This window comes from Lemur catta, chromosome 11 (assembly GCF_020740605.2).
Source record: "Lemur catta isolate mLemCat1 chromosome 11, mLemCat1.pri, whole genome shotgun sequence".
In the NCBI taxonomy this organism is placed as follows: domain Eukaryota; kingdom Metazoa; phylum Chordata; class Mammalia; order Primates; family Lemuridae; genus Lemur; species Lemur catta.
The window spans coordinates 49,123,578-49,244,719 of NC_059138.1; the positions used below are offsets into that span (position 1 = coordinate 49,123,578).

The 121,142-nt window shown below is 38.2% G+C and overlaps 1 protein-coding gene across 2 annotated transcripts; it reads right to left on the reverse strand.

The window, feature by feature from the left end:
* Positions 1 to 2,907: 2,907 nt before the first annotated feature.
* ABCB1 (ATP binding cassette subfamily B member 1) lies at positions 2,908 to 91,328 on the reverse strand. Of its 2 annotated transcripts, XM_045565471.1 has the most exons (28): positions 91,201 to 91,328; positions 90,570 to 90,643; positions 86,380 to 86,437; positions 74,522 to 74,690; positions 60,910 to 60,961; positions 58,714 to 58,905; positions 57,957 to 58,128; positions 50,945 to 51,069; positions 46,423 to 46,594; positions 44,193 to 44,306; positions 43,934 to 44,044; positions 43,626 to 43,751; positions 43,309 to 43,512; positions 42,794 to 42,964; positions 40,275 to 40,436; positions 39,211 to 39,387; positions 38,490 to 38,636; positions 36,051 to 36,158; positions 35,503 to 35,580; positions 32,742 to 32,825; positions 26,078 to 26,281; positions 18,434 to 18,534; positions 16,957 to 17,097; positions 14,416 to 14,572; positions 13,715 to 13,912; positions 7,156 to 7,362; positions 4,341 to 4,487; positions 2,908 to 3,509 (listed from the first exon to the last, which is right to left on the reverse strand). In XM_045565471.1, exons 2-28 carry the CDS (start codon positions 90,635 to 90,637, stop codon positions 3,306 to 3,308), a joined length of 3,849 nt encoding a protein of 1,282 aa, XP_045421427.1. In that variant the 5' UTR covers positions 90,638 to 90,643; positions 91,201 to 91,328; the 3' UTR covers positions 2,908 to 3,305. The 2 variants fall into 2 exon arrangements, with proteins under 2 accessions (XP_045421427.1, XP_045421428.1); XM_045565472.1 differs by lacking the exon at positions 91,201 to 91,328 and having other exon boundaries at positions 90,570 to 90,689.
* Positions 91,329 to 121,142: the final 29,814 nt, after the last annotated feature.

Here is a 121,142-nt window from a genome sequence, read left to right on the forward strand (position 1 = left end):
CCCCTGCCTAACTATTGTTCACTTTTCACAGTTTAGCCTAAATTATTATCCCTTCCAAAGCAGGAAATCTTTTTTTTCTTTTTTTTTTTTAAAGACAGTTCTCACTCTGTTGCTTGGGCTAGAGTGTAGCGTCATCATCATAGCTTACTGCAACCTCCAATTCCTGGGCTCAAGCAATCCTCCTGCCTCAGCCTCCCAAGTAGCTGGGACTTCAGGCACACATCAACTCACCTGGCTAATTTAAAAAAAAAATGTTTTTAGAGAGGGGGTCTTGCTATGTTGTCCTGGCTGGTCTTGAACTCCTGGCCTCAAGTCATCCTCCTGCCTTGGTCTACCAACGTGCTGAGATTACAGGTGTGAGCCATGTTGCCTGTCCTAAAAGCAGCAAATCTTTAAAGTTTAACTATCTGTTCTCCCATTTCTTTTTCTTGACTTTATTTTGAAATAATTATAGACTCACAGAAGGTTGCAAAAATCTTAGAGTGCTGTGCACCCATCATCTGGCTTCTCCCAATGATGACATATGGTGGCTATAATTAAAATTAAACCCAGGACATTGACATTGGTACAATACTGTTACCAGACTACTACAACTCCCTCCCACAAAATAACAAAAACATATAAAAGATTTTCTTTTACAAAATTCTGGACACAATTTGTGTAAGGTTTTTCCCTTTTATTCTGTATAGTGGGTAAGGCTGGGTCCCAGGTCTCATGATAATGATGGGCTCCCCTCCCCATCTTTCTTGTAAAATTATATGGGTTTAGAAAATAATCTTCGTAATATATTTTACATTAACAGAAGACTTTTTAGATATTCATTTGTGATAAACCAAAACTGACCCAGAGAAAAGTACACATTAGAACAGAAATTTGTTCTAATCGAGCCTTTGCTGTATGCCAAGGACTTTGCCAAACACAGGAACACAGTGATGCAAAGACACAGTCCTCAAAGGGTTCACCAACTGGTAGCATGCGTGAGATGTAAGAAAAACGAATTTGAAAAAAAAAGACTTCTTATTGAAAGCTGTGGACAAATGACTGCTTTGTGTGTCAGGAAACAGACTGAAGCACATTTTGGCGTAAAACAGTAGTTGATTCTAGTGAACCAAAAAGAAGCGCCATCATTGCTAAGAGTCAGACATCACTGGATAATCTCGTGGGGGTACTAGGGAAATAAAGAAGCCTGGCTAGAAAAGGATCGAACTCAAGCAAATGGCACAGGCTGGGCCCCATCTGTGTTTCTTCTGCTTGCCGAAGGCCACACCTCAAACACCTTCTGCTTTGATGACATCTCCAAGCCATATGAATAAATTCTCCTCCTTCTAAAAGAGTTCCTTATCTCCAGCAGTGTCACAGCATTTTCCCAGCCAACGTCTGTCATCCCTCCACCTCTCATATCTAGTATATGAATGTTTCTCATCACCACCGGTCCTCTGTTCTCCCCAGCCCAACACAGAGCCTCAGCTGGGACTTCAGGCACGCACCATCTCTCTGGCTAATTAAAAAAAAATTTTTTTTAGAGACAGGGGTCTTGCTATGTTGCCCAGGCTGGTCTTGAATTCCTGGGCTTAAGCAATCCTCCTGCCTCAGCCTCCCAAAGTGCTGGGATTATAGGCATGCTACCGTCTTATAGCTTCACTATTGTATTCATGTTTTAATTGTGTCCCCAAAGAAAACGTTTCTTAAACTTCAGGAATCCTCTTTCTCTTAAGCTATAGTTTGGATGTTTGTCCTCCAAACGTGGTATTGTCATCCTGCCCCTCAGGAGATTGCCTTCCCCGTCAGTTTGAGGCTACTGAGCTTTATGTTTTAGGCGACACTTCCTTGCAATGAATGATGTAACTGACAATAACTGGAGGAGTAGACTAGCTACGTTGAGAGGCACTTCAAAACATAGGATCTAAAAGGACTTAAGAGAGGGTGAGATTCCGCTATCTAACTTCCCCGGAGGAATTCAGAGGACACCCACAGGGTAACAGCCCAGGGAGCCCTGGGGAAGATTTCAACAATCAACCCCATAAACGAAGGTTGGGGCCCATGAAATGTACAATAATGAGAGATTACGTGACACTTTTTTTTTTAATTCATCAAGTTAATAGGCAATACAAGGGTGTTTTTTAAAATTTGCATTCTTTGATTATTGAAATTGTACATTTTTCTCATGCATTTCTTCTTTGGAAATTATCTGATCATTTCCTTTGCCCGTTTTTTTCTTGGAGGTGATGGCTTTTTTTTAAAAAAACATTCTTTATATATTAAAGATAGCAATTGTTTATAATAAATATGGCACCCCAGCTTGTGACTTTCAATCTTGTTTAAAATGCTTTTTGGCTAATTTTTAAAATTTCTACTCAAAGTACCAGTCTTCATGATAATTTATTCTCTTCTTTTTTCATCATGTTTGCATTATGATGTATTAAACTTATACATTTTAATCTGCAAATCAGAAGGATCAACTTTGGAAGAGACTGATTCTAGGAAAAGAGATTCATTATCATGACAGAGAAAGAGTAATTGTATTCTTAAAAGTACAAAAATATGAAAACCCTTGAAGAACCCTTAATAAGAGCATTGTAAAATATTTCATGTATATCTGAATAATATATACTTCATAATTGCATCTCACCCCACCTCCCAAAATCTTGTATTGATCTGTGTGACTGGTTTGAAAGGCATCATCATATGGAAATGCAAGAATCAGCAAGGTCAAGTACAAGAAGAATGAAGCCAGATGGTTCCATAAAACCCAAAGTGAAAAGACATATAGAATGGAATTTAAACTGTTTAACCATTTGCACAATAATGAATGGATGTTTTTAAAGAAACGTTTTTTTTAAAGTGGAAATTATCTACAATATTCCAACTGGAAGAAGATACATTCACAGGCATTTTGGACAAGATGACGTCAGTCACATGGAAGTTTATTATAGGCACTTCATGCAAGTATTTAAATACTTTTTGCTATTTCTATGATCTCTTAGCAAGGCAGTTACAGTCCAAATGAAAAAATATAAACAACATTACACACTTTATTTAAAAAGTCTACTTAAAATTCTTTTATAAGTTTTATGATACAATTAAAGCTATTATTTCCTCCCATTTGATGATATTTCTCTTTCTGGTTCCTTAATTATGAAGTCTCTGAAGCCACTGACCTTGATGGAATGATCTTCAGTTGCAGCAGGAAACGTTAAACAGATAACTTCACCATCCAATAAGTGCTTGCTCTTTAACTTTGGTTAAATGCCACATTTAAAAACAAATATTAAAAAATACTTAACATCTCATGCGGTCACGGTTTACTAGCGCTTTGCTCCAGCCTGGACACTGACCATTGAGAAATAGATGCCTTTCTGTGCCAGCAGCTGCTGGTGCGTGCCATGCTCCTTCACTTTGCCGTTCTGAACCACCACGATCATGTCTGCGCTCTGGATGGTGGACAGGCGGTGGGCGATCACGACGCAGGTGCGGCCTTCTCTGGCTTTGTCCAGGGCTTCTTGGACAACCTGTTCCATGGTCACATAAATTGATTCTGTTAATGATAGTCCTTTCCCTTTAATTCTTCCTCCATGAGAGGTCCCACAATTAATTTCTCTAGCAATAGGTCCTTCTTTAACAATGGTGTCAGTGAACTATAACACAGATTTTAGAAAGCAAAGGATTTGTCATGTCAGAAGAGAACTGAATCCTAGTTTGGATTGGTTCTGAGGCAGGAGTTACCTATTCTTAAAGTCAGGGCAGTAAATACTGTCCATCAAATCATTTAAAAACATTGGCTCATGTGTCTAGCCACACAACATCCTTAAAAGCACACCTCAAATTCAGCTCCATAGCAAATCCAGGAAGCCTGAGCAAAGACCAAACACTGACTCCTTGAATTTTAGTCATTTTTAAGAGAGGCAACATCTCATAATGAGTTTGTCTTCCAGGTATCTGAATTCTTAACCTTTTGTCAAATTGAAAATGTTTGCTAATGTTTTTCTTCGGTTCGGCCAGACTTTGACACCGTCTCACCCTCTCCCTTTTTCACATGGCTTCTGAGGCGATGCTGCCAGTGCAAGTGGGAAATACGCCTCCGGATTGCAGCTTCTTAGGTCAATGCAAAGTGATCCAGGGCTGGTTTTTGGAGTATATGTGCTATAAGACCCATCTAGCCTTGTTATTTTAGCTCTCATGAATAACAGCTACAGAAAGTGTTTAAGTGACACTGAAAGGTGACAAGTAGCAATCAACAATCTGGCTCAATTTTGTTCTCTACTATGGAAGATAAAAGCACATATTTAAACCTTTGCAGGACGACTGATTGAAGTATGAATGAGTCCAATTGAAATTCTTACCTTTTCACTTTCTGTATCCAGAGCTGATGTAGCTTCATCCAAAAGCAAAATATGAGGCTGTCTGACAAGGGCACGAGCTATGGCAATGCGTTGTTTTTGCCCACCAGAGAGCTGAGTTCCTTTGTCTCCTACTCTGGTGTTATATTTCTGTAAACAGGAGTTTGTTATTATGAAAGTAGAACTGATAATAAAATTCTAACAAACAGTTTGCTTACAGAAAATAGGATAAACACTTCCATATTTAGGAACCACCAAAAATTTAGGAACAGAAGCTAAGGATGGGTTCATAGAGAGTTAAATACAGAATAAAAATTGCTCCATATGGCAAGTTTAATCCTTCTTTTTGAAAATAGACATTTGGGCCTTAAGATGATGTGTTTTAGTATAAACAAGCCAGCATTTTTTTTTTTTTTAGGAAGACTACTGTTGCTATGTTAGTATCTTCCATCTTCTGATTTCATTATATTTGGGACAAAGATTGGCAGCAGAACAGAAATTTAATTTGAACAGGCTATCCATAATAAAATAATTGAAGCTCATCTTATTTATAACCACCAGGTGATGCTCTCTGCATGATTTTAAAGTGAGGAAAGAGAAAGTTCTTGGGATGTTAGACTTTTGGTGTCTGTTTTTATGAAACTATCTTCAACACTTAGTTTTTGTGGATGCTAAGGAATTCTATTTTGGTATCTAATTTTAAAAACTAAAATCTCCTTTTAAAATCTTTTGTTTTTAGAGTTCTTCCAAAATTCTTGCCATATTGTTCATCACAGTAGGTAACTGTCACCAACTGTTCACTATGATGTTAGGGACAGGAGTTAGAGGTATGCAGAGCAGGACAGAAACTGGATGTGACAGCACGTGTGACCTAGAGAACACCACCATCTTGTTATTTTCAGGCCCTTGCCAGGCTGAAATTTTAGTTGAACTTTGGGCTTTGATTCTGACACCCAGAGTTTGGCTACGAAATTTGTGTTCTAATCAGGGTTGCCTATTTTTATTTGCTGCATCTGGCCATGCTAGTTCTACGGCACTCAGACTGGGGACTCTCACTACTGATGGAGAGAGAAGACCCCAGGTGAGGTTTTGGCAGGTGCCTGGCACTGGCCCTACCCCAGAGCTGTGGCTGCCTCAGAAGGCAGGAACACCATGCAGGGGTGGCCAGGTTGCACTGATAACGTACTGAGCCTGCTGAGGCAGATGAAGGCAGCATTGTCTATACCCCTGTGGGAAGGAGGTAACTAAACCAGCCACCTGCTGGGTAAAGTAAATCCTGTTACTAATCACTCAGGAAAAGAAGTGGATCCTCAGACAGGTAACAGGACTTAGAAGGTTTTGCCTTCTCTCTCCTGGTCTAGGCACTAGGGAAGAGCACCATGATGTCTACAGGTGTGCTCTGTGTGACAGATAGTGACCAGGAGTCCAGAAAGGTGGGGTCCCTGTGGCAGACAAATGCCAGAGGGGCAAGACATGTTTAAGTTACTCTCTGTGTTTGTGTTTTGTTAAGCCCTAGCCCAGTGCCTCTCCAGATTTAGCCTGGATCAGGGTCATCTGGGCTATTAAAATGCAGATTGCTGGACCCTACCTCCAAAGTTTCTGATTCAGCAGGTCTAGGGTGGAGCCTAAAAATCTGCATCTCGAACAAGCTCCCAGGTGATGCTGATCTGTGCCCAGACTTGAGAACCACTGACGTCTCATTAGTAAGGGGGGCTGGAGCTTTGTGTTTAAATGAATCTTGAGAAGGGTCAATTACCCACAGGTGGCCTAGACTTTTTAAAGGCAAGGTGAGGACAAGGCCTCCTCCCTGGGGCCTAATGAGGTTGGTGTCAGTAGTTACCTGAAGAACAGCCTAAGGAAAAGGGAGACCTTGGGACAGAGTTAGAGCCACCTGGCATTGTCATCCTGCCCCTGAGATTTCCCTTCCCTGCCAGTTTGAGGCCACTGAGCTTTATGTTTTAGGGCGCACTTGCTTGCAATGAAGAACGTAACTCGTGATAACTGGAGAGGTAGATTAGCTAGGTTGAGAGGCATTCAAAATATAGAACCTAAAAGACTTAAGAGTGGGTGAGATTCCACTATCTAACTTCCCAGGAGGAATTCACAAGACACCCACAGGATAACAGCCCAGGGAGCCCTGGGGAAGATTTCAACAATCGACTCCATAGACAAAGCTTGCGGCCCATGAAATGTACCATGACGAGAGATTGCATGATACCATGGTTACGCCAGTGACTCAGCTCTCTTTCTGGTATGGATCCAGCCCTCTGGCCTGGCCTGACTTGGCAGAGTGAGGTTTGAGGCTTCGGAGCGGGGAGCTGCAGGAAGGCAGAAGGGAGAGAAGTGGGGGAGCACGTGGGAAGGGCTGGTCACGCTGCTTCCTCAGCAGGCAGAGGAGAGCGTGTCCACGGGTGGAGACACAGACACTGCCCGTGGCCCTGCATGTGGACCGGGAGAGAAAGGCCTCTCAGACATAACGCTCATGCCCAGGCCTGAAGGAGGTGGAGCCTCCAGCCTAAAAGCTTTGGATCTAGAGACTTGTTCCAGTTATCCTACCCCTAGGAAGTTCCTCTCTCCTAAATCTGAATCGGTCTAACACTTTCATCCCTTCCTCACGAGGACAGTCAGGTGATGGGGTAAGCATAACATCTAACTGGGATAGGAAGTGCGGCTGAATGCCTGTGTACGGGTGGGAGTGTGTTGTGTTTCCTAATTTCTCCTCATCTCTGGGAAACCAGCTCTTTAGAGATCACACACTATAGGCCAGGGAGGCTGCCACATGCTCCTGGGCCCTTAACTTCGAGAGAGAGAGACTTACGTCAGGCAGCGACTCAATGAACTGGTGTATGTTGGCCTCCTTGGCCGCCCTCACGATCTCCTCCTGTGACACCTCCCGGCTGTTGTCTCCGTAGGCGATGTTCTCGCCAATGCTGCAGTCAAACAGGATGGGCTCCTGGGATACGATGCCCAGGTGTGCTCGGAGCCACTGGACATTCAGTTGCTTTATTTCTTTGTCATCAATTAGCTGAAAACAAAGTTCACAGATCAACTTCAGGGCTAACATATTTTGAACTTAGCAAAGTTAACACTGTTATCTCATACATTGAAACTGCCAAATTAACTATGAGATTAAGGCAGTTTTTTTTTTTAATTTGCATTGTCAAGGTTAATCCAACAAGGCCATAATTGTATGCTTTGAGGAACTGTCATTTTTAACCCTGGTTTCTGATGTGTGCATGCAGTAAAATAATACCCCCTTCTTCCCAAGGTATCCATTTCTTAATCCCTGGAACCTATGAATATGTTACATGGCAAGGAACGATTGAAGTAGCAGATAGAATTAAGGTTGCTAATCAGATGACCTTAAAATAAGAAGATTATCTTGGTGGCATAATGTAATTTTAAGGGTTCTTAACTGTGGAAGAGACGCCAGAGAGTGAGTATCAGAGCAGTACGATATAGAAAGACATGACCTGTCATTGCTGGCTCTGAAGATGGAGGAAGGGACTGCAAGCCAGAAAAGGCAAGAAAATGGACTGTCCCTTGGAGCTTCCAGAAAGAACACAGCCCTCCTGACCCTTGATTTTAGCCTGGTGAGACCTCTCTTGGACTTCTGACCTCCAGAAGTATAAGATAGTAAATGTGTTTTGTTTTAAGCCACTTAATTTGTGGTAATTGATTATAGCTGCCCCAGGAAACTAACTAATACAATGTCTAATATTTCTGGGATATATCCTGACATCCTTACTCTTACATCTCAGTTTTTCAGAGAAAAAGAGGCCAGGATTAGAGTAGAAATAAATAACAACTATGACCACATAATAGGTTTGTAGTTCAGGTTTCTGATCTAAACTGAGTTTAAGAAATCAGATATAATGAAGTGGAATAGAAGCAAGCATGGGAGGGCAGCTGCTGTATATCTCAGTAATTGTTGACCTTGAGAAAGTGAATTTATTTCTCTTAGTTTCTTCATCAATAAAATGGGAATGATGATAACTCCTAAACTCACAGAATTAAGGATTAAATACTATGTACGGACCCCACTTAGCACAGTGCTGAGCAGAGAGTAAATGTTCAAGGGCTGTCAGCAGTTTGTAACTCTGTGTATGTGATGTATGGGAACTACAGGGGTGGACAGGTGGACAGGTATATGAAAGGATAGACAGACATCTTCAATTCTGAGCCAAAGGAGTAGGAACAGAGAGAGCTGCCCTGTCTCTGTGATCTGCTTCCCTAGATTATCATGCAAAAGCCTTACAAGGGCCTCTTACAGCCTTGCTGATAAAAAGCCTTACTCTGATGCAGATATGTCTGCCAAATAGATCTGTTTTGCAAAAGAATTTTCTGGTATTCAAGTGGGAGAGCTGTTCATCCCCTCTGAGGAAGACACCAGTCCCTCAGATTTGAGCTTTTCTAATAGTGGTGACGAGTAGGTACTGAGCCATATATACTCTCTGTGTCCCACGTGCCTGACTGGGTGGCTCTGGGAGACGGCTGGCCAGGGGTGGTGTGCAAGGTTTGCTGCGGGAACATGGCTTCTGCTTGTGAAGCTGGCGGGTGCCGGGATGAAAAGCACTGCTATGATCTCATTAGTACCAAGCCCAGTTGCCATGGAGACCGTTCAGCGCATCTATGCTCCAGGCCTCGTCACAGAGTTAATAGATGAAGGTGGGAAGCAGAAGGTGGAGACAGGCAGTGGAAACCACACGAGGCTGGGCTAAACAGCACATCTTGTCACATGGAACACTGTACTTGAGAAATGGAAATCTGAGGAAAGGAAAAGTTTGTTTTGTTTTGTTTTTTAATTTCCATGTTTATACCCCTGGGAGGAAAACAGACACTGCCTAACTAATATAATAATAGACAAATCTGAATGATCCCAGTTTAATGAGTTTCCTCATTATACTGGATATGGTAACACTCTTTAGGCCTCCCCATCCTCACACAATACACTAGACCTGGAAACTATTTAAAACCTGTGCTAGCTGGAGTCCTTTTTTAAGGAAAACATGTATAGAAGCCCAGAGTGTAAGAAAGAACAAAGCAGAGCTTGTTTGGCTGAGGCATGGTGGTGGTCTGAGGGATGACCAAGGAACTCTGGGGAATGTAACAAAACTGTTCAAAGAATCCTGGCCTAAATAAAAACATAACTAGGAGAGTAAACATATTGGTAAGAAATATCGTAAAGCCAAATTAAAATGACTAGCTCTCTCTACTGTAGATTGTAAAACTGATCACTTGCTTTTATTAGCACACATAATCAAATGTTAAATATGTATTTTTCAATGTGTATTTACTCTGAAATAATAATAGATTAAAAAGATCAAGCACTGACAATATTGCAGGTTCTGTGATAAGCATGTCTATACATAATCTCATTTAGTTTTATTTAAACTCTTATGAGGTTGCTGTGATTTTAATCTCCATTTTACAGATAAGGAAATGAGCAAAGTTAAGTAATTTATACCAAGTCACACAGGAAGCAATTGGGGAAACCAGGACTAGATCTAAACACTGTAGGCTGGGTTTTGATAACACAAGCATCTCACAACTGAAAGATATTTTCTGTGGTCCCTTAAAAGGGGAGTATCCCCATCTTGGCCCAGGCACCAGACAATGACAAGCGGTTTCTAGCTGTACCCTAAAGGGGATGGAGGGTTCTCACTATGGTATACAGGATGGACCAGAGAGGAGAGGAGAGGAAAGGTCAAGGGAAGTCTCAAACCAGAGGTGATTTAACAGTGAAGCTGATGAAGGATTAGGTTTCCGTGTCCTCAATTTCATGTAAATTCTGAAAGCTAAACGGTGTTCCAGTTGGGAGGGAGGCAAGGCTACAGTCAGGAAGCTCTTCCATGTAAGCATGGATGATAAATTGCCTAAGAAAGGAAAGGGACCCGAGTCTTTAAGGTTCCCTATGTTGTTCTGACTTTTTTCATTTTAAGTAAATATTCACATTTGTACCTAATTTTGCATTCAACACTTTGTCTTCTTTTAAGTAGAATCCCTAAAATTTTATAACCTTCAGGTCCCACAAAACTTGAATTCTCCCCTCTTCACAATTCTGTAGCTTAATTTTTCAAGACTCTCCACAGTTTAATCTAAACCTTCCTTCAAATTTACTAGTTCAATAGATCTCAAATGATGGTTAGCATTAGAATCACCTGGGAAAATTGTAGAACTAAAAGGCGAGGCCCCAGCCTACAATAATCCAGGGTGGCCGTGTTCTTCATTCGCTCTAAGCCATTCCAAGACACACCAAAGTTTGAGAACCACCACACCAGTTCAAAGTTTCTCACAGTGTGATTCAAAGCCCACTGACGAGTCATGAGAATTTCTTGACTTCAGGGTGGTCCTCAGGGTCAAGTCCTTTCTTCAGTTCTTATGCTCAAATCCACAGACTCATTTTTACATGGCAATAAGAACTAATTACTAGTAATTTGCTAACTGAGTTATTTAAGGTTACTAATTGATATTCATAAACAAAACTTGAGACATTTACTAGAGTTTACTGTGGACACCTCTGCTAAGAAGTCTGGCTGCTGTGCACTACCAGGCAGTATTTATTTAAAGTTCTGGGGCAAATGCACAGGAGCAGATAATGGATATTGCTGCAGTAAATGAGGACACTTTGTGTTTGGAGCATTATCAGTGTTATCTTGGGATGGTTACTGTCCCATGAGCTTATAATTCACTTTTGTATCCTTGTGTGCCTGCCCTTTCATATATCAAGGGACTTTGAAGGCTAAAAACAATTTCCCAGGCTCTCTCGGTTCTGGAAATAACTAGGGTCTATGAGGGAGACGCGCAGTTTAAAATCCGGGAGGCAGACACCAATTCTCCTTTAGTAGCCATAGTAAGCTAGCATACGTGTTTGACAGACAGGACTTTTTGCAACAGCCAGACTCTGGTCTTCAGGTTTGGAACAGCTGCAACATTGGCATAATTTTCTGCAGGTTCCTGGTCATAGGATCAATCTGGGAGCAAAGCAGCCTCCTTTACTTTGACTCTTCCAGCCCTTCCCAAGATTTTGTAAACACCTCATTCCCTTTATTAAATACTTATCTACCTGACATACCTAGAGCAGTTTCTGTTTCCTACCCTGAACTATAACTGATACTGTCTATGCTTTCAATTATGCTCTGCTTATATTTATGTCCTTGTAGAATAATCACTAATTATTTTGTTCTGGTGTAATTATTGTACTGTTTACCATTGTTGTTGTTTCAACTCCAGCACTTTGTCATTACCAAGTATTTTTTTCCTATTGCAAAGTGACTATGAGTGCATTGGGGGTTGTGAGATTATTTTATCTTTCCTACATGCGTTGTTATCAGAAAAGTTTAAGAACTACTACTCTAACTAAATTCTCTATTTCAGCCAAACTGGACTATTTGCTGCATTGGGAACAAATCACTTATTGCCCACAGCTCACATTATCTCTTACACCGAATGCCCTCCCTATTGATAACCCACGTGCACGTCCTACTTTAAAAACCAGCTCTAGGCCTATCTCCATCTTTACTCTCATTCCTGAAAGTATACGCCCTGTCTCCTCAGTTAAAGTCTTTTAGGGCAGACACGGTGCCCCACAACTTGTTTTATAGCACAACATTTAGCCCACTGCTTAATAAACGTCTGTTGAGGCGCCATAATCAGTGTCTGGTAGCTAATGTTTCCTCCTCTAAGTGCTTCGACTGTCAGTGTGGTCTTCATTTAGAGTCCTATATTCAAACTTTAACCACAAACTTGAAGCATAAAATCAGAGTTCACAGAAAATATGATACAAAGGAATAAAAACAGGGAACAAAGCTTATGTAACTAGTAAATAATTGACTGACTGAAGGCCTAATTGTCTTGGAATATAATAAAAAATGTTTATGAGTAAGAGTGATTGCTGTGGGGAAGTAAAAAGAGCCCTGGACCACAGGTTGAATATTCTCTGTTCATTTCAGTCACCAGTGCAGCTAGGGTCCACACGGAGCTGGTGGCCTCAGTCTTGCTGTGTCGGCAGGCGTCTGTTCCGATCGGTCAGTACTCATGCTGTTCAACATCACCTCTGAGTGCAACTAATAACTAAATGCCTATGTAATGAAAATTTCGTGCTCTAAATTCTATCCCTTCCTAGTTTGATTCTTTTCCTATCCTTCATTATAGTCATTTAAATTCACTAATCCCTTTAAGACTCCCATCTCATCTGCAGCACCTAAGACATTCCCTGATACATTTTAGTTTAGAAGACAAGGCATTCCTCTCTCTCTCTCTCTCTCTCTCTCTCTATATATATATATATGTATATATATATATATATTTTTTTTTTTTTTTTTTTTTTTTGAGACAGAGTCTTGCTTTGTTACCCTGGATAGAGTGAAGTGGAGTCACTGTAGCTCACAGCAACCTCAAACTCCTGGGCTCCAGCGATCCTCCTGCCTCAGCCACCCAAGTAGCTGGGACTACAGGTGCCAGCCCACAACACCCAGCTAATTTTTCTATTTTTAGTAGAGATAGGGTCTCACTCTTGCTCAGGCTGGTCTTGAACCTCTGGGCTCAAGCAATCCTCCGTCCTTGGCCTCCCAGAATGCCACTGCACCCAGCTGACATTCCTTTATATTATTTACTCACTTCTCAACTTTGTTGATCTTCCTTTTTTTTCCTCAGATGATATTTCAATGCCCTCCCTTCATCAGTGTCTTTGTCTCATCCTCAGCCATACAAATGCTCAAGATTCCTCCTCCTAAACGTTTTCCCTGGACTCTGCCCTGCCCGCTCAAGCTGTTCTTATCTGCCTTTCTTTCACCTTCCATCTTCTTGAAAAACTACACTTACTTAAATCTCCACTTCCCCTCCAAAACATCCTTCAGCCACACTCAGCTATTTTCTACCATTCCACCTTCGCTAAGAATACTTTAAAATGTCAGAAATTGCCCATTAATTGCCAGATCCTACCACGTCTTCTCAGTCTTCACCTTACCCAGTCTCCCCATAGCACCCGTCATTGCTGACCACCTTTTGAAACACTCCCCATCCTTGCCTTCCATCTCACTTGCCTCTAATAGCACCCCACCTCCATCTTTCTGGCTACTGCTATTCGTGCTGGCTCTTCTCCTGTTACCTGAAACCTAAGCACGCAAGGGAGATGGGGGGTTAAACAGGCTGCTCGTGAGGGAGGGAGGGCAGGGGGCAGTGCTGAGGGAGAGGCTGGAGAAGTTGGCTGCGGCAGGTGACACAGCTTGGAGATTGCATCTAGGCTGTCAGACTTGATCTATGTGGGCTGTTGTTTAAAGGTTTGAGAAACCTTGGTTTACAGCTGAGAATTAAACACATCAGAACATTTAGAGGATGAAAAACCTGAACTGAGCTGAATAGGAAGGTGTGCTCACCACCGTCCCAGCCAAGGGGTCGTAGAACCGCTCCAGGAGCTGGACCACCGTGCTCTTCCCACAGCCACTGCTGCCCACCAGGGCCAGCGTCTGGCCCTTCTTCACCTCCAGGCTCAGCCCCTGAAGCACTGGGATGTCTGGCCGGGTGGGATAATTGAACACGACTTCCTTATATGTCACATTTCCTTCCAACCTGTCCTGCAGTGAGAACAATAACAGCAAATTTAATTTCTGCAATACTGACAACACAGTGTCTAGCTAATAACCCTCTCTACCACCAGGTCAGAAGGTAGTGAACTTGTATTGCAATTAAGCTTCACTTCAAACTGCTAGAATTTAATAAATAAGATCTAAAAGGGTCCACGCTTTTATAGCACGTATTGTTAAGACAATACACATGTACAACACAGATGTGATAACTCAGATCTATTGCCCAAGAAAGAGTAACCTATGTATAATAAAATCTGATTAATAGGATTTGCATACAAAGTGGGCAATATTCCTATCTCCCTGTAACTTTGCTGTGTAAAAGTAGTGACCGTAAATATGTTATTAGCATTTATCAAAAGGAATTTATGATCTAGAAAATCTTATTTTATCATCAGCATATGAAAAAGAACAAATTTTATTAAGTTTCCTGTTAGAAGACTTTCACTCAGGAGTTAGGAGTTCGGAGTAGTAAGTCAAAACATCTAACTTACCGGCTTCAAGCCTTCTGTGCTATAGCTGTCAATCAGAGGGACTTTTTCAATGATCCTGATGATGTGGGAGGCTGACACTTTGGCTTTGGCATAGTCAGGAGCAAGTGAACTGACCTGCCCAACTGCCATGGCACCAAAGACAATAGCCGAAAATACCCTGGAAAACACAAAGAAAAAAACATGTGTACAGAATTGTAACTACAATGCTAGAAAGCTGACGCTTCTACAACCAGGGAGTATTGCCTTGCATAATTACAAAAGAGATGTTAAAAAGGAAAACAAACACTTTTCCTTATAGGTTCATGTCAGTGTGACAGACTGATTAAAAATGGCCCATTTTTCACCAGTGCGTGTCAGTGTGATTGATTGCAAAATGGCCCTGTTTTTCACCTCTCTCTGTATCCTCACCTTCTTGCAATGGGACCTTTCAGCACTTCCATTTAAGAAGCGGAGTGAGTTTTCCTACCCTTTGAATATGGGATGGGCTTGTGACTTGCACTGGCCAACAGGATGTGGTGGAAGTCACTGTTCCCAGTTCCAAGCCTATGACCCCAGGGGCCCTGTATGCTTTGTGTGCATGCTCACTAGCTCACTCGCTCTCAGAACACTGTCACCTCCAGGAGCCCAGGCTAGCCGGCTAGAAGATGAGGCACCTACAGAGGAGAGCGGTGTCGGTACCAGCCAACTACCCTGTAGCTCACCACAGACCTTTGATTTAGCGCAGTTGAGATCAACTATGCCCAACCCAGATCAGTGGAACTTCACAGCTAACCCACAGCCTCGTGGGTAAAAATAAATGTTTATCATTGTATGTCCCTGAGGTTTCCTGGCTGGTTGTTACACAGCATTACTGTGGCAACCAACAACGGTTACAGTCAGTGATGCTGGAATCACATCAGACACTATGAACTGTGCAAGAAAGAGTTTCTTACAGACCCAGCTACCATGCTGCTCTCAGCATGCATCAACATTCTTATCTGTGATGTGGGAATCGAGCAGCTTGAAGCTGGAAAGGACCTTACGGGTATCAAGTCCAGCTCTCAATGTGCCTGGACAGGTCCCCTAAATTGGTTTCCACTCTGTTTTAAAAAGTGGCATGTTAGATTAAGTCTATTGTTAAAAAGTTCTTTTTCAAACTGAAGAAAAATCTACTTCCTTTTTACATAAGACAGCCCTTCAAGTATTGGAATATTGTTAAAAAGATCCTCTGCTTCTTTGATAACTCCTTTTCACTGCCCTACTCTGGACACATTTATCAAGGTGCTTTTTAAAACAGTAATCCTGGAACTGACAATACTTGGGAACCCTCTCAGAATACTGACAATCCATCACTTTCTTTCCTCTGGACTCTACACATATGTTAACATAGCACACTGTGTCAACCCAGCACATGGTGTCATTAGCTGTTGTTTTTAACTAGTGCTAAATAAATCACACAGATGGTTAATCTTGGCTTTATTATCATTTAAACCTGTGGGACTTTTTCAAATGGATTGCTCTTCAGACAGGTCTCCCCTTTCCTTTACATGCAAGATTGATTTTGCAAACCTAAATGCCCCAGTGTCAGTAACTTTCATCAATTCAATTCCTTGGAGTAAAGCAAAATATCAAGTAATTATTTAATCAAAGCCCCAGTGATGCCTGGTTGTGATCTTTGGGTCATAATCACAAATAGCACCTGCATAGCATTTGTCAGACATACATATTAATTAGAAATTTAAATTTTTCTGTCAAGATCATCCTGAACAAACTATAATTCACAAACAAGTTAATGTCTAAAAAATGACAGAAACACTGTACTAACACACTGTATTGCCAGGCTTACATGATTCTGGTTTAAATGTAAACTGTATTGCTATTGATTATGTTATATCATCAAAGGGCAGAATCTTACCCGTCACCAATCTAGAAGCTCAGAAAGATTACACTTTTGACTACTAAACTGCATATTTGGGGACTTTAGTGTTATAACTATGTTCAGGCTTGTCTATCCCTGACTGAGGTACAATTTTCTACATTCATAACAATGTAGCAGAAAAATCCCAATCTAGCTTTTCCTTTGTCACTTCTGGATTTCTCCCACCGCTCACTTTCCAACTGTTCTCTTATCAAGGAAAAATAAATTTATCTTGGAATCTCCTAGGCCTTGCAGAACTTAGTACTTCACCTGCTCGGTTAGAAAGTCCTTTCAAAGGAGCCAGTTAGACTTCTTGCTCAGGGTTAGGCTTCTTCCCAAAAGCCTAAGTTTTCTGGAGACCTCTGAATTGAATCGCCCCACCCAGCCACAGCTGTGGAAAGGTCAGGTATGTGTGAGTCAGCACTAGGGAGAGGAGAGACTGGTCCTCCAAATGAAGCAAGACACTGTGGAGACTCAGAAGCAAAAGTGGTAACACATGGAGACTCAGAGGCAAAAATGCCATTTTCTGAATCACCAAAATCTAACCATGAGGCTTCACAGCAGGGTTTTCTATCCAGACATGAATCATGTTCATCCCAGTTTTGTTTTTGGAGTTTAATTGTAAATAAAGACCCAATACTTACAACAGAACATTCTCAAAGGTCATGAACTGACGTGCCACCAAGTAGGCACCAAACCGGAAGCAGCCAGCATAGGAAAAATACATCATTGCCTGGGTGAAGGCAAACGTGATCCCAAAGATATGTGCTTTCTTCAAAGAGTTTCTGAAAAGAAGGCACGTAAAAACTTACTCTACTTTCACTTCTTAGTCCGTAATATGCAACTTTTGCTAGTTTGGCAGTGGGGCACAGAGGTATGCCAGACAAAATCAGGCTGAGTTTCCAGAGAACTAAGTTTGGTCCCCATTTGACCACTTACCAGTTGTGCAAATTTAGGAAACTGCCTAATCTCTGAGACTCAGTGTCTTCATCTTTAATGTATGATAAACTACACCTCAAAGTACTGGTATAAAGATAAAATAAGGCAATGAATGGAAAGAGCCTCTTAGGGATTAATAATTCAGTTCCCTCCCTTTCTCCCCACTTTTGGACATGTGACACTAACTACTCTACAGTAAACACTCATTCTACACTTCCACACGCAGTTACCCAACACCCACAAGCTGCAGGGACCATGCTGAGTGACACAGAGCAGTCAGGCATGTTCTTGCCCTTGGGGACCCAGGAGTTGAGTTGGACTGTTATTTACGCAATGGAGGTACCTTATGAACAACCTATGATGGAAAGAAAGGAAGAATTTAACTTTCTTGGGGAGTTAGAGCAGACTTTACAAAGGAGTTAACATTCTGGGATTTTCTGAGCAACACAGAATGCAGCAATGTGGAGGTGTGGGCAGGAGCAGGTCGGCGGGCGGGCAGCCCCCTGTTCTTCCGCTCCTACTTCAACCAGATCAACTCTGCTTTTATCTTTGTCATCCATCAGGATTTCAAATCAAAATTTTTTTTCAGGAAAAAAGGCTCTACTATTGTTTAAAAAGAAGTTTGAAAACCTATCAATAAGGTCCAGCTCTCTCCTTTTACTATAGAAGAAACTTGAGACTCAGAGAGGTTGGTCTTGCTCATGTTCGTTCACATCACTTATTAGAGCCCTTACTGGGATGACTGTGTTAAAGGAAGAACGGAAGGTCTTTACTGGAGAAAGGGTAGAAAGAGGAAAGAAAGGCACAACCAGGAAGCACTAGTCCCTCAGTGTTCCACAGATACCTCAAATTTCATGTTCCATAAAGAACTCATGCCCAACCAGAGCAAATAATAGGGTCATTATCCTAACTGGACGTTGGAGAGTCATTCTCAGCATCTTGTCTCCCATCCCTTCCAATCAGTTATCTGCTCTTACAGGTTCTACCTCAGAGATGTCCTTGCCTTAATTCAAGGCCTTGTCATTTCTCTCCTGGATAATTACAAGTGCTTCCCAATTGGTTCCTTTCTAGTACTTTCTCCACTTGCTCCCTACCTTCTGACCAAAGTAATCCTTCTGAAAACAAATCTGATGATTGAAATACTCCTCATACTCCCCCCTCCCATTGCTTAATGGTTTTTACCTGTATGGAACCTGCAAACTCTGTCCATACATATATTCAAACTTCTGCTCCCGAGTCAAAGAAACCACAGTTCGGAAGTTTTCTATTGCTTCAGTAGCAATCTGTAACAGAGAGCACATCACCAAGAGGCACAAGGGTAAACAGTGGCAATTAATTTGAATTCTATAAAATAGATAAACAAAATTAATTTTATCACTGCATATTATTTATCACTGCATATTATTACCTATGAGCATCTTTTGCTCAAATGATACTAAGCAATTTATCAAACTGAGCTTTGGATCTGGAAGGAAGATCGACTAATTCAATCTTCTCTTTACAGTACAAGATGCTAAGCCTTAAAAGAATGAAGGCACTTGCTTAAAGCCACATAGCTTTATATGGCTTTATAAAATTAACCTGAGAACTCAGTATTTTACATCAATTGCAGTGCTCTTTCTTCTACGAAGGTCACATTTTAAGTTTACTGTTATTTTACATATTTTTTAATGTGATGTTTACATTTTTCTCTTTATACTTGACATTTATGACAACTGAAGAATATTTTGAAAATATCAAAAAGATGAAGGTAATAAAAAGTTCCATATTGGTATGTTTTACATATTAGCTTACATATTGTTTTCTTTCCTAAGCATATATTAATACATAGTTAACAAAGTTGGGATCAAACTCTGTATTTGGCTATATATCATTATTTTTCACCTTAACAAATATCAAGAGCATTTTCTAAGATCATTAAATACACATTAATAATGGGATTTTTAACAGGTCACTTAATACCCCAGTCAGTTAGGCATTCCTTTATTGTTGAATAAGGTTTTCAATTCTTTTCTTATTAAAAATTATGCTGTGATAAACATCCTTGTACCTCAACTTTTGTCCATATTAAATTATTTTCTTAGGAAAAGTTCTTAAAAGTGAAATTACTAGATGAAAGGGAATTACCTGTTTTTAAAGGAATATGGCACATACTATCAATTTGTTTTCCAGAAAGTTTCTATCATTCAATTATGTTCTATTAATAATTGAATGTTACTTCCAACAAGATTATTAGATTAGGACACATACATCCTTTACCACTTTTTGGAGACTGAGTAAAGGGATATGCAGAATATAAAGAATACCAGCGTACACAATGAGATTTCAGTCTATATTAGCCATGGGACCTTGAACCACCACGCTGTCTCATCTTATTGGTAAAATGAGAACAGACTAGAGGGTCTCTAATGTCCCCTTTAACTCTAGGATTCTAAGGGAAATAATTTCTAGAATTATAAGTCACCCAGAGAAATTACTCTTATCATTTAAGATATTCTTCCTCTCTCCAGCCTTCACACTGGTCAGAACAGATTCTAATAAAGACACATTCAGTTTATTTAGTTATTTTTTGTAGTTTAAAAAATCATGAACACAAATTTCCACTTATTCTTCACTGAATCCTACACAAAATACCTAACTTCAAAGATAACATGAATATTTCAAAAGAAAGGAAGACAGTTTTGAAGACTGATACAAAAAGCTATCAGAAGTAAAAAAAAAACTAGTAACATTTTTAAAAACAAAAACTTACTTAAAAAAATAAAATTAAAAGTATTATTCTCTAACCCAGACAGGCCAAGATGATTTTGAACTATGTTTAATATAAGCTACCTATGAAGATAGGAAAATGTCCAGATTTAATTTATGTTAAAATATTTTATAAACTTCTTCTACACATTATAAAAAATATATGTATTTTAGAAAATCCTGAAAGTACAGAAAGCAAAAAGTTAGAGGAAAAAATTCACCTTCAGTCAAATCCCTAAAGACAATTATTTTCAGATGCATTCGAGATATTTTTAATTATTATATATAAGGACTCAAACAAACAGAAGAGGTTTTCTGGATTAGTACGAATTCAACAAACTATAACAATGTCTGCTAAAAACAAATTTTACTATAAATTTCAGTGTAATGGTTTTAAGAAATATTTTCTGTGCATCATTTTCTAAGGCAGGGGTGTCTTGCTGATTGTCCTGTAAATGTTATTGCTTTTTAGCGTGTATATAGTCCAAAAGTGAGTTTAAGTCACAGACCTTGCATGGTGAGTAAAACAATATAATCACTTCATGATTGTCTTCATGTTGACGCACAATGAAGCAATTAGGAAAAGGCTTAATTAGCACCCCACATCCTCACAGCATCATTTATTCCAAGAGTTTTAAATGGAGACTCAGTAATCACCATAAGGAGACAGAACTTTCAAATCAAGGAGCAAATAACACTGAATTTCTCTCAGAAACCATCATATATTAAATAATTTTGAAGAAAGAAAAACATGTATGTGTCTAGAAAGAAAAGAAAAAACACCTCATATTTCTCTTTCTATCCTAAAATAAATTGAAGTTTAATTATGGTTTTTATTTCTAAAAAGGAAAAAGCATCTACAATTGACCCTTGAACACCACAGGGGTTTGGGGCACTGAAAATCAGGGGTTCAGTCGAAATATAACTTTTGACTCCTCCCCCCAAACTTAACTAATAGCCTGTTAACTACAAGCCTTGCCAATAATTGTCAATAAGACATTTTTATGTTATATGTAATATACTGTACTTTTACAGCAAAGAGAAAAGAAAATGTTATTAAGAAAATCATAAGGAAAAGAAAACATATTTACTATTCATTAAGTGGGAAGTGGATCATTTAAAGGTCTTCATCCTCACAGTCTTCATGTAAGACTGAGGAGGAGGAAATAGAGGCAACGTTGGGGGCCTCTGTCCCAGGGGTGGCAGAGGCAAGAGGTGGAGGAGGTGGAAGGGGAGGCAGCAGAGGCAGGCATGCTCAGTGTAGCTTTATAAAAATACATAGTAATTTCTGTCTTTTTTTGCTTTTTCACTTCTCTAAAAATATTTTCATACAGTACCAATCCTTTTTCAAACATTTGTTTTAGTTTCAGTGCTCATATCATAGAAGGGTCTATGTCGTAAAAGTCATCAAAAGCCGTCTTGTATAATTAGAATCCTTCTGCCAGATTGTCTAATGTCAGTTTGTTTTCTGGCACTGCTTCTCCTACAACTTCTTCCTCATTGTCTGGCACTGGTTCAGAAGCACTAATCTCCACCAAGTCATCTTCTGTTAATTCCTCTGGTGTGGTGTCTATTAGCTCTTGAATTTCTCCAAGATCCATACCTTGAAATCCTTCACCCTCCACCATTTTTTTTTCCATATCCACAATGTCTTTCATGGTTTCCTTAATTGGTTCTGCTATAAATCCTGTGAAGTCATGCACAACATCTGGAGTTTTCTGCAGCAGGAATAAATCGTTTCAGGCTTGATGGCTTTCATGGCTTTTTTTATAACAATGATGGCATCTTCAATGTTGTCATCCTTCTAGCTTTTCATGATGTTGTCTCTTTGGGAGTTATCTTCCACAACATTAACAATCCTTTCCATAGAGTACCATGTGTAATAAGTCTTAAAGATCCTTATGACCACCTAATCTAGAAGCTAAATTAGAAACATTGTGTTTGGGGGCAAGTTGACCATTTTGACACCTCTGGTGTTGAATTCATGGGGCTCTGGGTGACCAGGGGCATCGTCCAATATCAAAAAGACTTTAAAAGGCTGTCCCGTACTTCCTGACTTCTGGGAACAAATCCAGAAAAAGGTTTTTCATTGTCCAGGCCTCCTCCTTGTACAAGCAAAAGACTGGCAGCTGGTGTTTATCTTTCTTTGAGGCTGGGCATCATCAGCTTTATAGATAAGAACAGTCCTGATCATAAACCAACTGCATTTGCACAAAACTGTAGAGATAGCCTATCTTTTCCTGCCTTAAATCCTGGGGCCCACCTCTCTTCCTTACTAATAAATGCCCTTTGTAGCACTTTGTTCCAGAATAGAGCACTTTCATCTGCATTAAAACCCTGTTCAGGCAGATGCCTTTTCTTTTCAATGGCATCTGGGAACTCATCTGTTGCTTCTTGATCAGCAGAAGATGCTTCTTCTGTTATTTGGCATTTTAAAAGCCTAATCTCTTTCTAAAATCAAACCATCCTTTGCAGGCATTGAATTCTCTAGCTTTAGATGGTTCTCTTTCCTTTTGCTTTAAGTTGTCATGTAATGACTTCAGTTTTTCTTGAATCATATTAGAGTTTATAGGTATTCCTTTCATATAGCAATCCTGCACCCATGTAAAAGCTGCATTTTCAATATGAACAAGAAGGTATTTCACAAAAAGTGCAAGGTATTTTCACCTGCTAGTGTAGCTGCAGTGACAGCTCACAAATTCCACCCCCCAATATTTTTTTTTTTTACAATAGATCTTACACTGAATCCATTTATCTTGAAATGGTGGGCAACAGCAGCTGCAAACCTCAATCTATGGTACATACCAAGCAATTCAACTTCAACTTTTTTCTTTTAATGTGATGACTTTTCTCTGCTTCTTGGGAGTACTTCAAGTATTGCTAATGGCATGGGTCATTTGTATGGGTCCCCTGGTGCTATTTAAGGTTTATGGTATTGCACTAAACACAAGGAAAAATATGCAAGAACTGTGAGAGACCACTTTTTACTGCCATATGCAATTTACTGGAGCTACTCATGCAGATATGATTAGTGTCACATGGCGTTTTAAGGGGACACTCACAACACTTGAGCTCACTTCAATAGCAACAGGAGGTGACAACAAATTATCATATAAGTACAGTATGTACTACAGTTAATTTTATACAGTTATGATTGCATATTGCGTCTTTATGTTTGTTAACATTTCTCTTGATTGTGAATAGAGCCATATATGGTCTGTAATGGTTTGTGTACTTAAGATTTGATAAATTTTAACTTGTTATAATGGATATGTACACATTTTATAGCAGTAAATGATAAACAGACAAGTATCTACATATATTTTATGCATTTATAACATACTTTTTTTCTTTTTTTACATTTCTAGGCTACATGGTGAGTTTTTTCAAATTGTCACAAGTCTCAAAAAAAATTCCAATATATTTATTGAAAAAAATCTGCATCTAAGTGGACCTATGCAGTTCAAACCCATGTTATTTAAAGGTCAATTATTTTATAGAAATGCTCATTAGTCCATAATAATGTGACAAGAAACTATGTAGCACAGTTCACAGGCAGGGTAGAGGTTACGCAGGCTCTCACATCCTATAGACTTCATCTGGAATAGGCTTGCTCCATCCCTTTAAGAGTGAACCAACAGATGTGGTCCTGGCCCATACAGAGCTTATTTTTTAGTATGCAACGTACAACATTAATCAATAAACAAAGAAATAGGAAAGAAGCATGAAGGGCTGAGAAGTGTCATGAATTAATTCAGGTTATCAGGAATGGCCTCTCTGAAGAGACAGTAATTCTGAATAATATAAAGGAGTCAGCCATGGGAAGATCAGAGGGAACCAGCCTGGAGTGTTCCAGGAATTGTAACAAGGCTCACAAGGCCTGAATAGGGTGGGCACAAGAGAGTGTGGTACAAGACAAGGTCATTAGGGGCTAGGTCAGATCATGCAGGTAAACCACAGTAAATGGCTGGATTTTATTCCAAGTATGATCAAAAGTCACTGGAGGGTTTTAAGTAGGGGACAGCATGATCACATTTGTATTTGTAACAGATCAGAGTGGCTTCTGTAAGAAGAAAATAGGTGGAAAAAATGGAAGGAGTAGAAGCAGAGAGATCAGTTAGAAGACTATTGCTATGTGACTTTGGGCAAGATACTTGATCTCTCTAAACCTTGAGTTTTATTATCTGTCCAACAGTGATAATTCAAAGGGTTTTTCAGAGCATTAAATGGGATAATGTATGTAGGGCTTTTAGTATGATACTTGTTATATAATAAATACTCAATAAATGGTACCTTGAGAATTATGATTAGATGAGGGTGGATTTTCAATATTATGTGGACTGGTTGGTACAGTACCACTACTTTCCCTAACCACCATTGTCCCTCTCATGCGCCACCTCTGAATTAGGGCATTTATCACATCTCTGACCCTTACTCAGCAAATATGCCAAATCCGCACACACCCATTTCCATCCGCACCCTTTCCCTCAGCTCCTCTCTGACAGAACTCCGAGAGTCTCAAATCTGCTGCATCAAAGGTGTTAACCTGCGGTTTGCAATGAATTAGCTTGGCATCAGTCATCTTCTTCCTAAAGTCAGTCTAAAGACTCCTTTAGGTGACATTTCAAATGCCTCATTAAATAATGACACTATTAAATACTAATGTTATTTTCTGTTTTTACGTTTTGTCCTAGATTTTTCCACCTTCACCTCAACTCTTCAGATGAGGAGTTGACAGCATGGGGCAATGGGGGGCGGTGGGAACCCCTCAAATGGGAAACCCCTTGAATTACGTTGGTGGCACAGGATGTATTCCCTGGCAGGGCCAATGTTACCTGGGCCAGACCACAACCACAGCCCTGTGGGTGAGCACCATCCTGCTATACCTCCAGAACTGGGCCCTGGGGGCCTGGTGGGACACCTCACATGAGGTTTATCCTCCACAGACACTGGCTGGGAGGCACTAAAGCTGCTCCAAAGGACTTTCCTGTAGGAACCCCAAGAAAACAGGGTAAAGAGTCTGAAGAGATAGCAGGGAGGTAGAGGGCAGAGTGTTAGTGATGACCAATGTCCAGGACTTTCCTCATCATTTGTTTTGGTGAAGTGCCTGGCCCAGAGACTGCGTACGTCAGACCCTGGGGCCTAATGAGAGCCAGAGCCACTCTGATCTGCCTGGGTTCTGCCCTACTCTTGGGAACCTCAGAATGTCCCTTGATACGTGTAGCCCTACCCTAAACATTAGGCCCAGTGTGGGGGGTCAGCCCTGCTCTGCCCTCTCATTTCTGCCATGATACAGACCATGTGCTATCAGACTGTGATCTATCATCAGAGGACATCTTTGTTTCTTAACATAGAGAAGCACAAGTTTGGAGGACACCTGTCTGAGTTTGGATCATGACTCCAAGACTTATTGGCTTTAAGGCCCTGGGGGCATTATCCGTGGGTACCTCACAGAGTGGCTACAAGGAGTAAAGCACTTACCAGGAAACACAGCAAATTCCACATAAGCATAAATGACAGGGAAAAAAACAGACAAGCATGCAGGAAAAAAAAAGTGTTAGGGTAAGGGTGAAGAGAAATAGGATGAAGGGAGGAGGCATGATAAAAAAGAAAGAATGGTAATAATTTAAAACACATGGAATAAATACCCTTAGGGGTTTTCCATATTGAATCTCTTCCACCATATGTAATAAAATGGGCCTACTTTCCTTAATAAAGGAATGTATTTAAGCTTGCTTGAAAGAAAGAATGAGAGAGAAAGAGAGAAAAGAGGGAGGAAAAGAGGGAGAAGGGAAAGGAAGGAAGGAACTGGGGGAAGAGGGAAGGAAGAGAAGTGAGAAGACAATGGTCTGAAACTGGAAAAGCCTGTTAAAATCAGTACCAGTGTTTGAGCCTAAGGTTTTGTTTTGCCACTTTCCTAAAGTTTCTAATCTGATGAATAAGCATCAAAAAAGACTGCTTTGAGAAATGGTTATAAAAACATTCTCAGAACATATTAAGTCGTGGGGAATAACAACACAACACTGAGTAGAATATTTCCCTCTATTTAGGTAAGCAATCACATTTAGTTCGACTCACCTTCCCAGCACCTTCTAGTTCTTTCTTGTCTTTCAGTGCTTGTCCAGACAACATTTTCATTTCAACAAGCCCTGCTATTGCAATGATGGGTACAATTGCTAAGAGAAGAAGTGTTAACTGCCAGCCATGGATGAAGGATATAATAATTCCTGTCCCAAGATTTGCTATATTCTGGGTAATTACAGCAAGCCTGGAACCTACAGCCTGCAAAACAAACCAAACGAATTAGAGAGATACTTTTATATTATCCTTAAAATTCATGCTAATATTTTCATATCTATTTTGAGAGTTATGACATTTCACCTTCATGAAAATCTATTGTTTCCTAAGTTATGACATAAAAACTAAAGGTTTACTCATAAGAAGTTTATTGAGTTCCCACAATGAGGATTTCTGTGACTTCAGAATAAATGCTGAAAGTAGAAGATCAACAATTCGGAGTTCAATTACATATTTCTATCTTTTCTGATTTAATACCAAGAAAATCTTCAGTAATCAAAGCATGATCACTAAAGCAAGCTCTGCTAATTAGCAAGATAGAAGAGTCTGACAATTATATTAAACTGGGAATAGTGGAAATTTCCAGTATTAGGTACACAACTACTTGTAATTTAAGCCTAATATCTGTCATTAAGGATATTTAAAAATATCTAGGCCTACTTGAGATGCTTATTATGTTAAAACCTACATTTGATTTGGAAAAAATACACAGAGTTGAAAGTTATGGAATTTAATTTAGGATATTAAGCAGGCATCAGAATCTTCCATTTGGATGCCACAGGAAGCCTGAAGCATGACTTTCAGTAGCGTGAGGTAATTTCCAACTCTAAAACCAGAAGTTAAACTACAAAGTCAGTCCAGTCCACTACTCTGTAATAGCCAACTCTACACAAGATTTCCAGCTCTAAAACCAGAAGTGAAACTACTACAAGTCAGTTCAGTCCACCACTGGTCCATCACATCTCCTCTAGCCTGGCTATACTCCGTGCCGCCAAGCCATTCTGAATTCTGGATATGGCCCCAGACCTGCTTTCTCTGGAAATAGCCTGTGTTCTTTTCTAACCCTAAAGTTTCTTCTGCCCAAGTGGGACTGGTCTCAGGTAAAGATTACAATGGAGGGCAGTCTAGGATGGTCACTGCCATCACTGTGACTTTGTTTTTTTTTTTTTTTTTTGAGACAGAGTCTCACTTTGTTGCCCGGGCTAGAGTGAGTGCCGTGGCATCAGCCTAGCTCACAGCAACCTCAGACTCCTGGGCTTAAGCAATCCTACTGCCTCAGCCTCCCGGGTAGCTGGGACTACAGGCATGAGCCACCATGCCCGGCTAATTTTTTTTTTTGTATATATATTTTTAGTTGGCCAGATAATTTCTTTCTATTTTTAGTAGAGATGGGGTCTCACTCTTGCTCAGGCTGGTCTCGAACTCCTGACCTCGAGTGATCCACCTGCCTCGGCCTCCCAGAGCTAGGATTACAGGCGTGAGCCACCGCGCCCAGCCTCATCACTGTGACTTTGGATAAATCTCTCCTAACTCCCTAAATGAGCTAGTGCATTGATTAATACCCAAAGCTTCTCTCCACTCCGAATACTGTGATAGAATCCTTCATAACTCCCTTCATCAATCCCTCTAAATCATTTAAAAGCTATTTGATATAAATACTACTAGACCAGTACTTAGTGGAAAAGGGTTGCTACAACCATCAGTAGCTTTTATATACATTAAATTCCCTATCAGGGAATTGTATCAGGGCTGAAAGAGAAAGCATAAATAATAGAGCACATTTATTTTTAGTTGATGCAATCACTGAGCTTATATTAAAGAGATGCTTTGCCAGATTTGCCATAAATCAGAGTGAAGTGGCCTTTAAAGTCAGCCTTCTGCATTGCACCTCTTCGGTTTGAAGGTCAAAGGATGCAGGCTGGACAGAGTCTACGGCAGGGGATGAAGTAGGTTGCTCCTGTTCTCAGTATCTACTCAGAACCCATTTTCCACAGAGGAGCAGAACATCCCCCAAGTTCACGGCAGAGGAATTTCCCTGGCACGTAATGCTTCAGACGTATAAATGTTCAGCTGTGGATGGCAGTCAAGGGCCACAGAAATAAGTAAGATGAATCTAAAAGGGAAAATTCTTTAATGTACAGGAAAGGTAAACTAAAATATCTAGGACCTTAAACTGCAGGGAGATTAAGTCCTCTGGCTTTATTTGATTTCGTGCTTTGACACTGCACCAGTGACTGGCCCTTTATTCTAAAGGCTAACGCTCATTGTCCCACTATTCCTCACAGAGTGGAGACTGAGGACCAAAATGAATGGAAGAGCATGGAGTAGCAGCCAGGTAATTTTCACTGTAAAGAGGGAGGACTGAGGGAAGGAAACATTCCAAAATCCACAGCCCAAGTGTGAAGCAATGTAAGGTAAAAAGGAGCTAAGACCTCAACCCACTAAGACGCTTTCCTCCTCACAACCTCTCCATCCCAATGAATTTTCACTTATTTGTATCTCATTTCCTCTCCTACTTGTTCTTCTCCACCCCCCGCCCCCGTCCCTGTTTCTTTCCCTCCTGTTATTTATTTCCTCCTCAAAACACCATCATATCACTCGAACTCTAAAATATTTGTGCTTATTGCCGGAGGGCAGGGGGAGTCGACTTCCTGAACTTCCTTTTGAAATTAGAACTATTTAACTTCATCTTTCCCTCAACCACCTTTGCCCAGAAAAATAATTTTTTTTTAAATATCCAGTTGCTTTCAATTTCTACACGGCTCTTGTTTGCTTTTTTCTCTGCAGAACTCTAGACCTCATACCAAAATAAAATTTAAAAGCCCACCACTTCATAGGGAAATATTGAGATATATATTCTTGTGATTATGTTTAGTAGAACTCTACTCATATCAAATAAAAAATTTAAAAGCCCACCATTTCATAGGGAAATATTGAGATATATTTCCCTCTGATGTTTAGCAGGATTAAGCTGCTTCAATGACAGTTGCAAATACATATGAGAAAAGTTTCATTGATGAGGAAGTTACATATGAAAGAAATTAACCTAGATAAACAACACTGCTAACTATACACACACAAACTTCAGTTGCCTCTGCCTTGGATGGCACAGATTGTGACAGCACAGCTTGCTTCATATATTTATCTATATAAATTACAGTACTTCCCACTGTGGAAGACAGACACATTTATGTACACATACATATCTGTATATGTATACATGGGCAATATGTGTATATTTCTATACATACACACATGTATCCCCCACCATGAAAAGGTCAGCCGGTGGTATAAAGCAGATACAACTGTCCTCTCTCTGCTAATCTGTGATAACAGCTATACTGGGCTTTCCTAGTTTGATGGTATTTGCTCATCTGCTTATTTCCTCTTCCCTGGTCTTTCCTTTTTAGCCACTGTTTTAAGTTCTGGAAAACAGTTGTGCCTCAGAGTGGCTCACACCAGGTGTGTGGCTGTTGTGATGGTCAGGCCATGGGATGCCACTTTGAGATGCCTTTGAGGAAACGAGTGAAAAGCCGAAGGCTGACACCAGCAGGCAATTAGACACCAGTGTATACAGCAAAGTGCTTCACACGCAATGCTGTAGAGGGAGAGGATTGACCACCAATTTTACAAACACAGGAAAGCACTGAGTGTAAGGCAGGTCATAACCCCAGGGGAATTAAAGAAGAGGGAAGCAAAACTACAACGCAGAACACCCAGATTGCATCTGCTCAGGGCTCTGCTGCAAGGGACTGCGTTAGTGTTCCTTCTAGGACTGTGTCTTCCACACCCAACAGGATGTGGGATGTGTGTGTCTGTCGAAACACAGGAGCACATATGACAAGGTCTCTATAAAAGGCATACTAAAGTGAGCGCAGCAAAGTTTAGCTAGGCAAAATAGGATTTAGGAACCTCGAGGACACAGTTTGTCCACAGTGATTGCCATACCCCAGGAAAGGTTCTTCCACGGAGGTAGCAAAGTGGATCCACCCTAAGCTTGCTGATTGATTCTTGTACCAATTTAAATTAAAAATAAAATAGAGACTCATACTTTATGTCCTTCTCCACCTACCACCCCATTTTTCTTCCCTATTTAGGAGGAAGTCCATTAACGATTTGGCCAACTGTGTCATATTTCTCTCTTCCCCTTTCTCTTGAACCTACATCCCTCAGGTTTCCGTTCCCACCACTCCCCTGAAACAGTTCTTGTTAGAACCACAAGCACCTCCACACTGATCACCTATGAGATGTGTAGGCATTTGTTCAGCAGTATTTGGCATCCTGGCTCTCTGCCTCCTTAAGACACTGTCTTGGTTGTGTTTAGGACTCTGCTCTTCTCCCTCTCGGGCCACTCTTCTCACTCGTCTGTTCTGGCTCATCCTCATAACCCCAACCTCGGGGCCCAGGACTTGACATCTTCTCTGTCTACACCCGCTTTCTGGGCTATCTCATCCAGTCTCATTGGTTTAAAAACCACCAACGAACTGAAAAATCTCCAGTGTCTGTTTCTAGACCAGACTTCTCTGCTAAACTCCAGACACACAAATCCACCTGCCTTCTCGACTCCTCCACATGGATGTCTAATATGGGTGTGGCAAACTGACCACATGCCACACAGAACTCTCGATTCTCCCCCAAGCCTGCTCCTCAGACAGGCTTCCCCATTTTATTATTAATAAAAATCAACTCCATTTTTTGCAGTTGTGCAGGTCAAAAATTTGAGTCATCCTTAAATTTCCTTTCTCTCATATCATTCCTCCAATCCAACCAACAAATTTTGTTGGGTGTACCTTTAAAATATATTCAGAATAATTACATCTCATCACCTTAAATATGACCATGCTAGTCTAAAACACTATTATCCTTCTGTTGGTTTATTGAAATAGACTTCCTACCTCTATTCTTGCCCACTTCATCCTATTCACACAGCAGCCACAGTGGTCCTTTTAAATTTCAGATCATGTCACTCCTGTGTTCAAAACCCTGCCTGGTTTCTCATCTAATTCTGGATATAATGCTGACCTCAACCCTAACGACTCTTCCTTTCACTTACTTTACTCCAGCCACTGTATCCCCCTTGCTATTTTGGGAACAGCTGAGGAATGCTCCAGCCTCAGGGCCTTTGCACTTGCTGATCCTTCTGATTAGAACACTCCTCTCCAGACAGCTAAAGGGAGACACCTTTCCTTTCTTCAGGCCTTTTGCACATATCCCCAGAGGACTGAGACCTTCCCTGTATGACAACCAGCAAGCCCCCAGCCCCATATCCTGCTTCCACTATTTTCCTACAGCACTTATATAACAATTTGCCATGCCACACAGAATCCATAAGGGCAAGACCACTGTCTGTTTTAGGAAATTGAAGTTATTTCAAGCAGTGCACATTTTGCTTTGTTAGGTTGTATACAACTTGATCTATACCTTGACTTTTGTTGATTTTTTTTGCTTTAAGCACAGAGATCTGTATTAAAACAACAATTCCTAAGATCTATATTGCAATTTTGCAACTCTGTGTGCTTCTACATTCATAATTTATTCTTACAGAAGCTCCATATATTAAAGAAATATTAGCATAGTACACCTTAAAGAAAGACTGAAATATAAAGACTGATACAGTGCAAGCAGGTGCGGACAGAGAGCAGAGATAAAGTGAATTTTTTCAATTCTACATCATCTTGTGGATTTTTGCCATAAACAATTATTGTTGCATAAGAAATTCTCACCTTAGCTGAAAATCAAAACCTGCTGGTTCAACAGTTTCTGGTTATATCAATTAAAGAGATTCATATAGTAGCAAAATTTAAGTTTTATAGTCTGATAAAGTTATTCCTTCTACCTTTGCTTTAATTTTTTAATGTGCTTTTCATTTCTTTTAGAATATTTTCTTGTTCCTATCTTTTAGAATATTTTCTTGTCCCCTTCTGAATTGTAGTGCCCCTAAATTTTCTTTTTTCTTTTTTATTATTATTATTTCTTTTAGAGACACGGTGTTGCTCTGTTGCCCAGGCTGGAGTGCAATGGCACCATTATAGCTCACTGTAGCCTCGACATCTTGGGCTCAAGCAATCCTTCCTGCCTCAGTCTCCCAAGTAGCTAGGACTACAGGCATGCAGCATCATACCCAGCTAATTATTTCTATTTTTTGTAGAGATAAGGTCTTGCTATGTTGCCCAGGCTGGTCTCGAACTCCTGGCCTCAAGTGGTCCTCCTGCCTTGGCCTCCCAAAGTGCTGGGATTACAGGCGTGAGACACTGAGCACGGCCTATAGTGCCCCTAAACTTTCTTACAGCAACCACATACATGCTTTCTTCAGTAGCAACAATTTTCTGTTGATTGGGCTTTAAAACAGACTAATCCTGCATAATTCACTGATAAATACTTCCTTTTCTAAACTAAATAATTCTTCTTCTGTATGCATCATGTTAATAGCACAACACTGCAATAATAAAAGAATGCTTTGCTATCTTTGTATTCTACAGTATATAATATTTAAATAGTTAATATTTTTGCTATAAAAAAGCACATGATATATTTGTAGGTTAAATGTTTATTCAACATTTTCTTGATGATGATGAGAACTAACACCTGTAAGGAGAAAACTGGTTTCATGCTGAGGTTCAGAATGGCCAAATTAGACAAACACCAACAGAAAGAAGGCACGTACCCCTTTAACTTGAGCAGCATCATTGGCAAGCCTGGTAGTCAATGCTCCAGTGCTGTTTTTAGGGTTATCAAACCAGCTCACATCCTGTGGCACAGAACATGATTCTATTATGTTCAAACCGTATTCAGGAGACTCTCAGTTCCAAGAAGGCAGCGACAGGGTCAGTTTTGTTTATCACTTATAGTCTCTGCATTTAGAACTTAGGATGTGACATTCAACAGGCAAGAAAGAGACTTAATATACAAACACATAAATAAATCATTTCATTTGTCAAAGTTTTTTTGAGTGTCTCCTTTGTCCCAAGCATGATTTCTAAGCGTTGTTCTATACAACGGTAAACAAAAAAGACAGAGTTATTCCTTTCATGAAACCTAGGTTCTAGAAATGGAAGGCACAAGTAAATACATGTATACCAGTCAGGTGGCAATAAATGCTATGAAGAGGAACAGCAAGGTACGAAGGACAAACAAGTGAGGGAAGGTGCTATTTTAGAGACTGGGGAGGGGAAAGAGAAGACCTCTGTAAGGTGACGTTTGAATAGAGACCTGAATGAAGGAAAAGATGAGAATATCTGAATATGTGCAGGGGCCCTGAGGCAAAGGCCACTTGATGTGATCATACCCTAGCAAGAAAGCCTTAAAGCCTGCTGTAGCCTAAACATAACCTTTGTGTGAATTTGTAAAAGCTGCCTCTTCCTCTGGACTGATTTCTGTCCTCATGTGGCTCCCCTGACGTTGCCTCCCACCTTCACGCGTGAGTCACTGTATGTAGAGTAGACTGTGTGTTGGAAAAAGGTGAAGTTGTAGGAGAGGAGGTCTGAGAAGTAGTGGGGGCTGCATCATGTATGCCCTTAGAGACAAAGATTCTCGACTTTACCCTGAGAGCTACGGGCATCCTTTAGCAGGTTTGGGGCAGAAGGATGTGATTTATCGTGCATTTTAAAAGCATGACTCTGGCTCCTGTAAGGTGACCCTACTGGCTTGAGGGTGGAGGCAGCGAGACCAGTTAGGAGGCTCCTACAATGTCAGAGAGAAAGGAGCCAAGGATGACTGCAAGGTTTTTAGGCTGCATAACTGGTAGAATGGAGCTGTCACTTACCGATACGGGGGGAGAGTAGGTAAGGACTAAGCCAGGTGGGAGAAGAGAGTCAAAGGTTAAATTTTAGAAAATGTTAAAGTACGACACACTTATTAGACACCCCATAGAGTAGGTGAACAAGCAGTTAAAGAAATGAATTCAGTTAAAAACATATCAACAAAAGCAATCTAGATTAAAAATGTACCATTCAGCACAAACTAGAACTTTCTTTGTAAAACCACTTATATTTTTAAATACAAAAATACTAACAAGATTGTGAATTTGAAGATAACTACGGTCCCTAAGAAGTTCTGAACTGGTGATTTGGATTAAAGGAGTATCTGTCATTTTTCCCCCAAACAGTTTTTTTAAAAAAAAACCAAGGTGCTATAATTTATTATAGCATGTATCAATTTACTTTGCAATATTCTTAAGTGTTTAAAGTGTCTCCCCACTGGACTGTAACTTCCTTGAAGACAGGGACCATTCAGGTTTGAATGCCCGACGATATTTAGTAATATGCTTTATAAGCAGCTGGAACTTAGTGTATGTTTGCCCTCACTTAACAATTCATGGACAGGCCATTACACAAACTGTCAGCTCAGCTCCCAAAGTATAATGGACCCGGAAGTTGGCTTGAAAGCTGGGCGGGGTAATGGGACATTTGGCCCGGGACCAGGGTCATCATTGAGCCTAAGTGGAATCTGAGTTATAAATATGGTCTAACTTGAGAGTTTGAGGACAGGGTCCCCATCAAGCAGTGCTCTCTCACTCACCAGATTCAGTTCTGGCTCTGTCAACCACTTGCTAGCCATTCCCATAAATACCTCTTCTTTTTAAGTGATGGTGGGAGGAGTGAGAGAGGATTGAGGAACCATAGACAGCTGGGAAAATATGAATGTCCTCTAGAAATCTTAACACAGCAAACTGATGCTTCTTAGCCAGGGTTCAAGTAGCCCTGGCACGTCTGGGGCAGCCTTCTAGAGCATCATTTTATTCAACGGCAAGTGATTAGTGATTTTAAAATGGAAAGTTATTAGGTCACATACAACATGTTCATGACCGTTAAAGAAACTTTTCCCTTTGAACTGGGCTGCTCTGGGTTACATTCCGGTAATCCCCACCCTGCTTCCCCAAGGAAAATATTCACATCTGTCTGTTGTTAGGATTTTGAAGGTGCAAAATGTGAGAGGCATTCCACTAAGTCATCATCAGCTAGGAAGACTGCAGCTTGAATTAGTATATCAGTCTAGTCCCAGCAAAGAAACCTGGACAATGAGGAATGGACTATGGGAATGAATTTTGGTTTGTGGAACGAAAGGGCACAGAGGACAGCTCTTGGTGGGAAGACACGTGAGTGTCCTGGATGACCAGGAGAAAGGAGGAAAGAAGAAAGGAACAAGAAATATTAAAGATCCCTTCTGCCTACACTGCCTACAATTGCTGAAACAAAAGGCTGGAAGTGAATCCACTCTGGAGACTTTGTCTCAAAGTGGTCTGATCCTTGTGCCCACCCCAGCAAACGGACAGCAGGGCTGAGGCCTGTGCCTCTGTTTGATGAGACTGAGGGACGACCCACAGTGGAGCTCGGTATGAGTAACACCACAGAGCTCTCACGGTCGAGTCCCCAGGGCACAAGTGGGGAGTTCTGCACAGCCCAGCGCACGGCCCTCAACAGACATACCTGTCTCAGCATAGATCTGAAAACCCTGTAGCGGAGCCGCTTGGTGAGGATCTCTCCGGCTTTGCCAAACGTGTAGCCCTGTGAAGAACAGGAACATGCCACACGGAAGACTCATTAGAGACCCAGCCGCCGATGACACAAAATCGGGGGGACTTGATGCCTCTGATAAAGCAGGATACTAGACCAAACCAGAAAGCCTGATTCTGAGGGTTTGTTTCTGGGACTATGTGCTCTGGTGCAAGGCTGCCCTGGTGGGGCAGCCAGGAGAGCCCAGTTCTGAAAATAATGCTGCCACTCCCAGCTAGCTGGGAGGCTTACCAGGATTTGTTAGGAAATATGTTTCTTTGGAGAGGAAAAGGTAAGCAAGGGAGCTGGAGGAGGCAAAACATCTTTGTTTAAATACGTTGAAGAAAACCTTGCCTATTAGTAGCTAAGTTAAGATAGGAGAAATTCTACTAAAAGGCAAATTACACAGATGCTTATAAATTCCCCCAGTTGAATAAGGATGCACTTCCCAAAATGAATAAAGGGAAAATGTAGACACTTACCTGAAGGAAAAATGTAATAAAAGAAATAATTCCAAGGACTAGAAACAACAGTGAAAACAAGTTACTATTCTGTCGTTTTGTTTCGTCAGTATCACTTCTTGTAAAAATCTGCAAGAAAATATTTAAAGAGTTTTTAGTTCGATCACTGAAGCAGCCATTCTGGGCCTGACCCACTTCCCATCTAGCACAGTATTCAGGGGTCAGGAGAGCCTTAGTATATGCTGGAAATCGGGGTTGGCTTTCCTAATGCCAACCTTAAAGGCATCTGCATTCTGCATTCCTTAGAGGCCAAGAATGGGTTTGTCATTCATAAATTGATCCAATATTTTTTCTGTTCAGATTCCCTCATGGAGTAATGAGTGCCACTCCTACTGTGTAAAGTAGAAATTAGAACATATATTCTCCTCTTGCCTTGGTGGTGAACCATACTGTATGGCAATTCATGGTTTTGCTATTTGGACATTTCAAATTGTCCTCAAGTATCTGGAGAAAATCTGCTGATGTGGTTTTGGGGAACCAGAGAGAGACAGTTATTCACTCAGCCCAGTCCTTTCAAAAAGAAAGTGGTTTGGAGCCAGCTTTCTTTGTAGGATGGCAGTTAGAGAGTTGGGCACTACAGCTAGCTGACCTAGCACCATATATGGGCACGTTTCCAGAGACAGTTAGAGGGCTAATAGGATGTTTTGGGCCCAAGGAATGCAGAGAAGAACCATTCCGTGGGGAAAGAAAATACATTATCTCCTTTGCAGTGAGCCAAAATCAGCCTTGTCAGAGAACCACATTCCTAACCCAACCCAGACAACTTTATCCTTTGTAAAAACAAAACAAAACAAAACAAAAAAAGGTTTCCAGAAGAGGGAAAATAAATTTTTTTGACTAGTCATTCCAACAACAAAAGTAACAATCACTAAGGTCTTACTCAGTGCCAAGCATTATTCTAAACAAATTCATGTATACTATTCCTTTTATCTTCACAACCATTTCCTAAAAGTATATTTTATCATCATCCCCATTTTCCACAGAGCAAAACTGAAGTACAAAGAGGGTAATTAATTTCCTCAAGGTAACATAGCCAGCAAAGGTTACGAACCCAAGTAACCTGACCCAGAGCCCAATGTCTTCGATGAGGCAGATGGCTGGTTGCCTACCCAATATCTAGGACGTTGGGATCCCCAACCTTGGATCACCAACCTCCAGACTTACTGTTACATGAAGAATGAGAAAAACGTAAAATCAGTAAGTTGTTTTGTCATAGTCAAACCCATTCCTAACTTAACCACTTCTATTTTTTTCCCCTGATGACACTATAGTTTACTTCCCTGCCTATAAGACATAGGTTAGAACAGGGATCAGCAAACTATGGGTCACCGGCCAAATGTTTACATACAGCTTCAATGGAACCCAGCCATGTTCACTTGCTTCCATATTGTACATGGCTGCTTCTTTACTACAAGGCCAGAGTTGAGTATTTGCAACAGAAGCCACATGGCCTATAAAGCCTAAAATATTTACTATCTTACCATTTATAGAAAAAGTTTGCTGATCCCCATCCTGAAATACATGCTGTATACAATCAGACATTTTGTCTCTGTCTCAGTATTTTTTCAACAACTAGAAAAATATCTGGCACAGAGCAGACAATGAAAAAATATTTCTTGAAAAAATTCATGGAACATGAGTATCAACCTGAAATAAGCTAGCCAGACATGGGTAGACCTGAATATAGTTATGTATATCTTATAAGATCAAAAGTTAGTGTTTAGCTTATGCTTCTTAGGGTGATCGAGCTCTTGCTCCACAATGTTTTTAGCAGTTATGGTCAGGGTGTCCTCAGCTTGATGTCTGGACATCTGTCACTAAACAGCGAGCATCCCTGCTCAGACTGTAACTTTACTGCTGAAAATGCCACCATTAAGATCAAGTAGAACCAACATAGGTCAACCTCAATCTTTAGGAAGCTGTTCCTTTTTATTTCAATTTTAGCAAATGATATGAAAATTTCATCTTACAGAGGTAGCACGCTAGACCTACTCATGTCTTGGTAAGTGTGTGTGTTAGAGAACAGCTCATTCTCAAGCTGGTCTGATGAACACATGAGGAATTCTTTTCGCACACTGGTGAAATGACGATTCACGAGGTTTTCCCAGAAGCCAGCATTGGCAGGTATGGTGAAATCATCTCAGTAGGTACGTTGACTATTTCAGGGAGCTGTCTCCAGGCTCCTCAGACAGAAACTGACTGGCCGGACAAAGCAAGGTTCACAATTGGCTTTCCTATCCTCAGTCAGACTTCTATTCTTACACCTTCAAGCCAGTCAGTTTCATATGAAGAAATTTGTGTTTTTTGTGCCTTGTGTATACTGGTATAAACACAAATAGTGCATTCATTCTTTAGTCAGGACTCACCAGTAAATCTAAACAAATGGACATGAACACTTACCCCTATAATCTTTGAAAATATTACTGAAAATGCTGGTTGCAGGCCACCATTTATAATGGCACAAAATACACCAACAACAAAATAAGGCCATTCAGTTAAATTCAGCTTCAGAATCCTCCAAAAGGAAACTTGAGGTACATCTTCATCCTAGAAAACACAAAATATTACAACAGGCTAGTTTTAAAAAATTGATAATTGATTTTATGATGTACAGTTCTATATGCACAAAATTTTTAGCATGAATATATCCTATTCTTATTCCTCATTAAGTGATAGCTATTTAGCTTCAAAAAAATGCTGACCAATTCTGTTACAATACTGCTTTACTTTTTAAGAAATGAGTGTTTCCACAAACATTTAACTCTGGCATTCAGAACATGACAAGAATATTTCTAAGTAAGGATAAACAGAATAAAAATTTTGATATTTGAAGACTCAATATAGTCTCTTTACATTATAAATTCTAATTCTAAAAATCTTGTCCTATAAATTTTCATTCTTAAATTCTAACCTGATTTTTTAAATTAATTAATTTATTTATTTCTAACTTGATTTTAAAATGTTGATATTTTGGTTTGTGAAACATTCTGAGGGATGAGACAGGAGGATTCTGGATCACCTTTTCTGGTTCCCACTCCTACAAGCTCAGCCCCAGCCCACCAAAGTAGGAGAGCCATACTGGGTGGTTTTAAAACATTAAACTCGACATCCTCCTTCATACCAGAGCCTCTTTTGTACTAAGCTTTCTGTCTTGGCCTTGTGATTCACGGATACTTTTGCGAGTTGATCTTTTTCTTATTAGACTGGATCCTGACTCATTTGAAGACATTTCCAAGGCATCGATTTCACTTTTGGATTCATCAGCTGCATTTTCTAATTCAATTTCATTTCCCGCTGTCTAAAATAAACAAGAAATATGCATAAGCTGGTTAGGTTCCATTACCCAGTGAAAATTAATCACTGAACATTGGCTATCAAGGAAAATAGTAATTTGTTTAGGTAATTACAGGAAAGGGTAAAGTTAAATGGCTGGTGTGTCTGTATGTGAGAGAGAGAGTGATACTTGAAAATGAAAACCACTAAATAAGAAGGATTCCCACTGAATATGCAGAAATAACATGGCATCCAGTCCATATATCTTATCTCATCATCTTCTTTTGTGGGTGTTTGAGTCAATCAAGTTTGCTTTGGACCAGTGCTGTCAACAGAAATATGGTACAAACCATACTGTGACCCACACTTGTCATTTAAAATTTTCTAGTAGTCACATTAAAAAATGTGAAAAGAGAGAGGTAAAATCAATGTTAATCATATACTTTACTTCACCCAATATATCCAAGATATTATTGACATTCAGTGATATTATCAACATTCAGTGATATTATCATTTCTACAGGTACTCAATATAAAAATTATTGAGATATTTTGCATTCTTTTTTTAATTAAGTCTTTGGAATCTGCTGTGCATTTTCTACTTACAACACTTTAATCAGATGAACCACTGTTTAAAAGCTCAGTAGCCACAGGTGGCTGGTGGCCACTTCAGTGGATAGCTCACCTATAAACCTTTTAAAAATTTTACCTAATCATCTTTCTTTATTTCACCTCCTTTCAAGAGGAAAAAATATCTAAAACACGGGTCTGATCCTGAATCATTCAAGTATTTTTTCCTACTTCTCAAGATAATCAAATCAAATAATATTAATATTTATTTTTAGCAATTAAACACAGAAAAATCAGCTTATCACTAAAACAATTTAGAAAAACTTTAGAGTTAAACACTACCTGCATTGTGACAAGTTTGAAATAAATGCCTTTCTCTTTCATGAGGTCATCATGATTTCCTTTCTCTGCAATGACTCCATCTTCAAAACCAGCAATGACATCAGCGTTACGAACTGTAGACAAACGATGAGCTATCACAATGGTGGTCCGGCCCTCTCTGGCCTAAAAATAGAGAAATTTGGTTTTTGAATAGTCTAACAATTATGTGCAAAGATTCATTCATTCAACGTATGAATACTGAACACCAGTGCTTTGAACATTATAAAACCATTAAAGCTGTATAAGATACTCTCTAACTTCAATAAATGTATAGACAATTGGTAATAGCTTAAAATGATGTTTTATTATAATAAATAATAAAATGATGTTTTATTATAATAAATATATAATAAATGTGAATATAATATTCACATATTAATAATTCAGGAAGGCCCTATGATTTTACTTAACCTAAATTTGCAATAATAATCAGGGGCTCATACAAAGTAACAAAATCCTACAGCCCAGGCATTGGCCAATCAAAATAAACACAGGCCAGTGTGCTGTACTGGTATATACAAGAGTCGTCATGTCCTATCTCATGTGACCACTTGGATGAGCCAGACATATAATAAATATGAGGCAGCAAAGTCCAGACTTCAGCATCATATTAACCCAAAATAAATTTATGAATGTTAACCTATGTGAGGCTCAATTTATTCATATGTAAAATGGGGATAATAATAGTACTCACTTCTTAGGATAGTTGTGATGACTTAATAAAATGGTGCACACAAAATACTTAGCACTGTCACTTGTACATAGTAAGTGCTTAATAAATGACACTTATTCCTAGGTAGAATTATGCAAAAATTGAGGAGCTATGTAAATGTCCTTAAATGCCCAATCTTGTTTTTATTTTACTATGGAACAGAGCCGGATAACAAGAACACATCTGAGATTTCTTTAACCTTTGTAACTGGCCCAATGCTTATGATTTTTGTTACTCTATATTTCTCTCCAGTAACTAATAACAAAATTCTCAAAACAAACAATAGGATCAATAGGAAAAGTAGAAGTGGAAAACCTTGAGAAGACAAAAAAAATACATGTGAGAAAAATCAGGCGTTAGCAACTAGAAAGTGGAGAAGACAATGGCTCAATTCTTTGGATGTTTTTGAGAAAAGGGGTGCATGTGGAACTTCCCCCCAAATTTATACTCTGAGGAAAAGTGTCTTTAAATATAACCTTTTAAAATTGTTTTTCTTTATAATTTAATACATAGTTCCACTGTAGAATAAAGAAACACAGATAAACAAAACTGTAAAAAAAACACAGATGTGAAATCACAGATAAGAAAAGTAGAGGGAGGCCGGACGCGGTGGCTCACACCTGTAATCCTAGCCCTCTGGGAGGCCGAGGCGGGTGGATCGCTCGAGGTCAGGATTCGAGACCAGCCTGAGTGAGACCCCGTCTCTACTAAAAATAGAAATAAATTATCTGGACAACTAAAAATATATATAGAAAAAATTAGCCGGGCATGGTGGCGCATGCCTGTAGTCCCAGCTACTCGGGAGGCTGAGGCAGAAGGATCGCTTAAGCCCAGGAGTTTGAGGTTGCTGTGAGCCAGGCTGATGCCACGGCACTCACTCTAGCCCGGGCAACAGAGCGAGACTCTGTCTCAAAAAAAAAAAAAAAGAAAAGAAAAGAAAAGTAGAGGGAAAAAAAGCAGCCACAATTCCATCTGCCTCTATTTTGGTTGATACAATGTTTAGTGAGCTGCTTTTTGCTCCCTGCACAATCTAATAAACACACTGACAGGATGTTTAAAGGAACATTCAGTGTTGTTGTATTCAGACACGGACAGTTGGAAGAAACATGGCTTCATCTTTGAATGCCACTGTGACATCTCAACTCAGAGCACCTTTGGTTAAAAGGTCTCCAACATCCTGGGTCTTCACAGAGCTAGCCTGGTTACCATTATATGCTGGAGACCAAGCACACAGTGCCTGGCACAGAGCAAGCACTCAAATCCTATTTGGTGAATCCAGTCATATGGACTCCAGAACTCCAAGAAGGTCAAACTCTGTTGACAGTCAAGGATGTTTCTTGCCTCGGGCAGGTTTCCAATATCATAGGCTCTCTGCCCCTCTCCTGGAGACAAGAGGTTTCTGATTTCCCAGAGTCCTTAAGTGGCATTTAACATCTTGGAAATTAAATGTGAACCTTCCGATTGTATTTTCGTCTCGTTGACAATATGTCAAAGCCTAAATAATAGGGTTTCCCTTATAGCTAAGTTTTCAAGATCACAATGAAGACCAATTGTCATTTGAGTCTATATTTCTGTTCTTTAAAAGATTTTCAAGTGACTTTAGATGAAAATTCATTCATCTTAAAGCACTTAAAAAATGTCAAGACTTCAAAGAGGATGGATGCTTTTAATAGCTAAAGGAATCACCTGTGAGCCACCAGAAATGTCCTTTTCTGAGACCAATACTCTAATGCTTATATAGCCTCAGTTTAAACTGAGGCTCACAGACCTTATCCAGAGCTGCCTGAACCACTGCTTCACTTTCCGTGTCCAAGGCTGACGTGGCCTCGTCCAGCAGGAGGATCTTGGGGTTGCGGACCAGGGCCCGAGCGATGGCAATCCTCTGCTTCTGTCCACCACTCAGCTGGGCCCCTCTCTCTCCAACCAGGGTGTCAAATTTCTATGACATAGAAAACGCAGAAGGATTTAGCAAAAGAACATGCTAAGTGATTAATTACCAATCCTATAAACAACCTAAACCTCATAGGCAATACAATCTAGTTCTTTAAATCTTAGAAATAATCAATCCCAATTTAAAAAGTGTGTGTGTGTGTGTGTGTGTGTGTGTGTGTGTGTGTATGTCTACTACTAGTCTATACTGCTAGAACTTTCAAATCTGGAGTAATCTTGATTTCCCTTCTTAGGAAGTTCCTCCAATTTATTGTCATCCCCTAACTTCCTATGTATTAGGCCAGAATTCTATTCTTTGCACCTCTAGAATGGCAAAGGTCAAGAACAACTTACATGAGGCAGTTTCATGATAAAGTCATAGGCATTGGCTTCCTTGACAGCTTTTTCAATCTCCTCCATGGTGACATTTTCACGGCCATAGCGAATGTTTTCAGCTATTGTGGTGGCAAACAACACAGGTTCCTGACTCACCACACCAGTGATTTCCCGCAGATACCTTACATTTATGGTCCTAATGTCCTGTCCATCGATGCTGACCTGAAATAAAAAGTGTGACTTTCAAAATTGGTAGTTGAAATTACAACATTAGAATGATCTGCAATGGTAATGGCTGATTGCTGCAGGGTACAGCTGGGCATGGGCCATCTCACCACGCCCTCTGTGGGGTCGTAGAGCCTCTGCATCAGCTGCACCGTGGTGCTCTTCCCACAGCCACTGTTCCCAACCAGGGCCACCGTCTGCCCACTCTGCACCTTTAGGTTGAGGCCCTTCAAGATCTGCCAAGACAAATGAGAAATGAACTTTAAGGCAATTCACAGATACAGGGTATATGAACTGACAGTTCAATTCTATACTGGGTTTAAATATACACGTATTTTTTTCTTACAATCTCTAAAGGAAAGTTATCAGAAACGCTTCATCCAAAGACTGTTTAATCATTGATTATTTATTACCATACCTTAACCTCTTTTCGAGATGGGTAACTGAAGTGAACATTTCTGAATTCCAAATTTCCCTTAATATTATCTGGTTTGTGCCCAGTCTTTGAATAGCTGTCAATGCTCGGCTCCTAAACAAAATCAAATTTTAGGAGATTACTAGGTCACGATAACTACTTTTAGTGACATTTTGTGGAGAGCTGGATAAAGTGGTAAAGAAATTGATTCTTAACTAGAAAATCTTTTAGACAGATGGATAAGTGGCCAGCCCAGACTTACATTATCAATTATGTTGAAGACTTCATAAGCTGCTCCTCTTGCGTTTGCAAATGCTTCAATGCTTGGAGATGCCTGTCCAATACTAAAAGCCCCAATTAATACAGAAAAGAAGACCTGAGGATGTGAAGGAAAACCATCAAGTTACTTAAACAGTGCTAGTATAATTTTTTTCATACTTTCTTTCTTCTTCTAATGTAGCTAATTAAATTTTAAAATGGCAAGGCAACTTATGAATACGGAGTATTAAAGATATTTCTAAATCTTTTAACTAATGGAGTAAATTTTAAATGTATTGCCTCAAAAAACGTCAAGGGAATGAGGTGAGGGATATATTAATTAACCTGATTTAATCCCTCCACAGTGTATACATATATCAAAGCATCACATTATAATGTTTTGTATCCATAAGTGTAATACAATTATGATTTGCCAATTAAAAATAAGTAAAAAAAATTTTAAAAGTTTAAATACTTTTCAGTTTAGAATGCAGAATTACTTTTACTTGCTCAATGAAACAATGATATATGTTATACAGGACTGGAATATTATAATAGAATATTTTTATATTTCTTCAATATCTAAGAATTTTTATTTAGATCGTCAGCAGAGTAAGGTGGAAACAAACACTAGAAGGAGCGTCAGAAGACCCAAGTTTGAATCCCGGATTATTACTAACTGGCTATGTATCTTTAGGCCAATCTCTCAAAATTTTGGGGCTTCAATTTCTTCATTTGCAAAAACAGGGAAGAGTCTATCTGTTCTCCCTACCTGGCATTCTTAGACATGTTGTATCATGATGAAACAGTATATACGAAAATGCTTTGTAAATTACAAAGCACACACACCTCAGGCACAATTTTTTATCAGGTTAAGTCTTTTTCTTCACCCACCAGACGGTGTTGTCTTTGAGGTCTGATAAACTAGTTTTTTTGTTTCTTATTTTGCACCAAACCAGTTTTTTATTGATAAAGACTTGACTTTGTTTCTCTTTGGGGTTAAAGAGAACTAATGTCATTATTCATTCTTTTTTCTAAATCACATGGGAATTATATTGCCCAATAATTTACATAGAAAGAATTTTGTTAAGTGATTCTATATTCATTATCTCAATTAGTCCCCATAACACCACCAAAAGTTAGGGCAAACTATTTCTGTCATGTTCACTTGGCAGAAGACGTAACAGAGGCTTGAAAAGCTTAGGTGGCTGCTCCAATTCATGCAACTTGTGGCTCAGCTGGAATTTGAATCAAGTTGGTCTGATTATCAAATCTCTCACTCACTATTCTGGATGCTTCCAGTTTGGGAGACAGATCTGGGTTCTGTGATTACTGGATTTAAACTGCTTATCTACATCACAATTAAACAGAATACATCTTTTATCACAACCCAGGCTTACCCACAGCACGACTATCTTAAAAAAAGCCTTTTGGTAAAAGCCATTCCTGACCAAACAGCCTCAGGAAGGGCTTTTACCAAAGCCAAAGCTGGATGAAGCAATTGAAAACACAAGAGAGGCATCTACAGTACAAATCTGGTTCCTGAGACAGGGAACTGTTTTAAGGGACTCAACAAAATATCATCTCACATTAACTCAATATGCTTCTACTTGGCCTCTGCAAAATGCACTAGGTGACTCTTCTAATAGTATGTACTTTATTAGATCGAGATATAGATTGAGCTTGGTTTGCAATTATTTCATTGTCTTTAAAATAAAAAGAGGATAATATCAAATGGCAAGTCATCGGTGCTTGTCCAAAGATCTATAATGCACAAAACTTCCAAATACAATATTCTTTTAGAAGAGTAATCATTTTTACTTCTCTAATTTGTGAAGTAGATTAGCTGTCACTCAAAACATTTGAAATGAAGTTAAACTGTGTATTTTGCCATTTGTTATGAATAGTAAATCAAGATATAAAAGTGAAGAGTTTAGAACCAAGTTTGGCCCAGAGAAATAATCTCAACAAATGAAAGTTCATGCTATAGAGACTGGCAATGTTAATATTAGTTAGCCTACAGTAGAAATTGTGCAAGAGATCTGCAAAAAGGACAACAAAACTGGCTGTTGGATGCATCTAATTTTCTTTCCACTTTTTAACCTAGTAGTGTATGTCTCTTTGTAGTAATCAAAAGTTGTTCAAAATATATTCTTCTACTAAAGTCAACCAACCTCATTTGATTTCATTGGCATTTTTAATAATGATTCACTTCTTAATATAACATCACTTACAGTGAGTACTTGTCCAATAGAATATTCCTTTGAGATGACCAAGGTGGTCCCATACCAGAATGCCAGAGCATATGATGCATAGATCAGCAGAAAAGCAGCACCCATAGAAATATTGGCTGTAATAGCTTTCTTTATCCCAATTCTTTTAGCTTCTTCTAAGTTTTTGTTGTACCTGGGAGAAAAAACAAAAATGATCACCATATACTCAGAAATCTTATGAAAATGTACCAATGTAGGATGAAGGTTATAGAGGAGTTAGGATGAGCCCAGCTCTGTGGTATACATGTATTTTCTCCTTTTGCCCATACATTGATCTTATGAGGTTAATACCATTCCCTTCTTACAGAATAGGAAACTGAGGCTCACGGAGATTAAGATATTTATGGGGAGTCTTCTAAAGTTCCTCCTCTGGCTTTAGCAACAGTAAAATAAATGAAGGAATATTTAGCAGACTTCTAGAACTTGCTTTGTTTCATAGCCAATACTAAATAGAAGCCATGGAAAAAATTGTGCCTTCCCTTCAAAATCTTTAATTAATAAAATGGAGAGGTAATGTTAGAAAGTGCTAAACAAGAGGAAGTCATTTAAATCTTCTGAATGTTAAGGAAGTTTTGGAGACAGTTTGCCCCATGTCCCGCCTCCCTCTGGGACTGTTGGAAGATCAACTAAGCTGTCACATGTGCGAGAGCATTTTGAGAGCTTTGAATTGCCATGTAATTTTAACTTCTTTTACTTAAATAAGCTCTACGATTTATCTTATTTCCATAGACATTTATTTTGAAAATCACTGACCTGCGAAAATTACTGGGCTTAAAAGTATATAATAGTCCATTATTATGCATCAGCACCCCCTTCCTTTTCCTTTCTACATGTTGCCTACATATCCTTCCCTCTGTTAGTGCTCCCTAACATTTGTCATGACAGGGTTGACTGCTGCTGGCGTAAGGGGCTCTGGCCTGGTGGCTGGGGCCACCCAAAGCTTTCTGGCTACCTTAAGAGTTGAGAAAAAGAAAAATCTCAGCACATCTATACCTGCATCCATTCACAGCACCAAAAGTCTACCCTACATTAGCCAAACATGGAGAGCACCCATTACTACTTCTTAAAGCAAATACAGACAATGCACAATGGGAGCAAAGACAAACAAGCAAACACAAAACCCAGCAACAACGTCAGAATCCACTGACAGATTTTTTTCTCCAGTTCTAATGACTTAAAGCTTATTCCCAAATGACAATTCAAGTACTTTTCAAACCCTCAGAGAGTGGTCAATTTCTGATGTTAAAGCTAAAGGAGATGGTGTCTGTACCTTACCTTCATTTGAAAGGAACCCAGCAGACTATTTTGCTTAAGAGAAAGATGTGGAGATAAGCTAATGGGGCCCAGAGTTAAAGAAAAATAAGATACTTTGCAAATATAGAACCAAGGAGTAAAACTATTAGAGAAATGGGACAGATTATAACTGAGCCTTAAATCTGCCTTTATCTTCTTAAGCACAGTTCCCTGCAGAACCTAGAGCACTGCCCTGCAAAAAGAAGGAGCTCCTAATAGTTGAAAGAATTTACTTCCATATAGAATTCATATTTTGAGGTGTTTGATCCATAAAATTCATGACTACATAATATATAGTATTATATTAATTTTCTTTGGAAGAGTCATTCCACTAGTATGTACAGCAGAGTTCAAGCCCTGCCCAGATATAAGCATGCATCCTTTCTTGCCTTCATGACTACCTTAACTAGTTACAACACCACAGTTACAGATCATGCCCAATGAAATTTACATGACAGGTTCACTAAAGACCAAATTTAAACAGAACTTTATAGTGTCAAAATATTAACACACTATTAGAGTTTTTACCCCCCAGAATGTAAATCCCCAATTTGTTAGTTATAATCCTTGAACAAAAAAATCATTTTTGAGAAACATGTTTCAATGGTTGAGCTATATCTGTATCTGTATAGACATTCCATTTGTATAGATATAGAGATATATCTCCCACTTTGTGAGTTGGTCTGAGGTGAGAGGTACTATGAGGCGTAAATTATACATGATTACATTTAAGGAACTTAAATGCACATGTCTCATGCTCTGTTATCTCCTTTATTTCAGTTCTTGCTTACCAACACTAACGTAGAAACCAATATGATGTTGTCCTATGCAGCCAGAGGAAATATTTGCACAGGAAGAAGCAACAAAAAAGAAGAAAATCATTTAGATACCAGAAAATATACATGAAGGAAAGAAAACGGTAAGGAAGGAGGACATATAAACAATACTCCTTTTCCATAAGCTTTTGCATTAGTTTTTCAATAAAATTGTCACACACATAAAGCCAGATATTAAAATAATTCATTCATTAAAAGCTTTAGCATAGAAATACTAATTAAAGTATAAGTTCCTAAAATGAACTAAAGTTATATTTTAAAAACTGGTATTTAGAAAATATCATTATTCTTAAATATTATGAAAATATTTATCAATGATGTAAGTAGCCACTTACAGGAGCAAGGAACCATTTTGGTTAAGTAAATGGAATCAATACTAGTAGATAAATATACTTGCCAGATATACATAAAAGAGAAAAGTATTTTTTAAATTAAAGAGCACAAAACTATTCTATATTACTGAATTAAATTCATTTTAACTGCTGGTTAAATTTCCATTCCAAGAGAGCCAGCTTCCTTCTGTACCTGCTAATTTGAAGAGAAAGTTAGATTAAGACCGTTAGATTATCTTTATAGAAGTAGAGAAGGACAGAAGCAGAAAAACTGGAAAGAAAACTGAAGGCTTATGTTTGATCTACGAATTGTCTTATCAATTCTACTTCCAAATTATATCCCAAATCTAAGTACTTGTCACCCCTTGCCTGCCTCTGCTTTAGATCAGGCTACCACAAGCCCTCTAACATGAAATCCTCAGCTTTGGGGAGAAAGAGTTTCCTAGTCCACAGAGTAGTGTCAATTCAGATCCCAATCTAACATGGGGGGCAGGCCTGAGATTTTGATTTTATGAGGAGATGTTTTCTCCCCAGCTCGGCAACCAGGCAGAAGCAGATAAGCTTTGTTTGTCTCCCTATTCTGTTGGGTATGTAATTTTTCTGGTCCACCTTTCCTCTGATAAAAACTGAAAAAGAATCTCAAGTTTAAAATTTCCTTCTGTCTCTACTCAAATATTAACTACTCAAATATTAACTAATCACAAAGGATTTTTCTGAATAACTTCTCTAAATATTCCATGGTTCTCTTATTTTATTTCCCCAAACAGTACCTGACATGACTCAAGGGTGTTCTATTTCCCCAAGTAATATGTACCCCCAACTGGTATATTAGGTATTTGCTTATTTATGGTTGTCTGTACTCTTCCCTTCTCCTGTTAAAATTTAAGCTCTATGAAAGCAGGGGCTTTCTGTGATTGGATGTTTGCCCTGTCATTAAATAGGACTTCTCATTTTATTAGTCAGAAATGCTTTAAAGCAAAAGCAAAAACCTTAGCAAAAACTGAAATAGAACATAGATACAACTTTCCTTTGAACTATGGCACTTAGCCATCACAAGTTATACTCAAAGGATATCCTTGCGGGTGTAAAAATCTATCATATGAACAAAAGAGTACTCCAAACACATATGTACAGTTTAAAAGATAATTATACAGCGAATACTCATGTGCGTACAGCTGAGGTCAAGAAACGGAACACTGCTAGAGCCACAGACACTCCTGCCATGTGTCCTGCTCTTGTCACACAGCTTCTCATCTTCCCCAGAGATAACCAATACTATGACTTACAAAAATCCATTTGTTCATCTTTATGGCTTTATCATGCAATGTGTAACCCCCAAAACAACATAATCTACTTTTTCCTATTTTCAAAAAATATATAACATTAAAATATATAAGAATATTACAATTTCTATTCAATTTTAAATAAAAGTCTGTTACTGTTGGAAATCAAGATATCTGATGAATATTATCAACTTCAAAAAATTAACATCTATATACTCAGAAATCTAATAAAAGGGAACAGTTGCAAGAATAATATTAAACACATAGTAAAAAAGATTTTAAAATTTTGTACAAATGTGCTTTTTGGTTATATTTTTATCTTCCAAATCATGGAGCATAACTCAATTGAGCAGCAGCCTGGGCAAAAGAGGAAATGAACCACAAATTAAAATGTCCCCATAGATCTTACACAAAATACTCATTCAATCTTAGCGAATCAAGAATAAACTTGATAGGCAGAAAAAAAAATCATCAGAGATATAAAATACATTTCAGCCTTAGGAAACTATTTTTATGTCATTGCCTATCTGGAAAACTCCAGAAAATCCTCTGAACTAGCAGATATGAGAAAAGAACCATTAGAAATGCAGCTTCTCCAGAATATTAGTTATACAGTAATATACCCATTAAGCTATATATTTATCTTGGAGAAAATGTTTATAATGAACACAGTCAACACAAAGGGCATATGAGCTGGCACAGAATTTAACATTTCTATCCACTTAAAGAAGAAACAAACCTTTCAAGTTCTTTCTTTTGTCCTCCAAATGCAATCACAGTTCTAATTGCTGCTAAGACCTCTTCAGCTACTGCTCCAGCTTTTGCATATGCAAGGAGTTCTTTATCAGTAAATGAAGATAATATCTGTTTAAAAATATAACTTCAGATTACTGAAAATTTTTTAACAAGTTAGCTTTATCTTTTGTAAAGTAAAAGCAAATATATACACAAATGCTGCTTGTATGTTCATGTATGTGTAGAGCAAAATCTTTTACTTGTCTTTGATCAGGATGCTCCATTTTTTAGTATTAATATTAATATATGTATTTGCTGTGTAAGACGCCTCAAATTCTTTTTGGACTGAGATGGTATATAATAAATTAGATTACTTGAAAATTTTATTTTCCCACTGAAAACCTCATAGACTCTCATCCAAATAAACATAACTGGAACATTTGGGAATGTTAAATTTCAGAAAAGAAGGTGTATATATACTATACTATAATCATAAACAAATAAGAAAACAGGCATAAGAAAATACTATGTGTGTGCTCAACACAGCAAATGCTAACGGTACTCTGGTTCAGAAGTGTCCAGGTGGGAGGCCAGAAGAATGCAAGGGACCAAGAACGTGTGGACACATGACTTCAAGAAGGTTCGCATGCCAGGGTGAGCAAAGAGTTTCCTCTGCTGATGCTCTTGGGCAAAACAATGCATGCAGCCACCAGGGAGGTCTTTGTTTCCCGGGTGCTCTTTGATCCTTCTCATAGGTTCCTGAGCATTTATTCTGTGGATGAAACAGTCCTGGGCGCATTATATACTAATTTGTTCTTCTCAGCTGCACAGTGAAGTAGGTATTATTTCCCCTACTATGCATATGAGGAAATGGAGGCATGAAGAAATTAAATAATTTGCTAATAAGGGGAATATCCAGGATTCAAGCCTGAGTTCATAAGGCTTCAAAGCCTGAATTAACAGCCACTGGAGTAAATCTCTCTCTGAAACCAGCCACTGACATGTGAACTTGGGTCCCAGAGGATCCTATTATGAAAGCTGGATCAACTGGTATGGGCAAAGGACTAAGGTTACCACTTGTACCTGGAGTGCCGAAGTGGTCAAACATCTAAATAAAAATTGTGCACAACCAATTTATTTAAAAATTCTGATTAAACAGGATTACACTCTTTCAATGAATAATTCACAGGTGTCTGTGGACTAGTTTACGTAACACTAGTCTATTCCTTCTTGGAATAAAAAGCTCAAAGTTGTTTTGATTTTAACAGAGCATTTCTCCCCTTCCTGTGTACGAAAGTAAAAGGAGCTATTATAGATACAGGAATGGGTGGATGAAAGCAGATAAATGCTGATTAACTATATTCTGTGCGCAGACATTTTGCTGCATGTATCTATCCTCTTTGGTACACAGAACCACATCCCATCGATTCAGTAGAGCTTCCTGACTTCTCAAAGCAATCTTCCAAGAGCTTCCTTGCCACAGTCATCACAGTGCTTGGTCTGAGTCAGGGTGGTCAGCACCATCCCTGAACAAACAGGTCTGCAGAACAGAGGTGGCTCACACAACATGTTTTAGCAATGTTTCTCTGCTCCTTCTGAAACCTCATGGGGCCACAACAATTGCCCGCACTAGGGCACCCAACAGGAATATTACCAAGAAATATTTTTGAATTAGGAGTTCAAAAAATGGCTATTTTAATTTATTGCTAATATATCAAGTACCACACTGATTCAACAAATCTGGCTCATTTTTCCTTACACTAACCCACCTCTTCTTCCAAAGGCTAATAATTTTAATAAGGCTAATTAGCATTGGTTTGAGATATATAAAATGGTTACTTCTATAAGTTAAAAGTGGTCTGATATAGGAAATTTTGTAATATCCAAACTAATATATTCAGAAGCAATATTTTAGACCACTACAGGAATTTTGACGTATATCTTTATGCTATTTTTTCATTTATCAATGTAGGCTTTTGTTTTGAGATAATTTTAAGTGTTTTTTAACTTTTTGTTTTGAGATACTTGTAGACTCACATGTAGTTGTACAAAACAATACAACGAGATCGAGATACCCCTCATCCAGTGTCTCCCAATAGTAACACCTTGAAAACTACAGAACAACATCCCAACCAGGAATTTAACATTGATATAATCCATCAGTGCTATTTAGATTTATCAGTTTTATATACACTCATGTATGTGTGTGTGTGTGTGTGTGTGTGTGTGTGCATTTAGTTCTGAGCAATGTCATCAGCTATGAAGATTCCTGTGACTATTGCCATAGTCATGATGCAGAATATGTCAAATTTGTGACCATAAAGTTGTTCATAGCATTCCCTTATCTTTCCAATGTCTGTAGGATTAGTAGTGATATCCCATATTTCATTCCTGACATCGGCTATTTACGCCTTCTATTTTTGTCAGTCTCGGTAGAGGTTTATCAATTACATTTATTTATTTTTTGGTGAAGAACAAGTTTTCTCGTTCATTAATTTCCTTTACTGTTTTCCTATTTTTAATTTCATTGTTTTCTGAACTTAGCTCTATTATTTCCTTCTTCCGCTTGCTTTGGTCTTACTTTGCTTTTTTTTTCTACTTTCTTGAGGTAGATACTTAGGTTATTGATTTGAGACCTTTCCTCATTCTTTTTTTTTTTTTTTTTTGGAGGCAGAGTCTCACTCTATTGCATGGGTTAGAGGTTAGAGTGCCATGGTGTCAGCCCAGCTCACAGAAACCTCAAACTCCTGGGCTTAAGCAATCCTTCCGCCTCAGTCTCCTGAGTAGCTGGGACTACAGACACATCTGGCTAATTTTTTTTCTATATATATTTTTCAGTTGTCCAGCTAATTTCTTTCTATTTTTAGTAGAGACCAGGTCTCACTCTTGCTCAGGCTGGTCTCAAACTCCTGACCTCGAGTGATCCTCCCACCTCGGCCTCCCAGAGTGCTAAGATTATAGGTGTGAGCCAGCATGCCTGGCCCCTCATTCTTAATATAAACATTTAACGCTATAAATTTCTCTCTAGAACTTGTTCAGCTGCATCCCAAATATTCTTATATGTTGTCCTTTGTATTTTTTAATTTCCTTCGAGACTTCCTGTATGATTTATGGAGTATTTAAAAGTGTGTGGTTTAATTCCCACACTTAGAGATTGTCTTGTCTTTCCTGATTTTGGTTTCTAGTTTGATGCCACTGTTGTCAGAAAAAAAAGAGCTTATTGTTTCAAGTTTTAAATTTGGTGAGGTTTATTTTATAGTCCAGGATATAATCTTGGTGAATGTTTCATCATCACTTAAAAAGGAAAGATTAATATATATCCCACTGTTGAGTAGAATGTTCCATAAATGCCAATTAGATCTTGGTGATGGTTTGTGCTATTCCAATTTTTTATATCCTATTTGATTTTCTGTCTAGTTGTTCTATCAGCTGCTTGGCAAGGTTGTTTAAGTCTCCAAATATAATTGTGTATTTTTATATTTCTTTCAATTCTGTTTTTATTTCATGTATTTTCAAGCTATGTTATGGGTGTATACATATTTAGGGTCATTATGCCTTCCTGGTGGATTGATCTTTTTACCATTATATAATGTTCCTCTTTTTCTCTAGAAATTTTCTTTGCTTTCAAGTCTATTTTATCAAATATTAATATAGCCATTCCTTTTTTAAAAATTAATATTTTATGGTATCTTTTTCCATACTGTTACTTCTAGTCAACCTATGTTATTCAATTTGAAGTTCTTGAAAGCAGCATATAGTTAGGTCATTTTTTAAACTATATTCTGTCATTATTTTCTTTTGATTGGTATATTTAAACCATTTAAAGTAGTTAGTGACATGTCAGCACTTACGTCTACCATCTTATTATTTGTTTTCTATTTGTTTCCTATGGTTTTCATTCCTCTGCTTCCCTTATCCTGCTTTCCTGTAGGTTACTGGATCAATTTTTAGGATTCTATCTTGCTTATAGCATTTTTGAATGTATCTTTTTGCAAGGGTTTCATAATTGCTTCTCTGGGTATTGGAATATTCATATGTGACTTATAATAGTCTACTGGTATCAATATTTTACTACTTATAACTAGTGGTTCAATTGTCAAACATGATTTATGAATCCCATGAGGAAAAGGAAAGTCTGCTGTATATGCCCACACTTGCTGCTCTTCCTGTTGTTCCTTTCCTGAAGCTCTAATATTTCTTCTTTTAGTATTTCCTTTCTGTTCGCAGAATTTCATTTAGCCAGTCTTTAACAGTAAGTATACTTGTGAAAAAAATTCTTTAAGTCTTCTTTGATCTGAGACTATTTTTACTTCCTCCTTATTCCTGAAGGACAGTTTCACCAGATATAGTATACACACTTGGTAGTTTTACGAGCACTTGAAAAATATTGTGCCACTTCTACCCTTCATGGCTTCAGATGAGAAATATTTTGTCATTCAAATTGGTGTTCCCCTATAGGAAATATGTTGTTTTTTTCTGGCTGATTTCAGTATTTTTCCTTTAGTTTTCAATAGTTTAATTATGATATACCTTACCATGGATTTCTTTGGTTTTATCCCATTTGGGATTGGCTCTGCTTCTTGGATCTGAAGACTTGTCTTTTACCAAATATCAGAAATTTTCTGCTATTATTTCCTCAATACTCCTTCAGCCCCACTTTATTTTTCCTGTTCTTTTGGGACTTTCATGATACAAATGTTGGACCTTTTGTTATTGTCCCACGGGTCCCTGAGGCTTTTTTTATTTTCTGTTCCAGAATGGGTGAATTCTATTATACTATCTCCAGGTTCACTGATTCTATCCCATCGTTTCCAATTGCTTAGATTGAGCCCATCCGGCATGACTCTTACTTCTGCTGTTATATCTCTCTGTTCTCTAATTTCATTGTTCTTTCCAATAACATCTATTTTATTGATGATATTTTCTATTTTTTGTATTGCTCCAAAATAATTTTTAATTGATTACTGAAGTATTTTTATGATGGCTATTTTAAAATCCTTGTCAGAGAATTCCAACATTTGAATTATCTCGGTGTTGGTATCAGTTAATTTTTTTTCCTCATTCAAGTTGTGATTTTCTTGGTTCTTGGTATGACAGGTGACTTTCTATTATATCCTGGACATTCTATTATTTTAGGAGTTTTAGGGTCCTATTTAAATCTTTTATTTTTGCAGGCAGTCACCCTGTTTATGTTTGGCATGCATTCTTGGTCTACTTTTGTGAGCTGTGGTGCCTGAGGCAATTTAATATTCAGAGCCTTTGTGGTATTATTTTGATTAGCTTGGTTTATCTAAAGATGCTGGGACTCCAGCCCTTGCTTCTGCTAGGGGGGGTGAAAGCAGCTTCTCAAAGTCAGACTTCCAGATATCTCCTGGTGAGGGAAGAGTATGGTGATGGTTTCCCCTACTAGTGTCCTCTAGCTGTCCCAGTGTCTCTGAGCAGGGAAAAAGCATCTTGGGCATACAGGTACAAAGAGACTTCCTGGGCCAGGCTGCTTGCTATGACAGGGTCCCTTCCTTTTATGCCTACTTGCTTCTGTGTCTCTGAGTTAGGGAGGAGAGACTCAGGCTCATGGGGAAAAAGAGGCTTCCCAGACTGGGCCACATTTCTTTTTTTAATATGGCTGTCCACCAGAAGATTTAAGAAATTAGTTTAAAATCATACCAAAAGTTTATGGCAGAGTAGGGATTAAAAATTAGGTCTCTAGCAGCCAGCCTAGGACTCCTTTTACTAAATAAATAGTATCTGAGGCAATGCATAATTAATTATTAAAAGATTAACTTAGGGACTGTTTTTTTTTTATCTTAACTAGAATGGACATCAATATATTTTAAATAGCTTTTCAATGAATACTGATCCTAAGAGCTTGCCACCCAACTTGCTAAATATTCTAGTACACAGAAAAATCAATTAACAACAGGAAGCTTTTGCCAAATATTTGTTAACGGATAACCACGGGGAACATATTTAAACCTGTGTTACTCTGAGCAAAAAATTAACAGTCCTCAGAACTTCAGTTTCTTTCTCTGTAAAATGAGATAATAGTTATACTCAGAAAAATAACATATATACATGGATGCCTGACATAGCAGATGCTCAATAAATTATACTTATTATTTACAGTATCAACATCCATCCTATAGGATAAAATTTCTTAATACTTACAGCCTGACTTATTTGTGTTAAGGCTTGGCTTTGGTTGGTTTTTCATTACTTACATCCTTTCACTACATGAATTTGTAGTGCCTTCTCTAAGTTGTGTTGAACTCAACAAAGATTACATACTAGGCCAATCTCTCTACCACAAACCCACTCCTACATCAAATGAGTTTAAAATTATTAATCACACCATGCCCACCTGGAAAGGGAAAATAGGTTTTACAAGATTGTTGGAGGTAAGTGTGCAGAGGTGGAGAGGGTGGCTTCTACTGCTTTGCCTTCATGATGGGAGAGAAAACTGGAGACTAAGGATTTATGTGCATATGGGACTACAAAGTACCTATTTTCTTAAATTATTTTCATAACAATGAATTTAAATGTTTATAAATGTAGAACCATTTACAATACTGATCAAACTATAAAATCAACTTACAAATTAAATAAAATCTATAAAACCAAAAATATTAAAATTTTAAAAATATTAATTAAATGGGACATATGTGTTCAGTGAACTTGAATCTCTACTTAGTATATGAATAGGGCATCATCTACTATAAAGCACAGCTCCGTGAAGTTCAGTAAGGTTTTGGTTTTTTTTTAAATGAAGGTAGAAGATGAAATATGAGAGTTATTTTTTCCTTGCTCATCCCTTCCCCAAAATAATCCATGATGGCCAAGAACATCATAGAGCCCCAGCAGGCCTGTACTCAGTGAGGCTGCATATGTTCATCAAGCTGATTTTGAACAGAATGTTTAAAAGCAGGTAACAAATATAGAATCAAGGTCATCATGTGGTAAAATATCCTTCCACTCAAGGGGAGTACAGTTCAAAATCTGGATTCACAGGCTTCACCTACCTTTGCCCAGATAGCAGCTGACAGTCCAAGAACAGGGCTGATGGCCAAAATCACAAGGGTCAGCTTCCAACCACGTGTAAAGCCTACTATAAAACCAGTGAAAAATGTTGCCATTGACTGAAGTAACATTCCAATTTTGTCACCAATTCCTTCATTAATTTTGGAGACATCACTACAAGAATAGTGTTAGAAATAAATGTCAGAATTTTAAACACAGAACTTTTCCCTTCAAGCCTGTTTTGTTTTGCTTTGAGTGTGGGTTAGTTTATATCTAGGGTCTCTGGTATATATGCTTGTTTTATTTGTCAGGGTATAAATTTCTAGCAGGATATTTGTTATTAACAACAACCTTTAAGTTGCTAGCAGAGTATTTGTCGTTAACAAAAACCTGTAGTCCACCCAGCCCCAGGAAATGGACATAGAGTACTTAAGAATTATTCAAACTAGAAATTTAAAATTTGTTGGAAATTTTGCCGGAAAGCATCTCATTATTGCTGTACTGCACATTCTCAGAGGATTTCTTCATTCTAGCAAAGACAAATCCCTCATTCAATGCTAGTCATGCAGGTCCCCTCATGCCCTGCTGGGCCCTGGGAACAAAAGGATGCATAAGACATGGTTGCTGCTCAGAAGGAATTTAATCTCATCATTACTTCCCAGTGACACCCTAACACCTCCTAATAGATGTGATGACACGTATTTCATTTTATTAAGAATAAGAACCACATCCGAGTTGAACATTAAACTAAGTACTTACTCTGTGAGCCGGGTGTTAAGTTCCCCAACATCATGCACATCAAACCAGCCTATTTCCTGTCTCATTATAGAATGGAAAAACTGTTTTCTAATTTTGTGTATTTGTCTTCCAGCTGCCAGGCACCAAAATGAAACCTGAATGTAAGCAGCAACAAGCACCCCAGCACCGATTCCACTGTAATAATAGGCATACCTGAAAAACAACAAGAACACTGCACGTACTGTTTTCTAATTGATGTATCTTTCCCAAAGAAACCACACATTTATTTTTTCAGTTATCTGGGTATCTCGCCATTCTCAATAAATAAGAAGGGGTTGTAACAAGCAGTGTTGATGGTCAACTTCCAACTATGTCTGCACCAGTATAGTAGAAGGGTTAAGAGTGGTTCCTGCTTTGGCTCAAATCCCAGCTCTTCACTTCACTCCTGTGGAATCTCAGGCAAGCTGCTTAACTTTTCTAAGCCTCAGTTTTCTAATTGGTACAGTGGAGATAAGAACAGTCAGCTAGTCGTGTGTGAAATATACTTGGGCCAGTGCCTGGCACATAGCAAGCACTCGGAGAATGCCAGTTACTGTGAAAGGCTGTGTGGTGTGTTGGGGGGGTCCCAGCATCAGGTAAGATCCACCTGTGTGGTCCTGTCTACTTTTATTGCATCAGTTGATGGGCACTTTGGGGTGGTCTTTGCGTATCGGGGAATGGGAAGAAGTGACATAACTGGTTAGAAAGTGGAACCAAGAAATGGAAATCGTCCCTTGGCCTTTGGGCTATTAATCTGGCAGAGCTTAGATGCCAAGAGATGACTGAGAACTTTAAAAAGTATTTTTATATCATCTGCCTAACTGGCTATCATGAGTTATCCTAAAATGCTTAATGAATCAACTAGTAGCCCTTCCAATTTAAACTCTAACAATAAGAAACAGGCATCATCTAAAACCAGACCCTTGATCAATCTAGAAGTGCTGAATTGATGTTTCCTTGCTCTGAGTCTTCACATTTAAAAAAGCAAACAATTCTTGGGCTTCACTAAACAATTTTTAGGTTAAAGGCAAACATTTTAAGATGAAATACAGTATTCCAATATTCCCACTTTTAAGGTTCACCACTTGTCATCTTCAAATTAAAATGTGTGTATGCACCATGCAGAAGATATAAAGACGGCTATCTAGTAAGTAGTCTTTGCTGTTACTGTTCACAATTCAGTGCTCCACCTATCAGGAACCTTGGTAAACAAGTCTTCCCCAACCTGCACCATGTAATTTACAATGTATTTATCATGGAAGATGTAATTAGAGCACTAAATTTTAGTTAATAGATAACTCAATAGTTAATTATTATCCAAGTGTTATAGCACTTGGTATAGCAAGAGATAGCTAAAAAGAAATCTCCTTTAACAAGTAGAACTCACGCTTTGAGAATCAGTTTATGTACTTTCAATCATCAGTGCATGTTTACTCAAAATATATTTATATTTAAGCACGTGATGATTACAAGACATTCTATTTCATTTCCCCCAATATAAAAAATAATGCCGCTCCACAGGAATTCTTGGGAGTATTTGCTTCTTATCTTTCAAAATATGATCAAGTATCTCTATTTTCTTCAAATCTACCATATCATTTACAGGATAATGTAGAAGCATTACCTTCTGATTCACCAATACACACCTTTGGAAATCTGCCATAAGCTATTCTGGGGAATAAACTTCAAACTATGTAAATCATTAACAAAAAGCTTCCCCAAGGTGAGTTAAAGTTAGAGTGATTATATTTATTCTAAGATGTTTTATTTCATTGTTTAGAATCAAATGGTGAGTTTAAGAAATTCCTGTTGGCTGATCATGTTATCATGACTGAAAACACCTAGGAAGCAAACTAATGATTACAAGCTATTGAAAACAATGGCTCTTAATTTAATTACATTTTAAAAGTCCACTTTAAACTGCTCTAATTTCCCTATACATAATATTCTATATTTATCAATACATACATAAGTCTATTTTAGGCTTAACTTTAGTACATCTTATGCAAAAATTCTGTTCCTAAAAAAATTCTACATTGTATCCTCCTAGAAAACCAACAATGGTATTGTTCTCCTCAAAACTTCAGACTTCTATTTTGATAATGCAAAATTTTAAACATTGCTACTATTTGATTGTTACAGAAACGCTTAACAATAGTAAGGAGAGTGTCTAATTACGTGGTCATTTGTTCCTCCAGATTGGCGAAGATCTCTGTACTGCTGCCATTACCTAAACCACCACAAAACAAACACATAGCATTTATGTCTCTTTGGTCTCCATTAAAAACAGGCATACAAAAATTAATCAAACTCATTTCAGTTGATGATTTACACACAAAAAAACTGACTCAGTTTTCATTATATGTAAGCATTATGGCATCCATTCAAATACTTCCCTGCTGGTTGTGTACAACCACACACACACTAAATTCAATGTTTATTTCTAAGAAGAAACCCACATTTCATAAGAAGTATTCTATCAGCAGAAATACTATCCCTCCAAGATGCCATGAGAGAAAAATCTCTTTTAGCATTCTTGTCCTAATAAATATCAATGCATATTTGACAATAAAGTATGTATTGAAAATCTAATACTGCATTTCCAGTTTTTATTTTCATTTAAAAATATCAAATATAAAGAACAGTGTAATAAACACCAGTGAGCTCATTACCCAATATGAGCAAATGCTAACATTTTTAGACAGAGTATATTATAAAAGTTCTTCATAACTTTACCCCTCCCCACACACCCACACCAATAACCACTGTTAAACATTTTGGTGTGTACATTTTCAGATTTTCTTTTATGTATACACATATGCACAAATATATACACACACTTATTTTTAACGGATGGAATAATTTACATTTAGTGGCCAATTTTCCATGTCAGTATATGTATACCTATTTTTTCAAGGCTGTATCTATTTCAGATGTTTCCAATATTTTACTGTTCTGAGCAATGCTGCATTAAGTATACTTATACACACTTGTTATATATGTACATATGGTAAATATTTTATAGGCTAAATTATCACGATCAGGACTGCTAGATCAAAGGGGAGACACACTTTAACTCTTGTAGTCATCCCAAAAAGTTATGCTACAATATGAGAAGGCCTAGTTCAGGTGAGTCTGATTGTGATAGGTGGTGGAAAGGGGAGAAAAGAATATTTCTGGCAAAGTGAACAACGTGGTCAAAGTCCTTGGTATGTCTGAAGAATGAGTAAGCCAGTTTGGCTGGGGTCTGGGGTGTGTTGCTGAATGGAATGAGGTAGTTACACGCATGGCTGGAAAGATAATCTAGGCCCTGCAGGTGTTGTGCATGTGCACATATGGAAGTAAAACTCAGTGGAAATCAAGCAAGTGGGAGGGGGGGAGGAGGGTTTGGGTAAAATCACACCTAATAGGTACAATGGACACTACACCTGGGTGATGGGCACACTTACAACTTTGACTCAAACTGTACAAAGCAATTTGTGTAACCAAAACATTTGTACCCCATAATATTCTGAAATTAAAAGAAAAAAAGAAAATAGAAAAATTAGCTAGCATAGTAGCAGGCGCCTGTAGTCCCAGCTATTCAGGAGGCTGAGGAAGGAGGATTGCTTAAGCCCAGGAGTTCGAGGTTGCTGTGAGCTATGATGTTGCCACTTCACTCTACCTGAGTCAACAGAGTGAGAGTCTGTCTCCAAAAAAAAAAAAGTTTAACTGGAAAGAGGAGAGACTAAGGGACTTGAGCTACTAAAGTTATGTAGGGAAAGAGAATCTAAATGAGAATAGAAAAGGAAAGTACTAGTGTTAGCAAGATTTAAGGTGGAAGAAGTTACAAGACTGAGCAACTGATGGAATGTAAGCGGAGAGAGCAAAAAATAAAAATGATCAAGACCTCAAGCCTAAGCATTTGGAGATTGTTGATGTCATGGTGGGAAACAAGAAGCCAGCAAAAAGAGCTGGTTTGGTCAAATGAGAGAAGATTAGCAGTTCAGTCTTGAACATTTTTATTTGGTAGTGCCTGGCACATTGAACTGAAGATGTCCAATAAGTATTCAGAGTATGACTTTCCAGTTCCGGAGAGAGTTCAGATCTAAAGATTCAGGAGTCATGTGCTGGGGGAGGCCACAGCTCAATTCAGGAAAGAAAAAAACCACCTCTCCTTACCTGTGAGGACAGCATGACAAGTACAAAGAAAATAGCAGGCCAAGCACAGAACCATGGGGACAACTCCATGAAGGGGTAAGACAGAAAGCAAGGCAGTGATAAAGAGAGGCAGAGACATAGCAAAGCACCTAGGAGAAATCCTAGACTGCTTTCCTTTATGTCAATACAATAAATTTTTTCAGATGGAATTTTTCTTTAAGTCGGTTGTGAGATTTCTTCTGCTCCACATTTTCAAAAATAAAACAAGATATTGAATAATCAGGTGAGGAATTTTTTCCCCAAATCAATCTTGGAAAACCTCTCATCACAGATTTCCATCTTCTCTGTCTAGCTATGAAATGTTTCTAAATAGTATAAATTGTTACTACTGTGTATCACTACCAAATCGAGATCTATTTTCAAGTCTAACTGAAAATACTACCAGTTTCCTCAATTCTAGAGATAAGGGACCAAGACAATTTAAACAAATGTTCTTGGGCAATGGTAACTTCTAAGTCTACATTCATTTATTTTCATATGGTTCAAAAAGTAAATAATTATGTTCAAGGTCAAAACTGGCTCTTTTATGTTTACGTGAACAACTATACCATATTTATAGTTTCAGTCATCAGAAAGCAATTCTAGCACCAAGTTCCTTTTATTTGTGCTCAGAGAGTGTCAAAGTGCACCAGTCAGGACAAAAATGGGCATTCAGGTCCTTTGACAGATAATCTCTATTAGCCAAAGAACGAAATAAAGACATCATGTTCTTTAGACCTCCTCCAAACAACATTTTTTCTCTTCCAATCAACATTTGTTCATTAAAACGTCTCTGGCCTAGAGATTTTTCCCTCCTCTGTGAGTTCCTTGTAAAATTCCTGAGACATGTTTTCACAAAATCAAAAGTTTCAAGCTGAAATGACCTTAGGGATCATACAGACCAGTAACTTTTTCCTTACGTGACTGTCAAAGGACTACCATGCAAACTAACACTTACAAAGAAGAATATTTGAATAGTATTCAAAAATTAGTATCGTTCTCAGTGGGAAAAAGCCAGAAACTCTCTGGGCTATATAAAAATATCAGCCGAATAATCAGTATAAGAAAGCTAAACATCTAAGTGTAGCATTTATTTTAACAAAATATTTGCTTAGACTCTTGACTACTTTCTCATCATCTGGCTTCTAGAACCTCATTCTCCTGGTCCTCCCACCCACTCTGACCTCTCTGCCTTCGCCTGGGGCACTGGCTCCCGCTCTCCCTCCTCCCTACACGCTGGTGTTTCCCGGAATTCCATGCACGCTCCCAGGGTGACCTCAGCCACTTCCACAGCTTCCGTGACTCCCAAACCTCTGTCTGGAGCTATTCGAATCCTCTCCCTCCTCACAGTTAATGATCTCGTTCTGGTCCTCGTCATCTCTTACCTCTATTCTAACGAAAGCCTTCTAGCTGGTCTTTCTACTCCTATCAGGTCTTCATGTTGCCACCAGATTTTATCTTTGGAAACAAAAATATAATCCTATTGCTTACACGCATAACCGTCAATGGCAGTCCACAGCATAGAGTCCAAGATCCATAACATGTCATATTACCCCTTTGCAAATCTTGCCACAGGAGACATGTAGGAGGATAATATTTTTGAAATATCAACCAATGATTTTCCAGATATTTTCTTTATCCCCACACCTTTCTCGTCGTTCCAGCAGCTAGAGCACTGTGCAGTCACTGTCTCGAGACAGGGCTGCTGCAGCGTAAGAGTGTGTACGTTTTTTCTTGGTTGTCCTTGAAGTTTGAGGAGGAAACTGAGCCTGACAAAATATTTTGCTTAAATGTCATGAGACTAAGCTCCACCCTTTTAGACTAAAAAGTATTTTCTGCATGCTGAGAAGAAGAGACGAGAATTGATGACAGCACAGGCACTGGGAGGACCCAGGAGAGAGGAGCCCTGCCTCCTGCCACCTAAGCGGACCCTGGAGTGAGACCTGGGAAAAGGAACAATTATGTAGTGAGTTGAGGAGAAGGCTTCAGGACAGCCTCCCAGCATCTCTTTGGACCTAGAGAGACACACAAGGAACAGAGTGATACCAAAGATTTTAGGAGAGGAGAACGAGAGCGCCTGATGGAATGCCTGCGTAGAAAATGATGTTAATCATCACTTGGCCTCCACACTCGCCTGGAACTATATGGGCCTCCCAGACATACCCAGGAAAAGGTGAGGGATACCCTAAAATAACGGAGATTAGGTTTCTGCCACGTTAGCTTAAGAGAGACTCAAGATGGAAATTATGTTATATAAAAGTTATGTTTTCTCACGCCGGTAATCCTAGCTCTGGGAGGCCGAGGCGGGTGGATCGCTCGAGGTCAGGAGTTCAAGACCAGCCTGAGCAAGAGTGAGACCCCGTCTCTACTAAAAATAGAAAGAAATTGTCTGGCCAACTAAAAATATATATACAAAAAAATTAGCCGGGCATGGTGGCTCATGCCTGTAGTCCCAGCTACTCGGGAGGCTGAGGCAGTAGGATCGCTTAAGCCCAGGAGTCTGAGGTTGCTGTGAGCTAGGCTGATGCCACGGCACTCACTCTAGCCCGGGCAACAAAGTGAGACTCTGTCTCAAAAAAAAATAAAAATAAAAATAAAAATAAAAGTTATGTTTTACACACACTTGGATTCTGGAATAATTTTTACATTCACTGTACACCTTTCTAGCCTCAGCTCACCCCACTTCCTCATCCCTGTTCTCACTAGCTCTCCCCACTCCTGTGTAGCCCTGGCTGTAAGTACACTAAGGGGTTTGCTGTTCCTTAACCCCCCTGTTCATTTTCTTCCTTCCAGACTTTATGCACTCTGCTTTCTCTACCTGGAATGCCCTTTACCAAAATTTTTCTCCTGGAAAATACTCCCCCTCCATGAATGAGCTACAATATTGCCCCTTCTCGAATGGCTTGCCCCTCGTAGAGTGACTCTCCTTGTCATTGAATTCCACAGTAATTGACACATGACTCAATTTACTAAGTCAATGCTAGAAATATGATTACTTGTGTTTATCTCATCCTACCACTCCCATTGGTGTGTGCTCACAGAAAACTGGACTATGTCTTGCTTGTCTTTATAAGCCCAGTGCCCAACCCACTGTATCTGTTGTCACCTAGCCTGGCCCAAAGATTTACAAGTGGTTCCACAGAGCCTCCACATATGCCAGAACAATCCTCAAAATACTCCATCCAATCATTCTCCTATTTTGTATATAAGTATCCCATGTATTACAAGATCAAAAGGAGATGTAGCAGACCATTCTACCTGGTAAGAAAAGCCTTTTCTAAACTCAAGTAAGACTTCAAAGGAACCTACAACTGAACTGTGCCCACAGTATGACTAAAGACTCCGTACCATTTAGGGATACATTATGTTATACTTTTATCAGACCCAAATATTTCAGTATGTTTACTTATTTTAACTATGGAGCACTCAAGAACAGTAGGAATAAAAAGTACATGACATGGTCACATTGGTGATTTTCTAACTGGTAAACTGAGATTATACTAAAACGGTGATTTTCAAACCATCTTCCACAGAGACTTCGTGCCAGACACTGTTCTAGGCACTGAGGCAGCCACTTCCTCTAATCTTGTAAAATTTCCGCTCAAGCAGGAAATCCCTTCCCTTTCAGGCCCCAAAGCTCAGGTGACAGGTAACACTGCTGCTTTTCCCAGGAACCTCTTTTTTTTCCTTGTATGCCTTTCTCCCCACTCAAGAAACTATAATAAGTAAACCAATAAATTAACAAGATAATTTTAACGTAATAACTCTGAACAAGTAAATAAACCCGTGATGTTAGAGTGACTTTGGGGTGAGTTGGGGACAAAAGGTCTTTCGGAGGGAGAACGGAATGTTAAGCAGCAGCGGTTTCAGAGAGACGAGACAGGGTCTGCACCACCCCAGCCCAGGGAGGAGACAGGAATGTTCCAGGACCCGGAAGGCAGCCAGCGTGCGTGGACGGTAGCCAGCAGTTAGCAATGAGACTGACGGGGCAGGCGGGGGCCAGATCACGCAAGACATCATAAGGAGTTTGTATTTCTTCCATGCCACAGGAAACCTGACTAATGTTTCCAAAAGCTCACTCTGATAGTGTGTGGATAACTGGGCAAAAGTGAGCAACGGTGGAAGGAGAGGAGTTAGAAGTTAGAGTTTTATTAGCAAGACGTGAGGAGGCTCTGGACACAGGCTGCAGCCAGGGATATAGGTGGTCAGACTCTACAGAGCGACCCTGGCACTGCTGCCAGGTTGGCAGGACAGCAGACCACCAGCAGAGACCTGGGCTCTGCACTCCCTTCTACTACTTTCAACCTGGGCAGCCTCCCTTTGAAATGCTTTCCCTGTGAGCTTTCATGACAGATGCTATTTACTTAGGGGGTTCTCTGACTAACGAAAAGTTAGTAAACCACTGACTTAAACCATTCACAAGGCCCCTGCTTGCTCAAGAACATTGACTCCAATTTTCTCTGTCTTCTTGTGCAGGGAGCTCCATCAGCCGCAAGCAAGAGGAATTGGACCTTTTGCCTACATGATCAGTCTCTCTCACATTTGCCCAGGCTGGAGCCTGCTACTCAGTGTGGTTGGGATTACTGCAGGTGACCGGTCATTCCAGCAGCTACCATCTCCTCATTGGGTGATGCCTGACCTGCCTGACATCCCAAGGCAAACCTACAGGACAACGTCTCAGGAAGAAAAAAAAACCAAGTGGAAATTGCTGACATTTGCTTCCATTTTAGGCAAAGTTTGAAAACCACTGGTAGAATAGAAAACATACCAGACTAAAAGGCAGGATTCCTAGCCCAGGAACTCAGCTCTGTCAACCATCAAGTTATTCCACTGTGACTACATTGCTTCAGCTTCTGGGCACGGTTCTACTGCATATCTATAAAATTATGGGTTTGGGCTAGATAATATTCTAGGCTACTCTTTACCCACAAAATTCTATGATTCAGTCTTTCACTTATTCATTCCATTTCTTAAGCACCTAGAATGGATCAGGTACTGTGTTTCTGTGTGTGTGGGGGTTTGTTTTGGGGGGATTGTTTCTTGCTCTTTTTATAATATATTGTAGAGATTACATCGTAACTAATCTAACTTTGGGGTTGAAAAATAATTAATCAAAAAAACTTATTATACTATATATTACAGAAAAAACAGTCATATTTAAGTTTAACTCAAACTTAAACTGCCAAAACTAAACAATATATTTTGAAATGTTTTATCATTATTTGGTAATCAATTTCCTCAAAATTTAACCCTAAGTTGTTTCCAATGAAATGGTTAAGAGCAAAGCCTTGAACAAATAAAAGAAAACAGATCCATTATGAAATTCTTTATCAAGTATTTAGAATTTCAGTAGTAGCTAAAATTCTAGTTTGGAGTATGCCCATAATGTTGGGCTTAAGGACACAGCACTGACACATTGTCATAGCATGACAATGTTTTGTTTGCTTACAACACCAAAGTCTTGAAACACAGGTACAAGATCAATACACAATTTATACACTCATATTAAAATAAAAATACCATTTTGAGAACTGGCATTTCACACATAGCTTTCATGTTCCTTATGGGTTTTAAAGCAGTGAGAATAGAAATGAAAATATAAAAGTAAGTTCTTTCCACTTTTCCCCTTTTTCTCTGATTTATTAACTTATACTAGGAATTTGAGTATCTCATTTTCTCTACTCTTCTTCCCACAATCTGGTAAGAAAATAAACAGAATAAACCATAACATAGTTTTGAAGAAAGAGAAAAGTTATCAATATGGATATAGCATAAATTAAATCATTATACAAAATGAACAGTCAAGAGTTTACTTAAGAGCATCTTTGGGTACTAACTACCATGAGACATAGCAAATGTCCCCTGTGTCCTTTAATTTCTGCATGAGTATTCTGTCCTCAGTGTCTTCCTTTCTGGGTACCCCTCTAGTTCCTTCATTGCATGGACTCAGTGTCAGTCTGTGTGGGTTTAAATCCTGACTCTGCTGCTCACTAACCACATGACCTCAGGCAATTTGAATGCCCATTTCCAAATATATATATTGGAAATATATATTATATTTATATATTATATATTTTTATATTATATATAATGTGTATTATATATTATATTTTATTATATAATATATAATATGTATTATATATTATATTTATATATATATAATGTCATGTACATTAAAAGAGTTAACATATGTAAAGCTCTAAGAGTAGCACCCAGTACATATTAAATGCTCAATAAAGGTTAGCTTTAGTTATTGGTAACAATTGAGTTTTTCAAGGCTCAGGGCTTCCATTCCTTCTACTTTTCTCCATATCCTATTCTCAAGAGATTTAACATCTTCAACTTAAATATTGCCGAGTCTCTAGTCCTACTCTTTTTCTTTTTTCTTTCCTCTTTTTTTTAGAGATAGAGTCTCACTATGTTGCCCAGGCTGGCCTTGAACTCCTGGGCTCAAGTGATCCTTCTGCCTCAGCCTCCCAAGGAACGAGAATTACAGGTATGAGCCACCACACCTGACTTCTAGTCTTTTTATGCCTAAGTTCAGTGTCATTTCTTCAACTGCCTGGATGTCATTTATATGTGTTCCCAACCTGTCACCTTCAACACAATACATATGAAACCACAATCACCTGCATCTAGGCTCATTTCCAGATAGCAGTCAGTCTCATGAGGAAGAAGACAATTCATTCCATGAAAGAGATTGAGATATCAGGAAAAAACAAAAGAAGACATTTCACAAAATACTACAGAAATTCATCAGTGGGGCCGGGCGCGGTGGCTCACGCCTGTAATCCTAGCACTCTGGGAGGCCGAGGCGGGTGGATCGCTCGAGGTCAGGAGTTCGAGACCAGCCTCAGCAAGAGCGAGACCCCCGTCTCTACTAAAAATAGCAAGAAAATTATATAGACAACTAAAAATATATACAGAAAAAATTAGCCGGGCATGGTGGCGCATGCCTGTGGTCCCAGCTACTCGGGAGGCTGAGGCAGGAGGATCGCTTAAGCCCAGGAGTTTGAGGTTGCTGTGAGCCAGGCTGACGCCACGGCACTCACTCTAGCCCGGGCAACAGAGCGAGACTCTGTCTCAAAAAAAAAAAAAAATTCATCAGTGGTTAATCTTTGTTTACAAAAATGATAAGACAGAACCAGAGTGTTCCCAGGCCCCAGTCATCAGAGGTTTTAAGGCAAAGGCTGCACAAATTCTAACAAGATAGGCATAGATGGAAATAGATTGACAGGAAGTCAGGTTTACAATAAAACCGCAGGACAACGACAGATGTCTGATAATTGAGGCAAGCCATCACGGGAAGAGAAAGCTTGTGAGGGGTCTATTGCAGTAGCAAAGAAGGATATGCTCACTCAAAAAGTCTTTAGAGCTGTCTAGTTAGATCCCATGTTTAGTGTAAAAACCCTCAGGCTTCCAAGAGCCTCAGCAAATCCAAGTTGCCTTAAGCAAGGAATACTTCTCCAGTGAGGTGGCTCTGGTATCTAGTCCACCACCCAGGGAGACATAATGAGGTTCCATCTAGGAAATGGCAAGAACAAGAAAGGTCTGAGAGCAGCTGACATCCCAGGCTCGCTCTCCCTTCACAAGCATCACAGAGCATGTTTGTCCTCACCTCTGAGACCAGCATCAAAAATTTTGATGTTATTCCACCCTATCCAGGTAGGCTTTAGAGTATCTGGAAGTCTGAATCTGCAGACAAGCAGGTTAGTGATAGTGTATTAAGTGTCCTAGAGTAAAAATTACTGCAGAGATGGCATGCTGCCTTTGGAAAGGCATGAAAAGATATACAGAAGGGGAGTGGCAATGAGGAGTGGCAGAGAGGAAGCGTATTAACTTTTATTTAATCCTTATTTTTGAACAGTTTCACTTGTTACACAGAACAGGTTTATTCTGTATAAGAGAAAGGTGCTGACCAAACTTGGTTATCACCTCCTCTTGGAAGCCTCCCATGATTCCTACATATGGACTCAGGGTTCCTCCTCTCCTTTCCCAGAGCATTTTGTCTATCTGTGTATCACAGTACTAATCCTATCCAACCGCATTTGTTGGTTCACTTGTCCATCCCTCCCACTACATTAAGCTTTCTGAAAGCTGGGAATGAAAAGAGCATGTACTATAGCTGGCTCATAAAATGCTTTAATACAAATTCATTGATGAACTGATTGAAGATAATAATACCTCACTCAATACCCTACCTCCGAGATCAGCAACCTTTTTCTATAAACAGCCAGACAGTAAATATCTTAGGCTTTGCAGACCCTACAGTCTCTGTCACTACTACTCTATGTACCACGGTGGCATCAAAGTAGCCATAGACAGTACGTAAATGATAGGTGTGGCTGTGTTTCATTAAAACCTTATTTACAGATGCTGAAATTTACATATCATACAATTTTCATGTGTCATAAAATATGTTCTTTTGATAGTTTTTCAATGATTTAAAAATGTAAAAACTATTCTGAGTTCACAGGCTATACTAAAAGAGGCAGCAGGCCAAATTAGGCCTGTGGGCCATAGTTTAAGGACACCTAGTATTTGTTAAGCACTTTTTTATGACTAGGCTCTACTTAGTGAGTCTTAAGTGAATAAATCCATTTAATTTTCACAATCATCCTATGAAGTAGGTTCTGTTGTTATTCAACTATTTTAAACAAATAAAGTATGAAGAAATTTCCCCAAACCTCAAAATTAAAAATTGGTATGGGTGGGGTTTTAGAGCCAGGAAGTCTAACTTCAGAGCCTGCTGTTTTACTGCTAAATACACCACCTCTAAAGAGCGTGACAGAGGCAAACTTTCAATCATTTCTCTAAGGTTTCCCAAAACTGGAAGAGTGAGCTGAATGGGAATGACCGGTAATGAGTGCACCACGAACTACAACCTCAGCAGAAGCCATATGATCCAGACATGTATGAAGATGGAAGTCCAAATTACCAGCTGACAAGGTGTGGTGATGTGCCCGCTGTCTGCCTCGGAGACTTTGATTGGCATGAAGACACACAGGCCTGTCCAGGAGGGAGCTAGTCTTCACAGCTAGACCATCATCTGTTTGGGAACTCATGCATGTTATGAGGTAACTAAGTCAGTCTACTATCTGTCAGTCCATTTGGGCTGCTGTATCAAAATACCATAAACTGGGGAGCTTATAAACAATAGAAATTTATTTCTCATAGTTCTGGAGGCTGGAAAGGACGTCCAAGATCAAGGCAGGTTTGGCGTCTAGTGAGGGCCCATTTTCTGGCTCATATACGGTACCTTCTAGCTGTGTCCTCACATGGTGAAAGGAACCAGGAAGCACTCTGGGGTCTGTTTTTATAAGTGCACTAATCACATTTATGGGGGCTCTGCTCTCATGACCTAATCATCTCTCAAAGGCACCACCCTCGAACACCATCACACTGGGGTTAGGATTTCAGCATGTGAATTTTGGGGGAACACAAACACTCAGCCCATAGCACTGTCTATCGCACGTGTCTGCAGGTGGTTTAGGTAAAGCTGGCAATGATTACTACTTCTACTTACACAGATCACTTTTTTCCTTGTAAGAGCCAATTAAGATCTGGGTGACGGAGATATGACGTATACAAATGTTCATGCAGTTTTAAAAAAGAGAGATCAATGGATGTAGCACAAGCTTAGTTTATTGTGGCCCAGCAGAGTTCAGCTCTGTTAGCTTTAGGCAGTCATTTGATGGCCTGCTCTTCCAGACTTGCCCACCAACTGTTTTAATAGCCTATAATTTCCTTATTGATATATAAATGAGACCAGCAGCTGTCCCTTTATTACCGCATGCAGAAGCACAGCATGACTAGTACCACAGCTCTCACACTGTTAGAGCAGTGTCTGCGTCTGGACTTCATAAAAAAGTGGGTAGGATCTGAATGGGCATAGACGCACCTACCCATTAGGTCTGCTGAGCTACCAGAGAGCATAGAAAGATTTGATTCTTCCACTACGTAGTGGTAAGAGAACTAACTTCACAGAATATTGCCAAATATTGCGTGTCTAGGAACCAATGAATTCAGAGAGCACTTCCTTTTGGTGAATGATATAAAAGAAAGGTGCAAGATCAAAGGTAGTGCAGAATCTTTTTGCAGATCCCTTTGAATGCTGTGAAAGGATGTAATAAACACAGAAGAATTTTACCTAACTCAAACACACCATAAATTTTATAGCCCAACTCATTACCTGCACTCACATAATTGACGTAGTCCTACCTGAGCATAAATAGTGTACTTTTCAGGAAGATCACAAAGTAGTTCCCAGGACCCACTGATAAGTATCAAAAGATCCATATATACCCCCAAATTGGTATGAATATTTATGTGCATGTTTCTGGGGAAAGGATTCATAGCATTCATTAGAGACTTAAAAGTCTGAAAGTTGAAGGGTCCTTGTAAGCTAAGTTGTATCACTATATTTTCAAGTATATTCTCAAACAGGCATTTTCAGTATTTTACCACCTGAGTGGAAACTGGGTGGTTGTCTTTGAGTATTTTAGTTTAAATGAAATCTATACTCAACCAGAGGTGAACTAGGAAGCTTAGAGATATCAATCCGTCTCTCCCCACTTTAGTGAGAGAAGGAAATAGAGTTATGTCCAAATTATTTAAATAGTTCATTTACTTTCCCACTCTCCTAGAGGGCTGTGTTACATCTTTTTATCAGCCAAATATCTTGCTTCCTACTTCACTGAGAAAACTGAAGTAATCAGAAAAAACTTCTACAGATTCTCTCCTCCTTATCTACCCACCTTGGGCACTAATTCTCAAACACACTCTCTTCCCACCTGTTATTCTAGATGAACTAACCATGCTCCTACCTAAAGCAAACCTTTCCTCCCGAGCATTGGATCCCATCCTTTCTCAACGATATCATTCCAGAAAAATCTCTTTCCTCTCTTTCAAATATCACTTTCTCTTCTCTTTTGGATCACTTCCATTAACACACAGACAAGCTATTCCTATTATTTCTTCCATCCTAAAATACACACACACACACACACACACACACACACACTCTCTCTCTCTCTCTCTCTCTCTCTCTCTCACGTATAACTTCTTTTGGCCCCATTCCAGCATCTGCTTCCAGCCTAATGCATGACAATGTACAAAACTAAATTTCGCAAATTTACTGCCCAAATCTACTCTCCTTCTACCTTTCTCATCTGTGTTAATAGTAACTGCATCCTTCTAGTTTCTCAGGATAAAAACTTTAGGATCAAAAAAAAAAAAAACAAAATTTTAGGATCACCTTGACTCCTGCCTTACAACCATCCACTCTGTCAGGGCATCTCATAACAGATTTCTACTTACCATTCAAAGTTCTGACTAGGTTCCTGGACTTCTTTCTAAAACTTTCTAGAATATTTCTGACTTCATAGAGCTCTCTCTTTTTCTACATATCTCCACCATCACTTCCACTGCATATTCTAATGCTTATAAATATTATCTTTTCAAACTCATTACAAAGATGAATTATAGCTCAGAACCTCCCACAGGACTAAACACACTAGTGTGTATTTAGTAAAGGCTCCACAAACATCACTCTAAGTGATTGGTTTTCCTGCGAGTTTCCAATAAAATTGGAACCACAAATAATACTTACTTTGATTAGTTGAGTTTGAAATAATTTGATCTGTATTTCCTGCATTTGCAAAGCTATCCGTCATTTCTCCAAACACCAGCATCATAAGGGGGAGTGCAGCACCATGGATGATGGCAGCCAAAGATCCCACCACCATATACAACCTGTCGAGCCAATTTGAATAGCGAAACTAAAAAAGGAGAAAAAAGAAGAGCATAGAAAAAATTAGTACAGTTTCATGGATGGTATGCTTTGCTTTCAAAACATATCCAAAATCCAAACATTTTTCAGACTTCTACTGCTACTATCCTAGTCCAAGATACCCTTTACCTTTGCTAAACTATTGCAATAGCCTAAACAGAAATGGGCATTTGATTCTTCTATTGAGTTCTGGCCTAATTCTTCATGTTGGACTTAATCTGTCTTCTCTTCTTATATGAAATCTGATAAGAAGGATGGGACATTCTGGGAAACTATAAAAGTCTTTAATAGTAAGATAGGAAACCAGCAGGCCCAACTTGTTAAAAAGTTGCAAGACCCAAACCAAGATTTCCCACAAAAACAGGAATACTGGATGTAGTGAAGAAACTAGTTAAGACCACTAAGAGCCAAGATGGTAACTTAAATGACCTCTGCTCACCCTCATAGCTCATTGTACTCTGCTTATAATATATTCACATACTAAAAAAAACTCCCACCAGCCCCATGACAGTTTACAATCAACATGACAACCCCTGGAAGTTACCTTATATGGTACAAAAAGAGGAGGACCCCTGATTCCTAGAAATCTACACCTTTTTCCCAAAAAGCCCATGAATGATCTACTCCTTATTTAGCACATGATCAAGAGATAGCCATAAATAGAGTTTGCCAGCAATGTACAGGTGCTACTCCATCTATGGGGTAGCCTGCTTGCTGTTTGTGTATTTCATAAGTTTTGCTTTCATTTCCAGCTTAAGGCTCACACTTCAATTCTTTCCTGAATGAAGCCAAGAACGCCCTTGGCCTTCAGGCCTGACCCTAGTTTTGGGGTCCTCTTTCTGGTGTCAGTGGGACTATAATATAGTATTTGTTGCTGTAGGTTATAAGACTAAAAGGCACTTTTCATCTCATGGGAAAAAACATGAATGCAAAAAGCCCTTCAGAGGAAACACTGTGTTGTTTTAAGGAAGTGGCTTGGGTTAAAGAAATGCTGAACAACAGAATTAACAAAATGTAAAATGAATTTAACTTAATTAGAACTTAATAATGAGCAGGAAGAGGAAAGGAATGAGTTAGATGCATGCTTCCCAAGGATCATTTTTCCTGAGAAAATAGAATACGGCCATAATGAATGACCAGTGAAGATCTGTGTAATCTCTTTAATTGTAGACAAGTCACAGGGAGGAAAGAAAGGCTTCTTTGGATCCAAAAAGTGACAAGAAGAGGACAAAGTAAGAGGAATGGGGTTGGGTGTGGTGGTTTACACCTATAATCCTAGCACTCTGGGAGGCCAGGACAGGAGAACTGCTTGAGCTCAGGAGTTCCAGACCAACCAGAGCAAGAGTGAGACCCCATCACTACTAAAAATAGAAAAATTAGCTGGATGTGGTGACACGTGCTTGTAGTCCCAGCTATTTGGGTGGCTGAGGCAGGGGGATTGCTTGAGCCCAGAAATTTGAGGTTGCAGTGAGCTATGATGATGCCACTACACTCTACTCAGGGGGAAAGAATGAGACTCTGTCTCAAAAAAAAAACAAAAACAAAAAAAAGAGCGATGGGCTCATGGCCCACCTGGGAAGCAATTAATACTTTTCCCATAAAACTCAAGGAACTAGCTAAGAATCAAAAGAAAACCAAATGAAGGAAATAAAAACAAACAGGATGAACCAGCTGTGGGAGTCTGTGGATAAGCCCCGAGGCAGGTAGTTGTCATGTGGATGCAACATGTAGCTGTAGGCAACAGATTTTTGATGTAGGGAGGAAACTGAGTATAAAGTCATAGGCCTAGGCAGGGAATACAAAACAAAATAAAGATACAAAGATCAGATAACATAAAAGACAGAGCAGCAAAAAGCAAGATTTTAGAACTTACATATACTTCACAAGAAGACAGAAACCAATCCTTAAGTTAGCTAACACAGACATTACACTAGTAACAAGTGAAAATAAATACTAAGTTGACAAGTGGAGAAATAAAGAGCAGAATAGTTCTGGGCAATAGTGGATGGCAGTTCATAAAACAGGAGAGAAAAAGCAAAGTCAAATTATAAAATGATTAGTGAAAGTTAAGGTTTGGTGTCAAAAGAATACTTGGGTATTTGCATTTAAACTCTTTCTAGATCTTAAAAATGTAATCAAAGGAGCTTAAGTTTGGGTTGATGACATAACTTTCCATAACCTAAAAACATCGTTTTCTTTACAAATTCAAACCTTAAGGAGAGAAGGATGCTTTGATATTTTTTTTTCTATTTCACTGGAGTGCAGGTTTAATTTTGCCACCATGTACTTTGTCTTAACTAAGCCTTCACCCATTTCCTTAAAAAACACAAATGAAGAGGAAGAGATGGGCAGAAACTATTTATCTTCTCTTAAAGACTCTATTAAAGTGGACAAAATATCAAACTCCTCAGGACAGGAAGAGAAGACAGTTGATATACAAAGATTTCTCTCATCCCCACCAGCACAGGGCATTTTTGCCTTTAGAACTATCACTGGCCATAATAAAAACAAGCAGGCCATGAATGCAAACATTTATAGTTGGCCTACTCAACTATAACAGAGAGAATGGCCTGGGGAGAAAAAAAAAACCACACACAAAATATTTCTGTCTCTTTAAAACTTCCCCTACTCTTTTTGAGAACTGAAAACTGCATCCTTGCCTCAGGCCAGTAGTTGGGAGAAGCAAAGAAGCGGCCTTTTGTTCTTGCACCCCAAGCAGACACCAGCTCCCAGGTGGGCCCAGGTGGGGCTTTGTCTTAGGCAGAGATGGAACCCTTATAATACTTAACCACAATAGCCTAGAACTGAGGGGCTCTCCCTTTAAAAGCTTTGTATTTCTGCTTATGTTCCGGAAATTTGGATTTTTGAGACAAAAAGGTCTACCCATTTTTCCTCCTTTGCCAGCAAAGTAATAAAAACCTCTCTTTCCTCCTCCCCAAACCACTTGTTCTCGTTCTTCTGAGTTGGCCTCAAGGACAAGTGCCAAGCTTTTGGTAACATAATGACAGATAAAGATCAGAGATAAATAGCAAAGATATAACCTTTGCCTTCAGAGAGTTTAAAGAGAAGGAAGGCAAAAAAAAAAATTTATGCAATATGTACTCTGTATGCTTTGATAGCATAGTGTACAGAATAGACATAAAAGACAGCCAAAGGTCATTCTCTCCTTTATGGAAAAGTTTCATAAAAGAGGTGATGTTTCCTTCCACTTCCAGCTTTGAAAGTTCAGTGACTATTTAGAAGAAGGAAGGCATTCTAGCCAGAAAGAACAGTAAGCAGAAATAGGAAAGAACACAAAATGCTTAGAAAAGATTGAGGTCTCTCAAGCTTGGGGTATGAAGTGTGGAAGTATCAAGAAATAGTAGATTGTCCTAGAGGCACCCCTCCCAGAGCTGGGAAAACTGGAAGACACAAGGGTTGGAGCAGAAGGAGGGCAGAGTCTCAGTTAGTCCTGTTTGAATGCCTAGCCTGGAAGTACAATCCCGGAAGTATGTAGAAAGAATTCAGAGTTTGGGACACAGATTTGTGGCTCTAGGGTATGTAGTAGAAGTCACGGGAGTGGATAAGATCAAATCATCCAGGAAGAGATAGAGATAGTATTTTGACTTTTTTTTCCCCCCTAAGAGACGGGTCCTTGCTATGTCTTCCAGACTTGAATGCAGTGGCTATTCACAGGTGCAATCATAGCTCACTACAGCCCCCAACTGCTAGGCTCAAACAACCCTCCCACCTCAGTCTCCTGAGTAGCTGGGACTACAGGTGCATGCCACTATGCCTGGCTTTTGACTGTCCTTTTGATGATCTTGGGTCGAAAAGAAGAGAAAGGATCATTACTAGAGTGGGATACAATGTAAAAGTAGGACTATTTAATGAAGTCTTATGTTTTTTTTTTTTTTTTTGAGACAGAGTCTCGCTGTGTTGCCCGGGCTAGAGTGAGTGCCGTGGCATCAGCCTAGCTCACAGCAACCTCAAACTCCTGGGCTTAAGCGATCCTACCACCTCAGCCTCCCCAGTAGCTGGGACTACAGGCATGCGCCACCCCAGCTAATTTTTTTTCTATATATACATTTTAGTTGGCCAGATATTTTCTTTCTATTTTTAGTAGAGACGGGGTCTCGCTCTTGCTGAGGCTGGTCTCGAACTCCTGACCTCGAGCGATCCACCCGCCTCGGCCTCCCAGAGTGCTAGGATTACAGGCGTGAGCCACCGCGCCCGGCCAAAGTCTTATGTTGATAGGTAAATCAGTCAAAGAGACAACTGGTGGAAATACCAGTTTATGCAATATGTACTCTGTATGCTTTGATAGCATAGTGTACAGAATAGACATAAAAGACAGCCAAAGGTCATTCTGGAAGAAAATGGAGATGAAGCAATGTCCAAGACAATAATAAAACAATTATTTCAAGATCATGAAGCAGGGGATCATCAGTTAATGCTATAAGTATTATGTGAAACAAGATATTCCCAAGATGCCCCAAGATTCCTTCATAATTGTAAGAGGGCAGAGTTATCTGTACAATGGAGGGATCCAATCTGTCATCACCTTAATCGAGTGATCAAAGTTAGCTTCATAAAAAATTAGAATACCCTGACATTTGATGTTTCCAGATGTGATGAAATACAGCATCCCCTATGAAATTTTCTTACCAAAAAATGGAACTTTTACACCTAATTTTCAGTATATAAGAACTCAAGAAAATGAGGAAGAAAAAAAATCAAACAACCCCATTAAAAGTGGGAAAAAGACATGAACAAAAGCTGTCTAAAAATATATATATACAATAACCATATGAAAAAATGCTCAACATCACTAATCAGGGAAATGCAAATCAAAACCACAGTGAGATATCACCTAACCCCAGTGAGGATGGCTTTTATCAAAAAGTCCCAAAACAATAGATGCTGGCGTGGATGCAGCAAGAAAAGAACACTTATACACTGTTGGTGGGACTGCAAACTAGTAAAACCTCTATGGAAAACAGTATGGAGATTCCTCAAAGAACTAAAAGTAGACCTACCATTTGATCCAGCAATCCCACTACTGGGTATTTACCCAAAGAAAAAAAGTCACTGTATCAAAAATACACTTGCACTCAAACGTTTATTGCCACACAATTCACAAACGCAAAGCTGTGGAATCAACCCAAGTGCCCATCAATACATGAGTGGATTAATAAAATGTGGTATATGTTTACTATGGGATACTACTCAGCCATTAAAAAATGAATTCAGGCTTTTTGCAACAATTTGGATGGAACTGGAAAGCATTCTTTTAAGTCGAGTATCGCAAGAATGGAAAAACAAACACCACACGTACTATTAAATTGGAACTAACCGATCAGCCCTCAGGTGCACAGATGTTAGTAAAACTTAGCAAAAATCAAGCAGGTGGGATGGGGAAGGAGATGTGTGAAATCATACCTAACAGGTCTATCTGGGTGATGGGCACAGTTATAACTCTGACTCAAGCTGTACAAAAGCAATTCAGGTAACCAAAACATTTGTACCCCTGTAATATTATGAAATAAAAAAAAAGAGAAAAAAGAAATGCAAAGCATGGAAGAACATGGAAGTAATCAAATAGACGATAGGTATACAAGTATGAAGTTTACTGTTCTATACCTTTTTTAAATGTTTAAAATTTTTCACAATAAAACTTGGTAAAGAGCTAGGTGCTGTGGCATGCACCTGTAGTACCAGCTAGTCAGGAGGCTGCGGCAGGAGGATGACCTGAACCCAGGAGTTCAACTCCAGCGTGGGCAACATAGCGATATACTCATCTCTAAATAAATAAATATTTAAAAATTGTTTTTAAAAAATTTGGTAAAGAGAAGAGGCAAAAGTATATCTCTTCATTTCAGACCAAAAGGAACAAGATAAGAGTACAAATACAAGTAATCTTCCAGGAATAAAGACAAAGCTGACAGAGTTCAGAAACTCATATTTCTTTGTGACATGAAGCAAGACTGATTTCTGGAGAGAAGGAGGTGAGAAGATTTGAGGAAAGTGGTAACACAATGCTAAGTAGGACAAAAGCCTCAGTCAAATGCACTAGCTCTCTAGTTCATTAGGAAGGAGACTTTGGGGATGGGGGGAAATCTCTTAATAGCCTTGAGCCTCAGTTTCTACATTTACAAAATGAGGAAAATATTTATACGTACAGAAAACCTTACATAGTTACAATAAAAATGAGACTTAATACAAGAAACTTTTGTTAAGCATATGATATAAAAATATACAGTATAAACAGGCATTGTTATTGGTCTTGGAAATATAATTAATAAGACTTTTCAGGGTCTTACAGTCAAGGACCAGGTGGGCAAAAAAATTGTAACACTCCAAGAGAAATGTAAGACAAAGGTATAAACTAATTATAAGTGGAACCCTTTTAAAAAAAAAAAACGAAATAGAAAATGGTCAGATAGGGAGACAAGATGAAACAGAACCACATGAAAGGAAGGTTGATCAGTGCTACAAGCCAAGGGTTGGGCTTCCCAGGGCAAAGAAGTAGAAGGTGCTGGCAGGAAAGAGGTTTAGGTAATATTCAGCAGGCTTGATACAAATGTGACCTTACCATGGTGCCTGAGGTGGAGAGAGAAATCAGTGAATTCATTCATTCATTCATTCACCATTCAAAATTTATTCAATATTCAATATTTATTACACACCCAATAAAGGTCACGTGGTTCCAGGTACTGATAACAACAATGAATAAGACAAGCTACCTGTCCTCATAAAGCTTACATTCTAGTGCATACAGTAAAAGAGGAAATAGATGTATGCAATAGTTATTCAATATCTAGGTACCTATTAAAGTTCCACCACTGTTCTATGCATTTGGGATACAGTAGTGAACAAAATATACATAAACTCCTGCTCCCATGGAGATTACATTCAGAGAAAAGACAAATATACGAACAAGAAATCAGACAGTGGTAAGTATTCAGAAGAAATATCACACAGGGTAATATGCCACAGTGACAGGCAGGGGCAGCTGGTTTCGATGGCTGGTCAGAAAATGTCTTTCTGAGAAGGTAACATCCAAGATGAGACCTCACTCACAGGAAAGATACAGTTCATCACGTGATGGTCTGGGGACAGAGCATGTCAGGCAGGAAGAGCAAAGGCCAAGGCCCTTCGGTGACAATCAGCACGATGAGTCTCAAGGGAAAACAGAATGCACTGCGGCAAGAGAGAGGAAGGAGATTTGTCTGCGGTGAAGTCAGAGAGGAGAGGAAGGTCACGCATGCAGGGCCTTTTGTAGTCACAGGAAGTGGAAGGAGTTTGGGCTTTATGCCAGACTTCTAGGTTAGTGGAAGAGAAAGGCTTTCAATGTTTTTAAGGTAGAAACTGATGTGATAATGACGTGGCTGCTCTGTATGGGAAAACTTTCAGAAGAGCAAAAATGAAGGAGGGATACTAGGAGAAAAGAGAGCAATTGAGAAAGTCTGACCAGGTGTGGTAGGCAGAATAAGGGTCCCCCAAACACATCCATATCCTGATCCCAGGAACCTGTGAATGTACTGCCTTACATGGTAAAAGGGACTTTGTTTGTTTTAAGGCTCTGGAGATGGGGACATTATCCCAGATTATCCTGACAGGCCCAATGTAATCACAAGGGTGCTTAAAAGAGGGAAGCAGGGGCTCAGAGTCAGCAGCAGGAGGTGTGATGGCTGATGTAAGAGGTGGAATAATGCAAGGAAAGGCCTATGAGTCCAGGAATGTAAGTGTTTTCTGGAAGCTGAAAAAGGGAGGAAACAGATTCTCCTCTAGAGCCTCCAGAAGAAATGCAATCCTGCCAATACCTTGATTTTAGCCTGGTAAAACATCTGAATCCAGATGTCAGGTAACAAATTTGCATTGTTTTAAGCTACTAAATTGGTGGTATTTTCCTACAGTAGCAATAGGGAATGACTGCACAATGTTAAAATGGGGATAATAAAGAGGAAGGGCAAAGTTGAAAGGAATTGGAAGTTACAGTCAAAGACTGATACGTTTGAGTTTACACCTTTGCAGATGAAAGCCCAACCAGACGATAAGCCCAAGGTTCTGCCCACAGGTCTAATTTACTAATGCACAGTATGGGGCAGCGTTGTTAGAACTGAAGATTTCAGAGAATGCTGAACCTAGGAGTTATTAACATTCATAAGATTACCAAAATACTCAGAAGACTAGTGGGAGCATAGGTGGATGAAGTAGAAGCAATGCCAGAGTCCCCGAGGAAGGAGGAGTAATTAGAAAGCACATACCCCTGAAAATGGAGAGGAGATAGTACAGTTAAGCAGAGTGAAGCTCAAATGACAAATGAGTTTGCACAAGCATCAAAAAATAATTTGGAAGTGGCTTTGTGGAACTAGAGGAATGCCAATAGCATCCCTAACTCTTGGCGACACAAGAAAAAGACAAAGAGCTGGAAGGAAAACAAGCAGACTGTGACATTACAGATGCAAACAAAAGAAAGAAAATGGTGGGCAGTGTCAAGTGCTGTGAGAGGTCAAAATGGAATTCTAAAACGTCCACTGAATTTAGTGAGTGGTGGGGACAGGAGCCAAACTACAATATGTTGAGAACCGACTGGAAGGTAAAAGTAAGACAGAAAGTGAAGGTAACTTGTGTGGGTTAAGGGAGCCAGCGGGGGGACAGCTCCAAGGGCATTCGTAAGATCAAAGAGCCTTGATGTATCAAGGTTAATGAGACAGACCCAGATGAAGGGGAGAGATTGAAGATACTGAAGAAAAACAACAATAATGTCAGGTCCTTGAGAAGGCAGAGGAGATGGGAGCCAAAGTAAAAGTGAGTGATTAGTTTTAAGAACTAAAAAACTCTGTTGTAACCAGAAACGAAGAGCAGGAACAGGTCCAGATACAGGCAGATTTTGAAGATCACTGCAGCTGTGAAGGTCGAGGAATCGTGACCCACAGAACCATAAGGTCACCCAAGCCAGCAAGAGCGCCTACCCTGGAAAGGGAGATACTGAGCCAGGTGGTAAAGTCTTCAATGAGCAGGTGGCAGAAAATCAGAAGATAACAAAACAAAAAAAAGAACTCTTCAATTCCAGGCAGATAAGTGTTTAACAAATCATAAACTATCATAAACAATTACAGTTGTGAAAACAAATAGGCATGTCTGGGCAAAATCTGGGCCTCCCCCTCTTACTAGCTATTGGACCCTGTGACTCCAGATGCATTATTTAACTTCTCAGTGAGTTTCTTCATTTGGAACATAAGGATAATACAAGTTCCTGTATCAAAAGGTTACTGTGAAGATTAAGTCAAATAACACACATGGAGTCCTTAACAAACGCTTAATACAGAGGAAGCACTTAACATTGCCAGCTATTATCCATTTAGAAAAAAAAATCAATGTTTCAATAAGATACGTAAAGTAGAAATCTCAGAATTGAACCTGCAGCACAATTCTGGCAAGAGTGTATAATCTTCTACAGAGTTCGTTTTGTGTGGGAATTGCAGCCCAACTTTTATTTTTCTTCCCCTTATTTCCATTTGTCCCATTTCCTCACTTGCTTTAGATTTTATTCTACTTTTGTGTTTCTGTAAATGTTGAATCAAGGCCTGGGATAAATAAAATAAAGCCTAGTAGAAAATTTGAATCTATCTTACCACTTCCATCACTTTCTCCAGACTGACAAAAAGTCTCATAGGAGAAATATGTTAACAGACATTGTGTGCAGAAAAGATTTACCATAGCTGCTCTGAGGGTGCTGTGTTTAGAAAAGCCTGCATACAACGGTGGCCCGTGGCTGGTATGTGGAACTTGGATTTTCGTAGGGTTACCACTACTCTAGCTCATAAATGTGGCCAAACTATTTGTATAAACAATATGGTGTTTATGCTGAATATCTGCCTTCCTTCTGTGAATCTGGAGTTTCAGTGTATGCTGGGCAGAGAGGGTGCCTACATGATCAGCCCCCAGTAAAAACCCTAGGCACTGAGTCTCTAATGAGCTTCTCTGATAGCATTCCACACGCCTTGTCACAACTGGTTGCTGGGAAAATTAGGTGTGCCCTTTTATTAATAAGCAATGTCAATAACATCAGCATTTTATCGTTAAACAGCATTTTACTGTTAAATTATGTCCTTGTTTATAAGTTTTATATACAAATTAGGTTCACCATTTTCTATGTCAACTCTTCAGGAAGAAGATATGAGGAAAATCTAAGCAGTACAGCATTTCATCAACAGGCTTAAAACAAAGTCCCTCTACCCTGGCTCCACAGTGTATCCCTGGGCAAGTAAATACGTCTGGCCTCAGTTTCTTCATCTGTAAAATTGGAATAATAATAGTATCTGTCTCAAAAGGATTTATTAGGATTAAATGAGATCATATACAAAGTACTTAGAACAATGCCTGGCAAATAGCCCTGTATGTGTGTTGGTTATTACCCCACATTCAAACACCAAATTTTTATTCTTTTGCGGTTTGAAATGAATCGAGTAATGATAATATTACCTCTATATAATAGGTCTGTTAAATTTTCTAAAATATAAGACTCCTAAGTTTTTAAAAGATATAGACTACAAATAGTAAAAACTAAACTACAAAAGACAGAAATGTTTTGGTGTCAAAATGACATAACTGAAATCTTGGGAATATCCAACTTTTACATAAAAGCTTCTTTCCATACAAGAATGTATGGAAATGTAAAAACGAAATCTAAAACAAACAAAAACTGTCACTTGGTTACTCAAATAATCTGAGAGTGACTGAAGTATATTGTTTCATCTCCCAAAAGTTCCAAAGAGAATGGAGATAGAACAAAAGAAGGAGCCATGGCCGAGAGCAGTCATGGCACAGGAAGATGAAGCTCGTGTAAGGCAAACCATAGAGTCCTTGGTGTAAACATCATTTGACTGTTTTTTCCCCTATTTTTATATTCAATTTACTAAAATTCATTTTACAAGACAGTCTATCCACTCCCTCCCCTTAAAAAGAAAGTCTGGTGTGTTATGACTAAATGAGAAATTCTGTGCTACAAAACTTAATTGGTTTGGTAGTCTTCCGGGTTCTAATCTCTGGAACAGGTCACCTAAATTTGCACTATTAGGAAAAAGAAAACAAGAATCCAGATAGATAAAGATCATCAACCAGCCACACCTATAAAATTCCTGTCTCATTCCAAGTATGAGTAAAAGACCACCGTGGTTACACCAGAAAATGAAATAGAGTTAGATTAAGGTTTTCAAATTCTAGATTTTCAGCTGTTCAGCACAGAAGAATAATGGTATGTAGCATAGGCCAAACCATAGCAATAAATAATCCATTGTTACCTTCTATTATTATGGATGCCTGAGACTTTGACCTCAAACCTGCCAGGATTTCAGAGCCATTAAAGATACCACTCCAGGTGGCTGCTTTCCTCTATCCAGATGGCAAAGACCGCCATTGGGAGAAATGCTTGTGTTGGTTACAGATCACTGGCAACATAACTAACTAGAAGAATATTGAAATCTAGACTAGGAAGGGTGGCTGCTGATGATTAATTCACATGGCAAGTGAAGATCAGCATCCCCCCTGAAAATAAACTAAATTAAACCAATTCATTTTGCCTCTTCACTAACATACTAATAAAATATTATACCAGATGAAATCACTCGTTTCTGTATAAAGAGAAGTCAAATTTTCAAAGTATTTTGATAGTGAATGATTTCAAAACTCACCATTGCAAATACACTGACAGTTGGTTTCTTTTCCTTCTTATCTTTTTTACTGGAAAACCTAGAAATAGAATTACATAAAACTTTAAAAATTACACAATGTTTTAAATTACCAATATAGAGCTTTATTTAATAACAAGGACAAAGAAACATGTCTATATTATTCAGTAAAAAACAGATTAATAGTATGATCCTATGCATGAAGCTTAAATATAAATGTTTATATATATCTTAGAAATCTATATATGTAGTTGTCACTGGGTGTTGAGATCTCGATAAAAACATTTTCTTCTTTGTGCCTTTGATATTTCTTAATTTTCTATGATAAATACACACAGGCATCCCTTTCGCAATTAGAAAAATATCTATCCTGAAAATGAGTTCCTTGTTTTTATTCTTATTGGAAAATCATTCATGCTCTCCAGAATTAATTCCCTTAATATCATAAGTAATTCTAGCAATAGATATTCTACCTACCCACTACCTAGATATTATTCTTAATCACTCCCTTTACTAATGAAGAGTGGTGACAATCAGATGCTGGACATAACTAGCCTAAGGAAAAAAGTAATTAAATTACTCTCTATGAGCAAATCTAATTCTAAAAAAAGTATTTGGAGCTTTAAATGGACATTCTGACATAAATACAATCTAGAATGGCTATAGCCCAAAAAGATGTTCTGTACACTGTCAAAAAGCTTTCCTCAGGCGTAAGAATGTCAACTATTATTTTGAGCCCAGATTCAAATGAATCCAACTCTGTAACCCATTTTCCACTCTATGTAACCACCACCTAGGATGTGAATGCAAACCAATCATAATAAATCAGCTTCATCTATACTTTTGTGTATATAAAAGACTATTTTAGAAAAGAATCACATTGTTTTTGCACAGATTTTTAAGTTCAAAAGGTTAATTCATCTTTGTCTTCATTCTTTACACTATGTGAGGTCAAAAGAGGTGAAGAAACTTCTGAAGAAGAAAATCCACAGTTTACCCATATTAGGCTTTGGAGTGATGTTAGACAGGCATAAAAACACATAAAAATACACAAACATAACTCTTCAGGTTTGGGCCCACCCTATTTCCAGTAAAGTCATGGTTTCAGTTTCCCTGGAACCAGCATGAAAGGAGAAAAATAGCCATAAATAATTTGAGTTTTAGTTCTAAGTTTTTTATTTTTTCATTCTCTAAAACTGCCACTACTCTGGAGAACTTGTAACGTTCCAGGTACTAGCTTAGCAAGTACATTCCACACATGATTCACAAACAACTCTATGAGGAAGACTTTTATTTTTGTCCTATTTGTAGATATGAGAAAACTGCATGAGACCGCAGAGTTAACTAACTTGTCCAAGGTCCCACAGCTGGAACAAAGCCAAGATTTAAATGCCAACTGTTCCCTGACCATCAACCTATAAGGGGTGACCTCAGACTTCTGAGATACTGCGTCCCATAGAAAAGCACCTTCATACGCTCTTCACCCCTACTAGATTACTTATTTATCTCCATCAGCACAAGACACAGTACTTACAAAAAAGCAAGTCATTCATCAAACAATCATTTTAAAAAAGAATCTGCAAATACACATATTCCAAATAGTACTATTATTCCAGCATTATCTATTATCAAAGCTATGTATATGCTTCTTTAAAATCCCATGTTAAAATGTATAGTTAAGATAAAGTCAATGACAATAAGCACAATTTAATAAAAACTACTAATCTAAAATATAATCTCTAATTTGAAAAACGCCTGTAGGCCATAATAGAACCAATAACAAAATGAAGATACATGCAGGATCAAACAATTTTCCTTACCTTTTCCCTTTACATACCCTCAATGTTTCTTATTCAAATATACCTAAGTATTTGTGTCATAGGAACGTAGCTCTTTAAGCTACCAACTTAAAAAAATAAAAAGTTAGAAACAAAAGTGGAATATCTACCTTCTTCTACTCTATGGAGTCTTTTTCATTATTTATATGGAAATTTATTATGAAAATTTTGACATAAACAGAAAAATCAAGAGAATAATATGACTACCCATATAATTCACATAGATTCAACGATTGTTAGCATTTTGACTGTATTTTCTTTGTCTATATAAGACAGTATATATTATCATTGTTAATATTTTGCTGAAACTATTTAAAAGTAAGTTGAAATATGGCAATCACCCCTTCTTTTACCATTATCATATCTAAGAAAATTAATAGCAATGTTGGTATCATCTAATATCCAGTCTACATTCAAATTTCCCAAGAATATTTTCTATAGGTTTTTTCTATTTTGAACTCTGATATAGTCAAGGTTGACACATTACATTTGATGGTTATATCTCTCTAGTCTCTCATAATCTAGAAATCCTCTTGTTTTTTTTTCCTGGACATTGACTTTTTTAAAGTGATAAGAACAGTTGTCTTGTAAAATGTCCCACATCTTGGATATTTAGTACAAATTGAGAGGGCCAGTAAATGTAAAATATACATCAGACTGAAGGACTTAGTATAAAAAAGAGAATGTAAACTATCTCAATAATTTTGACTTCACGTAGAAATTATAGTATTTAGGATATAATGGGTTCCATAAAATATATTTTCAAAGTTAATTTCATGTATCTTTTTATTTTTTAATGTTGCTACTAGAAAATTTAAAATTAAAAATGTGGCTCACATTATTTTCCTACTGGGCAGCACCAGTCTAGAAGCTCGGTTGAGTTCAGATGAAACATTTTTGCAAGTACACTTCCCAGGTGATGTTGTATACTCAAATTCTATTGCATGATGAGTCACTTAACACAGTCTATCCCACCATGATTGATACCTCGTCTGATTTCTTGGTTAAGGTGCTAACTGCAAAATTTCTCATTAGAAAAGTACATTTTCCTTTTTCCAATTAGCAAGAATTTTGGAGATAATTTTTAGATACAACTTTTCTCTGAATGATTGAGGATCCTCTGATGATCTCTGCTTGAATTAACTATAACAGTATAGGATCCAAAATGATAGCTAACATTTTCTGGTAAAGAACATTCCTTTATTTTCTTTACTTCACACTCTTTCAGTTTCTCTCCACTCAGAATATTAAGGATTCATCAATTGTATTCAGTATCTTAAAATCAATCACAGTTATTATTTTCTTTGATGCTTAAGTTGTCCCACACTTGGTCAGTGGAGGCCCCTTCAAGTCAGCTCCTGTGTATTTTTGACTATTCCATTAAATTCTACTTTCTTGTATTCAGGAACTACAGGATAGCTCAGGCTCACTTTGTATTTTCCTTGCCCCAGACCTGGCTTACATTAGCTATTTTTCTATAAGGTGATTATTCCTTTTAGGGAGGAATGGTATTTAGAAACCAAGATCTCGCACTGAGTGCTCATTGCTACTGCCCCTTTCAGAGGACTGAAAATGAACTATTTAAAAAAAAACATGAGTTCATATTGAAGTTTCTAATTAAAATTTGACCTTATTTTTTAAAAACTTATTTGATTTCCACATTTGCATTTTTTCCTCTTACACTGAAAAACTTGGTTTCTAATAATACTAATATATTTACAAATTTATCTTACAATTTACATTACAATTAACTACTAACAATGAACCTATTAAGTTTAAAATTTCCTGTATAGGCAGAGCACTGTGATCAAAATTTACTTAAAGTAATTATTTTCTGTATGTAGTTTATGTTACCAGTTGTATATGTAGATATTCATTGCCAGTTAAAACGAAACAACCTAAATGTGGTTTGGGTCTTCTGACTCATCTGCCAAACCGCAAACATGCGATGTTTACGTAGCTGTTCACCAGCAGCAAGACACTAGACTGCAGAGCAGAGCACAGGCAGCATATGGGTTCGGGCCTGAGAGGACTGGAAATGTTACCAACACGTGGAAATGATAAATACTCAAGATGATGGATACCCCAAATACCCTGACTTTATCATTATGCATGTAAAAAGCACATATACCCCATTTCATAAATATATAAAATATTATTTATCAATAAAAGAAGAGAAAAACCAAACTTCTCCCCCTCAAAAAATAAAGTCCGGGGGAGAATGCATTCCCTGCACTCAGCCAAAGAACTTCCGCTCTACCCAAGGGAACTGCTTCCAAAGGCAGCTGGAGACTGGAAACAAATTGCCCAAATCTGTCAGCTACGTAAACTATGAAAGTGAAACAAACGGTCCACCTTTTTTTGTCCGGCTCCAAGATGTATTTTTTCCCCGATCTTCCTTTGCCGTCCCCTTCAAGATCCATCGCGACCTGAAGAGAAATCGCAGCCCATTAGCGGAAGGCAGGACCTGCAGGAGCCAGAGGTGAGAGCGACCTCTACTTCTCCTGCGAACCCGGAGGGCACTAAGGCGGAGCGCTCGCCCGCATGCAGGTCATTCCTGCGAGCAGGGCCTCCAACCTCTCCGCGCGGGCAGGGCTGCAGGGGCGGCGGCGCGTTCTGCGCTCGGCCCGGCTGGGCCTCCGCGTCCTCCTCGCCGCGGACCGCGCTGCGTCCCCTCACCCGCCCGCGGGCTCAGAGTCGGGTCCCCGCACTGCGCCGGCTCTGCGCGCTCCCGCCGGCGTGATTCCACGCACTTGGCCAGCGCTGGAAACTATGGTTGGGGGATGCTCCCCTAGTAACTCTAGGTCTCACTCCGCTGTGTCCCCGTGAACTTGCGGAGACTTCCACGCTCTCCACCGCGCCTCCCACCCTCCCCTGAAGCCCCTCTCCCGTAGGGACCAAGCTCGGGAAATTGGCTAGCCCGACCCTTCTTGGGAGCCGCCCCGTCTCGTTCCCAGCTTCGCGTGCCCCTGCCGTTGGACTTTACCTCGGAACCTCCACAGAGGCGTGGGTTTTGGAAAAAGAGAATTTAGACTTTCGGGGGAAGACTTGACGGATGCGAACAGCGGCCTCAGCGTCCGGGAGCTTGGAGGAGCTGCCGCTCGAATGCGCCCAGGCTTCCTGTCACAAACAGATGAAGCGAGGTGCGCCGCAGCCCACACCCTGGCGCTGCCCTGCCCCGCCAATCAGCCTGCCCACACCATTGCCCCCAGACCGGCTTCATCGAAGGGTGATTGCCCTGCAAGTTGCGAAACAGTTGGATTTTCAAGAGGAACGTCCAGGCTTACATTGCCCGTCTGCAAAGGGCAAGTAAGGAAACGCACATCAGCTGAATCATCAGGGACATGTGCACTGATAGAAACGTTCCTCTACATGTCTTCACAAGTGTCCGTATCTGTGTAAGTGTGTGTGTGTGTGTAGATGTACAATTGGATTGCTGGGTTTAGAATAGTTAAGGGAAGCTTTTCTCTGGCATCGCATTTAATACAATTAATAAAATAACCTCCAACCTCGACCATTCTGTAAATTTTTCTTCCTATCAGCACCTTTAAAAAGACCAGGAGAAATTTTTCTGCAAGAGTCTTTATTTAGTATGTTTAACAGTTTCTGAGGTATATCTATTCATCTTTATTTGATGATAAATGGAAAGAAATAGGAAGATTTTTGAATGTATAGACCCAGGATTTCAGGGTAGAAATGGTTATTTATTTATTTATTTATTTATAGATGGTGGGTCTTGCTTTTTTGCCCAGGCTGGAGTGCAGTGGTGTGATTAAAGCTCGCCACAGCCTCCAGTTCCTGGGCTCAAGGCCATCCTCCCACCTCAGCCTCTCCAGTAGCTGAGACTACAGGTGTGAACTACTGCACCAGACTAGTATTTTAAACTGTGTAACATTTTAAACTTTTAGACATCAGCTTAGTGCCCATGTTTTTCTCAAGGGATTTCAAAATCCTTACAGTTTAATTCGATCATTAAAGCAAACATGGCATGTTTTAGCATATTCCTTTAGTTGTAATTTCTTTTCATATATACTACAATTATTTAATATTTTTTCTTGCCCATTATATTTTTCAAATGGCTAAAAGTAAATGCAGTCTTCACAATTCAAATTTGTAAAGCAGTGCTAACACATCAGAAGTTTTCTTCTTATAAGCATAGGGGAAATAACTGTTTCAGTAACCTGTAGACTGCATTCTCTGACTTACACATATTGCCTCTCAGCTTGCTGTGAAAATTTAGAAAGAGAAAATCCCTTTACTTTTCACTGCATGATATAAGGCTATTTCTCCTTTCTTTAAATATCTCATACTTCAAAGTCATAATATTCTTTCCATTCTTTACTCCAAATTTTCCTTACCTTCATTTATTTTTTGTTGGACACACAATCAAGATTTTAGTTCTATACAGATTGTTAATTAGACTTTTCAACAGTCCACTAATTTTTCTCTGTGTTCTAATTGGATACACATGTGTACAACGTTGGTTCACTGCTTAATGTCTTAGCACCAACCCTGTGGTCCACCAAGGGCAAATGTATAAACTTTTATCTTCATCACATACATTTTTAATCTTATCCATGCATCTGATCTCTGGTTCCATTTTCATTTGACTTTGTTTTTCTATCTCACCTTAGTTTGCGTGATCTAATATTTTATGCATCCTTGTAAATGGCCTTAACTCCTCCCTAAAACATTGCAGGATATAAAAAGGTATTATATAATACTATTATGCTGATTATACTCTTTCTATAGTCTTGAGCTCAAGTGAAGATCTCTATCTTCACATATGTAAATTAAGGGTCAGAATAGCCTAGAGATGTTTTAGTAAGACCCAAACATTCTATTATATTATTATGAGTTTCTTTGTTCCACTCACATGAAAATATGAATACAAAATATGATGGGCCTAAAACAAAGTAGCTATTGCCACTTCCAAGTCACAGTCCTTGACTTGTTTAAAGACACCTGTCTTGCATTATTGCCTACCACTCCCACCACGCTGAACTTGGCTGTTTCTCCTTGAGCCTCATTAATTTCCTATGAAACCCAACTAGCACTCCAAGTCAGCACTCATACCACTTGATGCAAGCAGCTATTTTTCCTTTTTGAAGTGTGCTTCCCCACAATCTGCACCTTCCTGTCCCCCACCCTTTATGTAGTCATTTCTCCAACTTGTCTGTAGTCTCCCAACACTAAAGATTTGCTTCTCTGTTACAATCTGTTCTATACATACCTATGAGAATAATAATATGATGATAAAATATAATAGCAATAATGACTAACATTTATTTAGCACTGGTCATGTACCAGGAACTGTCCCAAGCAAGTCAAAGAGATTAACTCATCTAATCCTCACAAGAACCCTAGCAAATGCTTACTATTATTGTTATGCCTATTTTATAGTGAAAGAAACTGAGGTTTACATTATTTGCCCAAAGTCACACAGCTGCCTTTTCCAGCCCCATGCAATGTTGTTTTCTTCTTATGACTCCATCTTAGAAAACCTGCAATGGCTCCATGCCACTGACTATATCATACCTGAGAGTTTCCTCTTAGATTTTAAGGACCTGTATGCAATTCATTATTTCTCTCTAACCATCTTCAACCGCCTCACTTCTCTATACGGTCTCCCTAGCCATCAACATACACGTGCTCACTCCTTTTTGGTCAAACTTCCTGTACATCTCAGAGATTTGCTCTTTTGTTTCACTCTGTGCCTTTTGACATGTAAATCTTGAAGCTCAATTAATTTACCAGACTTTTCTTCTTTAGTATCTGGCTCCATTAAACAATTTGGGCAATTTGGGCTTCAGAGGTAGAAAAACTTAGATTGAAGCACCATCTCTGCTGTTTATGATGTGTAAGTTTGAACATGTTAGCTAACTTTTCTCTCAGTTATCTCTTTGGTAAAGAGTAGATAATAACGATACCTTTTAGTATTGTTGAAAGATTAAGTGATGTATTTTAAAAGCTTGTACAGTGCCTGAAACACCCTAAACACTCAACAATTGCTTTATATTAGTAATAATACCCCTCCTCAATCTATTTTTGCTCTTCCTTGGCATTCTTCAGCATACATGTAGGTGGCTACATCTATTCATGGACACGTTTTACCATTTTTTGAGCACTGCTTTAAGACATAGAAAGATTTCCTTACTTTCAATAGTCATAGGAAAAAAAGCAAGCCAAGTACACGAATAGTAAAGAAAAGGAATAAATACAATTCAATTTCACACTCCTGTTGCCACTTCTCCTAGCATGTGTCACCAAGAATATTACCAAAACTTCGTAACTGGTCTCTCTGCTTCTACCTTTACCTCTCTCTAACAGCTCCCTTGCTCTGCCACCTGGATCCCCTCCCCTCCAGGGTCTTCCTCAGGGTAAACCAAGTAAAATCACGTAACTATGCAATGGCTTCTCCCACTTAGAGTAATATCCACAGTCCTTCCATGACCCTTACATCCCTCCATGATCTGGCCTCCTTCACCTCTGACTTCATCTCCTATTACTTTTTACCTCATTACTTCTGTTCCAGCCTCACTACCTTTCATTCTGTTCTTTAAACATCCAAGCAAGCTCCTACCTCAGGCCATTTGCCCTTACTGGTTGCCTCAGCCTGAAACTCTCTGTCCTTAAGTGAGCTGTTTAACATCACTCATTTCCTCATTTTTTTCCCAGGTCTTATTCAAATGTCGTCCCATTCTGTGCACAACACCTAGAAACAGTGCTGGCACATAGTAAATGCTCAATAAGTAAGTGTTAAGTGAATGAATGAAGAACACCAATGAGGAGGTTGACCCAGCAAAGTGTGAACCATGTTTAAAATTATATAAAGGTTTTTGGTTCTAAAAGAACCTTGTTCTTATTTTCTACACTGCTTCAAATGTTTCCAATTATTTGAACCTGTGCTTGTTGAGATTTTCTCCATAAATCTAGGCTTCAGTTTCGTTAATTTTACAAACAATATTTATTTCACAAACATTTGCTGAGTGCCTGCCATATGCCAAACATTGTGCTAAATTGTGTGATCTATGATTTAAACATTATATGCTGCCTTCAAGGAAAGTGTAGATTATTTTATTTGTAGAATGTATGCTGCCCCAAAGAGACCCTAGGGTCATTGTGGCAGGGATCACGTGTTTTATTTGTTTGTTTGTTTGTATAGCAGTTAGCAGAGTGCTTTTCCAACAGATCCAGAGATTCCATACATACTATTATAAAGCTAGTTGTCCTGTTTTCTTTGAAACTGTTTGCCTTCCTAAGTAACATTTACTTTACTGAAACACACCTTTCTACCCACCTCAAACAAAACTAATATGCCAAGATCTACCAAACAATTCAATCTTAAATGTAAAGAGTGTTTGCCATATAGAAGTCCCATAAACAGTGAGTTTCTCCCAGTGCATTGAAGTAGTAGATATTGGAGGAGGAAGGTTCATGAATGTTTTGGCTACTCCCATTAGTTTTCTTTATCTTATGGCCTCTTCAACAGTGCACAAAATAAATATTAATTTCAATATTTTGCCTTCTAATTTCTATAAATCTATTGTTAATAAATGTGTATATTTCTTAAATGAGGAATTTTCTGAACTTTTAAATTCTGTAAAATAGAAAATCTATTACATGTGTTCTATCAATCAACAAGCTTTACCCCATCTACAAAAAAACCCAAAATTAGCTGGGTGAGGTGGTGCATACCTTTAGTCCCAGCTACTCGAGAGGCCGAGGCAGAGGGTCCTTTGAGCCCAGGAGTTCCAGGGCAGCCTGAGCAGCATAACAAGACCTCATCTCTTTAAAAAATTTATCAAAAAAAGAACAAGCTTTGACTACAAATGGACTGTGGAAAATGTACAGGCTCTATGGGTTGCATATTCAGATAAATGGCCATGTCCTAACTCAACGTTTATTATAAATATTTATTAACAACAAATTCACAGAAATGAAAATGCTTTACACCTTCTCCTAAGATTTTTACCCCTTTTCTGTAACTCTTTTGTGTTTTTTTTCCTAATCTCTCTAATAATTCACTTCTTCTATTTTTCCTAGCTCCTCTGTTTAGCCAACCTGAGTCAGAATCGAAGGTTCAACCTACTGAAGGAAGTACTGAAAATTCACCTTGATGCACTCAGTTGAACTCAATGTACTCAACTGAGGAGGAATATAATAGTTTCCCAGTCCAAAGATCAAGAAAAATGACTCAGTTGTGTTAACAATGATAAGGCATCCACATACTCCTCACCCATTTATGTGTAATTGACTTTTGTATATGAAAGACACATATGACTGTCTTAATGACAGGGGATATGGAATGACTATTTGAACTCATGTTGTGTTACATCGGGTAGTTTCTAGGGATACCTGCATTGAAAAAAAAAAAAACAAAACCAGATTCTCAAGGTAAATATGATCATTTCCAAAGAAACTGTTTATCTTGCCATCATTTAGCCAATTCTGCAACAGCCACCACTTGTGTGAAATGGTGATGATAATAAATTCTCTTAAGTATAATTAAATGACTTAGTAACTTAGTCATGTGACAAGTCAATGCAGATAGAAACATGAATTTTACTCCTCTGTGGACATTTCCCTGTCTACTCTAGCCAGAAGAGTTTTTTACCCCTCTGCAATTCTCCTTCTCATTATCTGCCTCTCTCATTTGGTCTTTATTATTAATGTTTTATATGATCATGAACTTCTTTTTATATTCTAACAGGACTGTCCGTGACTTACACAAAATAAAGATTTGATAAATGCTTGTTGAAACATTAAGTGTTGAAAGTATGACAGAGACAGCTTTGTAGAAATCAGACTAGCAGGTTAACTGCCCGAGTTACCATTAGTGTGCTTTGAAAGTTCCATTGCCACAAGCCATCTCCTTTATGAGCTTCTAGAATCATCTTTAAAACTACATTATCTGGAGCAAGAATTGTTTGTGTCAAAAAAATAAAAAATAAATAAAACTCCATTAGAGAATCCTCCCTCTGTGTAAGTCACTACCCTCTATTAAAATCAATCTACCATAATAGCACAAAGAGATTTTGGTTTAAATGACTGACAGAATTATGGGGACAGAAGACAAAGGCATAAGATCAAGGGGAAAATGAGAATGAAATGGCAGCTCAGGAGGCTTTAAATTCCAATTTCATCACTTATCGGCTACGTGGCTTTGGACAAGTTACTCATCCTCTCAAAAACCTTGATTTCTGAATCATTCAGGTGGAGACAATAACAGTATCCACCTAGGGTTTTTGTAAGAAGTAAATGAGGTAAGATTTGAAAAGTGTTTGGCATAAAGTATATGGTATTATTCCCCAGATATACTAATAAACCTGGTCAATGGAATACCAAGACATGAATAAAAATTAAGAACTTGAGAGTAAAAGTGTAATGACTAGAAAGGGCTAGTGATGGATATTAAAAGTAGATAATGATATTACAATATAAAGGAAATAATTATAAGTAATTGTTTTAAGTAAAGTTACAAAAACAAACATAAAAATTATCTTGAATAAATTCAATTTTAAAGGCAACACCAAACCAAAGACCTATTCACTGCAAATATAGCAATAGGTTAATATTATTAATCTACAATGAGCTCATGTGAATGGATAAGAAAAAATTCAAAGACCTACATAGAACTGAGCAAAAGACACAAATAGATAATTCACACAAACAAGGAAATAGTACTCTGGTGAGCAAAGGAGGACACACTATTCACACCAACTACAAGGATATGCAAATTAAAACAGCAAAGTTATTTTGAAACATGAGATCATCAAGTGTTCACAATAGTGAAGTAAAATGGGTGAGAGTTGAAAATTGTTAAAATGAGTAAGGAAACAATGTGACACTACACACCTGAAGTACTTTTGACTCATTCATTTAATTTTAGGAAATCTATCCTAAGGAAATAATCCAAAGTACAGAAAAAAAATCAGGCAAAGATGTTCATTGCTGCTTTTTTATAACAGTGAAAAATGAGAAGTGACCTGAATACTTAACCACATAAATAAGGCTGAGTAAATTACAATATATTCTCTTAAATAAAGTAGTAATATAAAATATTTACAAACAGTTTGAAAATACTTAAGTTAATATGCAAAGGAAAAAGGGCAGGGGAAATTATGGCAACATAATATTAACTGTGTAAAGCTAATTAGTTGCTATAATACTAGAAATAAATATGCCAAAATGTTAACAGTGATTACCTTTTTTAGTGATAGAAGTTAGGTTTGAGTTCTTTTACTTTAAACTGTTGGGTGCGGGGAGTTCGCTACGCTCCCTGCAAAGAGGTTTTTTCTTCTTCTTCGATCAGGTCTCTCAGGCAGGGGTCATCGCAAAGGATGAAAAAATAGTAGGAAACAGAAATAAAAGAATAATAATAATACACAGAGCCAAAGATATAGTTTATAAAGTAAAAGTTTATGAAAATAGACATAGGAGGAGTCCGGATGGATATATTTCTTCCCGCAAAAATATATCAAAGACTGAAACTCCACACAGGTATTTTATAGGGTAGATACAGGTTCCCTAAGGGCAACGGGATTTACATACTAACAGGCAGTTTGGTTTAGGGTCAAAGTCTTCTAAAAGGCTACTACAGATCCTTTAACTAACTCTATCTAGGGGAACAATGAGTTACAAAATCTTCTTGGGGCAAACTTCTAAGTTTTATGATAAGGCTATTACTTTAGCAAAAAACAGAGACATCTTGGCTCCGGTAATTGTGTTCTTGGAGACAGAGAGGATCTCAGAAGTCAACATGAGCTGTGCTTTGTGTTAATTACTTTAACCGCATGGTTCCATCTGGGCCCGGCTTGGGCATTAGCATATCTATTTGATCAGCTCTCATCTGGGGGGGGGGAGCCTGAGGGGAGTCTTTGTCGGTCAGCTCTGGCAACCTATGGCTCTAGGTAAAGCCTGGCTTGTCTTTCAAAACAGGTGAGAACCATAGACCCATTTTACAACTGTCTCTTTGAAGTGCAGCTGTTACTGACCAATGAGATGCCCTCCTGAGGCGAGGCAGCTTTTGAACCAACACATTTATTTTTTCTTTAAGGCAAAGCCTTATTTGACTTCTGAAATCAAATCTTGTCTCCAGAAATACAGGGGGCATTTCTATAACTCATTATTCTTAGGCTCAACAGTTGGGTATTTGACAAATTTCGTATATTAAAAATATCTTATTTTTACAATGAAAAAATAAAATGAAATGTTATAAAATATGGAGATGGGGATAAGGATTTCCAGGGTCCTGGGTATTGTTATCCATCTCTCAGTGGGGTTTGCTGTTTATTAAGGAGCAAGCAGTCACATTTAGAGAAGGCTAAAATTAACTGGCTAAGACAAGGGATGTTCAGAATTCCCAATATTTTGTATTTCTTCAATAATTTTTCATAATTCTGAAAATTTCAGAAATTTAATTGTCATTCCCCTGAAGAATTTAAGTTCTGTAAGGGTAGAAATCTTGTCTCTGTTTTTGTGCATTATACAAAGTGCAGCACAGGTAGGACGTGCTAAATTTATCTCTTGATGGACTTAGAGAAATTTCCCTTAAGAGCATTATTTGACATTTTAAAGCACATACAAACAAAGATGTACTTAATCTGGGGGAATTATTTGTTTTTGATTCTTTTTTTCTTTACTTAAAAATTTTTTGAGCACTATGTGGCAAGTCCTTTGCTTGATTCTGATGACATGAATGTGAATCGGTTACAAAACTCCTCAGATCTCTGTGTATGTGTTTTCAGGGGTGAAAACTATTAGAATAATTTTTAGGGTATGGGGCAATTGTTTTTTTTTTTGTTGTTGTTGTTTTGTTTTTACAAACAAACTGAACATATGCATCTAAAATGATCACTATCCTTTTCAAAGTAAATGCCAAAGGCAGCTGTGTACCAATTTCAACGATGCCTGCCAAGAAATATTGAACTTTTTTTATTTGTCCTCAGAGTCTACAGAGATATGATTTGAATGTCGTCAATAGTAGCAAATTTTCCCTTTTACTGATAAATTTAAGTTTTAGAAACAAGAGACAACCCAGCATTGCAATTAAGAAAACAGGCTTTGGCCTCAGATTGAGTTTAAGTTCTGGTGACATTCCACAATTTATTCTCCCTGCAACTAAAATTTCTCATATGTAAAATGAAACAATGAACGTAAATCAATTAACTTAGTACCTGGATCTGTAAATTGTTGATGTTCACTTGAGTTGATGTTGTTATTGTCATTGTTAATAAACTAGTGAGGGATTTACTTAAGAGAAGTTTCAATTAAAAATGAAATATGGCTATAAAGTAATGAGCCCAATTTTCTTGTGTGCTTAGTAAATTTGTTCTGAAGGTGATTCCTAAAGGGAAATTTCTTCTTATTTATTTATTTCAGGATATTATGGGGGTACAAACATTTTGGTTACATGTTATGACTTTGCCACACCCAAACCATGATTTAAGATGTGCCTTTTCCCCCCCATCATGCTAACCCCGTCTATCAGTTGTAAGTTTACCCACCCCCAATCCCTCAATCCCTGAAGAATATTACTACTCTGTGAGCACCATAGTGTCGATCAGTTAGTGCCAATTTGATGGCAAGTACATGTGGAACCTATTCTTCCATTCTTGTGATATCTCACTTTGGAGGTTGGGCTCAAGTTCTATCCAGGAAAATATTAGAGGTGCTAGATCACCACTGTTTCTTATAATTGAGTAATATTTCATTGTATACATACACCAAATTTTATTAATCCACTCATGAATTGACGGGCACTTGGGTTGTTTCCACATCCTTGCAATAGTGAATTTGCTGCCATAAACATTCGGGTGCAGATGTCTTTATTATAGAACATCTTTTGTTCTTCTGGGTAGATGCCTAATAGCACTAGGGAAATTCCTTTGACATTGAACACATATTTGGTTGGAACAAACTTTTTTTTTTTTTTTTTTTTGAGACAGAGTCTTGCTCTGTTGCCCAGCTAGAGTGTGTGCTGTGGCATCATCCTAGTTCATAGCAACCTCAAACTCCTGGACTCAAGCAATCCTCCTGCCTCAGCCTCCCAAGTAGCTGGGACTACAGGCATGTGCTACCATGCCTGGCTAATTTTTTCTATATATATTTTTAGCTGTCCATATAATTTCTTTCTATTTTCAGTAGAGACGGGGTCTCGCTCTTGCTCAGGCTGGTCTCGAACTCCTGAGCTCAAACAATCCGCCCGCCTCGGCCTCCCAGAGTGCTAGGATTACAGGTGTGAGCCACTGCGCCCGGCCTGGAACAATCTTAGTATATATATATAAAATTCTTTTACTTTATAACTAAACCTTTTGCCCTCAGATATCAGCACTGAGGAATTCCTCTCATAAAAATAACATTACCCTACATGGTTTTTGAATTTGCAGAGCTCATAAAAAAACATCATTTCCTCTTTAATTTTTTATCTGATTTATGATTCATAGACTTTGAACTTGTCTACTCTCAAGTGAACTCTCTCCTGGGAACAAGATCAAATCAGTTCAATGAGCTAATGTTCACTCACTTATTTTTTGAAAAGGTTCTACTTAAAATATACTTCCATATATAAGAAACGTGCTAACAGATGAATGTACAGTTAGAGCTGACTTTACAATTACAACTTAAGTTAGGGAATATTTTAATTTTAAATTTGTAGTAGAAATTCATTCATTCATTCAACCATATTAACTGAGCACCCTTTATATGTCATGTACTATTCTAGGTGTGTGGTATATATCCATGAGCAAAACAAGCTAAAATTTCTGTACAAGTGGAACTGTTTTTGGTGATAGGGATAGGCAGACAGACAAAAGCATAATAAATAAGTGATTTATTTCAAAGGTTCCAGTGTGTAAAGTGTTAGGAAGAAAAACAGAGTGAGGGAAGGAGAGACTGGGAGTGCCAGCTGGGGAAAGATTACAATTTTAAATAGAATGGTCAGGGCAGATCTCATCAAGAAGGTGGCATCAAGAAGCCAAGACAGGATAGAGCTGAGCAAAGTGTTGAGTGGTGCCATTAAGATCTCAGAAATCCTTGAATATTAATGCATCTGAAGGTATTTGTTTAAAATGGTTTGTGCTGTAGGGTAATTCTCATGCTCTAGTGTTTCTCTTTAGATTCACTGATGTTTGAACTTGTAAGAGAATGTAGAGGTCATCTTATGACACTCCTTCATTACACTGAGTTTCTGAGATGTTAAAGAACTTGACCAAAGCCACACAATTAGCCAGCAAAAGGTCCAAATTAACAACATAAGTTTTCTGCTATTGAGCTTGTGATTCTTTCTATCATATTGAGAGGGGGATTCTAATGGTGAGGATTTAAGATTGGCTAGCATGGGATCCATGTTGGTGGGACAGGTGCAATTATGTTCTTCAGCTGTTTTACCTCACCTTCCCCTCAAGTTTCTCTGATCTTGATTTTATTTTTGCCTTTGACCATCCAGACCAGCTTCAGGATCCAGGAGAAGGGCTGTAGGTACTAGAGTGTGTTCTATCTATTTGCTTTAGTCGTGTTTACAGTCCAAGTATCTAAGATTCTAAAGCCAGCCAGGGCCGGGCGTGGTGGCTCACGCCTGTAATCCTAGCTCTGGGAGGCCGAGGCGGGTGGATTGCTCAAGGTCAGGAGTTCGAGACCAGCCTGAGCAAGAGTGAGACCCCGTCTCTACTAAAGATAGAAAGAAATTATCTGGCCAACTAAAAATATATATACAAAAAAAAAAAATTAGCCGGGCATGGTGGCTCATGCCTGTAGTCCCAGCTACTCGGGAGGCTGAGGCAGTAGGATCGCTTAAGCCCAGGAGTCTGAGGTTGCTGTGAGCCAGGCTGATGCCACGGCACTCACTCTAGCCCGGGCAACAGAGCGAGACTCTGTCTCAAAAAAAAAAAAAAAATAAAAATAAAAAAAAAAATAAAGCCAGCCAGTTGACACCCAAGATTTATTTTAAGGTGCAATACTTGGAAAAAGGATGAAAGAAATATTGTGCATTATAAATTGCACTTTTGTTGTAATTAATGATAAAATTGTCTATAAAATACCTAAAATTATATTAGCACATAGAAAATGAGGGGATGAGGCTAACATTAATGTAAAAGAATTTGCAAAACTTTCATTGCATGACCTGTTCTTGAGACACTGATGAATTCTGATTCTTATCTTTTAGTTGGTTTCCCTTGCGTTAATCCTTCCCAGTGAAGTATTTTGTAATTCTGCCAAACATTTTACTGTATTGTTTCTATTGTTTGCATAATATGCTCATTATAAAATGTGTCTCTCCTACTGAGTTATGAGTTCAATAACGGCAGACCATATCTGTTTTGTTCATTTCTGTTTCCCAGCACCTGAAACATAGTAGGCACTCAGTAAATATTTACCGAATGAAGGAATGACTGAATTAATATCATTGCTCATTCTCTTGCGTTTTCTCTCATTGTATCCTACTGGGCACTTCTCTTTTTCAATCCTCATTCCACATTTTAGAAGAGTATTGCAAGATCTTAGCTAGCAAACAACATCACTACCTTCATTTGACATTCTCAGAAAGATTCCCGTCTTTCAAGACTGTAAAGAAAATAACATGTTAATATATTTTTTAAATACTTAGAGCAGGTCTGAATTCTTTGATATATATAGATTTGAGGTTTAGTTTTGTGCATATGTTGAAAATGGAAGAGTCAGGACAAGGAGTTTCATGAAGTAATTATTTTTGATTTATGATTTTCTGTATATAAAAAGATTACAAAAATATAGACTAATCATGTTTAGCTATGAACCTAGAAAATCACCATTACTTAAGAGAAAGATGTTACATAATTTGGAAATTTCGCGGAGACTCTGGTATGACCTTGATCAGTATTACAAGTTCCCTGATCATTGCTACCACATGCTCTGCTGTGGGAATCTGATGCCACATGTAATATGTTATTTTACAGTTTTTCATAGTGTGTTGCAGAGGGTTTCCTCATTCTAGATCTAAGAATTTTATAACAACAAAATTTAACAAATATTCATTGAGCAATTGCACTAAGCATGTTATATATAGAGAGAAACAAGTTAGTTCTTGATCTCAAAGGAGCTTCAGATGCCCTTGTGGAAAGAAAATAAAACTAATGACTACTTTTTATGGAGCCCTAAGTCAGATGTTTTCATTAATTTTCTCATTGACTCTTGATACAAGTAGGGCTATGATTATTTTCATTTTAAAGAAGAGAAAACTAAGATTCACGAGGTTAAAAAGTGAGAGGCAGGACAGAAATTTGAACTCTGGAACCCACATCCTTAACTATTTCTCTATGCAGCCTCAGGTTCAGAACTACATTATATGTTTAAGAAGCAGATTGAGATTTTTTTCAGACAGGGCAGGGATATCCTTCTTTGAGAGTTTATATTTCCACTTTTGATTTTTTTTCCCTTAAATAAATCACATAAGTTAAGGATAAATGCAGCTATATTAGAGTTTGAGAGGAGGAATATTTGAGGAGCATTGTTTTGTTGATGGAAGAGAACTTAAAATGGTCTCCATCAATGTGCCAAGGAAAACAATTCAGGATCATGAAGACTTCATGCCAACCTGAACCCACAGTTGTTATTCTCAAAAGTAAAATTAGGCCTGCTATAATTAATGAGCTGGAGTATTTTTGAATGATTTGATGAGAAGATTTCAGAGCTAATTCCTGGATGACATAGCACTCAAGATAGCCTTGGGACATGGGAAGATTGGCAATTAAATCCAGAAAAACATTGTCATGGTGTCTATGGGTGGAGTTTGTTGGGGAAAAGTCTTTAGTAACTGCTATGAGCCTGGGAGCGATGGCATGAAACCTTAGCCGATATGTCTTGATTGTACAATTCCATGTATTCCTTGACATTTTCTTAAATGTACACTAAGGAAATATCTTGTGCTGATTCCATGATCATGAAGGAGCACTGGTGTACTACTTTAGTGGCTTCATGATGAAGTTTTACAATTTGGGGTGGAGAGACAGATAAGAAACAAAACCCTGCAGGGTTAATCCCTGGTGAATCTGGATGTTTGTGCAGGTTGTCCTTCCTAGAGCCCTTCAGCCATAAGACTAGGTCCACAGCAGTGTTCACAAGAAAGGTATAAAGGGATTCTTAACCTATGGCAGTAAGAAAATTGCACTCCAAGACTCGCAATCTTGCAATTAAACTTTGTATACATTGTGCCTGATCTGTTCTAATGAAGCTGTCCAAATTAATTTAGAATTTTTTTTTTTTTTGGCAGGGTCTGGCTCTGTTACCCGGGCTAGAGAGCTGTGATGTCATCATACCTCACTGCAACCTCAAACTCCTAGGATCAAGCTATTTTCCTGCCTCAGCCTCCTGAGAAGCTGGGACTACAGAATCATGCAACCATATCCAGCTAGTTTTTATTTTTTATGGTGATGGGGTCTCTCTATATTGCTCAGGCTGGTCTTGAACTCCTGGCCTCAAGTAATCTTCCTGCCTCAACCTCCCGCAGTGCTAGGATTGCAGGTTGGGGCTGCCACACTTGGCCTAGACTTAAAACAAGGGGAAAAAAACCATCCTTTTAAAATAAATCTTCTTCATCCAGAGGATTACAGGATTTATGCAGTCATTTCCTATAAAAGAAACAAAGGAAGAACATGGGAAAATGGGGATAATTGGGGGAATGAAGAAAGGCATAGAATGGGAAGACATGAATGCATATACAACAAAATTGTTTTAACATTCTGACATTGTTTAAGCTAACAATTTTCACTAATGATCTGATGGAAGACAATGTTTGTACAAAATACAGTATTCTGTGAACATTGGCAACATCCTAAACATGGTGTATAGTAAGAAGGAAAAATTCTAAATCTTTTTTCAAGGTAGACAACATTTATGATTTTTAAAAGAAAAGTTAATCATAAGCTATTATAAGCTGTTATACACTCAATGAAATAATAGAAACATTGTCTTTCTAGTTGAATATCTACAATCAGGTTGTAAATGAATATCTTTTAGATGTTATAGAGATTATAGAAGACCTAATGTAATCTGTTTTAAACATTCACCTAAGAGATAATACTCAGGCACCATACAATAGATCTTTGAAATGTGTTTATTTATAGAGCATAATTTAGTTTTAAAAGATGTATTCATGTCAATTAGTTTTAATCCACAAAATTTAAATATGACTTCAAAACCTAAATATGAAAAGTGTCTAAATATAATGAAAAAATATTAAGGGGGTATTAAGATTTCCTGGTATAACTACAGCAATGTAGTGCTGGCACAAAACTAGATAATTAGAACAAAGGAACAGAACAGGTAACTGAGAAATAAATTCTGTTACACAGTAGAGTATAACATATAGTAAAGAAAAAACATTACAATTAACAGTGAAAAATGGGATCATACGTGGGTAATTAGCTATTTATGTGAGAAAAAATCCATTTAGATTTTACTTCATACCACCTACCAAGGTAATTCTGTACACATGCTTAAAAGTAAATAAAAGCAAAACATAGACAAGTTAGAAGAGACAATTAAATACGTATCAAACCTCTAAAGAGACAAGGACATTCTAAATTTAGAATAGAAAAAAAATCACAAAAGAATAAATTGACAGATTTGACAGATAAAAACATAGAAGTTCTGTTGGTAGAAATAAATAAAAGGCAAACTAGACTAGGGAAAATGGCTAAAGCAGAAATCAAAGACAAAAGGTTAATATCTTTATTAACAATGAGCATATTAATGTAAAGAATTAATATTTTACTCTACTAGGTCTCTGTTCCACACCTGTAAAGTGGAGATAAAGCAGTCTCTTATAGGGCTTTTATAAGAATTAAATGAAATAACATATTTAAAAGTCCTAGTACATAGTAAGCAACTAATAAAAGTTTATTCTTTGGTAGAAATATAAAACTATGAAGCAAATAATGATTTTTAAAATAATTGTTAAAATGGTAAGATAGCAATATCTAGATACATGGCATGTGGCTCTCAGCTAAAAACATCACTAGACAATTTGCAAAATAGAAATATTTAACCCAAGTACAAAATAATAGTTGGCACTTAGAAACAATGATTTGAACTTTCTTCCCTGCCCCCAGCTTATCCTCTAAGAAAAGATTTTTTTTTAAGTAATATGTAATTGGCAAGGTGTGGTGAAGCATGCATCTTTACACATTGACATTGTACTTGTAAACTGAGTTAAGCCTCTTATAAAACAATTTGGCAATACTTTTAAAAAGCTTTAAGAGTGTTAGTATCTGTCCCAGGAATTACACTCCTAGAAATCAGTCTTACAAAAGTAATCCTAAATACAAAAAACTTTATGATAAAGGTGATTGTCATAGTATTTGATGTACAAAGCATGAACTGGAAATTAATTCATTATGCTACAATAGGGAAAGAAAAGTAAAGTAACTGTGATTTGTGGCCACTTTAATATGCAAGAGGACTCCATAATAACATAAGGGTTTACCATATAAATAATTAAAAAACACAGGATATAGTATTGTTTTTACCATTTGATTTTAATTGTATAGTAATACTTGTACATAGAAAAAAAGCCCTGAATATTTGGGTAAAGAAAATTTGTGGTGTAAGTATGACACCTCCTTTCTTTCTTTTTTCTTTCTCTTTCTATCTTCCTTTCTTTCTTTTTATTTCAGGATATTATGGGGATAGAAACATTTTGGTTACAAGTAATGACTTTGCCTCGCCCAAGCCAGGGCTAGAGGCATGCCCTTCCCCCATACAGTGTGCATCGCATCCATTAGTTATGAGTTTACCCACCGCCACACCCCCACTTGACCAACACCCAATGAATATTATTAGCCTGTGAGTACCTTAGTGTTGATCAGTTAGTACCAATTTGATGGCAAGTACATGTGGTGCTTATTTTTCCATTCTTGTGATACCTCACTTTGAAGGATGGGCTCAAGCTCTATCCAGGATAATATAAGATGTGCTATATCACCATTGTTTTTTGTAACTGAGTAGTATTCCATAGTATACATAAACCGCATTTTATTAATCCACTCATGGATTGAAGGACACTTGGATTGTTTCCACATCCTTGCAATAGTGAATTGTGCTAACATAAACATTCAAATGCAGATGTCTTTATTATATTCAACCAGGAGGAAAAAGAATTCCTGAACAGACCAATATCAAGCACAGAAATTGAAGCAGCAATTAAAAACCTCTCAACAAGGAAAATTCCCAGACCAGATGGGTTCACACCTGAATTTTACCAAACCTGCAAAGAAGAACTCATACTTATACTGCAGAAATTATTCCACAACTTTGAGAAAGATGATATACTCCCTAACTCATTCTACAAAGCCAATATCACCTTGATACTAAAGCCAGGAAAGGACACAAGAAAAAAAGAAAACTACAGACCAATATCTTTCATGAATATAGATGCAAAAATACTCAACAAAATCTTAGCAAATCAAATCCTACAGCACATCAAAAAAATGATTCATCACGACCAGGTGGGCTTTATCCCAGAGATGCAAGGCTGGTTCAACATACGCAAATTTATAAATGCAATTCACCACATAAATAAAAGCAAGAACAAAGACCACGTGATTCTCTCAATAGATGCAGAAAAAGCATTTGACAAAATCCAGCACACCTTTATGATAGAAACTCTTAACAAAATAGGCATAGATGGGACATAGCTTAAAATTATTAAGGCCATTTACGATAAACCCACAGCCAATATTATACTGAATGGGGAAAAATTGAAAACATTCCTGCTTAGAACTGGAACCAGACAAGGTTGCTCACTATCTCCAATTCTTTTCAACATAGTGCTGGAAATGCTGGCCAGAGCAATCAGACAAGAGATGGGAATTAAGGGCATCCAAATGGGGGCAGAAGAGATAAAACTCTCACTTTTTGCCAATGATATGATATTATGTCTAGAAAACCTCAAGGATTCAACCAAGATCCTCCTAGAATTGATAAATGAGTTTAATAAAGTCTCAGGATACAAAATCAATGCACACAAATCAATGGCATTCATATACGCCATAACAGTCAAGCCGAAATCAAATAAAAAATGCCGCACCTTTCACAATAGCTTCAAAGAAAATTAAGTATCTAGGAATATATTTAATGAAAGAGGTGAGAGACATATACAGGGAGAACTATGAAACACTGAGAAAAAAAAATTGTAGAAGATATAAACAGATGGAAAAATCTACCATGTTCATGGATTGGCAGAATCAATATTGTTAAAATGTCCATAATACCTAGAGTGATCTACAGAATTAATGCAATCCGTATCAAAGTACCATCATCATTCTTTACAGATCTAGAAAAAATAATTCCATGCTTTGCATGGAACCAGAGAAGACCTTGTTGTATAGCCAAAGCAATGTTAAGCAAAAAGAACTGGGAGGTATTAGTCTACCAGACTGCAAGCTTTACTACAAGGCTATAGTAACCAAAACAGCATGGTACCAGCACAAGAACAGAGATATAGACCTTTGGAACAGAACTGAGAACCCAGATCTGAAGCCATCCGCATATTGTCATTTAATCTTTGACAAAGCAAACAAAAGTATACACTGAGGAAAAGAATCCCTATTCAATAAATGGTGCTGGGAAAACTGGATAACCACATGCAGAAGATTGAAACTGGATCCCCACCTCTCACCTCTCACAAAAATTAATTCATGAGGGATAACAGACTTAACCTAAGGCATGAAACCTTAAGAATTCTAGAAGAAAATGTTGGGAAGACTCTTTTAGACATTGACCTAGGCAAAGAATTTATGAAGAAGATGCCCAAAGCAATCATAGCAGTAACAAAAATAAATAAATGGGACCTGATCAAATTAAAAAGCTTCTTCACAGCCAAGGAAACTATCATTAGAGTGACTAGACAATCTACAGAATAGGAGAAAATATTTGCTTTCTACATACCTGACAAAGGGCTGATAAAAAGAATCTATATAGAACTTTAAAACATCAACAAGAAAAAATCAAACAACCCCATCAATAAATGAGCAAAGGACATGAACAGAAAACTTTTCAAAAGAAGACAGAATAATGGTCAGCAAACATGTAAAAAAATGCTCATCTCTAATCATTAGGGAAGTGCAAATCAAAACCACAATGAGATAACACCTAACTCCAGTGAGACTGGCCTTCATCAAAAAATCCCAGAATAACAGATGCTGGTGTGGATGTGGAGAGATAGTCCCACTGCTGGTGGGACTGCAGATTAGTACGATCCCTGTGAAAAATAATTTGGAGATTCCTCAAAGAAGAAATACCATTTGATCCAGCAATCCCACTAGTAGGCATCTACCCAAAGGAACAAAAAACATTCTTTTTTTTTTTTTTTTTAAGAGAGACAAGGTTTTGCTCTGTTACCCAGGCAGGAATGCAGTGGTACGATCATAGAGGTCGCTGTTACCTTAAATTTCCAGGCTCAGGCCATCCTCCCACCTCAGTCTTCCAAGTAGTTAGGACTACAAGAGCGCACCACCATGCCCAGCTAATTTTTTTGCTTTTTAGTAGAATCGAGGGGCTTGCTACCTTGCTCAGGCTGGTCTTGAACTCCTGATCTCAAGCGATCCTCCCACTTTGGCCTCCCAATGTGCTGGGATTACAGGCGTGAGCCACAGTGCATGGTGCACTTTTTTTTTTTAAATAAAACTTTACTAAAAGTAAAACTTAAGCTTTTAGTTACTAAATTTTATCAGAATACAAGGGATTATCATTTAGAATCAAGAATACATACTTTTAAAACTATCTCTAATATCATTTTTTTCCATTTAAGTATTTAATTGTATGTTATGTGAAAGGCATTGTGCCCTGTGGCACAGGTTCTGTGACAGATCATAAGGAATCAAAAGTCCTTCTTGGCTTTAAGAAACTCACAATTAGTAGAATAAATAAAGTCTCGACCATATAATAGCATTTACTTTTTATGATTAAATTTAGCATAGGTGTACTGTAGAAAATGCAGTAATAAATGTTTTTGAGAAGAAAACCCTTTAAAATGTTTGGGTTTTTTTGGAGTTATTGAAGTATAGACTAAATTTTGCAGCAGTATAATGGATGGTTTATCTGAAGACATTATACCAAGCCAGTGATTAGGGATATGTAGAAGTTATTAGTTTGTGTTCCGTGGAAACTCACATACCCTATGTCTAGAAGCACAGTGGAGAATCATCTGCCTCATGGGTGAGGGCACACCTCATATGAATGGGTCTCCACTGGGCACTGCCAACACAGAAAAAAACTAGGCTTTTTTGGCAGATCAATCGAGACTTTTCTAGTGAATTCAATTTTTCCCCTTAGATTTATTAATACTTTCACATATATTGAATCTGTATCTCACTTCCTTGACAGCCATATGTTTTAAGATATTTTGGTATATTTCTATTCTGATCTATTACATACGTAGGTTTTAAAGTTTAACTAGTACGCAGTGAGCTACAAGGATGCCACTGCACTCTAACCCAGGCAACAGAGTGAGATACTGTCTCAAAAAACTCTCTGCCCCCTCCAAAAAAAGCCCCAAAACAACAAAAAATTTAACTAGCAGACAATCTGATTTCCAGATTCAACGGGAAAACTTCATTACAAAAAATACTTCCAATACAACCATTCCCAGTCAATTTCCTTTGATATTTTCTTTCTCTTTTTTCCTTCTTTTGCAATTTATTTCCCAGAGATAGCTGAATTGTATCCAGTCACTTTATTAAAAAAAAAAAAACTTCCCTCAGCTATAAAACCTGAGTTCCTTTAATGAAAAATTGGATCTAAAAAAGGAAACCACCAGATTTGAAGCTTTATTCTTTTCCATTAATCTATAAAAACTTGATTTCTGTTAATCTTTTGGGTTTATGATAATATTTAATATCCTCTATTTGCTTGCTCTTCATTTTGACCAAACAATTCTACATGTTCTAATAATTTTTTTTACTTTGTGAAGCTAGTTATCTACCCTAGACCAAAAAATAATTATAGTATGATGAATGGAAAAAAACTTGGCTGATATTTATGCACCACAGATTACAACATTTTCTAGTTTATTGCATTTCAGTTTCTAACCTTGCATCACAAAGCATCAGATCAAAAAAAGATATTCTTCAAGGTGAATGTTCATTGAGTAAGAAGACTGTTATCTAAAATAAACTGAGATGTGTTGAGTCAGCCAGTTTATGTACTTATAATAATGACTGGGTTGTTTTTGTTTTTTGTTTTTTTGCCTTTTATTCTTATTACTTTGTTTCCTGTCTCTCCTGCTACACTATAAATTCATGAAGGAAGGAGCTATGTGTATCTTGTTCAATTCTATAATCCCCAAAACCCTATGCACAGAGTAGGGGCTTCATCAATATTGGTTCAATTAATGAATGAATAAGGTTGGGTTGTGTGTTTAGTTCACTGAGAGTTAACAAGAGGCCTAGGAAGAAAGAAGGAAGAAAATGAGGAGTTATTCTAAAATAATCCACCCGCTTGACTCCTGGCCTTGGATCTCAATCTCCTCCCACTCAAATTCCATATTGCCACCAGTCTCTCTTCTAAGTTTTCTAGAAAAACAAATCTGACCATGATACTTTCCTCACTAAAACTTTTTAGTGACACCCACTGCCTAAATGGTACAATCCAAAATCCTGTTCATGATACACAAGGGCTTCTGAATTCTGGCCTCTGTTACTCTTTTTGGTCTTCTCTCTTGCCAACCGTGTTGCCAGTGTTACCTACCCAGCTGTAGCTCCAATAGCCACCATGTTCTTTCACGCACCAGACTTTGCTCATGCTGAACCCCTACTTGAAATATTTTTCCCAAAGTCATCTCAGTGAGCACCTATTCGGCAAGTCCTTTCCTTTCCCACCTCCGGTGATCAAGTAAAACTAATCATGCTCCTTTGATGTTCCAAGGTATCACACATGTGCTTACATTACGAGAGTACTTATTCATGTGTTGTAGCTATTGGTTTACATATTTATGTCTTCTAGTCTCTGTGTGCTTTGAGGGAAGAGGCTGTCTCACTCATTTTTGTAATCCCAGCATAATACATAGAATGTAAGTGTTTAATAAATGATGAGTGAATGAAAAAAAGAGAGAAAGTTGAAAAAGAAAGCTGAGGCTAGTTTCATTGTTTAAAAAAATAATAATTGAACATCTATTGTATGTCAAGCAGCATTCTATGTCAGTGAATTAAACATAACAATTTTTGCGCTAATGGAGTTTAAAGCTTAGTGAGGAAAGATAGAAAATGAACAAATAAGTGAGTGAAACGTATAGTATTTAGAGGGTGACAAGTGCTAGAGTGAGAGACAAAGAAGGTAAGGAATTCAGATGAAAGGGGCTAGCAATTTAAATAGGGTGTCTGAGTAGCTGACCTGAAGGAAGTAAGAGAATAAGCCCTGCTGGTATCTGAAAAGGACAGGCTGGGTGCAGTGGCTCATGCCTATAATCCCAGCAATTTGGGAGGCCAAAGTGGGAGGATTGCTTGAGAACAGGAGTTCAAGACAAGCCTGGGCAACATAGCGAGACCCCATCTCTACAATAAATTTTAAAAATTAGCTGGGTGTGGTGGTGCATGCCTATAGTCTCAGCTACTTAGGAGGCTGAGGTAGGAGGATCGCTTTAGCCCAAGAATTTTCGAGGTTGCAGTGAGCTGTGATTGCGCCATAGCCCTCCACCAGCTTGAGAAAGATCCTACCTCAAAAAAAAAAAAAAAAATGGACAAAGATAACTCAAAATATCCTTTTGGGCAAACCTGAAAAATGACAGAGCATTTGTTGTAAGACTATGAAGAAGAAGAGGAGATATGTGATAAGGAGTGACAGGATAGCTGAGTTTTGTCTAATCTGGAACTGACACAATTTCTTAGTAAAACAAACAAACAAATAAACAAAAAACAATGTTAAGCTCAAATTTATGAAGACCTTGCCTAGCCATGTAGCCAAATTTTGGAGGTGCTAACTGTCACCAGACTCGATGTTCTGGTGCCTTTTCTAGGAATAACAATTAATGATAATAGCTAACACTTTAGCACTTGCTATGCATCAAGCCCTGTTTTAAGAGCTTCGTTTATTACTCATTGTTTCTTCCCCCAAATCCTATGAAATAGTGAAATAAGGTACTATCATTATCCCAACACTGGAGATCAGAAAACTGAAGTACATGGAAATTGTGTAATTTCCCCAAGGTTACGGAATTCATGAAGGGCAGAGCTAAGAACTATTATATAACCTCATGATAAGGACAGGTAGAATTGGTCTGAAAAGAGCTGAGTAAACCATTCACTGCTTCCTTCATTTAACAACTAAGAAACAAACTTGCTCAAGTTTACTGATGAGGCTGTAGGTGAGAATATGTACGTGTGGCAAGGGGAGGGGTGTTGAGCTCATGGGAATGGGATATGAGCTCATTTGGGTTAAATATTCCTTTTAGCCTATCCCATGAGTTAGAGTTCTGCTTGACCCTGCAAGCTGGGAATCCAAATTAGTAAAATAAGATTATCTACATCTGCTGGCTTGGGGTAGGTTTAAATGGTTGAGGACATGGGTCTTTTTGCCAAATTTCACTTAAGTGGGGAGGGAGTTCAAGCATGACCAGCCAATCTTATACACAGGAATTCTCTTTAAAAATTATTTGTCAGTCGTCAAAAAAATTCTTACCTGTTCTCCAACTTGCTTTATTTTTCTTTCTGATAGAAGATGACAATGGCCCAGAAAATGCAGACTTTGATGTAGTATATGACAAGTGGGGATTCCCACATATTGTAAAGGAGAGGTTTCTTGACAACCTCACTGTGTTGTATGTTACAAAACACTGAACAATGACAACATATGACCTTTTCCTTGAGGCCAACCACAGCACATCATTGAAAAAGCAACAGAGTTTTGATTATTGTTTGTCTTCTCCTATAAAGTACAACTTGGCTCAGTATGTGAGATTGCACAGAACTGGCACCTATTATCAGGAACATACTAAGGTTTTAAAGCAAGAACTAGAACTTTCAATCACAAAGACTATATAGCCCTAAATCATTAGGGAAACTTATGGATTCTTGCAATGTGAGTGCTACCAAATCATTATGGGGCAGCACTTTCTACTTAATGTTTTCAACTATTCTCTACGTGGCAGCCATCTTGCTCAGGCTGGTCTCGAACTCATGACCTCAAGCAATCCTCCTGCTTCAGCCTCCCAAAATGCTAGGATTACAGGTATGAGCCACTGCGCTTGGACAAAGTGATTTTTTAAAAAGAACTTACATTTGAATCAGTTGCCTAATATAAGTTATAAAAAATTACTTTGGTATTCATACATTTTAGCTACAAAAACAAATTCTTAATGTTACAGAGACTTATGTGTTGCTCCACCAACCTTACTATTAATCTTTCATTTTCTATGCTAGTGCCTTGCTATTTTATGTTTTTCTACACTTTACAATATATTTTAATATCTGATAAAGCAATCTTCCCCCATTACTCTTCTTTTACCCAGTGGTCTTGGCTATATTTGCATGTTTATATTGACAGATGAAATTTAGAATCATTTTGCCGAGATCTGAAAATGTAAATTTTTTTACTTCATCATGGACCATTTTAGTGTTTCTGATAACTTAGTAATATGAGGAGTAGTAAGAATCATCATAATTATATCTAATACTTATTGAATACTTACCAAGTCCCTGTCAATGCTATAAGTGCTGTTGTAATTAACTCAGATGTTATAACAACTTATCTGGAAAACCAATGGAATCAACTAAAAATCTATTAAAAATAATAAGTACATTTAAAAAAGGTGATTGTGCAAAAATGAATAGCTCTCCTATGTAAAAATGGTAACTAGTTAGGAAATATGATGGAAAAAAAAAACCCTACTCATAATAGTAATTTGAAACTCTAAGACAAAAACTACAAAACTCTACCAAGTGAAATTAAAAAAAAATATGTGAGGCAATAAAGAGACAAACCATAGTCTTAGAACATTGCAAATATCACAAAGATGTTAACTTTATCTAATCTATAAATGTGATGCAATTCTAATCAGAATCTTTAAAGGCTTTTGGGGAAGGGGTATGTGTCAAAATGATTCTTATGCTTTTATAGGAGAATGGATATTCCGGAATTACCTAAGAACATTCTGAAAGAGAGTAATTAGAAGATACTAGTTCTACTAGATATTAAAAGGAATTATAAGGCTTTGGTACTTAACTAGATTTTGGTTCCACTAGCTTATAAATGATAAATCAATGGATGAGAATGGAAAGTCCAGTAGTAAACTCAAATATATATAAATATTTTATACCTGACAAAGGCAGTATTTCCTATCAATGGGAAAGGATACATTATTTAATACTAGTAGTGGATAACTACTGCCCATTTGGAAAAATTAGGCTCTTTCACCACTTGACTCTTACATAAAGATAAGTTCTATAGATATTAAACATACAAATGCTAAAGAAAAATAAACATACTACAGAAAGATTGATAACTACCTTTATAATCTAAGCATAGAGAAAGCTTTTCTAAGCACAATATAAAGCCTGGAAACCATAAAAGTAAAAATATAAAAATTTGCATAAAAATCCAAAATTTCTGTAGGGAAGAAAACATTATCAACAAACACAAACAAATAGTAACAGATTGGTGAGAAAATATATTGACCATGTGTAGAATAAACTCACTTGGGAAAAAAATTAAGTACATATATCTCTGTTGTATATCTGGAGAGATCTGGAAAAAAGTTATTGTGAAACATTGATGTTAGATATCTCTATGGACTTCTTATGAGCACCAATCTTCATTACAAACCCAAAATTACTGTTATAGCATGATAAATTTAATATTATATTTTAAATCAGTAGGGAAAAGATCAATCATTTAATAAATATAATTGGGACAAATGACTAATCATTTGGAAAAATAAAGTTATAGCCTAGTTTCACACTTTCATATATCCCAAACAGATGAACTATTTTTGATACAAAAAGGAAACCATAAAATATCTACATAATCTTGGGGTGACAAAGGCCTTTCTAAAATGACCAAAGGAAAAACCAATAAAGGAAAAGATTGAAGAAATTCATTTATATAAAGCATTTTAAACATCTCTATATAAACTAACTCCATCAGCACTATAAACAAAGCAAACAACAAACTAGAAGTATTTGCTATATATACAATGCACAAATGTGAACATCAGTGGGCAAAACCCAAAGATAAAATACAAGTGACCAATAACACATGAAATAAATGTGCAATTTCACTACTAATAAAAAATCAAGTTAAAATATAAATAAGATATTGCTCTTTGCTTTTACATGGAAAACCAGCAAAAAGAATGATGGTACCCAAAGTGAGCATGGGTGTAAGAAAACTTACATAGGATACAAATCAGTAAAACATCTCTAGGGAAAAATTTAAATCTATTAAAATTATGCCTATCCTTTGACTCAACATACATTTTCTGAATCAAAAATGGAAGTCTGAGCTCCAGAATTCTCTGGACATTCTACATTCCACAAGTGGTCAATGCGTACAATCCTTGATTCTTAAGCACTATGTGCACGACACAGGATTCTTGTGTTTAAGCCTGACTTGGAGCTACTTTCTCAAAAAGGCAGTGTAGCACATTAGGAAAAAAGAACGGATTTTTCATCTAAGAGATCTAGATTTAAATCCTGGCTCTGGCATTTACTGTGTGACTTTCTATATGTTAACTTAACCTTTCAAAGTCTCCATTTCCTTGTTTGTAAATGGGAGAATACAGGAGTACCTACTTCAGAGAATGGCTTTGGAGATTAATTAATATAATTCATGCAATGTCTGGAGCTGATAGTTTCTAGTTTTTTAACACCCCTCTCCAAGATCAAAACAAAGAAAAGAAAAGAAAATCCTCTGAACTGAAGGGCAGTATTTGCCCTCCTCAAAGAAATTGTAAGACTAAATCCACTTTGTTTTGATCAGCTTTTACCTGAAGAGTAAGACTTTTTACAATGAATGATTTGTGGGATCCATCAAGGTACTCTTCAACATGGGTCTATCGTAGCCGGTAATGCCAGCCTGACCATCCATACCCTACTGAAGCAGCATGCTTCGGACTGCCCTGCCCATGACCCTGTCTGCACTCCATTCCATGGTGCCGTCTGAACTCTTGCTCTGTGACCAATACCACTTTTCATCCTCCACTTCCCAGTGGTCCCTCCACCTCCTTTTCTCAGCGGAAACCTGTATCTCCCCTGAGAGATCTGCTTCTCTCAGCATACTCTCAAATGGATTGTTTTTTTTCAAAAAGAATTTTCATCACTTTTCTGCATCCTCACTTCTGATCATTTTTCTCTCTCTCTTGTATTACCAACCTTTCCCTCACAGTAGATTCATTGCATCAGCTTTAAAATGTGCTCAAGTCACTTATGTGAAATATAATAACACAACACACAACAGCAATAAAATACCAACATCCCTCCACTCAATATTCCCCTATACCACTACCCACTTTTTTCTTTTCTTTCACAACAACTTTTTAAAAGAGTTGCGTGATTTTTACTTCCCACCAACTGTTTTACTCCTACTTGGCTTTCACTCTTACTGATCTGCAGGAACACGTTTATACAAAGGAAATTAGCTCTTTGTACGAGTTTCAAGAATATTTTCTCAGTTGGTCATTTTTCTTTTGATTTTACTTATGATGATACTTGATTTATGGATTTTTTAAAAAAATGTGTCTTCAATTTTTCTAATCTCTTGTATACAGCCACCGGGTTTGTGGCATTCTTAGAAAGTTCACTTCTCTTTGAGGCTAAAATAAACTACGCTTTGGTAATGTCTGACTTATAATATTTTATATTTTAGGGAATTTTATATTGTCATTTCAAATTACAAATTACACATGTAATTTTGTCTTTTTTGATGATGATGAGTAGGTTGGGAAATGGTGAATGGGGATGGTCTGACCATTTGGTTCTACAGAATTTCTATAAGTTAAATTACTCATCTGCTTTTTTCATAATTTTTATCGTGAATCTTTTTACATCTCTGAAAGTAAAAAAAATTACACGTTTGTGCAAATGTTTGAATAAATAGAGAATTGAAATAGATGTCAAAAGAAATTCAAAAAGTAGTGTGAAAATTCATGGGGCTTTATAGTAGTATTATGCTTTGTAATGGACATAATTGAGAAGTAATCTCCAGATTAGTAATCTGGAGAAAGAGACCCAGGACATACTGCTCAGGATAAGTGAGAACAATCTTTATCAAATAAGGCCCCCATGTGGCTGTTTAATGACATGCTGTACATGCATGCAGAAAATTTTTTAAAAATTGCTTCAGTCTTGTGGCAAAATCTTGTTAAGCAAGTACTAAACATGTCAACTAATCCTCCTGAAAGTAGCGTTTGAAAAATAACATTATTACCTAATTAATCATTTAAGATGGAGTTTTACTAAATTATCAGAGTTCACAGTACAAATAGCATGAAAATATACTGGAGGCTAGAATGCCAATTTTGAGAATAACATCTTACTTCCCTCATTCTCACAGGACCTTTCATTTCTTTCTCCTTGATAAATGCCATATGGTTCTCTCCCTCCCTCAGGACATATCAAACATGGGTGTCTAGGAATTTTCTTGATATCTAATGGCTTTCCACTCTTTTCCCTATGCAGTTTTTTATCTCTGGTTAAACAAGAGCAATGTCAATTTGAGTAGTATTTGTCATTGCCAGTGCAAATATTTTGCTCCGACTGCCTGCATAGCCGGTGTATCTGTCCCCTGATGGCTACTTCTGAATTCTTGGCTACCAAGAAGACACGACTTAAGATGTAGCTCCCAGAGAGGGAAGCCTCCTTACAAGCCTCTAATGCCATAGTAGAGCAGTCAAGAAATATTCAGGAACAAGCATGCTGACTAGCTATAAATACTCACATATGGAAAAGTCTCCTGCTTTTATTAATATTAAAGATAAAGTTTAAAGTCTAAATTATTTTCTTATAATGTGTGAATATCATGGTAAATTAGTTAAGACAGATCTTCCCCCCCACATAGATTTTTATTCTACTGTGATTACACTTGGTAGCTGAAAGAGATGGGTCTTTGCCCTGATGATTTTAAATAGAGATTTTTAAATTTTAAAACCTCAGAAATTACCAACCTACAGTTTTATTATACAAAGCTCTTTTAAAAGCATCCAATACAGAGGAACGGTACTTCCTGTATTACTGCGTACAATATGTAAGTACAGAGGTATCTACACTAAACCATGTATTATGTAACATTCTTCAACAGAAACTTCAAAACCAGAGGTGGAAGTTATATGGATTTTGGGGCCATGAAAACCGTGAAATTTCAGTAAAAATAATGCCAAATGTGACTTCAAATTAAATTCAAGGGACATTTATTGAGACCCTGTTCTACGCACAGCACTGTTGGGTTCCACAGGGATAGCAGTCATGAAGGATTTCACTCAAAATCCGGGCATGACGCAAGGAGAGGTGAACAGCAGGCTTAGGTGAGGGCCACAGGCCGTGGGCCGAAGCGGGGACCGTCTCGCAGGTAAGGCCGGGGGCGCGGCGGAGAAGCTCTGCAAAGGCGGCGCTACCGAACCCGGGCACGGAGGGCGGCGCTCCAGGCCTTTCTAAGGCAGCAGCAGGGCCGGGCCACAACCGAACTGCCCCTAGGCTCACTGCCATCTCGCCACTCACCCATTCCACTGCCCAGGACGCTAGAAGACTGTACACTCGCACCGCGCCCGTTCTTACGCTCTCAGTCCCGGTTGCAGGCAGCGCTGGAGGCTGCGGTGGGGGCGCCGTCGGTGGAGGGTCAAGAAATCCTGCCACCAGACGCCCCAGGGATATTCTACAGGCAATTTCCGCCTGCAGGCCATTGTGGAGCTGTTTATCTCACCCCCAGAAGGCGTTAGACAAAAGAAAGCCCCCCTCCCTTCTTGGCTGT

Excerpts from the sequence above, each read along its gene's own strand:
- ABCB1 (XM_045565471.1), bottom strand. The coding sequence starts at position 90,637 with ATGGATCTTGAAGGGGACGGCAAAGGAAGATCGGGGAAAAAATACATC. Across the intron at positions 46,595-50,944 it reads CAAAAGAAAGAACTTGAAAG|GTACAACAAAAACTTAGAAG; the intron begins GTTTGTTTCTTC and ends TTTTTCTCCCAG. Across the intron at positions 39,388-40,274 it reads TCAAACTTGTCACAATGCAG|ACAGCGGGAAATGAAATTGA; the intron begins GTAGTGTTTAAC and ends TGTTTATTTTAG.